The sequence below is a fragment of the Crinia signifera genome, chromosome 5 (genome assembly GCF_055691185.1).
Source record: "Crinia signifera chromosome 5, ASM5569118v1, whole genome shotgun sequence".
Taxonomy (NCBI): domain Eukaryota; kingdom Metazoa; phylum Chordata; class Amphibia; order Anura; family Myobatrachidae; genus Crinia; species Crinia signifera.
The window spans coordinates 181,531,482-181,675,660 of NC_139221.1; the positions used below are offsets into that span (position 1 = coordinate 181,531,482).

General features: G+C 41.1%; 2 long non-coding RNA genes across 2 annotated transcripts in view; both read right to left on the bottom strand.

Annotated features, from left to right (window-relative positions):
* The window catches only part of LOC146079604 (uncharacterized), a 7,697-nt gene extending 4,428 nt beyond the window's left edge, over positions 1-3,269 (bottom strand). The window contains exons 1-2 of the long non-coding RNA XR_014474638.1: positions 3,166-3,269; positions 1,859-1,977 (exon numbers count right to left, since the gene is read on the bottom strand). This is a non-coding gene — a long non-coding RNA (uncharacterized LOC146079604). The remainder of the gene's footprint in view (positions 1-1,858; positions 1,978-3,165) is intronic.
* Positions 3,270-32,318: 29,049 nt separating this feature from the next.
* LOC146079605 (uncharacterized) lies at positions 32,319-88,444 on the bottom strand. The gene is made up of 3 exons (XR_014474639.1): positions 88,202-88,444; positions 33,671-33,869; positions 32,319-32,402 (listed from the first exon to the last, which is right to left on the bottom strand). It is a non-coding gene; the product is annotated as an uncharacterized LOC146079605 (long non-coding RNA).
* Between the last annotated feature and the right edge of the window lie 55,735 nt (positions 88,445-144,179).

A 144,179-nucleotide genomic window follows, 5' to 3' on the forward strand; every position in this document is an offset into this window, starting at 1 on the left:
CTCCTAGTTAAACCAAGGCCGGGAAGCTCAGGGAGACCCCCCCTAACATAAAACCACAATTTAGGGGTGTATTAAAAAAAAAAACTAAACCAAAGCCCCCAAAAAGGCATTTAAAAATGCTAACAATTACAAAATAAATAAAATAAAAACCCAGGGCACTGAAACCACGGCCAAAGCACAACACAATAATAAGAATAAATGAGGACAAAATACACAGCACCAGTCTGCAGCCACAAACCCAATTAAAATTGTCACACAGCCATGTGTTGTAATAAAAACACTGCACAAAACACTAACCTTAAACCTGTTCAGAAGCCAAGATCCACAGATCCCCCGAACACCCTGCTCAAACACAAGTCAAGTCTGCACACCTCACGTGGAGAGCAGGAGAAACCTGATCTCTCCTGCTACAGCTCACCCTTTTCCCCTCGCATAATTATGCAGAGTTCGCAAAAAGGGATGGTGAGCAGCAGAAGCGTTGAATAAGGAGACAGACAGAAAGGAGGAGATGATTAAAAGTGGTGAGTGCTTCAGCGAGGTCACGGTGACATGCACGAGCGAACAGTGAGCCTGACTCGCAAAAAGCATTGAATACATGCCATTGTGGGAAAAAAACGTCAGTACTTTAATTGCCGTTATGCCATACCATTGCATACTGGCTCACTTGGAGCCCTGTAAATAATTCCAAAAAGTTGGCACTCTTGGCGGGCTTTTACAGTAAATAAAACTTAAAACTCTATGGCTCAATGCAAGCTTTTAGGCTTTATTATAGCATTCAAGGACATCCTTACATAGTATAAAGCAAAGTCTGGGAAATCATGTCTGTCTGTCTGTCTGAACGTTGTAATTTCACAAATCACTGGACAAAATGATCTCTACTTTTCCCCATTATGTGATGAAGTTTCCCTCGAAGGTTTAGAAATATTCACAACTTTGGATGGGAAGTAAGGAAAAAAACTTTTAACATATAAGCCGATAAAATAGACTAGCATTACAATGCACTCCATACAACTTTCTCACCCCCACCCTTTACAGAGGCTCTGTCCCTTGCCTTGCTATAAGCTCTAAGACTTGCTTACTTTAGGCATATAATGTGCAGTTATGAATAATAATATATTTTAATACAGTATATATGTGATTGTTATATTTTAATATGTGAAATATTTTAGATAATACATTTTTCATTGTGAACCATCTTGCACATCATTTCAGCCAGTACTGGCATACCTTTTTCAATATAATGTGCAGCTATGCAGGTTATGGGGCATGTTCCCTCCTCCCACTACCACCCAAAATACTCTGGGTTCACGCCCACACAGGATGTTACAGCATGGACTGGATGGAGGATGCCACTGTACAGAGTACAGTCCAGCTGAGGCTGTGGTGACCCGCATCCACCATTGCCCAACACCCTCACCACCACATGCTACCTCAGCACATGCACTGCCACATGCTGCAAGCACTGGCTTGATGGAGGCTTCTGCACTGGACACACATCAAAGCCTCATGTGCAGACTGCAGGGGGCACAGACATGCACAGCAGCACTGAAACAAATGGCAGCAGTAACTTTCATGTCCTCCTGCCAGAACATGACAGCTGACAGCATTTATGTCTTCCCACTCATGTTTTAGACAACTAGCCTTATGTAAGCCCTGCAAGCTCCCTTCAAGGTTCAGTGGGCAATTAGCTCCTCACAATATAACGTCTGGGGGACTAAGCAGGGGCACCAACAGCATCGCTGGTCCCTGTATAAAAGGGAGCATGGCATATGGGAGGGGGTGTGGACACACCCCTCTTATTTACCCCTGCTAAGTATGGGTGGGTTTCTAGTAAACATAGAAAATACAATGTGCTCACCTTAAATACCCCCAGTGAGAATAGGGCCAGCATGTGTCGGCCATTGCATTGGTTGGGCACACTGGATGAACTTCCAGGCCAGTGCCATACCGCAGCTACCATTGCAAACCAGCAGCACCCTAAAAAACAAAATGCATATAAACAAAATACATAAAAGCAGATCGAAATTGGAAAAACATGTGGAAATAATGTACCATCAATGTACTTATGTTTCATGAAAAGACCATCATTTTGAGGAATTCTGGAATAGAGGATGGTAATGTCCAAAGTACACAGCCAGGTGTTATCAGGGAACTCACCTTAACCATCAAGAGTCAATAATAAATCCATGGTACAGTATATTTTAATTAAGTGTAGATATACTGTACACACAACAGCAAATAGTGATCCAATAATACTGCAACATTGCTGTAAAGGGACCCCCTGTCCAAAATAATGGAGCATTCTGGCAGGTCAAATTATTCTTATGTCTCTTGGGCTGTGTGTACAAGATAGGCACTTTGGGTATCTTGATTTTTGGAAAACCACTTGTTTCAGATATAATAATTATATCACAAACATTGTTTAACATAATATCCACCATTTTTATAGCAATTAGTGAGATCACCAAGCAACCTAGAAAATACATCATCAACTGACAACTGGGAATCTATCTCTTTACATTACTGTTGCACATCGTCTACCACCCCTCCAATTTTGGAAGGTATGATTATATATTTAGAGTTAGAGTCCAATGTTAGATTATCAGAACATAATAGTCTTTGTCAATATTTCCTATCATTAAAGAACTCCCTGAGCTTAAGTTGTCTTTTTATATATTGTAAATCCATTTTCCATTTTAAACTATTAAAATAGTTTATTGGAACAAAACTTGAGCCTTTACTTGAAACAGAGTTTCAGTCGAAGTTCGATTGGACCAATGAAAGACTTGTCACCTCTCCAAGTCCATCTGTTGCATGACCCTTTCCTGTGTGGGGGTAACACCTAAAGAGGGTTTAATAACAGTATTAATCTCCATAAATTCATCGCCAGATGATGACGGCATGTCACTGGATGTTGTTCTGTCTTTATAGGGACATTGACCATGTTGTTTATAATAATGGCCTCTCATTCTATATTCGGCCATAAGCCTATGGAGAGTCAGCTATAAGCCTAATATTCAGAATAATTTATTCACCATCTCATATTGTGTCTTTTTAAATTTGTAAGTCACGACCAGGACATTCAATTTCTCCAACCTATTTTGTGTTGTATCCTGTGAAAGTAGGTTTATGCAGTTCCTCAAACTCAAGGATATTTTATCTAACCTGGTTAAGTTCTGTGGCAGCCTCCTCCACTATCAATATCATCAGGTCCAGTGAATATTTATTGAGAACTGCAATCCACCATCTTCAGAATCTTTGTTTTATCTGCCAATAGTTAAAAAGTTCTTTATTCTGAAACCCATCAGGATTTATTTCTCATGGACATAATCAGAAAGGGTAATACCATGTAGTTGAAAGTCTAATTCTTTTTTTCTTTAATCTTAGTAGCCCATAAGAAAAATTAATATTGGATAATTCACCAGGAAAATCCTGTTTCCCTTTGACTGTCGTGCAGTCGAACCACGGGCAACAGTATACTGCTGTGATGGAGATAGTGGGGGCATACACTCCTGCTTATTGCTGCAGAGTAGAGTGTGAGCAATGGATGAATAGTTGCTACAGTATGTGCATTCACACTGCATCTATTTACCGTGTAGGGAGAGCCTGAGGGTGTGGCCAGTATCTTCGGAAGTGCTGGGCACACCCCTACAGTGTCAAGATGCTCCACCCTATTCTCAAAGCATCTGCCCCTTTTTAGGCCAAGGGTCCAGATTCACTGCCCAACAATGTTGGAAGGTATGACTATATATTTAGAGTTTAGTTTCCAATGTAAAAAACGGAATATGCAGTATGAGCAGGCAGATGGAAAAAGCACTTAAAGTAATTAAAATATGTGTTACTTATAGCCCAATAATAATAAATTATGAAGAAAAGCAAAAAACATAAATAACATCAATAATGAGCAATTTTGTAGATTATCTGCTGCATCAGATGAACAACAATGCTGCATAAAATATAAATGTCACCCTCTCTTGAATTGATCACTAATTCTGTGCAATCCAGGTAGATAAGTTTTTGTTCCATTGGTAGGGTAGGGAGAGCCTGAGGGTGTGACCAGTATCTTGGGAAGTGCTGGGCACACCCCTACAGTGTCAAGATGCTCCACCCTATTCTCAAAGCATCTGCCCCTTTTTAGGCCAAGGGTCCAGATTCACTGCCCAACAATGTTGGAAGGTATGACTATATATTTAGAGTTTAGTTTCCAATGTAAAAAACGGAATATGCAGTATGAGCAGGCAGATGGAAAAAGCACTTAAAGTAATTAACATATGTGTTACTTATAGCCCAATAATAATAAATTATGAAGAAAAGCAAAAAACATAAATAACATCAATAATGAGCAATTTTGTAGATTATCTGCTACATCAGATGAACAACAATGCTGCATAAAATATAAATGTCACCCTCTCTTGAATTGATCACTAATTCTGTGCAATCCAGGTAGATAAGTTTTTGTTCCATTGGTAGGGTAACAGCTAAGATAAATTCATAAATAACTGATAATGTGGACTGCGGTGTCCTGCTTCTCCACCATAAGCATGTTTGTGCATCTTGATTATTGCACAGATTCCTTTTGTTGTTGCCAGGGCATTCCTATTATGGTTTAGGTGATCAGGAGTGGGGCACTGGAGTGCTAGCAGGGGCTCCGGAATGACTTCTCCCTGGGGATTCTGCATGCAGTGGTATGTCTCTGTGCAGACGTTCCTTGGAGCTTAAAACCCGCAATGAGTCAGCCGCAGCCTCGGAATGGACATTATTTTCCAAACATCTTTAAGAAATAATAAAGACTGACTGATCACTCGCTTAATTACTATACAACAAAAAATGCTATTTTTTACCAATAGAAGAGATTCACTGATTCAGTCACATAGTTACATTCATCAACCCACTAATAATAATTATAATAATAATAATAACATCCACTAATCAAAGCCCAAACAATACCATAAACAGAACATTAGGAACAACACAACTATGTACAGTATTAATGCTCATCATTTGTGAACCTCTGGATCCCACAATCCAAAAATATACGGGTACTGTAGGTAAATTGACTGCTAACAAAGGGACCCACCTTTGATAAAGCCACCTGGAGTGGCGAAACGTGTCAGGGAGCTGTTTGGACATTCCACCTATACATCATTACACCGGATAGAAGCCTGAACCAACCTCTGGGACCACCTTCATTTCTACAAGGAGCTTGAACCACCACAATAAACACCCACTGCAGTCACCATCTGCCAAAGTGTCCCTTATTCACGGACCTGTGGACTGGAAATATCTACTCCTTTACAGCCATCAGTGATTTGTGCCATTTGGGACCGATTAAGGACTGTTGGAGGACTCCAGTACCTTCAATAATGTGGTAACTATTTCTACACACAAGATCTCTCCTTCCGAGAGGTATACTAGGAACAGACTCTCCGGTGATCATTGTTACAAATTGGGGTGTCCTTATAGATATTATATAATTTTATTGTTTTTATGCTATAAACCACTCCTTCTAATTTATCAAGTGATAATAAAATATATGTGACCTAAGATCATCCAATTTTTAATTGTTTTTCATTCATTTTCAAAGTTTTGCGCTGCTATATCTGTTCTTTTTGCATCTTTTCACGGGACCAACTATCCCCATCAAAAAGCAGCTGCAGGAAATAGCACTCCTGGTAAGCGCCCCCCAGCTCTGCCCTCAGGGTCAGTTCTACCATTTTTCCTCTTGACTGCTAACAAAAATGAATCCTAGTGTTTCAGTGAGTGTATGTACATGAGCAGACTTATGGCTCGATTTAGGCTTGGGGGAGCCAGGGCACTTAAGTCTCAGGTAAATTGAGGTGTATATTAGATTGTACATACCTCCAAATATGACCTATTCCAGGAGGGACAAAATGTTCTATGTTTGGACTTAACTCTTAATATATGATTTGCATCACCTTTGTTTAACTATTTTATTTGTAATAAAGCAATTTCAATGCAGATGACAATCATAACTCAAAAGGCTAGTCTATGTAGAGGGGATTTTATTCCTTTTGGAATAGGTAATTTTGGGATGCATGGATTGTGTATATTAAATTTAAACCAATGGTATATTAGGTTTAAACTTAAAGTATATAATTTTCTGGGTACAGTTTATAGCTCCACCTAATTGAGAGACAAACTTTTTTTTATAAAGTTTTCTTGTAGTGGAACAAAGACAATTTCAACAACCTTAAAATACATATAGAAAAAGAAAATTTACTGTATCGTCTATCTTGCCACATGCAAGAATAGCAGCGACCTCTGCACTACTTACACACTGGGACAGGAATCAGGAGATCTAGTGATGTCAATGTGCTCTGACTGGGGGGCGGACAGAGGGGAGCCAGGGGTACAGTGTCCCCTGCATCTTAATCTGGCTAGGAGCAGATTAGATGGACCAAGTGTTTTTTTTCTGCCATCAAATTCTATGTTTCTATGTAAAACAAAGGATTCTATATGGATCCAAGGAATACATACTTAGAAATACTTTATCTCACATCCCATCAAACCTGAACCATGAACAAAATATTTAGGGTCTAAGGACCATTACACACATTGTATCTTCCTTTATAAAGGAAATCGCATTGCTGGTGGAGGGTTGTACCACAGGATCGAGGAGTTATGGTTAGGCACTAGGAATGAGTTAAGGTTTGGGACTATCAATAGGGTTCAAGTTAATCTCCGTACACACAGAGCGATTGGCCACCGAGTGATATATCGCTCAGATATATATCACTCAGCGACCAAATTCCTGCGTGTCCCCTTTTCATCAGCAACCAGTGATGGTCGCTGATAAAAATGGAAGTTATGATCACCTGACCACCAGACCCTCATCTGGTGGCTTCCTATCACTAAGATTCAAGTCCAGGGTGTGGAACCCTCCTAGGCCAGCACAAGCAAACCACAGCAAGGCATCACACTAGTGAGTTTTAAGTTAAATAGTGTTACATTATTAAAAAGTATTAAAGTGTCACATTAAAAAATATTTTAGGTGTCTAGAAAGTGCTAGCTTAAATGTTACAATTATTATTGTTAATTATTCTGATTAGCAGTGTTTCGTATTTTAGAGTGCGCACCTGCATTTGCTATTTTTTTTGTTTGTTTAAAACTCATACTGTGCAATACTTTTTTATGGAATAATCCAAAAATTACTTTTGTTTTCCAGTGACACAAGAAGCTGTTACAGTATTTTCCTTTTTTCTCATACTATACAGTTGCAGTAGACTGATTCCAGCTATGCAAAGACTTATTAAGTGAAGTAGAAAATAAAGTTTAAAACAATTACAATTTGTTTTCCAAAGTGCTTGCTAACTGGCAGAAGAATAATAATTGTTGTAATAATTACTGTTTAGCGGTCAGCTTTGTGGTTGCAATTTGGAATTTAATTGCATATTACACCTTTAAAATGAATTAACACTGAACTGAAAATCTAGTTTGTACATTGTGAATTGATAAAACAACATGTAGAATTTAGAAGATGTGACCTTAAAGACTCCATGGAACCTGAGGGCCTTTGTTAGTTAAAGTCACAACAGTAACTGTTATACAATGTACTTTTGTATGTGCATATGATCGAGTAACACACTGAACTATGGGGGTTATTCTAGTTCACTCGGAAAGGCACAATCACACTCCAATGGACAAAACCATGTGCACTGCAGGTGGGTCTGATGTAACATGTGCAGAGAGAGTTAAGGCGCCCATAGACGGTCCGTTCCCGGACCGTCCGTTTAGTACTATGCGATGCGCGCTCCCGCGCATCACATAGTACGGTACAAAAAGTATGTGCTGCACATACTTTTTGTACTAGCTAAACTTCGCATCGGATCGGATCGCAGTGCACACCGCATGCACTAGGCATGCGATCCGATGCGAAGCGTGCTAATTGAGACCCGAACGGATCCGTTTAACGGACCGTGTATGGGTCCCTTTAGATTTGGGTGTTTTATTGTTTCTGTGCAGGGTAAATACTAGCTGCTTTATTTTTATACTGCACTATAGATATCAGTTTGAAGTACACCCCCACCCAAATCTAACTATCTCTGCACATGTTACATCAACCCCACCTGCAGTGCACATGGTTTTGTCCATTAGAGAGTGATTGTGCCTTTCCGAGTGAACTAGAATAACCCCCTATGTCAAGAGCAGTAAAGTGAGAGTTGATCGGGTGTTTATTACATAGTAATTATCGATGTGGACATTTGTCATACAGGAAGCATGTCTGCAGCCATTGTTCAGTATGATCAGTGGTGAATTTGCCATCAGGCTTGTGATGCATGGGCCTAGAGGTGACACACTAGGATGCTTTTGTTGGTACTGTCAGTTGGAGATATACAAATAACTGAAAGATATTTCTATTGTACTGTACCATATACCAACTTGAATGAAGTGTAAACAGCTAGGACATGCACATACTGCCCCTGTAAACTGTCCTACTTACTAAATATGTATAAATATTTAAAAATGTCGTATTTGCTTTTATTATTCTATTAAAATGGCTATCATCAAATGAGGGCTTAGGACCAATCAATAAACATAGTAGACAAGAGGTGGCCATTACAGTTGTGCCTCCCCTCTAAATCTGCACCTGAGCATGATTGCAGCGAGTGAAGCTCTCCAAAGTCATGTGGACATATGCACACATTGCATACAGACCACTTAATATGGTGTCAGCTGTGTGGCTGTTATGGCACATGGGCCCAGCGTATAAATCTCCTGGTTTTCAACAATACCTTTCTAGATGAGGGCTTAAATTAAAAAAAGGAGTAGCATATATACAGCTATGAAGGACTTTCAGACAAGTCAAAAACAGAGCAGGCATAGATCATGCTCAACTTAGCTGAGGCTGTTGACAAGGCGGAAACATTTGTCTATGCCAGGCATGTCCAAACTATGGCCCTCCAGCTGTTATGAAACTAACTACAAGTCCCATCATGCCTTGTCACAGTTTTGCAATTAGACAATGCTATAACTATAGCAAGGTATGCTGGGATGTGTAGTTTCACAACAGCTGGAGGGCCACAGTTTGGACATGCCTGGTCTATGCACTCTTGTGCAGAGCCCCTATAAGTATCTAGTTATATGCTGTCAGAACAAAACTACAGTACTAGCAAAGAAATGTGATCATGGTGCATTAGCAATTAAGCTATTTAGGGACAGAAATGTGTGTGGAACCTATAATAATGTATCCCATGAGCTGTTATAATGTGAGAAGGAAATAACACCAGAACTTAGTCTACATGTATAGATGCTGCATGACCAATCCAATAAAGACTAATATATTTGTAAAGACAACCAGGGTAATCTATTTGTATGCAACCTCTGGCAACACTTTCAGCAACATAAATGTTGGATGAATTGTGACAGTTACTGTCACCATTCCCATGAACACCATAAACGTCCTACTTTCAATAAATACTGCAATTTTTTTACAGGCCCATCATGCAACAACAATTTCACTCTCCATGGGGTTGCTGTGTTGTAAATCTATTATAATAAAAGAGGGAAAGAGCAAATGGCATATGTGGAACTCGGGGAGACAATGGAGTCATGGAGGCTCAAAGCCTGAAGGGGGCACTTTCTTCATTGTTTTCCATTGCATGTCCTTGCTGCTGTAAAGGAACTCCAGAGCAGAGTGCTGATCAGCACCACCAGTACTCTTGCTCCGTGACCTGGACTCAATGGAGTAAATTTATATAAAGCTCTAATAATTAGAAAATGTACCTACCATAGTATACTGTTAGGCCTAACAAACATAATTTCCAACCATACAGATAGTTCAGTAAAACTTTTCAGGTGCATGTAAGGGAGGGGTTAATACTTAGTAAGTAACAAGACATTGGTTCCCCCGGCACACTGAATAGTTTTAGCAACCAATCTTGAACACTACATGATAATAGAATTCAGAGATATTGGTTACATATACCTGCGCAGGTGTATGACATGCCCCAAAGCCGCGTCAAGGCTTCTCTGTATATTGGGGGTCCCTAGCGCTATATCTAGGTGCAGGGTGTGGCACCCCAAAAACTATCATAAGCTAGGAGGCCCAGCGCGGCATGCCAGTGAGATACTAAGTGTTAATAATTAGTGATAGGAAGCCGAAGCTATACATAAAGAGAGAGATAAATGAAATGTAATTAAAATAAGAGAGAGATAGTGTTAGTGAGGGAAAAGTGTTAATAGAATGTAAGGGCATGCCGCACTAAAGCCACCCAGCCCAACCAGTCCAGGGGCACCGCACCCCACACCACTGTTACCCTACATTGGGTCTACAATTAGTCAGCAAGGAGCCACATGATAATGGCTCCTTACTTGGTATTAGGCGGAGATGCAGGTCCTGATATGCCACATGGAGTAGTCTGGGGTTGCTCCAAGGTAGATAGCTCTTAGTTCAGATTAACCAAGTAAGGAGCCATTATCATGTGGCTCCTTGCTGACTAATTGTAGACCCAATTTAGGGTAACAGTGGTGTGGGGTGCGGTGCCCTTGGACTGGTTGGGCTGGGTGGCTTTAGTGCAGCATGATCTTACATTCTATTAACACTTTTCCCTCACTAACACTATCTCTCTCTTATTTTAATTACATTTCATTTATCTCTCTCTTTATGTATAGCTTCGGCTTCCTACCACTAATTATTAACATATCTCACTGGCATGCCGCGCTGGGCCTCCTAGCTTATGATAGTTCTTGGGGTGCCACACCCTGCACCTAGATATAGCAGGGTGTAGCGCTATACATTTTTTGTACATTTTTTGTACATTGGTGGTGGAAAGTTAAGATATTGGCGCACTCTGTCCTTTGTATCTATCCATTCCCACTTTTCCCCTGCTAACAGAGGGGACTAAACAGAGTTGCTGCCCAGAAAACATATCTGAAATCAGCGCATTGAAGGGGTACCCTCTTTTCATATATATATATATATATATATATATAGCAGGTCTGGAATACCGCACTCAAAATACTCAAATTCAACTCGGCGGTGCTCCACTTTTAGAGGCAGTTAAGTCCCGAATATAACAATACTTGTGTAGAAGTAGGCACTCACCATAGGCAATTCAGGGTTGAAGAAGATAAACAAACTTTTATTCAGTCATAGCTGGAGTCGACGTTTCGATCCTCAACAGGGACCTTTGTCAAGACAATAAATATCCACAAGGACTGGAGGCACAAGGTAGTGTGACCAGACAGCTTCTCCAATGGCCATTTATAGCACACAGGTACTAAGTGGCAAACACTCCCACTTCCTGTTTGAACTAAATACAGGAAGTGGCCAAAAACACCATAAATATTTAAATAGCCTGGTGGGCTTATATATGTATCGCCAACTATAGTGGCGGTTAGTACATACAAGAAAGTGCAGCAGCGTGCGTTTGACATACATATCAAAAAAACAACAAATGCTGAAATAGCGCGATACCGGATGTAGCGTGCGTTCCAGAGCCCTGGAACGCACGCCCGTACCGGAAGTGACGCGCGCCAAAGACGCTAAAGGGATATACAAGTACTGTAATGGCGCGATACCGGATGTAGCGTGCGCTCCAGAGCCCTGGAACGCACGCCCGTACCGGAAGTGACGCGCGCCAAAGACGCTAAAGGGATATACAGTGTACCCAGGAAGTGTCATGCGTTCCAGAGCCCTGGAGCGCATGCACCCGCATATGGAATAACTGTAAAAAGACTGTAAATGGGGTGTGCTGCCTATCAGAGCCCTGACACGCAAACCACCATAAAAACAGTGACAATTAAAATATAGAAAAAACGGAACATAGGATAACAGGAAGTGGGGTGCGTTCCACAATAATGGAACGCATGACCTCCACTGAATATCACTATGGTCAAAGGCTAAAGATCAGTCAACCACACGCAATGCCACAATATCTAATGAATAGTAAAGGGTGCACTATGCCACAAATAGCCAGTGGAGAACCACCTCATCAAACGTCATATATATATGACTAATCAACTTATACACTATATACAAAAATAAACATACATTTAAAAACAGAAAAAATGAAAAAAATTAAACGATAAAGACTAATTAAGGGTGTACATAGCATACTTGTGTACACCGGTAGTCTTAATACAAAAATATGAAAAAGTGAAAAAATGTGAAAAAACTGATTTGCTGCATTGTCAAAAAGAGAATCCTATTCAAAAAAATTTTTTGTTTTAAAGAAACACATTATAGCTAATCTGCTCATTGAGGCCCCGAGGGGCAACTGTCCCCAAATCATAAATCCAACGGGCTTCTTTTTGATGAAGCTTTCTATTTCTGTCTCCACCGCGGGGTAGAGGGGGAACAAAGTCAATGAGCATACACCTTAGGCTAGCCACCGAGTGTCCCATTGCTAGGAAATGTTTTGCCACCGGTTTATCTGACTTTTTCTGTTCCAAAGCCTATCGAATTGACAGGCGGTGATTTGCCATCCTTTCTCTGAAGCCTCTAGTAGTGAGTCCAACATAATAAAGTCCGCACGGACAAATAAGGATATAGATAACAAACGATGCCATACATGAAAGTCTGTGACGAATCTTTATCTTCCTCCCTGTGTGCGGATGTGGGAAGGTCTGGCCCACTAGCATAGATCTGCAAGTGGTGCAGTCTGGACATCGGACGCAGCCCAGGCGTTGTGATGGCAACCATGTCTGATTGTTCACACTTGATTGTATGTGTGGCCGCATGAGTAATTGCCTTAAATTCGGTCCTCGCCGGAATGACTGCATCGGAGGTCTCTTATCCAGATGACTCATTCTGGAGTCGGTGGACACGATCGGCCAATATTTTCTAATAGCCTTCTCCATGTCATCCGAGGCCGTGTTGTATGTGGATGTAAAAATCATGCGATTTGGACCACTTCGTGCCTGTTTCGGTTGTTTGGTCTGATGCCTGGTGAGTGCCTTATGTAGACATCTATTGATGGTTCTGGTCTTATAACCTCTTTCTCGGAAACGTTCGCTCATCTCGTCAAGCTGGATTTTAGCTAAAATCCAGCTTGACGAGATGAGCGATCAAGTGTGAACAATCAGACATGGTTGCCATCACAACGCCTGGGCTGCGTCCGATGTCCAGACTGCACCACTTGCAGATCTATGCTAGTGGGCCAGACCTTCCCACATCCGCACACAGGGAGGAAGATAAAGATTCGTCACAGACTTTCATGTATGGCATCGTTTGTTATCTATATCCTTATTTGTCCGTGCGGACTTTATTATGTTGGACTCACTACTAGAGGCTTCAGAGAAAGGATGGCAAATCACCGCCTGTCAATTCGACAGGCTTTGGAACAGAAAAAGTCAGATAAACCGGTGGCAAAACATTTCCTAGCAATGGGACACTCGGTGGCTAGCCTAAGGTGTATGCTCATTGACTTTGTTCCCCCTCTACCCCGCGGTGGAGACAGAAATAGAAAGCTTCATCAAAAAGAAGCCCGTTGGATTTATGATTTGGGGACAGTTGCCCCTCGGGGCCTCAATGAGCAGATTAGCTATAATGTGTTTCTTTAAAACAAAAAATTTTTTTGAATAGGATTCTCTTTTTGACAATGCAGCAAATCAGTTTTTTCACATTTTTTCACTTTTTCATATTTTTGTATTAAGACTACCGGTGTACACAAGTATGCTATGTACACCCTTAATTAGTCTTTATCGTTTAATTTTTTTCATTTTTTCTGTTTTTAAATGTATGTTTATTTTTGTATATAGTGTATAAGTTGATTAGTCATATATATATGACGTTTGATGAGGTGGTTCTCCACTGGCTATTTGTGGCATAGTGCACCCTTTACTATTCATTAGATATTGTGGCATTGCGTGTGGTTGACTGATCTTTAGCCTTTGACCATAGTGATATTCAGTGGAGGTCATGCGTTCCATTATTGTGGAACGCACCCCACTTCCTGTTATCCTATGTTCCGTTTTTTCTATATTTTAATTGTCACTGTTTTTATGGTGGTTTGCGTGTCAGGGCTCTGATAGGCAGCACACCCCATTTACAGTCTTTTTACAGTTATTCCATATGCGGGTGCATGCGCTCCAGGGCTCTGGAACGCATGACACTTCCTGGGTACACTGTATATCCCTTTAGCGTCTTTGGCGCGCGTCACTTCCGGTACGGGCGTGCGTTCCAGGGCTCTGGAGCGCACGCTACATCCGGTATCGCGCCATTACAGTACTTGTATATCCCTTTAGCGTCTTTGGCGCGCGTCACTTCCGGTACGGGCGTGCGTTCCAGGGCTCTGGAACGCACGCTACATCCGGTATCGCGCTATTTCAGCATTTGTTGTTTTTTTGATATGTATGTCAAACACACGCTGCTACACTTTCTTGTATGTACTAACCGCCACTATAGTTGGCGATACATATATAAGCCCACCAGGCTATTTAAATATTTATGGTGTTTTTGGCCACTTCCTGTATTTAGTTCAAACAGGAAGTGGGAGTGTTTGCCACTTAGTACCTGTGTGCTATAAATGGCCATTGGAGAAGCTGTCTGGTCACACTACCTTGTGCCTCCAGTCCTTGTGGATATTTATTGTCTTGACAAAGGTCCCTGTTGAGGATCGAAACGTCGACTCCAGCTATGACTGAATAAAAGTTTGTTTATCTTCTTCAACCCTGAATTGCCTATGGTGAGTGCCTACTTCTACACAAGTATTGATATATATATATATATATATATATATATATATATATATATATATATATATATATATATATATATATATATATAAATAATATAGGAATGGCACTCACCAGGGCTTTATCATCCAGTTTGGATACTTTATTCCATCACAAAAGTGGAAACATACAGATCAGGACCTGATCTGTATGTTTCCACTTTTGTGATGGAATACAATATATATATATATATATATATAAAAACTGATGAAAACTGCCTGTGAGCAGTTGAAACAGCTGTCGGGTTAGCAGCTGTCTTTTATGTTTTATGGCCGGCTCTCCATTTTAGCTTGTAATTCAAATACCCAGGTGCCCCACTTGTGAACAGTCCAAGTGTATCTGAAGAATAAGGTGGCACTCCCCGGTTTTCAAAAAACACCAACAGCCAGTGTTTAAGTTCAACGTTTCAATTGCCTTTATGCGATTTTCATCAGGACGCACATCTTGACAATAGTTGTGATGTTCCAGAATGTGGGCTTTTTTCACACTTTTTCATTGTTTTTCATGCTTTTTATAGTTTTTCAAATTTTTTATATGTATCTTTAAGTGTATTGTTTAAATTAGCATTTTCCTATATGTATGTGAAAGCCACTGTTCATGTATTTACTGCTGGGTTGACTATGCAGCAGGTTGTCTAAAAGTTTTATGCTGTTTGTACATTACCCTATATGGGAGTTTCTGTTTTGTGCGACAAACCTATAAGTTGTCTAATTTTAAAAACGTAACAATATTATAAATATACGATTATGTAATCTACTACCAGTAGTTACTGCTAAATGAGTCTGTTTTTTTACATGTACTCATTTAATCATCCATCTGTTTTTATATAATTTAAATGGCAATGACATCATCCGCTGTTCAGAAGCTCTCATTGGGTAGTAATTTCTTTTAAACACTTTCGGGTAGTCACAAGGCCACGCCCTCTGACAAAGTCTCTGAGGAACGCATTAGTGCGTGGCTTGTGATACCCATAGCTTGCATCCCCGTGTCTCCCGAGCTGCTTCCCCCTGTCCGATGGCACCAGGTTCAGCGGCACAACCCAGCGTCAGCGGCATCTTGATTCTGGAAGTCCAGGTGTGTGCGGCAGAGCAGTGTGCCCCAGGTATGTATCATAACTTGTGGTAACCAGTCCACAGCGATTGTTTTTAAGGTACGATCAAATTGCTTACTTTTACCTGGAGCTTTATTGCTGGTTTCCAAATAAATTAGTTTTACATCACACTCCTCATCTTCTACAGCTGAGGAGTGTGGTTATTGGACACTATATTGGACTGAACTGAGCGCTGTTCACACACCTGCATTCCAAATAAATATATAATATATATATATATATATGAAGCAGGTCAGCGTCACTCCGGTCTGGAATAGAAGTAAAGAAGGACTCATGCATGGTGTGAGTCCTTCTTTACTTCTATTCCAGACTGGAGTAACGCTGACCTGCTGCCTATTTGTGAACACGCTGCTCATGTTCATTTCAGAAGGCACCCGGCAAGTACCGTAAATTGTGTGTTTAAGTGCCGGCCTGTACAGCGTTGTGTATACATATATATACACACACACACATCACTTAAGAACATTCTACCCTGGGTAGACCACCCACATCCAGTCCTCTGACAGATTTCACATGGTCTGGTTGTGCTGGGATCTTCCAACATTTCCAACAGCTATGTGGTGCAATAATAGTGGCGCATGCAGGGGGGTTTCTGAGTACCCAGAACCCCCCCCCCCAGGGTCTAAGGGCTCTAGTCTGAAAGCGGGGGGTCCCCTATTTCCATGGGTACAAGAATTTTAAAAATCGGTCCTTGGGAACCTGAGATATCTGACTTCAAAGCAGTGGTCCCCATCCAAGCCTATTAATTGCTCTTACCAGTCAGATATTTCAGGTTCTGTCTGACTATAGGTCCATACACACACATCGATTTGCTTTTGATTCGATGTTAGATTCGATTTTCTATTAGATCTGGCATGAGATCTTCCCATTCGATTTGGCATTAGATATGTACTTTTGCATTAGATATCGAATTCAATATACATTCATGGTACATTGTACACATTCGATTTACTAGATCTAGATTTTGTGAAAACGGGAGCGTGCATCAAATCGAATGCAGATCGAAAGTGACACGAAAACCATTCGATTTTGTTTAGGATTCAATTTGATTTTGCTTCTATAAGCAAAATCGAATCGAAAATCAGGAAAAATCGATGCATGTGTACAGGGCTTTAGGGTTTTTCTGAGGGTATATTCCAAAAGCTGGGACTCTCCCCCTTTGACAGACACTAGTAGCTTGTCTCTACTTTTCCAAGAACCAGACATATCAGCCTTCCAGCAGCTGGTTACTGCTCCAGCTCCACACACCTGGTATGTAGTTTTAAAATCTAAGAAATCTATTTCCAGGAACTGGAGATATCTGCAGTCAAGCAAGCTGTCCTCCCACCAGAAAATTATGAATAATATGCCCACTCCACTATACACCCCTCCTCTGCGTATTACACATCTTTTACCACCCTGGAAGTTATGTATCAGGGCTACTTCATTTAGCCCAAAGCCCCCTTCTCCCACCCCATCTCCCACCATCTGTGCAGTAAAGGGGTAATTAGTGGAAATTACTGATCCAGGCCCTACATGCTGAGCGGTTGATATAATACCCCTACCATCCGTGGGACATGAAAGCTTCCCCCACCCCTACCACTGGAGGATCGGTAGGGGCCCCAATACATTGCTATGCCCAGGGGTCTACACTGCTGTTGACGCCTCTGTATGTATATATATATATATATATATATATGTGTGTGTGTGTGTGTGTGTGTGTGTGTGTGTGTGTGTGTGTATGTATATATATATATATATATATATATATTTTTTTTTTTTATTGTTATTATTATTATTATTATTATTATTTATATACATTTGGTCTATCTTTAATACTTTAACTGCATATACTGGGTCACCTAAGTGTCCATCTCCATGCTTTGCTCCGCCCCTCTGGAAACCCCCTTCTGAAAATCCTGTGTTTGCCCCTGCAATCTGATAGTATTTTATATGAGAGGAACATGTGCTACCTTCTAGGGGTGTATGAGCCTGTACCTTTTCCTCTACTGACGCTGATTATAATAACACCCATCATCATACACAATGAATCCTCTGAAGCACTTATTGAGTGTAGGATAGTCCTACTCTGTAATCTCCCAATTTCTATTTATATATTTAGTCATTCTTTTTCGCAAACTGTCCATACATCCAACACCTTACAAACTTCTTTACACTCACACACCTGTTTAAAGTTCTTTATGTTGAAAACGGGGATGTAGAAGTATAAAGTACTGTATGTGGATGGGTGGAAGTTGCAACATCGCCATCCACTTTGTCATACAGGAATAGGAGTTTATCATACAGTAAGTGTGTCAATGAATGTGGAGTGATCTCATGGGTATGCAATGGGGAGATGGGGTGATTTTATTGCCTATTGAGATCATTTACTTAAAGGGCATGTGTGAGTTTTGAAGGTTTACAGACTGATAGATTAGGAGATGTCCAAGTATTTTCACATACATCTTTTAATCATACTTTTAAAAATATCTTTTAATCGACAAAAAGTATTTGTGAACAATCAAGTGCACTAGGGGCCTGATGTAAATCACAGCTTTGATGTGATAACTATGTTATAGATTAACAATGGGGCAGATCCAGCTGCATCTCCAGTTCTCCACATAAAAATTGGCCCATCATTATTATAGCATAATGATCACTAAGACGAACACAAGCTGGCCACATTGTTGTCCATAAATTGCAAGTATTAAATAAAATTTCCATACAAAATTATGCAATTTTTGCACATATATATTTAGGGAGATATTGGGGCTTATAGTGTATGGGTCCTACTTGGCACTGGCTTCACCTCCTTCTCCACTTCTCATAATAGGCCCATGAACATTTTCAGCTCCAGGCTCCATGAGGCCCTCTATCTGGCCCTGGGAGTAGAAGATTACCCAAAACACTGTGTTGTGTACCGCAGGACCTGGAAAAGTAAGCAAATATGCAAATAATACATTGAAGATATCCAATGATCACGTAAAATAATTTGTGATGTCAGCATTGAAGAGATTATAAACTTTAGCTAAAATGAGTATAAATAGTATACAGTAAGTAGTATATTTGGTATATAATATCACATACTAATGGGTACCTTCTTTATTAGGGGTCCAGTAGGGCCTCCTAATATTCAGCATGAATGAAAACTGAAAGTGTTGGGAGTATGCTTCTAAGAATCTGTGCCATCTTCAGATGGAACTGATTTCTGGTGACCAAATCCTTGGTATGTGATGTAAGTCCAGAGCTGGGAAGAGAAATACAAGCAAATCCCACCATTACAGCACAGCACAACTTTTTTTGTCTCTGCACTGGTGACCTCAAGGTCATATCAAGAGAGAGTGAGCGACCCGCACCATATATGGTACGTAGGATATTTATGTAAATTTTATGTGAATGGCAATCAGCCCACCTATAGGAAGTCTATTATATATAATTACTATCCTCCTAGGTTAAGGGTGCTGTCTACTGATTAGAAAATAGGAATTCATGTAGAAAAGAAAAAGCAAATCAGTTTAACTGTGACGCACTCCTACTTCACAAAAAATGTCAAAATTGACTAAAATTCAAATAGGTTTATTAGATAATTTATAGTATTAAGTATCACTAACAGGTCATCATTATTTTAATAGTAATTTTAAATTTTTAATATTTTTTAAACAATGTTTGACCCGATAATTTGTGTCCCTGTGTCAGGGATTACAATGGCGAAAATGTTAAAATAAGAAGAATAATAGGTATAGAGAAAAAGAAATTAGTTGAAAGATTAAAATTATTCTCTGTTGGCCGTTTAGTATAAAGTGTTTCTGAAATGGTTCCTGTTATCAATTCAGGTAAGTATAATGTAAATTGAAATGTAATAATAAATGGGTTTTTATTCCCAACCCTGCTGCTAACGTTGTCTTGTCTTTTTATTTTTTTATTGCTTAGTTAATTGATCAGTAAAAGTGACACGTTCACTGTATTGCTACCACCATAGAGTGTGTACTATATTAATATAAGCTTAATCCTGTGAGTGCGTTATTTGAACCGCACATCAGCTCAAAAATGGCCCTTAGATGGACTTAAATGTAACGTGTATCCTGAGGTTATTATTTATTTCTCAGGGGGTGATTTTCCACTATACACATGTATACATTATAATCAAAAGGTGTCCATGCGCCAGATGGGTACCAGATATGAGAATGGGTGGTGACCTGCCGTACGGCCTAGTACACCACTTCTATCTTCAAACCTGTTGATTCAAAATTTTTATAGTCACATTCATATAAGTGGGTGCATGCGTTCACTGACAGTGCTTATTGTGTCCATGCAATATGTGGCTGCGCTCCTTATTATGCTTATCCTCGCATATATTCTAGCGTGCATCTAGCATGTATTCAGTAGGATACACCATGCATATCTTTTGCTGTGATGCTCATACAATAACGCGTGGTCATGTATACGCATGAGTTGTATCTGTAATGGTTTAAGCATACACAGTTTCCTCAATGATTAGTTTGGAGCAAATTGCCCAGTCTGTCCTGCATGTGTTACAATCAATCGTGCATGCAATAAATTGCTCTCAATATATTGTCCAGTTTGTACTGTGTATACTTCAGCTCTTCATGTATATACTAGTTGATTGGATATATTCATACAAATTGGTAAGAGCAGATTGCACAGTCAGTCCTGTATATGTCACAGTCATGCTTGCAATTTAAAGTATACTATAGATAATTTCATGCCTGACTGGTCAATTTAATGCCCTTTGCACGGCGTAATAGTTGTTAGGCATGAATAAGTGACAATTTAATTAAGGGTTATTACTACCAAATGCCGGGTGAGCAGTTAATAACTCCTATACACGTTCACTGTTAATAGCGCTTCTAGTCTGTGTGTTTTACAAACACTTCTCAGATATAGAAGCGCCGGAGCGCTCTCCGGGAGGTGAGCAGTCCACAGCCCACGCTGTCCACAGCCCAATGCCGGGTGAGCGGTTAATAACTCCCATACACGTTCACTGTTAATAGCGCTTCCAGTCTGTGTGTTTTACAAACACTACTCAGATATAGAGGCGCCGGAGCGCTCTCCGGGAGGTGAGCAGTCCACAGCCCAAGCTGACTGAGATCGGGTCACCGAGCTCTGCTTGTACTGCAGCGTCTCGCGTGCACCCCGCTCTCCCTGCTAGGACAAGCGCTGTGATAAGCGCTGTCACAGACTACGTTACATTAACAGAGTTATTGACACATAATATTATATGGATACATTTCAATTATACATTTAAACGGTTACAACAGAGCGAGCTGCCGATGCGCATTTCGCCTGTGTCGGCTTTTTCAAGGCTGACCTAAGTAACTGGCCCGCCTCTATTTAGCTATATTTATAGGGGGAAGAGATCCAAAAAATGGGTGTTTGTTTTTGACCAATCTGCGTCTTAATTGGTGTATTTTCAAATCCTAGACCTACTGATAGGTCCAGATCGTTACCATACGCATATCCTTGTGATTGACAGTTTTTTGATGCTGTCATACAGACCTGGCAATTTTATACAAAACGATATTGGATGTGCTAATCCGCATTGTCTTCATATGCATTAGATTATTATGTTATTGCTTCTGATATCTTTATGCAAAAATGACATGATCCTTGGTTGTTAGTCAGTAACCATGATTCCTGCTAATAGTGGTCATATTTTGCTTTTGTAGTAAAAATGAGGTATTACATTTTTACTGGTTAAATAGTCCAGAGAATTTTCAATCATAACGTGGTGTATAAGAGAATAAAAATATATATAAAAAAACATTTTTGCTTCTTGTTATAAATAGGTGCCGGAGTACCTTTATTAAAAGAAAAAAGTGCAAAAAGTGTGTGCAACTGAAACATCAAATAAATAGTGAAACACAATCATAAGTGAAGAAGGAGTGCACTTGCTATATTGCTGTGTAGTGCATTGGATGTGTTTAAAGGGACATAAGAGAAAAAAATAGTAGTACAGATATGAAATATCATGTACTAGTGATAAAATAATATACATGATTACTTGAGTGAGTAATATTAATTTGTATGTAAGAAATGTGCTAGGCATGTATTGTCGGTGACAGTGAAGTGTCTTTGTTACATAAGATAAACCAGTAAAAGAGGGGCTTATGAACCCTTCGTACGGATTTCCTCATATATATATATATATATATATATATATATATATATATATATATATATATATATATATGTGCAGGGATCTCTGACATACTATTATATATGCCTCCTTGGTGGGGATTACTGATGATATATTACTTGTCCTTCCAATCTTGGGGGACAAGTTAAGGTATTCTTGCTCAGTCCTTCTATATTAATGGGTATTCATCCAATCAAATTACCATGTTGTATAGGTCATTTATTCCTATAGTATGCATCTTATGTAGGTTTTTCATAGATATCAGACATATGTATTATTGTACGGTTATCGTTTGTAATGCATATTGGTCAAGAATAATGAGACCTGTCATTATAGGTTGTTTATTTAGGTATCTGAAGATGTATTCTCTTATTCCATTCATATAATTATTATACGGCATGGAATGAACTTCATGTGTAGTCATGTGTTTCATACAAAGTTATTGTGATGGGTTATTCCTATCTGACCCTATTTCAAAATGGGTCGATTCCTTATCGGGTTTAAAACGAGATATGTATCCCATGTTGTTTGACCCTATTCTGACATGATCCAGTTCTTTTTAGGGATAATAATACGTTGTATCTCACAGGAAAGCAGAGTAGTGGATCTCTTCATTTAATCCATAAGGTTTTAGGCTATTCGTCAAAAATATGTGTTTTGATTCTTTTTTAAGGAGTTCTTGTGTCATGTTGCCTCCTCTGATCCCCAATGTTACTTTCTCCAAGCTCACTGCCTTGAGACCTTTAGGGTTGCTTGCATGATATTTCAGGAAATGTCTGGCCACACTTGTTATTTTTTTCATTTTGTCAAGATCTTTCTGTGCATTCTTGATGTTCCCGGTGTGTTCCAGAATTCTCTTTTTCCAGGGTCTCTTGGTCATTCCTACATATTTCAGATTGCAGGGGCAAATCAGGCAATAAATTATCCCTACTGAGTCACAGTTGATGAATTCCCGGATTTTAGTCGTTTGGCCATATCTGTTAGTGAATTCCTTGGTTTCCATCACGTATTCACAGGCTTTGCACCTGCCACATTTGTGGCATCCTGTTACAGTGGGGGCCTTTTTTGCTTTTCGGACAAAATGGCTTTGTGTTAGTTGGTTTCTTAAGTTGGGGGATTTCCTCCAACTACTGTGTATGCGGTCTCCCATGACCACTTTCAGATCTTCATCCGTCGCTAGGACGTGTCGATGCTTTGTTAAGATCTGGTTTATCTCCCTCCACTCTGTACAATAAGTGCTAATGAATCTGGGAACAGACTCACTGCTTTTCTTAGGTTTAGGTGTCAGTAGAGTTGCCCTAGGTATTTTTTTGGCTGCTGAATATGCTTGTTTAAGCAGTTTGTTACTGTATCCCCTCTGAAGAAGCCTTTCGCGAAGTTCTTGTGCTCTAATTTCGAAAATCTCTTCTTCTGAGCAATTCCGTCTTAGGCGGATATACTCCCCTTTGGGTATCCCTTTAAGGGTAGCTGGTAAGTGCGAGCTGGTCTTATGCAGTATGCTGTTGGTAGCAGTTTCTTTTCGGAAGATATCGGTAATCAGATTGTTATTGTCTGTCTTTTTGATTTTCAAATCAAGAAAGGAGATTTCTTGACTACTAATACATGTAGTCAGTTTCAGGTTGAGGGGGTTGTCATTGAGATTGGTGATCATTTCTTCTAGAAGATCATTGGTGCCCTCCCATATAATCAAGATATCATCAATAAATCGATACCATCCTACAATGCATTCTGTATATTTGTCTTGATTGGCATTGAAGACCCACTCTTTCTCCCACCAACCTAGATAAAGATTTGCATAGGTCGGGGCACAGGTACTACCCATAGCGGTCCCGCGAACCTGTAGGTAGTACCTGTCGTCGAAAGTGAAGAAATTGTGGGTTAGGATGTATTCGAGAAGTTCTAGGATGAATTCGTCTATGGCTTCAAACTTTCTCATTTTGAGGAAGTATTTAGTAGCTGCGATTCCCCTCTCATGGCTGATACTTGTGTACAGCGATTCAACGTCGCATGTACACAGTAGGGTATTCTCCAGTACATGTACTCCTTCTAGTTTTCTCAAAACATCCATGGAGTCACGAATATATGATGGGAGCTCAACCACAAATCTTCTTAGATAATGATCCACAAATGTGCTGGCCTTCTCGGTTAAGTTACAGATACCAGATATGATAGGTCTCCCACTCTGATTCATTCTGTTTTTGTGAATCTTGGGTAACATATAAAATGTTGATGTTTTAGGGTTATTTACCTCCAAGAATTCTGATTCAATTTTTGTGATAATACCGTTCTTTGAGGCATTGTTGATCATTCTCTCGTATTGTATTGAGAAGTTTGCAGTGGGGTTAAAGATTAGTTTTTTATATGTTGAGGTATCAGAGAGTTGCCTGTTGGCTTCTTTGATATACATCTCTTTATCCCAGAGGACAATGTTCCCCCCTTTATCAGAGGGTTTGAACACTGTGTCGTCCCACTTCTGCATATCTTTAAGTGCTCTCTGCTCTTCTCTGCTGATGTTCGAGCCGTGTTTGATGGGTTTGTGAATGAACAGATTATCCAAATCTCGGGAGACTAGTTCCGTAAATATCTGTACTTGTGGGCAGATTTGTGGCTGAGGAGTAAACGTCAATTTCTTCCTTAAGGGCTTGAGTTGAAGTGTGTTATTGTCCCATTCTGTGTCATCTCTCTCGGCTTCAAGATCTTCCAAAATTCTAAGAGCCTGTGTATCCCCCTCATCCAATTCTGTGATGGGTTGTAAATGTTCACCCTCTTCTTCTCTTTTGGTGAAGAATTTTTTCAATAATAGTTTCCGAGCATATAATTGTACATCTTTTTGTATGGTGAATCGGTCCATCTGATTGTCAGGGGAGAAACTAAATCCTTTGGAGAGAACACTGGTTTGTGATGGTGTCAATGTCCTTTGGGTTAAATTGATGATTTGTAATTCATCTTTTTTCAGAATCTCCGGGCTTGTCTCCTGTTTCTTTGCGGGTATCTCTCCCAATCTCTTCTCTCTCTCTTTCTTATGTTTCTGTCCTCCTCTCCTGCTTTTCTTGTGTTGTCCGGTCCCCTGTCTCCCTCCCGTGGTGTAGTGCCCTGTCCTAAAAAATGAGCCCTATGCCATTTATTGGAAGGGACGGGATTCGGTTCTTCTCCTTCTGAGGACTCCAATTCAGAGGTACTGATGTTAAATGAGTTCTCTGGTTCCCTGCGTTTGTATTTGTCGTTCCATTTGTATACTGTATTCTGAATATGAGCAGAAGGCTGGCGCAGTCAGTTCAAGCAACACCTTTACTGAAGTATTATTGTTGGGGGATTGCAGGGACTAGGTAAATTGGATAATTACCAGAGGCTGGATAGCCCTCTAATAATGAATAGTCCACTAAATTGTATACAGCAAATGTTTAATGTAAATATCTATAGATTGTAAGTATTGGAATAAATTGTAATTCTTTTTATCTCACTAAATGTTGCAATTTTTTTTCTTATACATATTTAGGGAGACATGGCAGCTGATAGTTTAGGACAGTGGCATAACAACATTGTCATGGACCAAGTGGTAGCCAGGGGAAGCCAGTGCTGCAGGGTTGCAGTGTTGTGGCAGATTCCGAGGGGGTGGCCCTGCAAAAATTGCCACCTACTGGACCTCTAGCGTCTGCCAGGGGAGCACAGCGCTACCCAGAAGTACAGGATTCTGGGAGAACTTCCACACTGTGATCATCTATCTGGGGAAATCATTCACTCATATTAAATCATTCATTGTTTATACCAGGGAGGGGGAACCTTCGGCCCTCCAGCTGTTGTTAAACTACACATAGCAGCATGCTTTGCAAAAGTTTTAACATAACCAAATAGCAAAACTGTAGCAGGGCATGCTGGGATGTGTAGTTCAACAACATCTGGAGGGCCAAAGGTTCCCCATCCCTGGTTTATACTATATATGAAACCTTTTCTTACATTTTTCCACTAGGAACCCAAAAGGAAAAAAAAAACATATTCACAGCACAACATAAAAACTTGTTCTGGAAAATCTGGAAATACTAACTTTTTAGTGGAAAATGTATATACAGTAAATATTTTTTGGTACTTCTTTACTTTCACGGCGCCAGCATGGCGGCGCGCGTCAGAGTCCCCTTGCGGGCTCGGCGGCTCGCTACGCTCGCCACGCTAATTAAAATCAACTCCATGCCAAAATGGATAGTGGAGGTATGAACTATCCATGTTGGCATGGCGTTAACTTCGTTTATTTTACTTAGTTTGTGGCGAGCGTAACCCGGAAGTAGCGCGGCGCCATGCTGGCGCCGTGAAAGTAAAGAAGTACCTATTTTTTTTATAATTTCTGTCATATAGTATAACCCACGGGTGTCAAACACAAGGCCCGCGGGCCAAATCTGTCCCGCCAGACCTCGTCCGTGGCCGCCTTACCTGTTCCTCCACTGTCGGCGGCCATGTTCCTGTAGGCACATATGTATGCGGCTACAGAAACATGGCCGCCGGCCTCCACGGCTATGTGGAGGAGGGCCCGGCCGCCTGTTCCCTCTGATGCCTGGCAGTGATAGACACTGGGTGGGGACGTCATGACGATGACGCCGCCCGCCCATGCGTCTGTAGAGAAGTAGGAGCAGGCAGGGAAGCTGGACCGGGAGTCGGGGACAGTGTGGCCGCAGCAAGCAGTGAAGAAAAGCTGGAAGCCGCAGCAGCTGCAGGACAGACTGAGAAACAGAAAGTGAGGATGAGGATCACACTCACAATAAAAAAAAATATATATATCTGCTGTTTCCAGAGGTGTCCCCGTGTATAATTATAATAATGCCATGACACCACAGGCTGCTCCTCCTGTATAATCATTTATGTGTCATGGCATTACTTTTATTATATTATACAGGGGGAGCAGTCTGTGGTGTCATGGCATTATTATTATTATACAGGGGGAGCAGCCTGTGGTGTCATGGCATTATAATTATACAGGGGGACCTACAGATACAACCGGCCCTTTGAGGGTGACCAAACCGCTGATGCGGCCCCCGATGAATTTGAGTTTGACACCCCTGGTATAACCAATCTATATTGTTTATTTTCTTAGTTATAATTGTCATAGGTAAATTTAGTGAACAGCACATGCTTCCAGATTACATTTTTAGTCGTTTATAATGGAAATTTTTCTGGAAGCCAATTGATATCAGTGTTTATTCACAAAAACTCTTGAAGCATGGCAGGCATGAAAATATGGCATTACATGCAGAAACTTTAATTTTCATCTCATTAAAATATCCTAGCTTGAATGCTAATTAAAGTTAAAAAGGAGGAAATAACTAGAAATCGACAAAGTAACAAATATACTATATATATATATGTTAATTTGCATAAACAAAACATACACTGCAATTAAGAAGTTTAACGTCCCATTTTAAATATACACTTTAAAAATGAATTCTAACACTTAATATTTTCCTCAGCATAAACAGACTACTACACAACTGAGCAGTGGAAACCTTTGGACCTTCTTATCCATTAGCTCATGCCTCCATCGATAATGATTTTAATGCCTAAAACACAATTTACCTGCTTACTTATTCATTATAAGAATAAACTCATTAAGAAAGTGGTACCGATTTTATTAAAATAGTTTAAAGAAAATTTAGTCATTTGTTTCTCCATATATATTTGAGTATAAGCCAACTTTTTCAGCACTTTTTTATGTTGAAAAAGCCCCCCTCGGCTTATTAGGATTAGGGCGAGTTAGGGTCCCAGGGACCAGCACTGCTGTGAAGGAGGGGACTGGTGCAGCTGCAGGAGACTCAGCGATGATGCGGGAGATGGGGACCCAGTGCGGCCGGAAGCTACCTCTCTTCTCCCCCATCCCCATCTGTCCATGAAGAAGTGGCTCCTCTCAGAGGTGTATCTAGATAATCGTGGGCCCCATAGCAAAATATTGTAAGGGCCCCCTATTTAGCAACTGATGGTGATAAATGTATGTAAAACATATACTTAGACAGCAAAGATGGCCCCCTTCAGCTCTGGGCCCCATAGCAGCTGCACCCCTTGCACCTATGGTAGTTACGCCTTTGGCTCCTCTCCCCCCTGTCCCTGCAAGCCTGCCAGCCATGAGGCAGCGTCTTCTCTCCCCCTGTCCCCGCTGAGCCATGAAGCAGCCCTCTAGCCGGCAACAGCTCTAAGCAGGAAAGCCGCTTCTCCTCTCCCCCTCTGCGCAGACCAGCAGCAGCAACAGTGGCGAAGGACCAATGCCTTATGCAAGGCTGCAAAAAAAGTGAGCATTTCTTTAAGGTATACTACTCGGGGCATTATTGGTATCTATTTTTATTTTTGAAATTTACCAGTAGCTGCTGCATTTCCCACCTTAGGGTTAAACTCGAGTCAATAAGTTTTCCCATTTTTTTGTGGTAAAATTAGGTGGCTCAGCTTATATTTGGGTCGGCTTATACTTGAGTATATATACAGTAAATGGCCAGGGACTATACTCGAGTCAATTTGTTTTCCCAGTTTTTTTGTGGTAAAATTAGGTGCCTCGGCTTATATTCCGGTCGGGTTATACTCGAATATATACGGTAAATGGCCAGGGACACTAAAATAAATGTATGGATCAAAGGGGGTGTTGGACGGAAATGTTTGAGAATCACTGGTGCAGTTGAGACAGCATTGCTTTGTGAAAAGGCACCATTTATATATATAAAGTACTTTTTGCCTCAGTGGTGAGGTAAAATGTACATTTTTATCAGTTTTAAACAAATTTCAGTCAATATTGTGTTTCAGAAGCTAAATCATACATTTTCTAACACTCAAAAACAGATTTAGAGAAAAAATCCCTTAGTAAGTGTGCGTTTTAGTATAAATTAATAAATTCAGTTAAAAGCAACCAATAGCTAGTTTATCCCTGAACCTTATCCCTTGCTAATATATTCATTTTGCACTGTAGGGGTAAAGTTGCCCTGTAGGCAACTGTAGGGGTAAAGTTACTAAATCTTCTTAAAATTAAAAGAAGTGATGTTGCCAAAAGCAATTAATCAATAAGATTCTTTCATTTTCTAAGAGGCAATAGCAAAATATTAGGCATAATTTGAATAGTTGCTATGGGTAAATTTACCCCGTAGTGTCTAGGGCAGTGAACAAAATACAGCCCTGTATATAGTATTGTCACTCCAATGTATAGTAAGTTACACACAGAAAACAGGTACTTTTTATTCTAAAATATAACATTAAACTTTTATAAAATTATTATGTATCTGTCCTTTAAATCCAGTTATTTAACATATTTTTGAACATAGTTTTTTTTGCTGCCAATAGTTTGTAATGGCTACAATAGAGGATAGATCAAAGAATCAAGTACAATTAAGAAACAAAGATTGTGGTGTTTAAGAACTGTTTATTTATATTTTCCGGAGAACAGTACAGGATAAAGTGAAGCAGACAGGCGTCGCCAGCCTTTGCAGATAATTTATGTGGTTTTATGCAACATGCTTGTTCTTGTAACTTGAAAAGTAGCATTTGTTTTAGCCTTGTCAAGGACTGAAAAAAGGATACATGTGTTATGCTTTTTTTCCATACAAATACCCCCAACAAGTTCCAGTATTTATCAAGTTACTGCTGAACTTCACCATTTGGAGATAGAATTGAGAATAAACATGGGAAAGCATGTCATTTCTATTCACACAAAATCACTTAATGAGATGTAATATCACACTGTAATCTCTCAACCTCCCCTATAATTGGAAGACTTAAATTATGTCTACATTCAATGAGTGCATTGTCATAGTGTCAGGGCAAGTAAGGTGGTCCTTAGAGCACAAAACTGGGAATGTTTCCCTTGTAATAGTAGTCCTAACCCTGATAACATAGTTCACGTATGAAGATTAAAGGATTAGTTATCATCCAAGACTTTTTCCACTTTAAACATAGGTAATACTTACAGTATGTTATATAAGTCAGTTAAACAAAATGGAGTAACCGTTTTGTCTAAAACCCCATATAAAAATGATTTTGTTACATTTTTTGAGTCTACTAAGCTTCATAATAAAAAAAAGAAAACACAGATGCAAACCCTAAATTACTGAGCATTGATTATCATAATAATTATAATTAACTGTGCAATCTAACATAAAGCAAATTGAGGTGCTTGGCATAATTTTTGGCTTATAGGGGCCCATCTACCTCAACCTTGTGACTTCAGCTGGTGGGTCCCTTAATCTAATGTTCAAGTTCAGAAAAAGGACCCTCCAAGTTAGCACAGTCCAACCACCTCAAGGCATCGCATTAGTAAAATGTTAAGATGTTTTAGTTACATAACGGATGGTGTAATGGTTAACATTACTGCCTCACAGCGCTGAGGTCATGGATTAGATACCAATGTGTGTGGAGTTTGTATATTCTCCATGTGTTTGTGTGGGTTTACTCCAAGTGCTCAAGTTTACTCCCACAATCCAAAAATATACTGGTATGTCAATTGGCTTCCAACAAAATTATCCCTAGAATGTGTGTGTATGCATGTACCTGTACATGAGGTAGGTAGGGAATATAGATTGTAAGCTCCACTGGGGCAGGGACTTATGTGAATGTTCAACTATACTATTTCAAGTGCTGTGGAATATGTATGCACTATATAAGAAACTGTTAATAAATAATAAATAAATATAGCAGAATCTATGTGTAACATTGATGAGAACAAGTGTATAGATCCATACACACAGGGCAACTTTGAGCTGAAAGTCGCTCAAAACAACATGTTTGAGCGGCTTTTAACTCAAAGCCGCCCAGTGCGTATGCCCTGACGAAGAGCAGTGAGCACTGCTGCACGCTTCCGCATCATCACTGGGAAAGTTGTTCATCTGCTGGAAATACCAGCAGATGAGTGGCTTTGAGGACGGCTTTGCATAGCGCTGCGCTATGGACCTTTACAGCATTGAGAAGTAAAAAATATTATGGTAGAAGTTAAAATGTAGAAGTTATTAATGTAGAAGTAATGTAGAAGTTATTAATGTAGAAGCTAAAAACGTGCTAAATTAAATATGATAATTTCATGTCCAAAAGCATTCAGGCTACACCAACTCAAGGGTTGAGTCTGTTAAGTTTCATGAGCAAGCATTTGCACCTAACCGTCATAGTGTTAAATATACAGCATAGGAAACATTTGAAAAAAACATGACTTGTGTGATTGACCAGATCCATGTTAGGCCCAAACTGTGAGATTTTACAGTTGTCCTGACAGCTGGGTCATTTTTTGACAAATTTACGTGTGAGATTTTCTTCTACGTTACACTGCATTTGCATATATCTGTCCTCAGGGAGGAGATAATAGTGATGGAAAACTATAAGAAATATAGTCAGATTATCGAGAATGTCTTTGCACGCCACAATATCAGGAGATTAAGGCAGAAGTTTTCTTTCTTGGCTGAAGATGCATGTCTGTGAGCATTGTTTCTCCAAATTTTGAAGTGAAAAGCCAAAATGATTGTTTATATCGATAGACATCATACAATAAATCAGGAAATATGTATTCAGATGCTAATTTTCCGCTCGAACAGACAGGAAAATAGAAAGTCCCCTCCACTGGCGCCTAGAAAGAAGAGGTACATCCCTCCTAGTAAGATGGTGATCCTCTTCTCTGAGTAGAGAGATATAACCGCATACACATATATAATAAATACTGTACGCCCCTCTTATTGGGGTTACGGTCCTCTTCTCTGCCTCAATGATAAGACACAATATCCATAACATAATACAAATGATCCCTCCTCTCTCTGTGATCCCACTTGGAGAGTGTTGTGGCTGTTACCTGTACTAAGGGCCGCCGCCTCCTCTAGCATCCTCAAAAACTGTCTGCATTATCGGGGCAGCCATTTTTTCGAGTGTCACTTTTTATTAGCATCCGGAGTCGGGAGAACCGGGACCCGACAGAAGCGCCAGTGGCAGGAGGTTCAGGCCGCAGGGGGGGGGGGGGGGGTGTTTTGGGCCCAAAGCGCCCATCTCAGATCATGGAGCTGAGGCCCAGGAAGATGCCATCTTGCTAGAAAGTTGCATATGCGGTAAATTTACTAAATGTAGAGTTTCATTGATTTTTGGTTATTGATCTTTAAACAATATTGTGTTTTTGAGACTAAAACAGACATGTGTATATATATATATATATATATATATATATATATATATATATATATATATATATATATATATATATATATAGACATACAGGTAGAAGAATGGTGGCACCCGCAGGCTGGTAAAACAGTATTCTTTATATAAACATTGTAAGGTGCATACAAAATCCGAGGTTTCGGGGTTGGGACCCCGTTTTCAAGGTGCAGAATGGTGACAATGAACATAGAAGACTCTTACCTTTAAAGGCAGGAGAAGAGTGAAGTGCGCCCATCACCTGTGCTGCCCGGCATCTGGACAGAAGTGGCATGTGCTTCACTTCCGGTCCGGCTGTCGGGGAGCTACGCGTGTTGCCTAGTCAACCCAAAACAAACAGATGCGTCATTTCACACGCCATAGAGAGCGCATGCAAGCTATAACATTGTAGAATCAAGGCATACAGTTATATTACCTAGTTCAAGCATTCAATGGCATAATTAAACATGAATATTGGAGATGTCTTTATAACTAACTGTGTCTGTAATGGGGAACGTCCATTTATACTAAGCTCCAGGTGCCCGCTGTATTAACTCTAATATAAGTCACTCACTGAAGGCAAAGAGGCTTTGTGTTGCCCATAAGTTACTATGCTTAGGATACTGGAGATTTTATAATACTATAATGGGGATACTAAAGATGTTGTATTGTATTATATTATGTGTTGGGGGATGGAACTCCCGTGGTGTGCTGTTGTGATGCAGCTTCAATGGCACTTGTCATCAGAGCCTGTCAGTGTGCTCTTAGAAGACATTCCAGGGCATTCTTTCATTTAGACCTTGTGGGAACACTGTTCTTAATTTAAAGATCCATCATGCCTCTACTTGAAGAAGTGCTGGCTGGGACATGGTCGATGATTTGATGCAGTAGATCGCTGAGGTTGTGATTGCATTCGGCAAAATGCCTTGCCACTGGTTGGTTAAATAGATGACAATTGGGACTGCGCTTAGAGCAGCTATCAAGTAAAAATATCAGGGGTAGTGGGTCGCCAAACCCTCTAGAACAAGTACAGAAGAAACAATATGATATCTTGCCACTGGTTGGTCTGAAGAGCGTCCTTTGATTCTGTTGGTAACTGCTGCCTTAATAGCCGACCGGTGCATCGCTGCCCTCTCCTTAAATGGTTGAATGGTCTTACCGACGTATCCCAGTCCACACGGACACGTCAGTAAGTAGACCACATGTGTCGATCTGCATGAGAAAACATGTTTGATTCTGAAAGTGTTAGCCGCTGATTTCAGTGTAAAGGATGCTCCTGTGACCATTGACTGGCAGGTGGTGCATTACACACATTTATAGCATCCTGGTGCTCTTTTAAGAAAGGTGGTCTCTGTTTAATCATTCCTTGCCGCTTGGGCAAACCCTGTAATGTCCATATACATATATAGGGATACAATGAAGAAGGCACACTGACAACTCCAGAACTGGTGATAAACAATCAAGCTGTATTGGGCATAGTTGACATGGTCATAGCTACATCGAGCGCTTTCAGGGATTTTCCCCGTCTTCAGGATAACAGCCCACAATCAAGAAACAGCAACAAAAGTGTGCCCCATCCCCACCTAAATAGCAAACAAATTGCTCACCTGTCCTGGCGTGCGTCCCCGGCTGCCACCGCATGCAATACTGGAAGTCCTGCATCTCGCATTTCCTGGTGTTCAGCCAGTAATACTGTCCTGCCCGCAAGCCTTGTGTTCCAGGGCTGTAACTTCCGCCTGTCACCAGGTCAGAGGGCACCTTTCTCTGATTTTCTGCGGACCAGACACCAGGGGACCACTTCCTGAACTACTATAGTGAGTAAAAGAGAAAAGCATACATAATAAAAACATACATAGAAAAAAATTGTGATGCATACTAAAAAAAGAACGCATATAGAAAACACAGACATATATACTATACATTGTACCAATATGGACTTCAGATAAATAACCCCCAGGTTTAGAGAAATCTCACTATCACAGTATCACCCACTGTTGGCAGTTTAAATAAGGCTGTTCCAATTTATCTTGTCATTTAGGCCAACCGGTTTGGTGGTCCCCAAACGCAAGATCCACTGGGTTTCTTTAATAAGTAATTTTTTAGCCTTATTGCCACCCCGCAGACTATGAGGAACGTGGTCAATTATGAAATAGCGGAGGGGCTCAAGAGAATGACCTGCTGGCTTGAAATGTCGAGGGACCGGCTGGTTTACCTCTTTCCCTTTCAGAATTAAATTGATGGCCGACCCGTGGGCCGCCATCCTTTCCTTAAATTTATGGATAGTTTGCTCCACATACAGCAAACCACATGGGCACAAGATGATATATACCACATGTGTTGAGGAGCAGGAAAAAAACAAACCTGATGTTATGCTTTTTTGCACAGTGTGGGTGTTGGAATTCTCTGCATGTAATCATGGGTACTTGTGTATTTTGTCGGCTCCCATCGCATCGCATACCATAACGCATGCGATGGTATGCGATGATTTCGTTGGTTAGTGTACGATGCGATGCGATACGTTCATCGTACGATGTACATCGGGGGCGCCGCTATAATACACAACTACCTAATCATGAATTTGCAAGTAATGCAAACTCCACAACCATAACACCCAGGTGGTTTAAAATAAACATTTGGGGGTATTGCTGGATTGTATTCGGTAATGTCGGCCTGCACCAAACGGTCCCTTAGATTTCTTCCCCTGGTATATGCCATGAGGGGGATGGGGCACACTTTTGTTGCTGTACTTGATTGTGGGCTGTTATCTTGAGGATTGGGGAAATCCCAGATAGTGCTCGATGTAGCTATGACCATGTCAGCTATGCCCAATACAACTTGATTGTTTATCACCAGTTCTGGAGTTGTTATTTGATGTGCACCTGACCCGCTGTACTTTTGTTGGAGTGCCGGTTAAAAAGGAATATATATATACATATATACAGAGAAGAAAACGCGTCACTCCAGGGACTTCAAACCAACGTGTAATTTAATGGCGCATATCAACGTCGTTTCGGGACACTTCCCGTCATCAGGATGACGGGAAGTGTCCCGAAACGACGTTGATATGCGCCATTAAATTACACGTTGGTTTGAAGTCCCTGGAGTGACGCGTTTTCTTCTCTGTATCTGTGGGAGTACGCTGTGGCTCTTTACGTGAGCACCCGGGCAAATATACCATCGCCATCCCCTGCTGGCAAGTGGAGTGCCAGACCTCTTTGTTTGCTATATACATATATATATATATATATATATATATATATATATATATATATATATATAGTTGAGTATCCCTTATCCAAAATGCTCGGGACCAGGAGAATTTTGGATAACGGATTATTCCGTATTTCGGAATATTTTAATATTTCAATGATGTTTTTTGAAGTATCTTGCATTTATGCTGTATAAACACATAAAATACACACATATATATTTTATTACCACATAAAATACACACAAATATATTTTATTTGTTCAAAAAAACAAGGTTTCAAAACATGAAACAAAATTTGTGTACTATCTCAGATTATGAATTTAAATGGCAAGCAATCATTTTCTTGTACATATATATAGTGCCAGTTACATGTCATGTCCTCAGTAGTGCTGTTACATATGTCCCCAGTGAGTTTTTATCAAAAAAAAAAAATTCTTCACTTTCTGGAATGTATGGTTTTCGGAATAATTCGGATAACGGATATTCGGATACGGGATACTCGACCTGTATATATGGTGTAGAAGGGAGATGCACTCTCATAGTAGTGTAATAGCCGGGGTGCAAGGCATAGATCCAATAGCTTGTATCAATCACTGAATAGGCAGATTACCATTCCAAAGACAGACTGGGCCAGCACACCCTTGCAAATAGTATGCAACAAACAATTCCTTTAATGAGACATATGACAAAATTCAAATACTCATCGTAGTGGCAGTAGCTGAAGACAGCAAACACTTCAATTCCACAGCATTGCCCTGACGGGCCGTTTCGGTATTCATCAACCTTTCTCAAAGGGCATCAACCTGATACTGAATCTAGGTAACCTATAAGTAGTGCCATCTCACCTGAGTCACATCATTAATCAGTGCTGACACCGGAGTCCTCCCCCCGCCATCCCGATCACACAGCAGCCTGCTATCGGCATCCCGGAAATTACCTCCTCAGGCGGAACCAACATACAGCCGCCGTGTTCACAGGGAGTACAGAGAGGTTCACCGGTGCCGGAAGTGCGTCATGCATTGCCATGACAGCGCGGCTTGTAATGTAAACAAGCGGCGCAATTTGTAAATGCCATTCTGATCGCACATAATACAAATATTACTGATATGGAGTTGTAGCTAGTGCTACTATTATACTCCTATGGCTAAATCAATGGCATTACTATATCACAATGTCACGGCTAACATGACACACATTTTTACAAAAATAAAACAATACAAGATAAATCAGAAAATGAAATAAAAGTAAAGCAACTGAATTATATGTCATCAAACATCACACACATATATACAAATGTACAAGGTCATAGGTGGACAATAATCGACAGCTGGGTCCAAACTACAAAAATATAACAAGATTGAGCTCCTCATTCAATCCTAATGGTGCCATAGACTGTAACATATAGGTCCAATAACTTTCTCTTTGTAACAGTAGAGTATGCCTGTCCCCACCTCGTCTCAATGGGGGAATGTAATCAAATGGCAAGAAATGAAAGTCTTTTATACAGTGCCCCATCTGGGCAAAGTGTCTTGCAACAGGAGGTGTACTGCCATCCAATTTAATCAGGGCTTTATTGATCGATGACCTATGCATATTAATGAGCTCTTTCAGCATCCTGATAGTTTTCCCCACATAGATTTTTTTACATGGGCACTGTATGATGTACACAGTGTATTTGGTAGTGCAATACATCCTGTGCTTCAAATGGTACCTTTGGCCTGTTAAGGGATGCTGTCAGCTACTGCCACTGAGTATGAATTTACAGTTGACACATCCTGTACATTTCTTTGCTCCTGTGCCAGTATTCAGCCATGTGCTCTTTACCACTGGTTTAAGCCCCACATCTGTGGTGACCACCTTTTGCTGGATATTTGAACTTCTCTTGCAGCAGAACATAGGAGCAGATTGGCAATGCAGATCAGTCCTCAGTATGTGCCAATGTCTCATAATGGCTTCCCTCAACAAACCTGAACTGATTGAGTATGTATTGGGGAATAACAGTTTCGTCTCTTGAGTAATTTTTACTTGCGGTAATAGCAACTCTTCCTTTTTAAGCTCCAGGCACCTTTCTTTTGCCAATTGCACCTCAGCTTGACTATAGCCACGGGCAATAAAGTTTTGTCCCATGATTTCCAAAGTTTTAATCAAATCCTCCCGGTTGGAAGTAATCCTCCCGTTTGGAAGTAATCATAGGTTATCTGCACTTCTATAAAGCAGAAAAATGCTTGGTAAATGCACCTGTTCCACCACCATTTATCATTTAGATAACGTTTACCTCCAATAAACCTGTTTCTAACATCTCTGCCTTTTTAATAAGATCAAGTGTTGGCTGTCTACCATCATGCTATCTTCATGATTGTCCTATTTTTATATAAAAATCCAAAGTTGTAGTCCCATCAACCCCATAGTTAACTTTGCTTGGCATGTAATTTTAGCATTAAGGTGGTATATTTAATATACAGTGAAGAGTTGGGGCAGCACTTTGGAAGCTATGTATATGCCCCTAATAGATGTAATAAAAGAGGTTACAGCCCTGCACATGCATTCCAACTCTCCCACAGTGTCAAAAGAGACCGATAGATATAGGGCTCTCCCAGCAACCGAACAGAGTAGGTCAGTAACCCACTGCTTCTCACTTCAGAAATGGAAGTGGGGAGATGTGTTTGCATTGAATCGCATCATTGTATCTTCACCCTACAGTTTTTGGCAGGGCCATTATGTCATTTAGCTCTAACCCCACTTTAAAATGTTGCAATTCATGGTTTTAAACCACAGGAGGCGAGGCCAGGATGACGCAAAATCTGCACCACACCTCCAAATTGATATGAATTGCCCCATCTGGTGTTCTCCTGGAGTGACTTTTACAGCTGTTGGCAAAGGTGCATTAAGGCTCCTTCTCATGTATGTTCATCATGAGTATAATGATTCCAAAGAAAAGAGGGTTGGGATGTATTTTCCAATTATTTACATCTATCACACATTACAACCATAAGGTGAAGAGTGCATGGCATTGCTGGTTTCCTGAGTGTTGCACACTTCTCGCATTGGCACTGAAAGAGTTAAAACAATAATAAGGATTTTTTTTGACCACCAATATACTACTATACTATATAATATGTCAGTGTTTCTTTTTAATTACCAGCCAATTACTGTATACTGGTTAGTAAAATCCCAGCATATGTGAGTGTCCAGCATGGCATCTATATGTTTGTTAGGGATCATTAGATGTTGCATACCTAGATTAGATATAGCAATTACTGTGGGACAATCCCGCTAATTGAGGACTGTCCTGCTGTCTCTCCCGCAGTTCACAGTTGGAGAGAATTATGCTCTGCTCTTTAGAGAAACTGGTAATTGGTATATAAATGCCATGTGCATGTTAAATTGACGAAAACAGGGCTCATGGCACTAGGCCAGGGGTGGCCAAACCTGTCCTCAAGATCTACCAACAGTGCATGTTTTCCAGGCAACCTGTGGATCTATAGTAGGAATGAATGCAGCAGGTTTTAAAATGTGACAGTTAGTAATGACTACAGCTGTGCACCAGCTAGGTAACCTGGAAAATGTGGACCGTTGGTAGATCTCGAGGACCGGTTTGGCCACCCCTGCACTAGGCCATGTATCTTCTACTGGAAGCCACACCTGCTAGGCATGACACCCCATCCCCTTCTGAGGCGGCAGGTCCAGATTACTAAAGGCAAAAGTTGGAAGGTATGGATATAGTTTATAGCAGCAAATACGTTTTGAACTACTGTAATTTGATACATGAATAATTAATGATGAGCAGTTCAGATTATGAATTATGACAGTACCTAATTTTGGGGTACTAAGTGGAACCAAAGGATTAATTCATACCTGATTGCACGGATGCGACTTTTCAGGCTGGGTGAAAAAAATTATAGTATGGTACTATGTTGTTTTTTTAATTGCTGGCTGTATACAAGTTAATAATTGAGAGTGGTATTCAGATGTTTTCTGGAAGTGTCAGGGAAAGTGCAGGCATTTGAAGTAGTGTGACATCAGCTCCAGCCCATATCTGCTTGTGTTTATCACACCTGCTGAGCAAGTCCTGGGCTATGGACAGACTGCATGCACTGGAAAAATAATTCAGTAGTGAAGGGCTTAGATTTCTTCCCCTGGTATATGCCATGAGGGGGATGGGGCACACTTTTGTTGCTGTACTTTTTTTTTTTTTTTTTTTTTTATTTGCATATAAAAAAGACATACAGAAGAAAAAGAATAATACAAACACAACACTTACAAACACATACAAATATATGACATTGTAAGGTATTATCATTCCTTTCTTAAATATCCATTATTTATATAATCACAGCCCTAAATTCATGCAGATTAACCATCGCTTTACAAGATTACTTTGACATTAGTTTAACATTAGTTTATCCCCATCACCATTACTCTTTTGATGTTTGATCTATCAACTTCGACTTTAACCAATCCATCCATACCCCTCCAACCTTTATACCATAGCTCCCCTTTTTTTTTTATTATCATTATTAACCCAGGTTACCAATTCTGTATAATCATATAGGTTCTTTATTAGGACCGAGCAAATTACTACCTTATCATATTTGTGACAAATCTATATTACATTTGCTTTGTGTGTTAACCATTTGTGCCATATTTTATTAAATTTTGATGAACAGCTTCTACTTTTATATACATATCTCTCATGTTTAATTGTAAACTTAATTAGTGCCCTCCATTCTTCTATCCCTGGGCCATTTTTTGCAAGCCAATTTCTAGCTATAATGACTTTGGCCAGTGAACACATATTATTAATAAATATTTTAGTGAATTTATCCGTGCCTTCCCCTCCCCCTATATTCAACAAACAAAACTTGGGAGTGAGTTTCTGTTCCTCTATTCCAACTTCAGTTAATTCTCTTTTCACCTCAGACCAGAATTCCTGTAGAGTGTGACACTCCCATATCAAGTGAAAAAAAGTGCCTGGTGCCTTTCTACATTTAGGGCATATATCCTCACTTAGGGCTCCAAATTTTACAAGCCTCCCCGTTGAGTAATATGCCCTGTGCATAATAAATAATTGTATTTGCTGCGTCTTAATTGAACTTGTCGATTTTGGAATTGTTGCCAGGGTGTTTCTCCATTCCTCATTAGCGATATTCCCCAAGTCTTTTTCCCACCCAGATTTTACTCTATTTAGGCCATTTTCATGTTTTTTCTTTAAAATAGTATTATATATCTTTGATATCTTATTGGCCCTACCCCCTCCTGCCAGGATTTCTTTCACAGGTGAGATTCCAAACACCGGGGCCTCACTTCCATATTGGGTTGACAGTATATTTTTTAACTGGAGATATCTAAATGTAAAGGCTGAAGGGAGACTATACTCTTCTTTCAGCTGGGGGAATGACTTTAATTTGTTGTTCTCGTATACCTGATTAAGGAATTTTATTCCATATTCCTCCCAAGCTTTAGACAACTGTATAATATCACTTTTGGTTAACCTATTGCCACTGATTAAGGGGTGGTCCATGTCCAACATTTTAAAATCGTACAACTTATTTATTTCTGACCATATTTTTTTTGCTTGTTTCACCATCGTTAACTCCTTGCTTACTTTCCCTCCCAACATTAAGTTTTGTACTGGAGTATGGATGCAGCCACTATTTCGGACTAGGTCCTTTATCCCCTCGCCTATGGATGTATCTCCTAGCCAATCCACCAATGATCTTACTTGGCAGGCCAAATAATACGTTCTATAGTCCGGCATCGCCATCCCACCATCATCTTTTTTCCTAAGTAGGGTCTGGAAATTAATTTTAGGACGTGAGTTTTTCCAGATAAAGGACCCTGACATGCTGTTAATTTTCCTGAAGAATTCTTTAGAAATATAGTGCGGGGACTGTTGGATAATATATAACAATTTAGGGAGTATTATCATTTTTAAGAGGTTCACTCTACCCATACTTGTTAGTGGCAATTTACTCCAGTGTTTTATCTTATTACCCAGATCATACATAAATGGTGCAAGATTCAATTTCTCAAATTCCCCCGGGTTAGGTGAGATCCAAATTCCCAGGTACCTAAATACATTAACTACCTTGAGTGGTGAATTTATTCCTATAGCCCCTGCTTGAAGTGGGAGGATACTTGATTTGCTCCAATTGACCTGAAAGCCTGAATATTTTCCATATTCTTCAATTACCTTGAGGGCAGTTGGAACCCCCTTTTGGCCATCTCTCAAAAACAATAACACATCATCGGCGTACAACGCCACTACATCTTTACTTTTACCCCGCTTAAACCCCTCATTATGCAATTTTTCCCTTAGCAGACAAGCAAGGGGCTCTATCGCCAGTGCAAACAGACTTGGAGATAGAGGACACCCCTGTCTAGTCCCTCTACTAACCGCAAATGGGTTAGAGATATGTCCATTTATTGCCACTCTGGCCTCTGGATTATGGTACAATAACTTCACCCACTGTAGGAAATTGGGACCTATCCCCACTCTCTCCAGCACCCCCCACAGAAAGGACCACTCCACAACATCAAATGCTTTTGTAGCATCCAAAGATACTATTACCGGGCAGTGGTCCTCTACATGGGGGGCCTGGAGATGCATGAAAACTTTCTTCAAGTTAAAGGAGGTATCCTTCCCAGGCATGAAGCCGGATTGGTCTTCATATATAATTTGATCTAGAAATTTATTTAACCTCTTTGCCAAAATTTTGGCCAGGATTTTAGCCTCTACTGCAATTAGTGATATAGGCCTATAAGAGTCCAACATCTCAGGGTCCTTGTCAGCTTTTAACAATACCACTATTTTAGTTTCAAGCATAGACCTTGGTAAACTATTTTCCAAAAAACAAGAGGTTAGGATCTCTAAGAAAATAGGAGCCACTACATCTACATATTTTTTATAGACTTCTCCTGGTATACCATCCAATCCTGGAGATTTACCATTAGGGAGTTCTCCAATAGCCTCCTTTATTTCTACTATGTCTATTGGGGCATCTAATACTTCCCTACCCTCTGATGATAGGGTTTGTAAATCTATTTTCTCCAGATATGCCTTTATCTCCTCCTCCCCACACCTCACCTTTGATGTATATATATTACCAAAATAATCCATAAATGCTTCGGCGATCTTTCGGGTGTCATAAACCATATCCCCTTTACTGTTTTTTACCCTCATAATGATGTTTGAGGGCCGATCTACTTTGGCCATATGGGATAATAGAGACCCAGATTTATCCACACTGGCATATCTAGTATAGGAATGGTATTGTACACATTTTTCATTTTCTATCTCCAATTTTCCCAACCACTTTTTCCTTGCTTCCAACCAAGCCTTTTTATTATCTTCTGTAGTATTTTGCAAATAAGTAGCCTCCCACATCATACATTCCTTTTCTAATTCCATTATTTCCTTCTTATTTTGTTTTTTTTTAACACTTGTGGCTTTAATCAATGACCCTCTTATGTTAGCCTTAATGGCCTCCCATACCGTCCTATTATCAGCTGTACCTCTATTAATTGTCCAAAACTCTAACCAGGAATTTCGAATATTGTCAATATCCTCCAAGGTATGGAGCAGTCTGGCATCAAATTTCCAGAATTTATTCCCTCTATCCTCCTCCCCCCTTAGATCTAATACCAGAGGGGAGTGGTCGGATACCCCTCTTGCCTTATACTCCACTACCCCTATTCTTGACATTAATCGCCTAGTAACCCATACCATATCAATTCGAGAAAAAGATTGGTACTGAGATGAATAGTACGAAAACTGTTTAGCATTAGGGTTCCTCTCTCTCCACGTGTCCACCCACCCCATATCAGCAAGGAATCCATCCAAACCCTTGTTGTTTCTTTTAACATTATTCCCCTTACTACTCCATCTATCCAAGTCAACATTGGAAACATTGTTAAAGTCTCCTATTAACATGACCGGTAGACCCGGGGAGAGAGCAACAAACCCCAAAGCATCCTTCAATACCTCATAAGAGAATGGCGGTGGGATATATACCACTAATAAATGTATATGTATAGATCCAACATCACACTCTAAAAATATATACCGTCCCATTTGATCCAACACCGATCTGATGCACCTGAAGGGCAGAGATTTTTTAATTAATATTGACACCCCTCTGGAGCCTGATGTAAACATTGAATGGAAATTTGCCCCAATCCATGCCTTTTTCAATGTATTGGCCTTATCTCCCATCAAATGGGTCTCGGCAAGGCATATTATGTCGGCCTTCGTCTGTTTAATTTGATTTATCACTAGGGCTCTTTTAATTTTTTCATTAAGCCCCCTCACATTCCAAAATAACACTCTAATCATCTCTGCCGTTCACTAACACCATTGGGGATTTAACTATCTCGGTGATGGGGACCCTTTTTACAATTTCGTTATACAGATGGTACAAGCAAGAATTTTGAGTTACATTTTTAGGACCTTTAAAACATACCTTACACATAACAAGACAAAGAACATTTACCACGCCCAACCCCACCCCCCACCCTGTATACCTATACCCCCCAGATATACCTGCCCCCATCCCCCAATGTCCCCTCAGGCTTTAACCTAGGGCCACCAACGTGCGGCTGGCTCCCTGGACTTTCACTTTAAGCATTTTTCAATCCATAGACTTCTGAGTCCTTCCCGGTGCCCATTTATCCACCCACTTGGCAGCTTCATTGGGCATCTGGAAAAAAAGGGTCTGCCCCTCGAAGATCACCCTTAACTTTGCCGGATACAGCATCGAGTACTTTATGCCGTTTTCTCGTAGGAGCTTCTTAACATCACTAAATTTAGCTCTGCTTTTTTGAACTTCTATGGCCAGATCAGGAAAGATGGCAATTCTAGCTCCATTAAATTCTAGTGATTCCATGTTTCTTGCTGAACGAAGAATGATGTCTCGATCTCTAAAGTTCAACATCTTAATTATCATGGTACGTGGTGCTGCCCCCGGGGGCGGTGCACTGAATGGCACCCTGTGTGCTCTCTCGATTACAAAGTTCTTGGAGAATTTCTCTGCTCCAAATTTATTCAAACACCAATCCTCCATAAACTTAACGGGATCTGTCCCTTCCGCTCTTTCAGGGAAACCGACAAATCTAAGATTTTTTCTCCTCAGTCTTCCCTCCATGTCGGTTATTTTTAACTTCATCTCATTCACCTGATCCGCCACCCGGTCAATTTTAGTTACCAAGAGAGCATTGCTGTCCTCAATATTTGAGATGCGAGCTTCTGCTTCGTTTATTCGCACTTTGACCTCTTTAATCTCCTGCCTTATCAAGGCCACATCTGTTTGTATTTCATTTATTTTCCCTATTAGTCGTTCTTCACACCCCTTTATTGCCTCCATTACTTGCTGTAGAGAGATTTCAGGGGGAGGGTGTGGATCCTTACTCTTTACCGGGGTAGTAACAGGGGTGACTGGGGCGGAGGTGGGGGTGTTAGAGTTCTGAGCTCTAGCAAAACGTTCAAGGCGGGCAGCTGCCGCTGCATTCCCGGTTTTGTTGCTGTACTTGATTGTGGGCTGTTATCTTGAGGATTGGGGAAATCCCAGATAGTGCTCGATGTAGCTATGACCATGTCAGCTATGCCCAATACAACTTGATTGTTTATCACCAGTTCTGGAGTTGTTATTTGATGTGCACCTGACCCGCTGTACTTTTGTTGGAGTGCCGGTTAAAAAGGAATATATATATATATATATATATATATATATATATATATATATATATATATATATATATATATATATATATATATATATATATATATATATATATATATAGTTGAGTATCCCTTATCCAAAATGCTCGGGACCAGGAGAATTTTGGATAACGGATTATTCCGTATTTCGGAATATTTTAATATTTCAATGATGTTTTTTGAAGTATCTTGCATTTATGCTGTATAAACACATAAAATACACATATATATATTTTATTACCACATAAAATACACACAAATATATTTTATTTGTTCAAAAAACAAGGTTTCAAAACATGAAACAAAATTTGTGTACTATCTCAGATACTGAATTTAAATGGCAAGCAATCATTTTCTTGTACATATATATAGTGCCAGTTACATGTCATGTCCTCAGTAGTGCTGTTACATATGTCCCCAGTGAGTTTTTATCAAACAAAAAAAATTCTTCACTTTCTGGAATGTATGGTTTTCGGAATAATTCGGATAACGGATATTCGGATACGGGATACTCGACCTGTATATATGGTGTAGAAGGGAGATGCACTCTCATAGTAGTGTAATAGCCGGGGTGCAAGGCATAGATCCAATAGCTTGTATCAATCACTGAATAGGCAGATTACCATTCCAAAGACAGACTGGGCCAGCACACCCTTGCAAATAGTATGCAACAAACAATTCCTTTAATGAGACATATGACAAAATTCAAATACTCATCGTAGTGGCAGTAGCTGAAGACAGCAAACACTTCAATTCCACAGCATTGCCCTGACGGGCCGTTTCGGTATTCATCAACCTTTCTCAAAGGGCATCAACCTGATACTGAATCTAGGTAACCTATAAGTAGTGCCATCTCACCTGAGTCACATCATTAATCAGTGCTGACACCGGAGTCCTCCCCCCGCCATCCCGATCACACAGCAGCCTGCTATCGGCATCCCGGAAATTACCTCCTCAGGCGGAACCAACATACAGCCGCCGTGTTCACAGGGAGTACAGAGAGGTTCACCGGTGCCGGAAGTGCGTCATGCATTGCCATGACAGCGCGGCTTGTAATGTAAACAAGCGGCGCAATTTGTAAATGCCATTCTGATCGCACATAATACAAATATTACTGATATGGAGTTGTAGCTAGTGCTACTATTATACTCCTATGGTTAAATCAATGGCATTACTATATCACAATGTCACGGCTAACATGACACACATTTTTACAAAAATAAAACAATACAAGATAAATCAGAAAATGAAATAAAAGTAAAGCAACTGAATTATATGTCATCAAACATCACACACATATATACAAATGTACAAGGTCATAGGTGGACAATAATCGACAGCTGGGTCCAAACTACAAAAATATAACAAGATTGAGCTCCTCATTCAATCCTAATGGTGCCATAGACTGTAACATATAGGTCCAATAACTTTCTCTTTGTAACAGTAGAGTATGCCTGTCCCCACCTCGTCTCAATGGGGGAATGTAATCAAATGGCAAGAAATGAAAGTCTTTTATACAGTGCCCCATCTGGGCAAAGTGTCTTGCAACAGGAGGTGTACTGCCATCCAATTTAATCAGGGCTTTATTGATCGATGACCTATGCATATTAATGCGCTCTTTCAGCATCCTGATAGTTTTCCCCACATAGATTTTTTTACATGGGCACTGTATGATGTACACAGTGTATTTGGTAGTGCAATACATCCTGTGCTTCAAATGGTACCTTTGGCCTGTTAAGGGATGCTGTCAGCTACTGCCACTGAGTATGAATTTACAGTTGACACATCCTGTACATTTCTTTGCTCCTGTGCCAGTATTCAGCCATGTGCTCTTTACCACTGGTTTAAGCCCCACATCTGTGGTGACCACCTTTTGCTGGATATTTGAACTTCTCTTGCAGCAGAACATAGGAGCAGATTGGCAATGCAGATCAGTCCTCAGTATGTGCCAATGTCTCATAATGGCTTCCCTCAACAAACCTGAACTGATTGAGTATGTATTGGGGAATAACAGTTTCGTCTCTTGAGTATTTTTTACTCGCGGTAATAGCAACTCTTCCTTTTTAAGCTCCAGGCACCTTTCTTTTGCCAATTGCACCTCAGCTTGACTATAGCCACGGGCAATAAAGTTTTGTCCCATGATTTCCAAAGTTTTAATCAAATCCTCCCGGTTGGAAGTAATCCTCCCGTTTGGAAGTAATCATAGGTTATCTGCACTTCTATAAAGCATAAAAATGCTTGGTAAATGCACCTGTTCCACCACCATTTATCATTTAGATAACGTTTACCTCCAATAAACCTGTTTCTAACATCTCTGCCTTTTTAATAAGACCAAGTGTTGGCTGTCTACCATCATGCTATCTTCATGATTGTCCTATTTTTATATAAAAATCCAAAGTTGTAGTCCCATCAACCCCATAGTTAACTTTGCTTGGCATGTAATCTTAGCATTAAGGTGGTATATTTAATATACAGTGAAGAGTTGGGGCAGCACTTTGGAAGCTATGTATATGCCCCTAATAGACCTAATAAAAGAGGTTACAGCCCTGCACATGCATTCCAACTCTCCCACAGTGTCAAAAGAGACCGATAGATATAGGGCTCTCCCAGCAACCGAACAGAGTAGGTCAGTAACCCACTGCTTCTCACTTCAGAAATGGAAGTGGGGAGATGTGTTTGCATTGAATCGCATCATTGTATCTTCACCCTACAGTTTTTGGCAGGGCCATTATGTCATTTAGCTCTAACCCCACTTTAAAATGTTGCAATTCATGGTTTTAAACCACAGGAGGCGAGGCCAGGATGACGCAAAATCTGCACCACACCTCCAAATTGATATGAATTGCCCCATCTGGTGTTCTCCTGGAGTGACTTTTACAGCTGTTGGCAAAGGTGCATTAAGGCTCCTTCTCATGTATGTTCATCATGAGTATAATGATTCCAAAGAAAAGAGGGTTGGGATGTATTTTCCAATTATTTACATCTATCACACATTACAACCATAAGGTGAAGAGTGCATGGCATTGCTGGTTTCCTGAGTGTTGCACACTTCTCGCATTGGCACTGAAAGAGTTAAAACAATAATAAGGATTTTTTTTGACCACCAATATACTACTATACTATATAATATGTCAGTGTTTCTTTTTAATTACCAGCCAATTACTGTATACTGGTTAGTAAAATCCCAGCATATGTGAGTGTCCAGCATGGCATCTATATGTTTGTTAGGGATCATTAGATGTTGCATACCTAGATTAGATATAGCAATTACTGTGGGACAATCCCGCTAATTGAGGACTGTCCTGCTGTCTCTCCCGCAGTTCACAGTTGGAGAGAATTATGCTCTGCTCTTTAGAGAAACTGGTAATTGGTATATAAATGCCATGTGCATGTTAAATTGACGAAAACAGGGCTCATGGCACTAGGCCATGTATCTTCTACTGGAAGCCACACCTGCTAGGCATGACACCCCATCCCCTTCTGAGGCGGCAGGCCCAGATTACCAAAGGCAAAGGTTGGAAGGTATGGATATAGTTTATAGCAGCAAATACGTTTTGAACTACTGTAATTTGATACATGAATAATTAATGATGAGCAGCTCAGATTATGAATTTTGACAGTACCTAATTTTGGGGTACTAAGTGGAACCAAAGGATTAATTCATACCTGATTGCACGGATGCGACTTTTCAGGCTGGGTGAAAAAAATTATAGTATGGTACTATGTTGTTTTTTTAATTGCTGGCTGTATACAAGTTAATAATTGAGAGTGGTATTCAGATGTTTTCTGGAAGTGTCAGGGAAAGTGCAGGCATTTAAAGTAGTGTGACATCAGCTCCAGCCCATATCTGCTTGTGTTTATCACACCTGCTGAGCAAGTCCTGGGCTATGGACAGACTGCATGCACTGGAAAAATAATTCAGTAGTGAAGGGCTTGTGTATGGATTTGATGATAATCTTGTAGAGTAATGTGCAAGCTTCCACATGGCAGATTTTCACTCTGACTAGGCAATGATTTCCTGTTTGTAGGGCTCTGCAAATTAGCAGCCCAGTGATCAGGTCTGAATAAGCCCCCAAGTCTCTGCTTGCTTGTTCACCAAAATTGGGTCTCAAAAGGAGTCAAAAATACATTATTTTAATCTCCAGTATTTTTTTTTAAACTCGTCTTTATTCAATTTTTAAACATTTACAAACATAAAAAAGAAAAGGAGATACAATCAGATATCATGCTATCCCATACACAATACAAAGCAAAAATATACAATTAGATTGAAAAGACAGTACATAGACGTTGCAGTGGCAAAAGAAGGGTCAAAGGAAATACAATTATCGTATTATACAGGTTGGCGGGCTAAGTAGCAGAGTAGTCTCGTCAACAGCAGTGAAACAAATAAAGGGGTGGTACCCCATTTTTAGAACAGTACATGAATTCCATCTTAAAGAAAATAATTGAACAAAACCTACATCGTAGTGAAAACTCCCATTGTGCAAGCAAAAAAAAAAAAAAAACATCTAGTGTAGTAGTGATAAATTCCAGCTAGTGCCGTGATAACCAAATAACAACTTAATGTAACATGCGATTCTAATGAAAAATAAACAACAATGTGGGCATATATATGAAATATCGACCATAAGCCCGTTTCAGCCGCTCAGCCGAGTCGGGCATAAAATTTCTCTCACGCCTTGTCCTGACATACTGTGCTTATATAATTACCCAAACAGTATGTGCCATACCGTTCCTAAAGACTTTACTATAAAGTTTATCCTAATAGCATTCAATGTGCTCTAGTGTCTATATAATAGGAGGAAGATGTCCAATTATTCCAGATCTGGTCAAACTTATTCATGTTATTACGACGTAGGTGAAGGTACTTTTCCTGCATAACGGTATAGTTTACTAAGGCTAGCCAACATTTGATATCTGGGGCATTTTTTGATAACCATTGTCTGGCCACTATTACTTTTGCTAAGGCACACATATTATTAATGTAAAGTTTATTGTATTTTGAGAGACTACTATTCTCAACGATGTTTAACAGGCACGTTCTACTAGTAAAGGTGGCCCTTTGAATACCCGTATTGACCAGAATATCAATAACTTTTTCCCCAAAACTAGCTACCAGGCAGCATTCCCATACAAGATGTAGGAATGTAGCGCGAGCCAATTTGCATTTTGGGCATATTGCCTATGATCTAGCCCTGAATCTGACCATCTTAGTCGATGTCATATAGGATCTATAAAAGATAAATAATTGAATCTGTTGGGTGCGGATTCCATTGGTGGACAAAGGAATTGACTTCATGGCCTCCCTCCAGACTTCTGCTTCTATATTCCCTAACTCGGCTTCCAATTTCCCCTTCAAATCGTCCAGTGCATTTACATATTTCAACTTCCCCAGACATTTATATATACTGGAATTTAACTTGGTATTGTCCCCTTTTTTAATTATTTTCTTTAACGGTGATTCATCGAATTTTGGAGGAGAATTGGGAAATTGAGTTGCCAATGCTTGCCTTAGCTGTAAGTAACAGTAAAAATAAGATCTTGGAATCCCGAATTCTACAACCAACAGTTGGAAAGGTTTCACTCCATACTCATCATATAATTGCTTTAGCGTAGTAATCGAGTATGGCGTCCAAATCTCTCGGACCTGTAGTTCCGATAATTCACTGAATGTAATCAAGTCAGACACCGGATGTTCACTATCGATGAACCCCATATTCACGCTCTGGTGGGCCTCTTTCCATACCCTAACGGCTTGTGTTACTAACGGGGGGTCTGCTAAACAGATAGACCTTTGCAGAATTCTCCCCCATGGGCTGATCTCCTTATTCCCCAGAGTAACCAAAGCCCTAGCAATATCACTGCCTTGTGTTTCCATCAGCCATGGTCTTAGTTGGGCCAGTTGCAAATCCACATAGTAGCGTCTAAGGTCCGGCAATCCTAGACCTCCCTCCCCCTTTTCCCTCATCAGGTCGTCCAATCGTATTTTGGGCCTAGTATTTTTCCAGATGAACGAGGATACCATGCCATTAAATTTCCTGAAGAGAGATTTAGGGAGGGAGATTGGGGATTGGTGTAGAATGTATAAGAACTTTGGGAGAATAACCATCTTCACCAATTCAACCCTGCCGGATACCGATAATGGCAGCTTACTCCAGGATTTAAACTTATTCTCCATCCGTGACACCAGTGGCATTAAGTTTAAGAGTGTAAAATCCGTAGGGTGTTTACTAATCCAGATGCCCAGGTACTTAAAAGTATCGACCCATTTTAGTGGCAATGAGGGCAGTGAGGACCGGTCAGCTGACTTAAAGGCATGCAGTATCGATGATTTAGACTTACTTGGTGTTACAAATTGGGTTAGGGTATTAATGTTAGATTAGGGTATTGAAGATATGTTATTAGTGTTGCTGTAGGCTCAGTAATTTTGGTTATGGGCTTTGGTTAGGGTAAATAATAATAATAATAATAATAATAATAATAATAATAATAATAATAATAATAATAATAATAATAATATTTATATAGCACTTTTCTCCCAATAGGACTCAAAGTGCTGTGCCATTGTCTTTACAGCTCGAAATACAAAACAAGCTTAACAGTGGATGTCAGTGAAATGCTTGAGTAAATAAGTACGTCTTTAGTCTATTTTCAAAGGATTCTACAGTGGGGGCTTTTCACACTGTGCGAGGAAGAGAGTTCCATAGAGTTGGAGCAACAAAGTTGAAAGCTCCACCCCCAGATGAATTCAGGGAAATTCTGGGTACTGTTAGTAGTCCTTCTTCAGTGGATCATAGTAATCGAGTAGGACAGTAAGGAATCAGAAGCTGCTGCAGGTACCTTGGGCTCTGGTTATGTAGGGCCTTGAAAGTGAGTAACCCAATTTTGAAAACGATTCGCCATTTTACAGGTAGCCAGTGAAGGGCGTAGAGAATAGGAGTTATGTGGCTGGAGCGGGACTGGTTAGTTAATAGTCTGGTGGCTGTATTTTGTACCAGCTGCAAACGGTGCAATTCTTTTGCTGGAAGACCCAGGTAGAGAGCATTGCAGTAGTCTAGTCGTGATGATATAACTGCATGTATGACTTTAGGCAGGTCTTCTGAGGGAATTAAGTGCTTGATTCTTGCTATGTTTCTCAGATGAAAGAATGAGGATTTGATTGTGGCTGACACCTGATGTTTAAGTGTCAGGCCATTATCCAGGACAACACCAAGATTCCGCACATGATCAGAGTTTTTTAGTGCTGTGCCCCCCATCTTAAGACCTGTCAGTTGTCTATGCCATCTTTTTTTGTCCATATAGCCATCTTGTCTTGTGATTTATCATCAGGACTTCTGTTTTATCTGGGTTCAGTCTCAGCCAAATTGCACTCATCCACTCCTTGAGCTCAGCTAGGCAGCCATTTAAGGTTGTTATTGTGTTATCGGTGCCTGGAGCAAAAGGACAGGTACAGTTGGGTATCATCTGCATAGCAGTGGTAGACCAGGCCATGGCGTCTGATTATGTCACCAAGTGGAAGCATGTATACTGCAAAAAGCATGGGAGATAGTATAGAACCCTGTGGGACACCACAAGACAATGGCACTGGCGGTGAAGAGTACTGTATACTCCCGATGAAACTCTCTGTGACCTGCCAGCGAGAAATGATTTAAACCAGCTAAAGACTGTGCCACCCAGGCCACAGAAATTCTTCAGGCGCTCAATTACAATTACACGGTCAATGGTGTCAAATGCTGCAGAGAGGTCCAGAAGGATTAGGATTGAATGTTTGGGTTAGGATTGAAAAGGAATCAGGATTAGGCTAGGCTTAATCTACCAATCTAATTATATTTGTGTAGATTCAGTGTCAAGCTATATTGTTTTCAACTGCTGTGTACAGTGGAATTGCAGTGTCCTTTACACACAGATCTATACATCTAGGGGGTTATTCTGGTTTGTTTGGTCCCCTGTGCATTTGTATGGGGGACTGATGTTTTGCATCTGCACATGCGTAGATGCATTTCTGTGCATGTTCAGACACAGGGTGCATGTGGGCAACCACATGTTTGCCATTCCGCTCGCACCTGGCAAAGCTGGTGCGGGTGTTGGGTGGTAGGCGGGGGGCATAGCCCATGGGATCGCCCAGTGATTCATGGGTGTTCCCATGAAAATGCTGGGTGTTCCCAGAGAAATCCAGCAATGATGCGGGTGCAGGGGGCAGACAGCTGACGTCAGCAGTTGTCAGCTGCCCACCTACTTCCTGCACAGGGGCACTCGCTTATTATAGACAGCATAGAGGTGTCTCTGATCTGCGTTCATTGGAGAAATCTTTCGATGGTTGCCAACTATCAAATGATTTCTCCCACAACCAAGCCTGCAAATGGATGATTGTGCAAATCATCCATATTAGATGTTTGATGGAAAATAAGCATCCAGAATACTAACAATATTGAGAAATTAACAAAGAAGAAAACTGTGAAAATGTATATATATATATATACAATCCAATGAGACCGGCACTCAGGTCTTAAGAGTGGATGCCAGTAATTGCTTGCTCCGGTGCCCTCTCACGAGAGGGGATGGATCCTCAGGATATATGCAGTAATAAGCGGCACTCGGAGGCTGACGTAAATGGTGAAACAACGGGAACTTTATTCCTTGTGCAGAAGTGAAAACGTTTCGGAGCTCGGGGGCCCCGTCGTCAGCTCCGAAACGTTTTCACTTCTGCACAAGGAATAAAGTTCCTGTTGTTTCACCATTTACGTCAGCCTCCGAGTGCCGCTTATTACCGCTGCATATATATATATATATATATAGGAGATTGTGAGGAGGCACTCCAGCAAATTTCTTGTAGTGAATATCAAAGCAATTACGTCCTCCGGTGCCCTCCTGGCTGGACCTTGGCTGGATGCCAAATATGCAGAGGGGGGTTGGCGGCACTCGGAAATAAATGGAGACCACACTGGTATACCGACGTTTATCAAGGTGCAGGAACGAGTGCCGCCAACCCCCCTCATATATATATATATATATATATATATATATATATATATATATATATAGAACTTTGCATAGGTGCGGCACTCCCAGGGTATGCGGCTGCAGGTGCAGTACTGGTCGGGTGCCCGCTCAGAAGAACCCGGCTAGCTTAGCCGGTGTAATGTAGAACGCTGTGGACGGCGGCACTCACAGACAACGAAATGATGACACAGGATAACCTGGCTTGTGACCAACGTTTCAAGCCTCCGTGGGCTTTTTATCAAGGTGCATTAAACAACTAACATACAATCAAACACATACCTTTATGCAGGTCAGGGCCGTTCATTCCTCCCCCGGCGTCCGCTCTGGCGCATGCAAGTGACGTCACTCATTACGGGTAGCCAGCGGGGTCATGAAGGGACCTCCCACCTGCCCAAAACCAAAACACTGCAAAATAGAAAATACATGTAATATATTAAAAACCTTAATTCATTGAAAAAGTTACAAAACTTAGGAGGTACCAGTGTGTACCATATCGCTATTGTGTACAGACAAAAAGTGCAACAATCTGAAGGTGTTACAGAAAAAAATGAACCAAATATTAAAAAAGAATTGAAAAAATTAAAAACATCACGCATGGGATCATGGCCAAGCATATATGCTTAGCCGAGTTGCGGGGCAAAGTTTTAATGCTATTAGCCCCGGATCATACTATGTTATTCTGTGCCCATCTAAGGATTGTGCCTATACCAGATGGCTGCCCATGTACCTGTGGATCCTTAAAGCTACATGCAAACGGGACCCAATAACAGTGTGGGTGCAAATGACACCTGTAGACCATTTTATAAAAAGTGTGACAGTCCAGCCTGCTCGTTGAGACCCCGCGGAGCCAATGTGTCCAGTCTGAAAATCCATCGACTCTCAGCCTGGCACAACATTAGTCCACGGTTGCCTCCCCGTTTAGGTGCCGGAATCTGCTCAATAATCCTGTGTCTTAAAGCAGAAAGGGAATGTCGGGCCACTGCAAAGTGACGGGCAACAGGTTGATCACTTGTTCCCGACAAAATTGCGTGTTTAATTGCGGACCTATGGGCAGCTGCCCTCTCTTTAAAGGTCCGAATGGTCTTACCCACATAGTGGTGCCCACAGGGGCAACTGATGAGGTAGACCACATAATTCGAAGAACAGGTGACCCTTTGCCTGATTTTATAAGGTTTTCCCGAGTAGGGATGGTGGAATGTGTCACCAGTGGTCATATACCCACATGTCGTGCACCCGCTGCATTTTACGCAGCCTGGTTTGGGGGTGCCAAAGAATCCAGTGTTGCTGGTCAACACTGTGTCGACTACATCATTTCTGACTAGGTAGTCTTTCAAGTTTTTCCCCCTAGTGTAGGCACACATGAGTTTGGAATTTTTTAGGGAGCTCAAAGCAGGTTCAGTGCGAACAATAGGCCAATATGACTTGGCCATTTTGTTGATGTCCACGCTCTTGGGGTGAAACGAATTTACCCAGATGAATTTGTCATCTTTCTTTTGTTTGGTGGGTTTCAGGGATTGTTCCCTGGAAATGGCCAACACTTTCAGTTTGGATTTTAAAAGGTCTTGCAATTTATATCCCCTAGCTCTGAATTTGTCGATCATGGTGGTGAGGGAGCTTTCTAGTTCAGCAGGATCGCTCACAATCCTGCGCACCCGCAGCATTTGAGAAAATGGTAATCCAGCCTTCAGAGGGGCTGGATGATGGCTGGATGCCAACAACAGATTGTTGCGATCTGTTGGTTTACAAAATAAAGAGGTGGATATATTGCCATTAGAATTAGTGATGTTGACATCCAGGAACTGTATACTGTCCCTGTTGATGGTAAATGTCAATTTCACTGGGGAACTAGACCTGTTGTGGTTTGCGATGAGCTCTTCCAATATGACCTGAGGACCGGACCACAGGATCAGTAGGTCATCTATATACCGAGTGTACAGCAACAGATGCCCACTGATCCTGGGGTCGTCGAAAAACAATTTTTGTTCCACTTGAAACATGTAGCTGTTAGCGAGCGATGGGGCCACTGAGGACCCCATCGCACACCCACACCTCTGAAGGTAATAGCCATTGTTGGACATGAAGAAATTCCGTCTTAAAGTCAGTCCCAACAACTCCAAGAAAAGTTCAATGTCCGGTCCCGTGTAGAGAGGATTCCCAGTGATCAAGGATCTGACTGCCGCCAGCTCGCCCTCATGCGGGATGCATGTGTACAGGCTGGCGACGTCGATCGTACACAGCAGGCAATCCTTCGGAAGGCTGCCTACCTGTTGTAACTTCAGCAACAGGGAATTCGTGTCCTTCAAATATGTCGGTTGTCCTTGGACACAAGGCTGTAAGAATTTGTCCAAGTAAATAGACACTGGCTGGAACAGGGAACCCCGGGCAGAGATGATGGGTCTGCCCGGGGGATTTACCGCATCCTTATGGACTTTGGGGATGGTGTAGAGTAATGGGGTGATAGGGTACTCTGTGATCAGGGCTTCCTTGGTTGCAACATCGATTAATAAGTCCCGTGTGGCCTGATTCAGAATAGCATCTAGCTCACGCTTATAATCTACTGAAGGATCTTTCTTGAGTGGTTGATAGACATTGGGATCTGACAATTGTCTCGCGATCTCTTGCAGATATTGGGAAGCATCCTGGATCACCAACCCACCCCCCTTGTCCGCTGGGCGAATAGTAATGGACGTATCAGTTTGTAAAGATTTAAGAGCTTTCCAATCAGTTGATGAAAAATTGGATCTGGTGTTGATGGGAGATGACAAAATGACCGATGTATCATGTTGAATTAATCGGTTAAAGGTTCTGATGGACGGATTTACTGAAATCGGATCAAACTTCGATTTTTTTCTTATAGCTGTTGGTAAAGGGTCGGAGCTGGTGATTACCGATTCTTTATTCTGAAAATGTTCTTTTAATTTCAATTGGCGGTTAAGTTTGAACTGCTCAATTTTTATCTGAAAAAGATCTGCTTTATTGGTCGGGATGAAATTTAGACCTCTTAAAAGCACTTGTTCTTCCTCCTTGGAAATACTCCGTGACGATAAATTGAAGATGGGTTCAATCATCTCTTGTACGCTGGTGGCTTGGACGCTTTTTTTCGCCCTCTTGTTTTGACCTCCACGTCGCGTATAGAGTCTTCTCCGCGGGCCAGCTGGTTGCGGGTGCGCACCCCCCCTGGGATGCGACCGCGGGAGTTTTTTGGCACCTCACGGTCGCTGGCTGAAGAGCCTTCTTCGCGGGATGATTCGGTGTCACGAATATTTTGTTGGAAACGTTGGAAGGTTCTGCGTTTGTAGGGGCGGGTTGCCAGATCGCCACCTGTGAGCCATGGATATACAAGGTGTTTATCGTAATCGATAGTTACTCGATCTCTTTTGTTCTTCTTGTAGGCAATTAAGTCCTTCTTATATTTATCCATTTGGCCAGTAAGCTTCTCCATCCATTTAGTATTTAAATCACTGGACAATGCTGGTAAATGGATCTGTTCAAACGCCGTGATCTTCTCTCTGGTGATTGCTAGCTCCCTGGTGACTTCCTCAATCACCAGGAGCATCAGATCAAACGAACATTTGTTCAGTATCGATGTCCATGTTTTGCAGAATGCGATGTTAAATCTGCCCAAGGTGGGAACATTTTTAATGCGGAATCCTCTAGGTATTTTCCTATCTCGGATATAATCCGACAGAGTGAGCCCGTGATAAAAGTAATCCGTCTCCTTTCTTCTTAGGTTCAATAGGTCGTGATACAGCTGCATGTTATCAGGTGCTGTGCGGCTTGCTTCCACGTTCTCTTTAAACAGGAGTTTCTCATAGTCTGTATCAGAGAAACTAAATGTGGCGCCTGGTGTCAGCTCAACTCTTGTTTGGGCAGACGCTGCAATTTCTGCAGAGAAGGACGGATTGTCCATGCCCATGGCTGTCATGTTAGCACCAGTGGGAGTGGGCTGTGTGCCTGTGTTCTCCATTCACCGTGCGCTGGTGCAGTTATAGACAGATGATCTTTGCACAAAGATGCTGGTTTGCAGTAATTTTCTCTTAGATGTGCGGTGGGTGCCAGCAATGGTGCGGACAAAATGATGTCCCCGTATGTAGAACTTTGCATAGGTGCGGCACTCCCAGGGTATGCGGCTGCAGGTGCAGTACTGGTCGGGTGCCCGCTCAGAAGAACCCGGCTAGCTTAGCCGGTGTAATGTAGAACGCTGTGGACGGCGGCACTCACAGACAACAAAATGATGACACAGGATAACCTGGCTTGTGACCAACGTTTCAAGCCTCCGTGGGCTTTTTATCAAGGTGCATTAAACAACTAACATACAATCAAACACATACCTTTATGCAGGTCAGGGCCGTTCATTCCTCCCCCGGCGTCCGCTCTGGCGCATGCAAGTGACGTCACTCATTACGGGTAGCCAGCGGGGTCATGAAGGGACCTCCCACCTGCCCAAAACCAAAACACTGCAAAATAGAAAATACATGTAATATATTAAAAACCTTAATTCATTGAAAAAGTTACAAAACTTAGGAGGTACCAGTGTGTACCATATCGCTATTGTGTACAGACAAAAAGTGCAACAATCTGAAGGTGTTACAGAAAAAAATGAACCAAATATTAAAAAAGAATTGAAAAAATTAAAAACATCACGCATGGGATCATGGCCAAGCATATATGCTTAGCCGAGTTGCGGGGCAAAGTTTTAATGCTATTAGCCCCGGATCATACTATGTTATTCTGTGCCCATCTAAGGATTGTGCCTATACCAGATGGCTGCCCATGTACCTGTGGATCCTTAAAGCTACATGCAAACGGGACCCAATAACAGTGTGGGTGCAAATGACACCTGTAGACCATTTTATAAAAAGTGTGACAGTCCAGCCTGCTCGTTGAGACCCCGCGGAGCCAATGTGTCCAGTCTGAAAATCCATCGACTCTCAGCCTGGCACGGGGAGGCAACCGTGGACTAATGTTGTGCCAGGCTGAGAGTCGATGGATTTTCAGACTGGACACATTGGCTCCGCGGGGTCTCAACGAGCAGGCTGGACTGTCACACTTTTTATAAAATGGTCTACAGGTGTCATTTGCACCCACACTGTTATTGGGTCCCGTTTGCATGTAGCTTTAAGGATCCACAGGTACATGGGCAGCCATCTGGTATAGGCACAATCCTTAGATGGGCACAGAATAACATAGTATGATCCGGGGCTAATAGCATTAAAACTTTGCCCCGCAACTCGGCTAAGCATATATGCTTGGCCATGATCCCATGCGTGATGTTTTTAATTTTTTCAATTCTTTTTTAATATTTGGTTCATTTTTTTCTGTAACACCTTCAGATTGTTGCACTTTTTGTCTGTACACAATAGCGATATGGTACACACTGGTACCTCCTAAGTTTTGTAACTTTTTCAATGAATTAAGGTTTTTAATATATTACATGTATTTTCTATTTTGCAGTGTTTTGGTTTTGGGCAGGTGGGAGGTCCCTTCATGACCCCGCTGGCTACCCGTAATGAGTGACGTCACTTGCATGCGCCAGAGCGGATGCCGGGGGAGGAATGAACGGCCCTGACCTGCATAAAGGTATGTGTTTGATTGTATGTTAGTTGTTTAATGCACCTTGATAAAAAGCCCACGGAGGCTTGAAACGTTGGTCACAAGCCAGGTTATCCTGTGTCATCATTTCGTTGTCTGTGAGTGCCGCCGTCCACAGCGTTCTACATTACACCGGCTAAGCTAGCCGGGTTCTTCTGAGCGGGCACCCGACCAGTACTGCACCTGCAGCCGCATACCCTGGGAGTGCCGCACCTATGCAAAGTTCTACATACGGGGACATCATTTTGTCCGCACCATTGCTGGCACCCACCGCACATCTAAGAGAAAATTACTGCAAACCAGCATCTTTGTGCAAAGATCATCTGTCTATAACTGCACCAGCGCACGGTGAATGGAGAACACAGGCACACAGCCCACTCCCACTGGTGCTAACATGACAGCCATGGGCATGGACAATCCGTCCTTCTCTGCAGAAATTGCAGCGTCTGCCCAAACAAGAGTTGAGCTGACACCAGGCGCCACATTTAGTTTCTCTGATACAGACTATGAGAAACTCCTGTTTAAAGAGAACGTGGAAGCAAGCCGCACAGCACCTGATAACATGCAGCTGTATCACGACCTATTGAACCTAAGAAGAAAGGAGACGGATTACTTTTATCACGGGCTCACTCTGTCGGATTATATCCGAGATAGGAAAATACCTAGAGGATTCCGCATTAAAAATGTTCCCACCTTGGGCAGATTTAACATCGCATTCTGCAAAACATGGACATCGATACTGAACAAATGTTCGTTTGATCTGATGCTCCTGGTGATTGAGGAAGTCACCAGGGAGCTAGCAATCACCAGAGAGAAGATCACGGCGTTTGAACAGATCCATTTACCAGCATTGTCCAGTGATTTAAATACTAAATGGATGGAGAAGCTTACTGGCCAAATGGATAAATATAAGAAGGACTTAATTGCCTACAAGAAGAACAAAAGAGATCGAGTAACTATCGATTACGATAAACACCTTGTATATCCATGGCTCACAGGTGGCGATCTGGCAACCCGCCCCTACAAACGCAGAACCTTCCAACGTTTCCAACAAAATATTCGTGACACCGAATCATCCCGCGAAGAAGGCTCTTCAGCCAGCGACCGTGAGGTGCCAAAAAACTCCCGCGGTCGCATCCCAGGGGGGGTGCGCACCCGCAACCAGCTGGCCCGCGGAGAAGACTCTATACGCGACGTGGAGGTCAAAACAAGAGGGCGAAAAAAAGCGTCCAAGCCACCAGCGTACAAGAGATGATTGAACCCATCTTCAATTTATCGTCACGGAGTATTTCCAAGGAGGAAGAACAAGTGCTTTTAAGAGGTCTAAATTTCATCCCGACCAATAAAGCGGATCTTTTTCAGATAAAAATTGAGCAGTTCAAACTTAACCGCCAATTGAAATTAAAAGAACATTTTCAGAATAAAGAATCGGTAATCACCAGCTCCGACCCTTTACCAACAGCTATAAGAAAAAAATCGAAGTTTGATCCGATTTCAGTAAATCCGTCCATCAGAACCTTTAACCGATTAATTCAACATGATACATCGGTCATTTTGTCATCTCCCATCAACACCAGATCCAATTTTTCATCAACTGATTGGAAAGCTCTTAAATCTTTACAAACTGATACGTCCATTACTATTCGCCCAGCGGACAAGGGGGGTGGGTTGGTGATCCAGGATGCTTCCCAATATCTGCAAGAGATCGCGAGACAATTGTCAGATCCCAATGTCTATCAACCACTCAAGAAAGATCCTTCAGTAGATTATAAGCGTGAGCTAGATGCTATTCTGAATCAGGCCACACGGGACTTATTAATCGATGTTGCAACCAAGGAAGCCCTGATCACAGAGTACCCTATCACCCCATTACTCTACACCATCCCCAAAGTCCATAAGGATGCGGTAAATCCCCCGGGCAGACCCATCATCTCTGCCCGGGGTTCCCTGTTCCAGCCAGTGTCTATTTACTTGGACAAATTCTTACAGCCTTGTGTCCAAGGACAACCGACATATTTGAAGGACACGAATTCCCTGTTGCTGAAGTTACAACAGGTAGGCAGCCTTCCGAAGGATTGCCTGCTGTGTACGATCGACGTCGCCAGCCTGTACACATGCATCCCGCATGAGGGCGGGCTGGCGGCAGTCAGATCCTTGATCACTGGGAATCCTCTCTACACGGGACCGGACATTGAACTTTTCTTGGAGTTGTTGGGACTGACTTTAAGACGGAATTTCTTCATGTCCAACAATGGCTATTACCTTCAGAGGTGTGGGTGTGCGATGGGGTCCTCAGTGGCCCCATCGCTCGCTAACAGCTACATGTTTCAAGTGGAACAAAAATTGTTTTTCGACGACCCCAGGATCAGTGGGCATCTGTTGCTGTACACTCGGTATATAGATGACCTACTGATCCTGTGGTCCGGTCCTCAGGTCATATTGGAAGAGCTCATCGCAAACCACAACAGGTCTAGTTCCCCAGTGAAATTGACATTTACCATCAACAGGGACAGTATACAGTTCCTGGATGTCAACATCACTAATTCTAATGGCAATATATCCACCTCTTTATTTTGTAAACCAACAGATCGCAACAATCTGTTGTTGGCATCCAGCCATCATCCAGCCCCTCTGAAGGCTGGATTACCATTTTCTCAAATGCTGCGGGTGCGCAGGATTGTGAGCGATCCTGCTGAACTAGAAAGCTCCCTCACCACCATGATCGACAAATTCAGAGCTAGGGGATATAAATTGCAAGACCTTTTAAAATCCAAACTGAAAGTGTTGGCCATTTCCAGGGAACAATCCCTGAAACCCACCAAACAAAAGAAAGATGACAAATTCATCTGGGTAAATTCGTTTCACCCCAAGAGCGTGGACATCAACAAAATGGCCAAGTCATATTGGCCTATTGTTCGCACTGAACCTGCTTTGAGCTCCCTAAAAAATTCCAAACTCATGTGTGCCTACACTAGGGGGAAAAACTTGAAAGACTACCTAGTCAGAAATGATGTAGTCGACACAGTGTTGACCAGCAACACTGGATTCTTTGGCACCCCCAAACCAGGCTGCGTAAAATGCAGCGGGTGCACGACATGTGGGTATATGACCACTGGTGACACATTCCACCATCCCTACTCGGGAAAACCTTATAAAATCAGGCAAAGGCTCACCTGTTCTTCGAATTATGTGGTCTACCTCATCAGTTGCCCCTGTGGGCACCACTATGTGGGTAAGACCATTCGGACCTTTAAAGAGAGGGCAGCTGCCCATAGGTCCGCAATTAAACACGCAATTTTGTCGGGAACAAGTGATCAACCTGTTGCCCGTCACTTTGCAGTGGCCCGACATTCCCTTTCTGCTTTAAGACACAGGATTATTGAGCAGATTCCGGCACCTAAACGGGGAGGCAACCGTGGACTAATGTTGTGCCAGGCTGAGAGTCGATGGATTTTCAGACTGGACACATTGGCTCCGCGGGGTCTCAACGAGCAGGCTGGACTGTCACACTTTTTATAAAATGGTCTACAGGTGTCATTTGCACCCACACTGTTATTGGGTCCCGTTTGCATGTAGCTTTAAGGATCCACAGGTACATGGGCAGCCATCTGGTATAGGCACAATCCTTAGATGGGCACAGAATAACATAGTATGATCCGGGGCTAATAGCATTAAAACTTTGCCCCGCAACTCGGCTAAGCATATATGCTTGGCCATGATCCCATGCGTGATGTTTTTAATTTTTTCAATTCTTTTTTAATATTTGGTTCATTTTTTTCTGTAACACCTTCAGATTGTTGCACTTTTTGTCTGTACACAATAGCGATATGGTACACACTGGTACCTCCTAAGTTTTGTAACTTTTTCAATGAATTAAGGTTTTTAATATATTACATGTATTTTCTATTTTGCAGTGTTTTGGTTTTGGGCAGGTGGGAGGTCCCTTCATGACCCCGCTGGCTACCCGTAATGAGTGACGTCACTTGCATGCGCCAGAGCGGACGCCGGGGGAGGAATGAACGGCCCTGACCTGCATAAAGGTATGTGTTTGATTGTATGTTAGTTGTTTAATGCACCTTGATAAAAAGCCCACGGAGGCTTGAAACGTTGGTCACAAGCCAGGTTATCCTGTGTCATCATTTCGTTGTCTGTGAGTGCCGCCGTCCACAGCGTTTCATATATATATATATATATATATACTCTGTAGAGAGTAAAATAAATAAATATTGCAAAATCCTGCATGCAAAAAGGGAGGTCTATAGAATTATTGTTGATCTGCATTTTAAACTACTGTATATGTTAATAGACTTACAGTACAGATTTAGAATTCAATATATATATATTATAAACATCTACAGTAATTATAAGTAATCTCTTAATCTGATTATGAGAATGGATACATAATTATCTTTCTTTGAATGGCCATTAAAACCATGACTGAAAGATTATGCATGCACAATTTGTTTTGTAAAACCAATTTCATTTCATTTGTGGTTTCTTTTTGGGACCTTTCCAAATGTTCATTCATTACCTCAAGTAGAGGTTTCTCGACCAATATACAGTACAATACTAACCTCAAATAGCAGATTATAATGAAATGGCAATTCACATTTTGCAATTGAAAAATTTCTACATATAAAAAAAAATCACAATTTAAGATAAAATTATTAGAATTAGAAATACAGTATATAACTTGGTCCAAATGCTGACGTGGAACATGAGGCTGTGCGAATTCTTTAAACTGCTATGTTTTATTCTATACACACAAAATGCAACTCTGTCCTAACTTCGGTCTGAATTCATCCAGAATCCGGCATGGCTGCCAAACTCAGAGGCTTTTACAATCTAGCCCTACAGATGGAGCGCCTCTCGCACTTGCCCCGCCAGCACCAGAATCTGTCCGCTGGCGATCGCCGGTAGAGAGGCGCTCCATCTGACATCTCAGTTTCCCATTGGCGGGGGGACGGGAACCCTGTCCGTCTCCGCTTCAGGGAGATGAACAGGGTTAGCGGGGGGGGGGGCGGCAAGGCGGCGGGGACCCAGGGCGACCCTTGGCGAGGCGGCAGGGACACGAGGGGAGCCCCGTTGTAAGGCGACACGCGTGCATCTCGTGCGCGCGTCCCCTTGCGTCCCATTATGGCGGCTGGCGGAAGGCGAATCTTCCGCCATCCTCTGCAAAGATTAGACACGCTCCATCTGTATATGTCCTGCAAGCCCTAAAGCTTGGAATATGGTCCTTTTTCTGATAATAACAATCAGTCACAGAGTCCTGCATTCTCTTCAATGTACTTCTCATACATCGATCTGTGCTGCCAACAGTGTCCATCAAAGGGGCCTATTTATCAACCAGTGCTAAAACTCACTATGATTGATAAAACTTGTTTCAACTTTCATATGATAAATGGTGCTTCGGCCAATCACCTCCTGTCATTTTTCAAACACATGACAGTTTAGAGTTAAACACATGACAGTTATAAGCTGCTTGACTAAAGCACCTTTTATCAAATGCAATTAGTTTTATTATTCACAAGCAGTTTCATCACTTGTTGATAAATGGGTGTATTTCACCACAGAGTACCAGTATATTCCATCTCCTGATCAGGTCACTAACCAATTATCGGTAGCAGTGGAAAGACTTGGAGCAGCTAGCCAGCAGCATGATTGCCCCATTTTGTATCTAAAGGGGTTATCAAATCCATTACCTGCTCTCTACTGTTCCAACACTAATCTTCAACATGGTTTCTAATCTCCCCACAATGCACGGCTAACATACTGTAATGATGTAATCTGTACACTGCACTAGGACAAGTGATCTGAACATCTGAGACATCAGGAAAGCCTTGACAGGTTTGTTTTTATTACATTGGATGTCCCACAAGGTACCTGTAGATTGTCAACTACCTTAAGCCAAGGTTTGTTTTAGAATGATTTCCACCAAGGATAAAAAAAAAAAAAAAAAATAACATTTTGAATAGGATCATTGCCTTTTGCATATAAGCATTACATGCCAAAACAGTTATGGTATGTGATATATGTATTTATTTATTAATAATTTCTTATACAGTATAGCGCAGCATATGCTGTTGTGCTTTACAAAAGAAGACAGTGATACAACAAACTGGGTATTACCAGGCAGTCAAAAGGTATGAAGGCCCTGCTCTCAAGCTTACAATCTATACTGAAATAGGCATTGATGCCCAAGGATAGATATTCTTTATTAAATAAAGCCTACCAAAATGCAAAGGTTCCTGGTGTGCTGTGTTATACTTGTGGCCTTGGATCAGGAGTATGGAAAGTATGAAAAAGAAAGAGAGAGCATATGTGTGGCCTGTACATATGGGGTGTGATTGGATTGGAAAGGTATATGAAGTTTATGTGGCTGATTCTGGAATTTGATAAGTTTGCCTGAAAAGGGGAGTTTTCAGGGAACTTGGAGACTGGAGGAGAGTCTTATTTGGCATGGTAGAGCATTCCACAGAGTGGGTGCAGCCCCAAGAAAGTCCTGCAATTGTGAATCGGAGCAAGCAATTTGCGTGGATGAGAGACATAGATCTTGTGAGGAGTGAAGAGGTTGGGTTGGGTGATATTTTGACATAAGAGAGGATGGTTGTTGTAGTTAGGTTTATGGCCTTGTGTGTAAGTAAAAGTATTGTGTAACCAATGAAGTGACTGACAGAGTAGCTTTTCAGATTATGAACATCTGGCTAGGAAGATTAACCATGCATCTGCAATCATGATGGATTGTAGTGGTTAGAGTCTGTATAGAAGAAGGCCAATAAGCACACTATTGCAATAATCAATGCGGGAGATGATAAGAGCAGGGATTACAGTTTTAGCAGTGTCTTGTGTAAAGTAAGGGCAAATTTTGAATATGTTTTTTAGGTGCATTTGGCATGATTTTGAGACAGATTGAATATGGGGAACAAAGTAGAGTTTAGATTCAAAGATGACACCTAGGCAGCGAGCATGAGTGGTAGGAATGATTGTAGTATTCTCAACAGTGATAGAGATATTTGGTTGGTAACTACTGTTTATTGGTGTGAATATAATTAATTTCATTTTTAAAATATTCAGTTTAAAGAGGAGAGATGACATCAAAGATGAAACAGCAGAAACAGCAGAAAGGAATTCAGTAACATGGCCCCATACAGATTGAGACAGGCCCAGGGAGGGTAGGTAGAGTTGAGTATCATCCACATAAAGATGATACTGAAATCCAAAAGAGCTGAATAGTTTGCCAAGAGGTGAGGTATAGATTGAGATAATCAGAGTTCTTAAGACTGAACCCTGCGATACCCCAACTGAAAAAGGTAGCAAAGAGAAGGTGAAATTAGAGAAACACTGAATGAGCGGTTAGATAGGTAGGCTGAGAACCAAGAAAGGTCTGTGTCTTTAAGACCTAGGGAGTGTAGTCTTTGTATGAGAAGAGAGCACAACATTGTCAAAAGCAGAAGAGAGATCTAGAAAAATAAGTATTGGATAAGTAGATGTAGTAGATAAGTAGAAATAGTAAGTATTGGAGTTGTCTAAACTTAGCAGTGACCACATCATTTACAACTAGTAAGTGCTGTCTCTGTGGAGTGACTGGAGTGACTGAAGTAGGTCCAATAAGTTGTGTGAGTTAAGAAAGTATGTGAGAGGAGTGGAGACAATCCTCTCAATTAGTTTGGAAGCTGAAAAATAGGACAGTAGTTTGAGAGAGAGCTTGGGTCATAATTGTGTTTTTTCCAGAATCGGAGTAAAAACTGCGTGTTTGAACAATAAAGGAAAGATATCAGTAGATAAATAAAGGTTACAGATTTTATATAAGGATGGGATTAGCACAGGAGACAGAGCTTTACTTATTTGTGAGGGTATAAGGTCAAAAAGAGATATAGAAGAGAAAAGAAGAGAAAAGTGTAGATACTTCATCTTCATTTGTGGTCTCATGAAGTACAGTAAATGTGCCAGAGGCTTCAGATAGGGAATTTGGCAGATCACTAAGTCGGAGCATACCAATTCATCTTAAATCTTATTAATCTTGTCCCTAAAGGAAGGAAGCAAGATCTTTTGCACTGATGGTGGCTGGTGGGAGGGATGAAAATTTATTTAAATGTTTTCAAAATATGTTTAGGGATAGATGATGCGAGCTTTGAAATATGGGCCTTATTCTGGTTCACTCTCATAGGCAAATTCCTTCTCAAATGGGGAAAACCATGTGCACTGCAAGTGGAGTGTCACATTTTGTGAGCTTGGTGAAGCACCAGCCGGAGTGTAATGGAGGCTGGGTGCTTTGATGTAGGGCTGTTGCATGGACGACAGAGTGGAATGAGGCAATTAGATAAATTTAAACCTTTTTTAAAGAAAGATACTCCGATACAATGTTATTGGTAATGGCACAATGATATAACTGTAGATATTGGATGAGTAGTAATAAAGACAATAATAATAATAACTTGTTGAAGGTAATAATGAAAAACTTGCTGAAGGAGTTTGAAGATAATGACGAATGAAGATATTATTGGAAGAATTGAGGATAATGATGATTTGAAGATAATAATGATAGGAGTGGAGTAAGATGAAGTCAAAGGGGTCTTGCTGAATTAGGTCGTGGCTGCTAGGACACCAGGGAAACTGGCCACGTACAATGACCGTCAGGATCAGAGGGAGGAAGATGACACCTTTGGGGTGTTTAACCTTGTATCCTTAAAGGTGGCAGTGAAGGTTCCGTGGAAGAATATGGAAGAGCAGTGGACGACCAGCAGGAGTGGATACCGAGAAGACTTCACCCAGATGATTGGAGTCAGGCTGCAGCGGAGACTGCTGGAATTGCCAGAGATGCACGGAGATGCTATCAGATAGACAACATTGTACTGACTGCCGGTCTGGCCCGGCTAGTCAGTATTTAAGTGCTGAGCTGTACTGTGATTGGCTGCAGGGATGACATCATGGCTGGAGCGGCTCTGGAAACCAACAAGATGGCTGCCGCCCGTTGTGGCGACACAAACCAGCCGGCGAGGAATACTATGCGGAGGTGCTGCAGCCGGCGCTTCCCAGCCTGAGGCCTAGACAGATACGGACACCATCATGGTCTCACGCCACCCGGAGCCAGAACGCCAAGACACTGCGCATCAGAACTGACACCCGGCAAAGGGACATGGACCCTGGTGGGTGAAGAGCGACAGCGAGTGGCAGGTCGGCGCCACTACCAGAAGTGGAGGTGAGCGCCAGGGCAGAGAGCATAGCGTCAGGGCACCGCAGGTCAGAGACAGCACAGGGAGCAAGGGTAGCTGCTATGGTGGTCGTGACAGCGGGCAGATATAACATGTGCAGATAGAATTAGATTTGGGTTGGGTTTTTCTTCAAAGTGAGATCTATATTGCAGTGTATAAGTAAAGCAGTCAGTATTTTCCCTGCACAGATACAAAATAACTCACCCAAATCTAATTCTTTATGCACATGTTACATCTGCCCACCCTTCCGTGCACATGGTTTGTCCATTTGAGAATCTGCCTCAGAGTGAACCAGAATAAGGCCCTATTTTTGTTTGGTAGTTTCCAGGGCATTACTATAGGGCTGGTAGATAGTCTTTAGTGTGAAGATGGCTATTGGACTGCTAGATTTATGTCATGTATGTTTAACTTTCCATGAGAGATTTTGTAGGTGTCTTGTTATTTTAGAGTGCCACGTTTGGCACTACATGGAGTGTGATGGGTAACTGGAGCCACTTCATTAAGGGTTGTTTTAAGAGTCTTGTTCAGGTATGATATTGCCATCTTAGGGGTAGTAAATTCAGAAATTGGTGCAAGCTTGTTATTGCAGAGAGGAAGAGAGTTCTTGAAACTTAATATCATTAATATTTCTGCAGGTTTGAGGTGGATTGAGTGATTTCAGTGTCTCTGAGTTTCAGGTAATAGAGGAGATCATGTATGTCCCTATATTGTTAAGCATTTATTATTAATGGAACACAATTTCTGTATTATCTTGTGTTTTATTACAGTAAATATGTTATTTGTTAAAGAGAGGTCTGTTTTGTAAAGCAGATCTTCAGATCCCAACTTACAGTATTGCTTGAGAATATGCTGTCTTAAGACCCCCATACATTAGGTCGACTTGTCCTGATGAGAAGTCAAACCTAATTTCCCCTGAGCTCCCCCGGCACCTACCCTGGAGAGCTCACTACAATTTGGCACTTGATGTGCCATTTTTACATGGGATAACTCACGTAAAATTCCCGGTGAGCTGCGGAGGAAGGAAAAAAATAATACCTGGGCAGCGTGTGGTCTGGGGTCCAGGCTGTGTGAAGCGCCTAGGTTATGTGGGTGCAGTGGCAGAGCAGCAATTCCACATTGTCCATGAAGCGTGAGCAGACTCTGTGGGCAGTTGCGGCAGAATTTTAAAATTCAAAAGATACCCCTGTTGCGATGTTGCAACCACATCCCCCGGGTGTTTCATGCAACTTCACCACTGGCACACATCTACATAGAAACATAGAAACATAGAATTTGACGGCAGATAAGAACCACTTGGCCCATCTAGTCTGCCCCTTTTTTTAAACATGTTACCTCAAACCATATTTGATCCTTATTTTTTTGTAAGGATATCAATATGCTTATCCCAAGCATGTTTAAATTGTACTACTGTATTTGCGTCTACCACCTCTGATGGTAGGCTATTCCACTTATCTACTACTCTTTCTGTGAAAAAATTCTTCCTCACATTTCCCCTGAATCTTCCTCCCTCTAGTTTCAGTGCATGTCCTGTTGCTCCTCTTCCTGTGAAGAATGTCTCCCACCTGTACCTTGATATATTTGAAAGTTTCTATCATGTCCCCCCTTTCCCTTCTCTGCTCTAAAGTATACATATTAAGATCTTTTAGTCTTTCCTGGTACGTTTTGTGATGTAGGCCATGCACCATTTTAGTTGCCCTTCTTTGTACAGTCTCTAATGTATTTATATCCTTCTGGAGATATGGTCTCCAGAACTGAACACAATACTCTAGGTGAGGTCATACTAATGACCTATACAGTGGCATTATTACTTCTTTCTTTCTACTGCTGATACCTCTCCCTATGCAACCAAGCATCTGACTTGCCTTCTTCATTGCTTTGTTACATTGCCTACCTGCTTTTAAGTCCCCTGAAATAGTGACACCTAGATCCCTCTCTTCCTCAGTAGTTTCCATTATAGTACCATTTATACTATATTGAGTCTTTGGATTTCTGAGACCCAAGTGCATGATTTTGCATTTTTTGGCATTAAACTGTAGTTGCCATTCTCTTGACCATTTCTCTAATCTACCTAGATCCTCAATCATTTGTTTTACCCCTCGTGGTGTGTCTACCCTGTTGCATACCTTTGTGTCATCTGCAAAAAGACACATTTTACCCTCAATTCCATTTGCAATATCACATAAAGATATTAAAAAGCACCTGTCCAAGTACAGATCCCTGGGGTACTCCACTTGTAACCTTTCCCTCCTTTGACTGTACTCCGTTTACTACAACTCTCTGTTTTCTGTCCTGCAACCACGCTCTTATCCATTCAACTATCTTAGAATCCAATCCCAAGCTTTCAAGTTTATTTAACAGTCTGCGATGTGGGACAGTGTCAAAAGCTTTACTAAAGTCTAGATAAGCTACGGATCGCACCAACATATCGTGGGTGCTAAAAATCACCCACGATGTGCAGCTGATGTGTCCGATCTGACAGATTGAACCTGCAGCAGGTTCAAATCTGTAGGGAACAAACCCGATGTGCAGGCGACCGCACATTGGCCCGGTCTGTCGGAATCAGACGAAAGCAGCCTAAAGAGTTGTCATTCACAAAAAGCATTTGAAAGGTATAAACTCCCAAAACACTTTCATTATTATGATCTCGTTTTATTTACACTGCATAGCCAGGTCAATATTATATAATTAATTTACAGTAAAATCAAACCTCAGTAGGATTTATTTGCATTTGCTTTATTATATTAAATATTTTACAAACTGCTCTGATGTTCATGAAATAGACCTGTTCAAGTTATGCTCAATCACTTACTGTTACATGTACATTGTGAAGCTTTGACTCAATGGAGATGGGGTTTCATACAACTCGCCAGCCATTGCATGTATACTGCAAATGACTAGCTTTGCAAGAATGCTGGAACAGCTTCATATGCAGGTTTTAATCACATCTCATGGAAGCACGAAACTTATGTTTTCCATTATATCTGAATATGACTCTTGCGTATTTTCAATAGACATCTTGGTCACAATGGCCCTTATTCTGATTGAGTTGGACTGCTGCGTGTGCGTTTGGACAGCCGATGTTTGCTGTTTGTGCATGTGCAGAGGCGTTTCTGCGCATGTGTGAACGCCTCGCACTTCCGAACACGGTGTGAATTCCGTGCAGAAAATGATCGGTTGGACCCATCTGAGCAGGGGGTGGAGAGGGGCGTGAAGGGCTGTTTTGGCTCATTACCATATGCGTACGCCCCGCGTTTCATGGGCATTAATACTTGCTTTACACTTTAAGGATGTGATATACTATGTATTGCTAAATTCAATCATTTTTTTTTTCATCCACATAAACAAATAAAAAACATAATCATATATTGCCTTTTTCATTTGGCAACAAACAGAACAAAATAAACAAAATATATAAAGGTGGCACATTGTTCTAAGACATCTCACCCAAATTCTTCTGCAAACTTTATAACACATCGTTTAATACTTCTATTGACCTAGTTGGTCTATCTCACTTCTTGCGTCTTATGCTACTGTACTTTACCATATCGCATCTGTACAGACATGCATGGCAGGAACTCTATACCTCATTCTGGTTTATCTACCCTTTGCCCCCCTAGCCCTCTCTCTATTTACCATTCCTCTACTCCCTCCCTCCCTTAAATCTTTTTTTTTTTATTCAGTTTTTCTTTATTGAAGCTTTTTTTGCATTTACAAACAGATTTATAGCATGCAAAATTTATTTCATACCTAAAACACGTTCATTATCTAAAAAAAGACACCAGCCAAATAAGCCACCATCATAATCAACCCCCATTAATCTAACCCCTTCCATGCTCAGTCCAATGATTCGGGTCAGCAGTGCCTGTTCATCTATACCTTCATCAGCATCCCCACCCACCTTCCTCGTCTCAACTGGACCGTATTGATTCCGTATTTCACTGGGGTGCATATGGGGTCTAGGTGTTCTTGGATCAACATGTACAAATAGCTCTTCTAACATGTAATGCTAACACTATAAATCAAAAACCTATCCTCCCACCCCCTCCCCAATCATGGTTTGTAAGGCTCTTAGCGAATGTTTAATCCCTAATAGTGCCTAATACTCCTGCTTCTTACCTTCTATACATTAAATTTCTATCTTGTTCTACCTAACACTGATGTGAATTACTCTGCTTTATATATTGTGAGTCCCCCTAATTGAGGTTTTTTATTTAATTGTGAGACTATTTATAGTCACTGACTTCTTCCATTTATATATCCTTTATTACCCTTATGTGACCTAAACAATCCTTTCACTTCACTTCAATTATTTATAATATTTTGATTTGACCCACTTATCCCATATTTTTGTGTATGTGTCTATGTCACTCCCATTTCTGATGCAAACATATTTTTCATGAGCTACCGTATTATTAATCAAATTTATCCATTCTGATTGTTTCGGGCTTTTATGCGACATCCACCCTCTGGCGCTTTCCACTTTAGCCATCATAGTCAATCTTTCTGCCAGTTGGAGGTCAGGTCCATTCCTACCTCTGACAGCGTGAATACCTAGCACACAACTCTTTACATTTATCCCGTCTCTGTTTATCCCCAGCTCTACCATAGTATTCTCGATCAACCTCCAAAAAGCTTAAATTTTATCACACTGCCAAATTAAATGAAAGAAAGTGCCTTGCTGGTTTCCACATTTCGGACAGCTATCATGATTCCTTCCATTCAGCTGCTTTAACCTGACCGGGGTCATATAAACCCTGTGCGTGATATAGTACTGTATTTGCTGAAATCTAACCGACTTCAACCCCCGGGTATGCGAAGATATAGCCTGGTTCCATTCCTGGTCGGATAGATTTCCAATATCAGTCTTCCACTTCTGCCTGACTTTCCGGATTGACGGGGTGTTTAACTCCGTTAGTAAGGTCCTATATATTCCAGATATTCTACCCTTCTGCCCTTGTTTTAGCAACTTTTTAACAGGTGAATCCTTAATATCTGCTCCATTTACCCCCATCAACTTTCCCAACCTACTTCTAAGCTGTACATAACGAAATCCATACCCCTTGGGGAGCGAATAATCCCTCTCCAACTGATTATAGGTTTTAAGCACTCCCCCCAGATATACCTGTCCTATATTGTGGAGCCCCACCTTCTCCCATACTTCCTTAACCCCCTCTTCTACCGCACCTATCCATAATGGAGTTTCAGGATCCCAGCTTACATTGCCCATTATGTTATTTGCATATCCCCATACCTTATTTGCTTGTTTAAGCAGGGGGCTTCCTCCCCTGAAAGCCCGACTGGCCAAAAGCATTTGTTTGGGGTCATACTTATCATATTATTGTCTTACTAACCTTGTAACATATTCCTCCATCTCTACTGTGATCCATGTTCTTAAATGGCTTAGCTGTGCCGCCACATAATACAGACGGAAGTGGGGGAGTGCCAGCCCTCCATTCTTTTTATCTCTCGTTAATGTTTTGATATTAACTCTAGCTCTTTTCTTCCCCCAAATAAAAGAGGTGGTTATGCCATCTATTTGCCTGAATATTCGTATCGGTATATAACCAGGTGCTTGCAAAAAAATATACAAAAACTTTGGTAAAATCATCATCTTGACTAAGTTTATTCTGCCGGTAACAGTCAGAGGGAGTTTGTTCCATGTTTTAACCTTATCCTGATAGAACCTTATAGTGGGGACGATGTTTAAAGCCACAACATCCTTCGCACAATTTGACACTATTATTCCCAAATATCTAGTGCTATTTGTCCATACCAACGGCCCGTTCCTCTCATTCTCCAGGCATTTCCCTCTTACTGGTAGGATATTTGATTTCCCCCAGTTAATTTTCAATCCGGAGTATTCTCCGTGTACTTCGATGAGGTTCAGCACCAGGGGTAGCATCTGCTAGTAATCATCTAAATATAGCATCATGTCGTCTGCGTACATGGATATTATTCCTTTCCTTGACCCTACCGGCCCATCTCCATTTAATCCCCTTGCCTCTCTCATGATGCAGGCGAGGGGCTCCATAGCCATATTAAACAAGGCCGGCGAGAGCGGGCACCCCTGCCTAGTTCCTCTGGTTAACCCAAAAGGTTCAATAGTGTACCCGTTGACATGGACTTTCGCTCTGGGTGCCTGATATAATAATTTTACCCAACCAATTATTCTTGGGCCAAACCCAATTTTCTCTAGGACCGCCCCTAAATAGTCCCATTCGACGCTGTCATAGGCTTTCGCAGCGTCTAATGCGACCATCGTCCTGTCCCTCCCCTGTGCGCTGTTTAATTGCATGTAATTATAAAATCTCCAAATATTTGTGGCAGTACTATTACCCTTTTTAAACCCTGTTTGGTCCGGATGTATTATTTTATTCATCACCCTCTCCATTCTCTTTGCTATGATCTTAGCTAATATCTTAGCATCCACATTAATTAAAGAAATAGGTCTGTACGACTCTGCTTTAACTGGATTCTTCCCCTCCTTCAATAGCATTATTATAATAACCTCATTCATAACATCCGGCAATTTCCCCTCACCCAAACATGTATTATATAGATCTGTTAACCATGGGGCATATGCATCCATATGTTTTTTAAATAATTCAGGAGGTAATCCATCGCACCCTGGTGCCTTTCCCCCTGGTATGGATCTAATGGCCTCTTTGACCTACTCGACAGTAATCACCTGTTCTAAAGCTTCCTGGTCATCCTGGCCAATAGAAGGCATAACCACCTTCTCCAAGTTTCTCTCGATTTCATACTTGCTTTTCTGTATAGTGGAATTGTAAAGCCGTTCATAAGATTGATGAAATGTCATTGCCACCTCACCAACATTCTCCACCACTATCCCTTGGTCATTCTCCATCCTCAATATATTGCTAGATGGGGAGTTGTTACGAACCAAGTAGGCCATATAACTACCTGGACGGTCATTATTCAAATATCTACCGTGTGCTTTAAACATTTCCTGTCTCACAGCACATTCCCTGAGCTCATTGATCCACGCCTTATTCGCCCGATCCCATGCACTCCTGGCCGTCTCTGTTTTGGTTTGCCAGTATCTCACCTCACATTCTTAACTTTGTTTTTCCAAAACCAGATTTTTTTTCCTACAACTGTGCTTAATATACGCGATTCTCTTGATCAATGATCCTCTCATTATAGCTTTACCTGCATCCCATACAATCCCCCTGGGAGCCGACCCCGAGTTCTGCACAAAGTACTCCTGCCATTCCTGTACCAGTTCCACCCCTCCCCCCATCTGTCCTAACCAAACTGGATGACATTTCCACAAGTTGCACCCTCTCTCTATTTCCTGTTTTAACTGTAGTGCTAAGGGCGCGTGATCAGATATTCCTCTGGGGAGGTATTCTATTTTTTCCACTCTCATTAATGTTGAGACATCTAAAAATGCCACGTCTATTCGAGATAGGGCTTCATGTGATTGCGAAAAGCATGAATAGGCTTGTGTATCAGGATATTTTTCCCTCCATATATCCTTCCATCCAATATTTGCTATGAATTTTTCTAAGCCCTTATTTCCCCCTATGCCCATGCCTCTCTTCTTAGACCACCTATCCACTCGGGGGTTCATGACATTATTTAGATCTCCTATGCAAATTAACTCCGCCCCTTGGGATTTTGCCATAAAATCTACTGCTCATAGCAATACTTCATATTGGAATGGTGGAGGGATATATATTGTGCATATACATAACATTCTATTATACACTTTACACTGTAAAAATACATATCTCCCATTTGTGTCGATTTCTTGTCTAATACATTGAAAGGGAACATTCTTGCATACCAGGATGGAAACACCTCGTGAATCATGTGTATATCACGAGTGATACGTTAGCCCTATCCACGCCCTACGTAGAGCCACCACTTTATCTGGCATAAGATGAGTTTCACTTAAACAAATGATATGGGCCCCACTTCTCTTAACCTGATTTAATACAGTAGCTCTCTTTATCTTATCGTTCACCCCACGGGTGTTCCAATACATAATTTTAACCATCACTCTTGAGTACAAATAAACATGCTTTATTGAGATCACTCCCAGACACCCTACCACCATTAAGTGCAAATATAAGCATCAGGCCTATTTCAAAACCATGTTTATGTCCTATCCCTGAAACTAAACATGGCTAAAACTGAACTTCTAATCTTCCATCCCCCGAACATCCCCTCTTCTCCCACTATCTCCATCAGCATTGGTGAAACCGAGATCACGTCCACCGACCAAACGCGCTGCCTCGGTGTCATCATTGACTCCTCCCTCTCTTTCACCCCCCACATTCGTGCTCTCTCACAGTCTTGCCGCTTTCACCTACGCAACATCTCACGCATCAGACCATTCCTCTCCACTGACGCGACCAAAATTCTCATTCACTCTCTTGTCATCTCCCGCCTTGACTACTGCAACATCCTTCTCTCTGGGCTACCTCTCACCCGCCTCACACCTCTCCAATCCATTCTTAACGCTGCTGCTAGGCTCATCTTCCTCTCCCGCCGCTCTACCTCCGCCTCCCCCCTCTGTCTATCTCTTCACTGGCTCCCCATTCCTTTCCGAGTTCTCTTTAAACTCCTCACCACCACCTACAAGGCTCTCTCCTCCTCCACAGCTCCCTACCTCTCTTCACTGATCTCTATCCACACTCCCTCCCGTCCTCTTCGCTCCATCGCTGACCGCCGACTGACCTCTCACCTAATCACCTCCTCCCACTCCCGTGTCCAAGATTTCTCTCGCGCTGCCCCCTGCACTGGAACAACCTCCCGCCACCCATCAGGCTATCTGATTCCCTTACCTCCTTCAAGCGCTCCCTCAAAACCCACTTTTTTCGACTAGCCTATCCCTCCTCCTAACCTCTTTTGATCCTCCTATCCTGCCTCCGTTCCCCTCCGTTCCTACTTATCCTATTGTATTTCGTTCGTCCACCCACCTATTTTTAGTATGTTAACTCTTATGAGCAGGGCCCTCCTTCCTCACGTACTCACCCTACCTCATTACCTCACCTGTGCTCCTGTCCTGTTCTTCCCTTCCTCTACTTCATCTTCGGTCTCCTTGACTATTTTGACACCTACTTCTGAACTGATGCTGATTTTAGTTCTACCAGCTATACCCCTATTTATACTGTATCTTTCTACACACCCTGTACGTTACCTTGTAATTTTTTTTTTTTTTTTTTTTTTTGCTATGTACGGCGCTGCGGACACTTTGTGGCGCCTTATAAATAAACGTACTACTACTACTACTATCCCACCCCCTCCCTATATGCCACCCCCCTGATAGCATATCTTTTATCCCCCTTGCCAACCCCAACATTCTCATCTACCCCTTACTTCCTAATACTAGCTTTTTGGATCCCGCGACCATGTACGGGATCTACAACTGCACACTACCCTTGGTACCATTTACTTGGGAGCTATTTGCCTATCACAATTGATCACAACTTCGAAAGGCTCTCTGGTGTGCTGCCCACGTTATTTTTTTCTAAAAAAAAGATGAGAGAAAGAAGGAAAAAAATATATATATATATATATAAATAAATAAATAAACAACCGAGAAGGGGACTCCTCCAAGATCCGTCATTCCTTGCTACACCTATCATAGCTTGTGACTTTATGACCTCCTGCTATTTCCCTTTCTATGTGCCCTAGTTTGCAACTCATTCAAATCCACCAATCGTATACCCCCACTTCTTCGCATTAAGTGTGCACTCTTTCTATATTTACACAGCATAAAGCATATTGAGGCATTATTCTTGGTCATATCAGTCAAATATCACTTAGCTTGATCCTGGTCTCAATAATACAGGTAGAATGATTAAAACCTAAGGAAGGGTCATACAATTGACTACTTGTAGGAGTAAAAAAAAAATATGGAAATAAGGAGAATAAAAAAAAAGGGGGAGGAGGGGGGGGGGGGGAAATACCCCCAACATCCAGCTCCCAACCACCACTGGTCTCTATCAGACCTGTACACCATTTATACATATAAAATGCAGAGCCAATCACGACCCCTTCCCTGTTCACGCCAGCATCCGGCCTCTCCCGGTTCACTGCTGCCCTGGGCAAGAAAAATATCCTACCCAGAGATCAGTGAAATAAAGACTCATAAAAAATAGGGAAAGAGAAGAAAAAAAAAAAACGACGGTCAGGTTCCCCCTATTTGGCCATCTTCTGATTATGGCTGCTAGCCGCACTAAGCCTTCATATTCTACCAACTTTCAGAGACACATTTACTTTGCAGTCCAACTGTGGCCCTACAATACTATTTATTATGACCGTCCAGCCAGTTTGATATTTCTTCCGGGGATACAAAGAACTTTGTTTCCCCATCTGCAATAATCCTCATCTTGGCCGGATACATCATAGAGTAGGATATGTTGTGCTCTCTTAGTCTTTTCTTCACACTCCCGTATTTCATCCTTTCTTTCTGTAGTTCTCTTGCATAGCCCGGAAACATCATTATATTGGACCCATTCACCTCAAATTGACTTTTGTCTCTGGCTGCGCGCAGAATATAATCTCTATCTCTGAAGTTCAGTAATTTTGCAATTATGGTCCTAGTTGGACCGCCCGGCGGAGGAGGTCGGGAGGGTTCCCGATGTGCTCTTTCTACACAGAACATAGTAGACAAAGCGTCTCTCCCAAATACTGAAATAAGCCAGTTTTCCAGCCATTTTTCCGGTGAGGTGCCCTCCGTTTTCTCTGGTACCCCAATTATTCTGATGTTGTTGCGTCTCGTCCGCCCTTCCAGCTCGGATAACTGACTCTGCAGGTCAGACACTTTATTCTTTAGCTGTTTTACTTGGGACTCAAGCGGTCGCTGTTGGTCCTCCAAATCTGATATCCTTTGTTCAACTCCTTCTACCCGTGCTGTGACCCTTTGAACCTCCTGCCGCATTAGGCCAATCTCCTCATGTGCTTTCTCAATCTTTTCACCTAAGCGGTTTTCACTACCCTTAATCGCCTCCAAAAGTTTTTGCATTATGGCCTTTGCACTGCAGTCTGAAGCTTCATGCTTAGAGAGTAATGAAACATTGGGGGATGTCGAGTCCCGTGAACTTTTGTCTGCAGGTTTAGACTGGGGGTTGTTATTTTTTGCAAACTGCTGCAGCCTGTCCTGTTTTCCCCATCTTACTCTCCACCTCTGATATGTTGAGCTTCTCCGCACCAAATAGACACAGTTCCTCCTACTCCTTATCGTGCGATCACTGGAGATTGCTCTGCTCTCACTGGTTAGTCACCAAATTTTTTTTTATTTTATTTTTTGCTGGGTCACGTTATCACAGACCAACTGCCTCCCCCTATATGAAGTTTATATTTCACAGTTATGTAGTGTAATTCGGCCAGTATTCAGCTACACCTGGCGGCATACTTTATTCACGCGGGCACTTTATTCAGACGAGCGTTTATAACCGTATATGCTTGCCCCCCACTTGTAGGGCATACTACACTTCCCGGTAAATGAGGGACCCTGTTTCGAAATTCAAAAAGTCCAGCCCGAACAAATACGTGTCTCCCAACACCACAAAGCTGGGTTATGTGAACTCACGGTGGTTGGTATCATCTGAGCGGCAATACGCACTGTGTGCCAATCATAAGGGTGCAGAGACCTAAGTTTAATTGACGGCAATTGGGCAATAGAGGACACCACTACCGTGCTGCTTTGTCTTCCAGTTAGTGGGCCCCTATGTTATACCAGGGTATAAGTACCCTCCACCAGCCTATCACCACCTCAGCCGGGGTATTGTACTTCCCCGTCAAAGTTAGCCCATGCACTTGTAAGGCCCTTGCTGTAATCTGCTTTGCTCCCGTCCTGAACTAGCACAGGTGTGTATCATTCACCCCGCAGATTGGCTGGTTGCCCGCAGTCACGTTATTGCTTGTACTTTGAATACGTTCAAATGCAGACCTTCCAGCTCTAATTACCCATGAGGCATGCAATAAACAACTTTTCTTCTTTTTAGAAGGGGCACACTTCCGAGCCCACAGTCACAATCACAGTCACTAGCAACGGCAGTGTATTATAACAGGCCCATAATCACAGTCACCACTTATCTGTACTTGGATAATCTGATCGGGCTGTGAAGCAGCAGCTCCTGGATATGACCAGCCTTCTCCACTGCACACACACGGCCACCGTCTCTGCTCATTTCCCCGACAGCGGGTATACTGCGCTATCACCATCGGGAGGACGGTCCACTCCTCATGCCGCCGGACCCGACACCTTGTCCCGTGCTTGACCACCTTGTCCCGTGCTTGACCAGCTTGACCAGCCACCGTCTCTAAACTTGTAGCTCCGCCAGGACGCCAGGAGAGTGTATCACGCGTCCAGGGGTCTGGGGGAAGTTACCGCCGTCTCGCTCTCATCACTTGCTGATCGCTGCAGCACACCGCATCGCTTCCGGACTTGCGTCCTATGTCATCACGACGTGATCACGCCCCACCCTCCCTTAAATCTTAGTGTATACTACCCCGTATAGTATCAGTGTAACCCTTCCTTGTTATTTCTATGTGAAGTTTTGTGTTTGTTAATGTGTTTCTTGTGTATTTATTTTACCTACCCCTGTTTAATTAAATTTTGTGATTTGTATAGTGTAATTACTTAGCCTCCCTTCCCCCCCCCCCCCCTCGAGTTCCTATCCTGCATCTCCCCATCCATGCCCATGATCAAGGCGTCCCAGAGCTATTCCACAAAAAAAAAAAAAAGAACAGAAAAAATAAACCAATACAAACCCTAATTTATCCTGTTTTATACCATACACATTATAACAGCTATGTATTCCTTTAATTAATTTTATCCTATCACATTCTTTTCATATATATCCTTATTTTTTTCTCTTGAACTTGAAGTATACCATTTATTCTATCTTAGAGAAAGGAAGCTAAAAGATAAAAAAAAGGGGGGGGGGGATGGGATCCTATCTACCCCTATATACTCTTCCAAATTGTTTTATCCATGTGTCAGATAATATAGTCCTCTTTTTTTGGTATTAGACTCTAAATTTTATATTATGTTATCTTCCCTACCCAATCTAGATGTATACTATCTCTCCCACTTGTCAGAAAATGTATGGGTAGCCCCTTGTATTTTAAACATATGTCGTTCATGACATACCACCTCATTAACTAGCGTTCTCCACTTATTGATATTTGGAGTTTCTGATATAAACCAATTTCTGGCTATTATTACTTTAGCCATTGTAATCAGATATAACACATATATATATATCATTCCAAGTGCCCGGCACTCCTATGGATGTCTTTTAGTATGACCCGGTGCCTTCCTTATAGCTTTAGTAAGCTCTTGTAGATGCTGGGATGGATGTAGGCGGCACTCTCAGATTTAGTGAAGCAAAGAAACATTTATTGTGGCTCCAACATGTTTCGGGCGCAGCCCGTCCTCAGGGAACAATCCACACAGTGCAAGTGAACATATAAATACACAAACCAAGCAGAGAAAACCCCGCCCCCCGCCTCATCAGCCCACAACAACTCTCACCTGCGAGCTCCCCTGCTGACTGTCTCACCTGTAGCCATCACTGCGCTCTGCCGGCCCGGACACCATAGTTGAAGCTGCAGCTTCTTCTTCTGATGTCATCAGCCTTTGCCTCACGCTGTGGAGTGCACAGGGAGTCCAAGCCTCGTTCTGGGTGCCGCTTCCGGTGTACGTTGCCTAGGCAATGAGACGCTCCTGTGATACAAAAAATCAAACTATTAAAAAACTGTGATAATGTGTTTTAAGAGACCTCATTAGGTCAGTTTAAGAGACACCAATCTGGCATCATTTAATAGCTGCTGTATTGCAGCAGTGCATAAAAAATATATTAAAAACGGACAAAATACATACAAAATGGCACAGCAGCAATTTGACAGATCTAATCTATATAATTCTAAAGGTTCTTATTTCTTTAGACCTGTCAGTGACAACATCTGGGTAAATTTGTAAACAGTACAAAAATTAGATAAAATGTTGTAACCCATGTTGCTCATTTAGGCCCCTGGGGGCCAGCGTGTCAAGTAAGTGGATCCACCTGGCCTCTGCTTGTAAAAGTTGTTTTTTTCTATTACCTCCTCTGGCTGTGGTGGGAACCTGATCTATGATTTTTGATCTGATGCTTGCCAAACTGTGTTTGTGTTCTACACAGTGGCGAGCTACTGGTTGGTCACTCCGACCTGTGTTGATGGCCTGTCGGATGGCCAAGCGGTGATTGGCCATACGTTCTTTGAACTGACATTCTGTCTTGCCCACGTAGTACAGACCACATGGACAAGACAGAATATACACCACGAATTTAGATGAGCATGTGACAGAGTGTCTAATTTTAAACTTTTTTCCAGTATGCGGGTGACTGACTATGTCCCCCGTAAGCATTGAGCTGCAAGTAATGCAGCCAATGCACTTGTAACATCCTTTAGGTCTTGACAGGAAATGTGATGGTGTGCTTATTTTTACAAGTGTGGATACATCGGTTTTGACCAAAAGGTCTGCCAGATTACGCCCCCTCTTATAGGCTGGCATGATCCGGGTGTTGTGTAGACTTTTTAGATCACGATCTGTGGCAACAATAGGCCAAAGTGCTTTAACCTTTTTAGTGGTCTCTCCGCTTTCCACACTAAATTTAGTAACCCAGGGGATCCTGTTACCCAAAGTTTTATCTTTGGTTGCCCCTTTTAGTGCCTGTTCTCTGGGTGTGGCCAAAACCTTTTGTTTAATTTTAACCAGATCCCTGGTTTTATAGCCTCTCTGTTCAAACTTGGCTTGCATATTATCAAGTTCTTCCTGTACCTTATCTTCCCTGCTGGTGATTCGCCTCACCCTCAACATTTGAGAGTAAGGTAACCCCTGCTTCAGGGGGATGGGATGGCAACTTTCCTGTCTTAGAATGGTGTTGAGGTCTGTTTCTTTAACAAAAAGTGATGTTTCAAGTTTGTTATTGATCAACTGTATTTTAACATCCAGAAAGTTAACTGTATCCCTACTAAGATTGTATGTGAGTTTTACTGGGCTGTTGCTAGCATTTTGTGCTTCAAACACTTCTTTTAATTCTTCTGGGGTGCCCCGCCAAAGAACAAGTAAGTCATCAATAAAACGTAAATACAGTAACACCTTCTCTGCATGTTGCGCTGAAAAAAATAATTTATGATCAATTGCGTTCATATACGCGTACTCACATACAAACTCACATACAATCTTAGTAGGGATACAGTTAACTTTCTGGATGTTAAAATACAGTTGATCAATAACAAACTTGAAACATCACTTTTTGTTAAAGAAACAGACCTCAACACCATTCTAAGACAGGAAAGTTGCCATCCCATCCCCCTGAAGCAGGGGTTACCTTACTCTCAAATGTTGAGGGTGAGGCGAATCACCAGCAGGGAAGATAAGGTACAGGAAGAACTTGATAATATGCAAGCCAAGTTTGAACAGAGAGGCTATAAAACCAGGGATCTGGTTAAAATTAAACAAAAGGTTTTGGCCACACCCAGAGAACAGGCACTAAAAGGGGCAACCAAAGATAAAACTTTGGGTAACAGGATCCCCTGGGTTACTAAATTTAGTGTGGAAAGCGGAGAGACCACTAAAAAGGTTAAAGCACTTTGGCCTATTGTTGCCACAGATCGTGATCTAAAAAGTCTACACAACACCCGGATCATGCCAGCCTATAAGAGGGGGCGTAATCTGGCAGACCTTTTGGTCAAAACCGATGTATCCACACTTGTAAAAATAAGCACACCATCACATTTCCTGTCAAGACCTAAAGGATGTTACAAGTGCATTGGCTGCATTACTTGCAGCTCAATGCTTACGGGGGACATAGTCAGTCACCCGCATACTGGAAAAAAGTTTAAAATTAGACACTCTGTCACATGCTCATCTAAATTCGTGGTGTATATTCTGTCTTGTCCATGTGGTCTGTACTACGTGGGCAAGACAGAATGTCAGTTCAAAGAACGTATGGCCAATCACCGCTTGGCCATCCGACAGGCCATCAACACAGGTCGGAGTGACCAACCAGTAGCTCGCCACTGTGTAGAACACAAACACAGTTTGGCAAGCATCAGATCAAAAATCATAGATCAGGTTCCCACCACAGCCAGAGGAGGTAATAGAAAAAAACAACTTTTACAAGCAGAGGCCAGGTGGATCCACTTACTTGACACGCTGGCCCCCAGGGGCCTAAATGAGCAACATGGGTTACAACATTTTATCTAATTTTTGTACTGTTTACAAATTTACCCAGATGTTGTCACTGACAGGTCTAAAGAAATAAGAACCTTTAGAATTATATAGATTAGATCTGTCAAATTGCTGCTGTGCCATTTTGTATGTATTTTGTCCGTTTTTAATATATTTTTTATGCACTGCTGCAATACAGCAGCTATTAAATGATGCCAGATTGGTGTCTCTTAAACTGACCTAATGAGGTCTCTTAAAACACATTATCACAGTTTTTTAATAGTTTGATTTTTTGTATCACAGGAGCGTCTCATTGCCTAGGCAACGTACACCGGAAGCGGCACCCAGAACGAGGCTTGGACTCCCTGTGCACTCCACAGCGTGAGGCGAAGGCTGATGACATCAGAAGAAGAAGCTGCAGCTTCAACTATGGTGTCCGGGCCGGCAGAGCGCAGTGATGGCTACAGGTGAGACAGTCAGCAGGGGAGCTCGCAGGTGAGAGTTGTTGTGGGCTGATGAGGCGGGGGGCGGGGTTTTCTCTGCTTGGTTTGTGTATTTATATGTTCACTTGCACTGTGTGGATTGTTCCCTGAGGACGGGCTGCGCCCGAAACATGTTGGAGCCACAATAAATGTTTCTTTGCTTCACTAAATCCGAGAGTGCCGCCTACATCCATCCCAGCATATATATATATATATATATATATATATATACATTTTTTTTTTAAATGTTTCCTCAACTCCAACACCAATTAGACATATTATTGAATCTAACTCAGGCAGCATTGGAGCGGTTTCCAGCACATCCCTCCAAACAGCACTCCAAAAAACATGGATACAGTATCTGGAAATTCCCATATCATATGCCAAAATCCTGCATTTTCCCTTTGACACCTAGGGCATTTAGAATTTTTGGACAGCCGATGTTTGCTGTTTGCGCATGTGCAGAGGCGTTTCTGTGCATGTGTGAACGCCTCGCACTTCCGAACATGGTGTGAATTCCGTGCAGAAAATGATCGGTTGGACCCATCCGAGCAGGGGGTGGAGAGGGGCGTGAAGAGCTCATTACCATATGCGTACGCCCCGCGTTTCATGGGCATTAATACTTGCTTTACACTTTAAAGATGTGATATACTATGTATTGCTATTTATAAATTGACATACAGTACTCACAGCTATATTTGAACAAATAAATGTAAATACACACAGATATTTCCAGTCATACACAGTATACTGTACACACTAAAATAGAAAAATACATAGGTAAATACACAAAGACATACAAAAAAACATGAACACTGTATGTTCTGTTTGGGCACTAACATACAGAATATAGGGGCAAATTGAGGTAATTCTGTGGGAAGCTTGTGCGATCCATGGCTAATACAGTAGCAAAACCTTCCTTGTTTTAGGGATGTTATAAAAAAACATTTACAACTCATTTAAAATCCTGTAAAATATTCACTCACAAGTTTCCAGCTGAACATCACAGCTAATTGAATCTTTCCCATTAAGTAATAAATCCAAACATCTGCAATTTAGGAGAGATTTCTGCCAGACTTATCCTCTCTCTTATTTACAAGAGATAAAACAACAATAGTAATAAAACTATTTTTTTTTAAAATATTGCAGTTCCAGTATAGCGCAGTCATAAAACATTTTTAGTCCTCAATGTTGCCTTCATGTTGTACAGTAACACAGGCAAGCCCGTTTTTATGTAAATAAATAAATAAAATAACCATCAGAATTGTATAAATAATTACAAACAAAAAAAAAAATACATATACATCGTGAGTGCTGGTTTTTTTTCCTTGACAGGAATAAGTGTTGCTGTAAAACTAATTCTGGACCTTGCACCGCTCCTCCATTGACTATTGTGATTGAGTGCCACCTTGCCCAAGTAAATTATATATATATATATATATATATATATATATATATATATATAATTACGATACAAATATCTAGACAAAATACTTATTATATTATTAGTTACAGTGTACATAGCTCTGTTTTTCAGTATTCTGAAGTTCTTGTCCCTGATAAGCTGTGTACACATGGGGGCGATAGGGGTTGAAATTGCTGGAAATATGGTCGCTGGCGACCATATTGCCAGTGATGGGAGTGTGCCCCTTGCTCCTGCGACCAGCTGATTACCTCTGTGGCTCCCCCGGCAGAGGTTCCTTTTCATCAAAAGGAGACACTGAGCAATATATTGCTCAGCAATGTATTGCTAGCAATATATTGCTGAGCAATATATCTCCCCCCGTGTGTACGCACCTTAAGTGTCCATTCAAAAATGTTCACTAGTGTCAGATTATGTACTTTCTTCTAAATCATAGTAGTGAACTCTATTTATGTGAAGTAATATACAAGTAACATACATGTCAGTTTATACATTTTTTATGACCTTGCTGTTATATAGTTAACTCTTTAGTTGCACATTATTATATTAAATGATATTAAATACAAATCAACAAGTTTCACTTAAAAAGATGATATCCACTTTTTTAATCCCTATTCATATGACATTTATTTGTAATTGAAAGTCTTCTATAAATGGGTTCTAATGCAAACTTGACCAATTTTAGTATATGCACATAACAGAGCATATCAATCTAAGCTGCAGAATATTATTTTATCTTGAATTACAAAAAGAAAATGATCAAATATTGTATGTTCTATAAATTACTTCATATATTGGTAAACTATTGACTACATCTATAAAAAGTAACAAGAAATGATGTGCAAAATATCCAAACCTATTACAGAAAAAAATACATAAAATTAAAGATAATAGATAAAAAATGAAAATACAATACTATAGAGTGAGAACCAAAACAAGCCTGAGGTAAAAAAACAAAAAAAAAAAACTTTATTTACAGTAATATCTTAGATAACTGCAAAATGATTTATCACTACTGTGAGAGGACATTATTTTAACTTATGTTATGGTACAATTAATTACATTCTTCTTACCTGAGCAAAGATTGTCTTGATATTCCAGTCAGCAAAAAACAAGCATGATACATTATATGATTTTAAATAACCATAACATTTTATGCACATTTAATTAACATATAAACAAAGCATATACTCTGTATTAAACTATGCTCACACATATGTATACTAATTATTTGCACCTAACTAGACACCAGATGTAAATACAATTATGAATTGATAAAAAAAAAACAATAAAGTTTACCTGTTCACTCTTTTAAAATTCTTACGAAACTTACAGTAGCATTTCAATGTTTTTGTTATCCAGCTAAACAAAAGCAATTTTCAATCCATGGTCTGGGTGCTCACAACTCAATGACAGGCCATTCTCAGCTGCTCTTAGTCCAAAATAATTAGCCTGCTGTATTAGCTACCTCTTGTGGCTTTGCCTGTGAGAGACATTTGACATAACAGACATCAGAGGAATTTTTCAGGAGGCTCTTGTGGAGTCCGAATGCCTCCTAATTAACCACTTAGGTATCTTCATTCACTATCCTGCTTGGCCCTTTCCAAATGGTAGGGACTACACTCTACATTTAAACAGCAGAGAAGCATGCTATCAAAAGAGCTTGTAAATGAAGGCTGGTGTAAATTATTTTTAATGATTCCCTCCTGGCCCATCATTATGTTTGTAGTTACACACAGGCACATCAGAGATGCCTCATCTTCCGTAAGGTCAGCTGCAGGACCACCATAACTAGCTGCAGTCAGTAAATGGCTTATTAATTAGTGCACTGATTTTACATTGCTAAGAGCTCTGATGTATGGAGCTGGAATTGTAATTGTGTAGGATTGAAATAATAAGCCATCTCAGGGCTCCTTATGCAAATTGCCAAATTATAAAATCATTACCTATCTAAACACTGAGTTTTAATAAGAATTACAATGATGAATTTTATGATAATTGACACTCAAGTTCTAATCACTCGCTTTCCTATTATTGTGATGGTTATATTGTATTTTTAATTAAATGTTCTTTAAAATGCAAAGAATTATTTAACAATTCTGCTCCATTCTTTAAGTTCACATTAGGTTATTCTCTTTGGTCATAATGAATTTCGCCTCCTTAGTAATAGGTATTTGACATAATGTATTACTTGTAGACTAAGATGTTTAATCATTTTTTTCAATTATGATTTTGATGGCAATGTATTGTCAACTGTGAGACACAGCATAGCAAGTGTCACTGGGTCTGACTGCCATGATAAAAAAAAGACAAAGTAAAATGAAAAATGTAGGGCAGATTTTGCATACTTATGGGTTTGTGGCATTTTTTTTCTGAATTTGAAATAATTTTACTCGGCAATGGATTTCTATGCATAAACAAACTTATTTCCACTGTTTCAAATACATAAATTGTCATTTTCCAATTTTTTTGTTATTGTAGGTGAAGAGTTACATGAATGTTTAAGTGTTGATGCTTGCTATAATTAAAATGTGTCTGCTGCATTGCTGGGATGAGCTGTAAAAGCTTCTGATTAATAGACAAATAAAAAATTTGTGACAAGTAAAGGCCACAGCTACATCACATTAATTCTGGAAAGCTAAAAATCTAATTGCTTTAATGTTAACATTAAACAACAATAAAGACATCCAGCAGCACATGAGCAATTGACAAAACCATATCAACCTGTTGTGTAAATACAAAGGGACTTATTTAATAGAACAGTTTAAGTAGGACAAATGCTTTAGCCAATGATATTGGTGACTATCTGATTAGTGGCAATAGGTTAAAGTACCTAATTGTTTTTTACAATATTATATTACCCTTTTCCTGATGAGTAGGATTTACTAAATTATATATATATATATATATATATATATATATATATATATATATATATATATATATATATATGTGTGTGTGTGTATGTATAAAGTATTATTTAAAAGCCTAACCTGTCATTTATGATATTTATGGTATGGTAAAACCTTAAGAAATTGTATTAATTAAGCTATGTACATGGGTGTTTGATTATAGTGTTAACATAAAAGCTAGATGATGTGTGCCCAATGCTGTGATACATGTGTGCCAAATGATAATGATCCCTTTCCTATAATGTACCTTATTCACAGGACAAACTCATATCCATCAATATATTCACAGGAGATACTTAGAATATACAGCAGAGTATCCACAGAAGATGAACCCACCATAATACAGACTGCCCTGCACAAGTGCAGACAGTGATTACATACTATGCTGTGGGAAAGATGGGTTAAAAACAGAGCCTAGGATCAGGAAGGAGAATGCCCCAAAGAGATGACATATATGGGCTTTGGCAAGATGTGTCCAGTAGATGCTAAACAAAAGGTGGAGGCATCGTCAAGATGGTTGTGTCCAGTAAGATATCGGAGGAGTGTTCACTCCATGGAACATGTGGTGTGGTCAGAAAGGAGAGCAGTGGAAAGTGCTGTCTATGCCCCATTGACCACCAAAGAGTTTACCTTCCCTGGTGGTCAGTGACATTAGACATAAGTGCAGCTGCAGAACTGCTGCAGACAGTTGAGTTGGCTGCCACCAGTGAGATTTCCCTGAGAATTGGGGGAGTCCTTCACAGATATATGGACCCTATTAAGGGGACAATATATCATTCTGGCATGTATTGGGGGAATTCCCTATTCTGTTGGGGTTGATGGGACCTGTCTGCAAAAAGCCTGTCACTGACCATTCCACAGTCACCTCCATGCGACCTGTCTCACTGCCACAATTGCTGCACTCTGATGTAGGACCTGGCTCCTGTTGGGGTTGGGGGGATCTGCCTCATACCATTTCTCTCTCACACTTTCTTTTCCTGACACCCCCTTCTTGCTCTCTCTCTCTCTCATCCTCAATATTCCTGCCACTCTTTTGTTTTCCCTCTCCTTTTACTGTCTATCTCTTACCGAAACTCTCTCCCTTTTTCTCTCATTCCATCACTTTTGCTAATACCCTCTATCTCTCTCACTACTCTCTCATCCTGAATACCCCCTTTCGCTCAACATCTCTCATTATCTATGACACTCTCTCTGTGTGTGACACCATATCTCTCTTTATTCATGACACCTTTTCTCTCACCCCTTCCTCTTATATCCCTGACACTCTTTCTATTTCTTCCCCCTCTGTCTCATTCACTCACTTTCCCTGTGACCTCCTCCATCCCTCTCTCTAACTGCCTTTTTTCATTATCTATTTACAATTTTTTTCTCATACCCTATCTCTTTTTCTCATTCTTCATTTTCTCCTCTCTGTCACTGTCCCTTGTGTACCTCTCTGCTTTCTTTTCTATCTATCCAGCTATCTTTATGGGGCACCAAATTTTTCTTCTTGGGACAAAGTTATGCCACTGCATCAGCGAATTACAGTCTGAATTTATTATATCACTCAAACTGAGTATATTTTCTTAGGAGCCAACTAACCTACCAGTAATTGTATTTACTGTGGTAGGAAATTAGAAGCCCATAGATATCACGCAATATCCACACAGATAAGGTTCTGGTTGAAATTTAACTCATGACTTTAGGACTGTCAGGTAGCAATGCTAACTGCTATGTCACCTTGTTGATGTATTTTTACTTGATATTTTATTGAAGGTACAGTATCTACAGTATCTTGGTTAATGTTTGACTATGTCTTCACCAATACAACATTTGTTGCGTTCACCTCTAAGAAGGGTTACACCCTATTAATGCCACAAATCAAACATATCAGTCCTAGCGAATAAACCATATGTTATAAAAAAGATTTAGAGAGAAGATGATTAGCTCTCAATTTATCACTGTAGTTTTGTCTTCACTCCTATATACTGTATCAACCGATGCTGTTTGTATCCGTCAGAGAGAGGTCACTTTTATACCACTTTAAATACTAAAACTACTCCTAATTATATTCAGAATGTAGATACTTGTTATCAGGACTTTCACTGTGGTGATATCCAGAAATATTTTACATTTCAAGCTTTGTACGCATCCTGTCACCTCTACATATTACCACCTAACCAAGATTCCCAAATCCCTCACTGAAAATCCTAGATGCCCTACGATTTTTTTTATTCTGTCATCTGTTATCTTTCTTTTTTTATATTCTAAAGAGAAAGTCTATAGAGCCACAAGCATGGAGGACACATTTGCTTCTGAAGAAAGTATGTCAAGGTAAAACCATAGATTTGTTATACAATATCAAGGAATCATTTTCTCAATGCGCCAGCTGTTATATACTTATGAAAGAGTCTTCTTTTGGTGATGTATTGTTTCTTTCATTGTCTTCTTCTCAAAAGCTAACACCATCGATGGGATGTGAAGTCAAAGCCATGCCAAATAAATGATTGTTGCTTTAAAAACATCCTTGCTTGTCTATATTACAGCTACATAACAGTACAGCACTGTAGTTACTAAAATTTAAGTACACTTATTACCAAAAGGTGTTGCAAAACTAACAGTCAGATTCAATTCAAGATACTTTATGTAACAAAAATAAAATTACATTACAAAGAAATGTAATGCATTTCAAACACATAAATACAATCAATAGTAAAACATACATAACTATATATAATGATAGAAAATGGTATAACTTTACACTGTCCTCCGAAAAGATCAAATGTTAAAAAGCTGGTGTCCCAGCTGAATAGGTATACTCACAGGTCTCAGCCTTTATTAAATAAATTTGAATATTACTTTGGTATAGGAAGGAGTTCAACCATTAGTAAGCAGATAGGATATCAGGGTTACCGAGGGTGGTAGCATGGCCATGGCCTGGCGCTGATTGTGCATGTGCACTGATGGGTCTGTAGACATGGGGTCCAAGTCCTGAGTACTCAAAGGTGTCAGATCTCATGGTGGAGACTGGACGAAACTGACTAGACAACATGCCCGCATTTGGTATAGAGGGGAAAAGGCAGGATCTTCTACAGACAGCTGGAATGGAGTGACTGAAGAGAAGTCTTACAAAAGAGCTGTCATTTGCTCCCTTCTGCAAAGGTGAAGAACAACAATATTCAAGGAAATGATAAGATGAGGTTCTCAGATGAAGCTTAAGATACATGAAGCCATCACATTTATGGAATGTTATCTTAAAAGCCTGTCCCTCATCATTGAAAGTCCTTATGTGTCCCTGGCTGTACATTATAGGTATTTGGCCTAATGCCAGCCTCCAGTCCCCTCTTATTTAACTTGTTAGGCTCAGAAGTCAATTTGCCTCAATATTCTACATTGTTTCATGTGTGTGTGTATACATTGTGTTTGTATTGTCCCTATTAGACTGTTGCTGGGCTGCAATTGGTATCATTGCTCTTGTTCTTGTGGCATTATAAGGTGGGAATTATTATATAATAGTTAGCATTGTGTGCTTTCTGCAAGTTGAGTGAATGGTAGTAGTTCTTCTGGTGATTATCTGAATTTGGAATATTTATGTAGATTTGAATAAACAATTATTCATAGAACCAGTGTGTCAATTTTAACTGAATGAAGGAATCTGAAAAAAAAAAAAAACATCTCTAATATGCTTCTATTATGAAGTTGCTTTACAATCCTGGTTATGTATGTATATTTATTTATTTATTAATTAACAGTTTATTATACAGTGCATACATATTCCGCAGTGCTTTACAGAGAATATTTGAACATTTGCATCAGTCCCTGCCCGGTGGAGCTTACAATCTATATTCCCTCCATATGTACATGCACACACAGACATACTAGGGTTAATTTTGTTGGAAGCCAATTAACCTACCTGTATATATTTGGATTGTGGGAGGAAACCAGAGTACCCGGAGTAAACCCATGCAAGCACGGGAAGAGTATACAAACTTCGCACAGTTAGAGCCATGGTGGGATTCAAACCCATGACCTCAGCGCTGTGAGGCAGTGATGCTAACCGTTACAGCATCCGTGCTGCCCCCATCCGTGTATACATGGATACATACTGATTATTGACACAATTTTAATATGTTCCATGTTCCAATGTGTTGGCAAGTCAAGGGTTTCCTCTGATGACACTGACAGTATTTGTAGCTGTCTCCTGAGTTCCAAACAAGGTCATATGTTTATATCAATACTTTCTTATTATTAAAAGGGCAAATATGCCATCTATAAAATGCCTCATTGTATATTCAAAGGTACACTTTTTTTAAATTCAGTATTTCTTTATTGTTATTATATTTTCATCACGACAAACATTATCATTTCATTCAAAAGACATACAAAAAGGAAAATACATATCACAGGAGCTGTACTGTTAGTTATTACCCATCATGAAGGTTCTCATTTTTTTTTTCAACGCTCCTAACACCATAAAGACATTCCCACCCATACATCCACTCACCCCCCCCCCCATCCCCCCACCCCAAATCACTGTTGCCTATACCTCCCAACTATTGGTTATAATTACTTCCTTTCTATATCATATATGTTACCTACTCCCTGTGCCAATCCTCTTTCTATTCATTATAGTATTTACTTTGTATCCATTGTGACCATATATTCTCAAAATTATTAGTATTTCCTCGTCTCCTAAGGTGCATGTGTCTCTCGTGCTCCACCGTGTCATTCACTAATTTTAGCCATTGTCTCACCTCCGGCTTTTCCTGTGCACACCATTTCCTAGCGATTATCACTTTTGCCATTGCCAACAATTTTTCAAGCAGTTGATTGTTAATGTCCCCCCTTTCAGTATCTCCATTGATACCTAGTAAGCATACTTTAGCCCCATACATTCTTCCTGGGCCTCCCAAGTTATTCAATATCTGGCCAATCTGTCCCCAAAAACCATTGACTACCTCACACTCCCATACCAAATGTAAGAAGGTGCCCGGATATTTTTTACACTTAGGGCATATGTCACTCCTGCGAGGATCATACTTCCGCATTTTAACTGGTGTGACATATGCTCTATGCAAAATATATAACTGTATCTGCTGATGTCTAATAGCTTCAGTTGCCCTCGTGGGAGAGGCCAATGCCCTCTTCCACTCTTGATTGTTCAAGCCCCCCACCTCCCGTTCCCAATCCTGTCTGAGCTTCTCAATTTGGGGGTTTACCACTTCATTTACCAGGATTTTATATATTTCAGACACCTTCATCCTCTTTTCTCTGTCCATCAATTTCTTAATGGGGGAGTCTACCACCATCAGTCTTTCACTTCCATATTTTTTATTTAGATTGCTCCTCAATTGCAAGTAACGAAAAAAGAATCCCCTAGGGAGCTTGTATTCTATTTCCAATTGGTTATAGCTTTTTAGCAGTCCCGCTTGATATACCTGTCCAATATTATTTATTCCCACCTTCCCCCACGGAACCCTAGTCTCTGTTTCACTTATTTCCTCCTTTCCCTTCTTATTTGTTCCATTATTCTTTATTTCCCATATAGGGGTTTCAGGGTCAATCCCTTCATATCCCATTATCTTGTTTGCTTTATCCCAAGTACTTTTTGCTTGGTTAATCAGTGGGTTTCTAGTTTTTTTTTGGTTTCCCATTATTATTGCCTGCCTAGGTGACATGTTTCCACAGTTTTCTACTACTATTTTTTTAACCAACTGGCTCTCCTTCCCTCTGATCCAATCCTGGGTATGGACCAGCTGTGCAGCTATATAATAAATCTGGAAATTTGGTAATCCCAATCCCCCCATTATTTTTGGCCTGTTTAACGTTTCTTTTTTTATTCTAGCCCTTTTCCCTGCCCATATTAGTGAGGATGAGATACTATCAATTTTTCTAAATGTTTTTGTTGGTATCGGACCAGGTGAATTTTGGAACACATATAGAAACTTTGGCAGTATCATCATTTTTATTAAGTTAATTCTCCCGGTTACCGTTAAGGGTAACCTACTCCAGGTTTTTACCTTGTCCTGATAAAATTTAATTAGTGGATCCATATTTAATTCCATAAACTGCTCTGTTCTATTAGATATTATTATTCCCAAGTATTTGGTGTCATCCACCCAGCTCAAGACTCCTTCCCTTCTCTCCTTCGCTTGCCCAATTAGTGGAATGATGTTAGACTTTCCCCAGTTTATTCTCAAGCCTGAGAACTTTCCAAATGTATCCACTATTTTTAAAACAACTGGTATATCTTTTTGATAATTATTCAAGTAAATCAGCATATCGTCCGCGTACATTGAGACAATCTCCTCCCTGTCCCCATTCCCTTCAAGTTCCTGGGTGGCTCTCAGTAGACAGGCCAGCGGTTCGATTGCCAGATTGAACAAGGCAGGGGATAGTGGGCACCCCTGCCTCGTTCCCCTAGCCAGCTCGAAGGTCTCTGTCGTATACCCATTTACTTGGACTCTAGCCCTAGGGTTCCTATATAGTAATTTTATCCAACTAATAAATTTTGGACCGAAGCCGTACTTCCCCAACGTTGCCCATAAATATGGCCACTCTATGCAATCGTATGCCTTTGCAGCATCCAATAGCATAACTGCCATTTTCTCCCCCTCCCCCTGTTGTTTTTGGGCCTGTAGGTTTGTATATAATCTCCTTATATTTTCTTTCGTACTCATACCCTTTCGGAACCCCGTTTGATCCGGGTGAATGACACTATTCAGTACAGTTTCCAATCTTTGTGAAAGTATTTTTGCCAGCAATTTTGCATCTACGTTAATTAACGAAATTGGTCTGTATGCATCAGGTTTACTCGGGTCCTTACCTTCTTTTTTAATTACCACTATTGACGCTTCGTCCATTGATTCGGGCAACCTACCTTCCTTTATACTATTATTGAACAGATTCGTTAGTCGTGGGGCTAACTTCTCACTATATTTTTTGAAAACTTCTACAGGTAACCCGTCGCATCCAGATGCCTTGTTACCTGGGAGTTTCCTAATAGCCTGTATAGTCTCCTCTACCGTTATGGGCAGTTCTAATCTTGCGACCTGTTCTTCATTTATTTGCGGGGTTGGTATCCCCATTAAATATTGTTTAATTTCTGTCTCCCCCTGTCTTAATGAGGATGAATACAGTTCTTTGTAATATCTAACAAACACTTGAGCAATTTCTGGATTGGACTCCACCGTTACCCCTGGTTCAGCCTCTAACTTAATTATGTGGTTTTGAGGTGATGAATTTTTTATTAATTGGGCCATATAACTCCCGGGTCGATCATCATTTATATACTTCCCATGGGCTAGGAACCTTTGCTGTCTTACTGCATCTATTTCCAACTCCTTTTTCCATTCCCTATTTACTATCAGCCATTCTTCCTTGGTTTTTTCCGTTTTATCCATACAATACAACCTCTCTAGGGCATTACTTCTCTTCTCTAGTTCCTGTTTCTTTTCCCTAGTTACCCTTTTTATTTGTGCTATTTGTTTAATGAATGACCCTCTCATTACCGCTTTCCCTGTATCCCATACCACGGAGTCAGGTGCAGACTTAGCATTGTTATAGAAAAACTCCTCCCATTCCTGTTCCAACTCTCCACCCGTTCCTATTTGTTCTAGCCAGATTGGGTGGCATTTCCACATATGCTGTCCTCTATCTATTTGTAGACTAACCTGTATCAGAATGGGGGAATGGTCTGATATACCATGCGGGAGGTATTCTACTTTTTCTATTTTTGGGAGCAATCCATCATTGACAAAAATCATATCAATTCTTGACAATGCCTCTAATGATCTGGAAAAACACGAGAACATCTGGCTATCAGGGTATTTTTCCCTCCAGGCGTCTCTCCACCCGATATCCATCATAAATCTGTTAAACCCCTTATTCCCAACTTTGCTTCCTCCCCCTCCCCTGTTCCATCGGTCCATGCCCGGATCCATTACGTTGTTGAAGTCACCGAGACACATAATTTCTGACCCTGTTGCACTGGCCGCGAATTCAACAGCCTTTTCCAAGATATCATACTGAAAGGGTGGAGGGACATATACAGCCAAAATACATATATCCATACTATATATCTGGCATTCCAAAAAAATATATCTACCATATTTATCTATAGCCTTCCTTTTACAGTTGAATGGCACATTTTTGTGAATCAAAACTGACACCCCCCTTGATGTGTTCGTAAAACAAGAATGAAATATAGATCCAACCCACGGTTTTTTTAACACGCCCCCTCTTTCTTCTGTTAAATGTGTCTCACTTAAACATATAATTTGTGCTCCGTGCTTCTTAATTTGATTCAATACTGTGGTCCGCTTTATCTTTTCATTAAGCCCGCGGGTGTTCCAATATAAAAACTTCACCATTTACGTGTACTCTTTTTCCTTTCTTAAATAGGCCAGTGATTCCCCCCCACCCCCCCCCCCACCCCCCTCCCTGTATACCTTCCCATAAGGATACCTTATACCCCTACCACCCCTCATCATACCATTCGCTCAATCCCCAATCCCCCCCCTTACCTCACACTTACTCCCAATATCCACTAATGATAATTCCTTCTATTCAAGGGGCGAAAGAATGGAATCTTCTTCCTTATAATCACCAATACAGTGAGCTCTCTGACATAGCATTTTATGCAACATATTTACTGTGTATGCACGACTTTTTTTTTTTTTTTTAAATAAGACAACGTATATTACTCCCCCAATTGCCCGCCCTCCCCCGCCCCCCCCCCCCCCAACATCACCCTTGATACTCCTCCTTCTTATTACCAAGCCTCCAGCCATTGAAACAGGCCAGTACTAAATCAAACAATTATACCAGATTAACGTTTTACATCATGGAAATTTTGGTTCTGGCCCCCGCCTTTACCATCTGCCGGGACCCGGCCTCCCTTTATACCATGGGACCCCATATCAATCTAGCCCATCCCTCAGTAAGTCAGCCTTCTACTATATTTTTTTTTTTTTTTTGCTTTATAGTTCTCCAGCCATGTAGAGGCTTCCTCTGCTGAGGAAAAGAATTTTGTTTCTTCATCGACTATGATTCTGAGTTTCGCCGGGAACATCACAGAGTACTGAATCCCTGCGTCTCGTAACCTCTTCTTAATGTTCACGTATTTCAAACGTTCCTTTTGTACATCCCTTGAATAGTCCGGAAAAATCATAATTTTTGCGCCATTGATTTCCAACTGGCTTTTTGACCTGGCCTGGCGGATAATCACATCCCGGTCTCTGAAGTTCATTACTTTTGCAATCAGCATCCTTGGTGGGGCCCCCGGTGGCAACGGTCTTCCTGGTACCCGGTGGGCTCTTTCGATGCAAAATTGTGGGGACAATGCCTCTCTCCCGAAGCTTGTTGACAGCCATTTTTCCAGCCACTCTTCCGGGGCACCCCCCTCTGTTCTCTCGGGAACCCCCACCAGCCTGATATTGTTCCGCCTCAGCCGGCCCTCCATTTCAGAGACCTGGGACTGTATTCCTGCCATCACACCTTTTATTTGATTAATTTGGGTTTTTACTGTGTTTTGCGAGTCCTCTAATTGTGAGACCCTTGATTCCGCCTCATCCATTCAAAGGTACACTTAGTATTTTCTCTCTTGAGTTTATAAAATGTAGCTTACATGCTGCATCATATCATATATGAAATACCCCAGTATCAGGCAATTTCTTATGCTCTTGCTCAGCAGCTACTGTATTGTTCTCAGATACAGTATTATATTACTCTTCTAATTATATTATGTGATTGTAAAGATTGTAAAAATATATATACATCATTCAGAAAAATCCAACTAATCCAAATGTGGATTTGTTAAAAGAGAAAAAATAGTTAGAGATCAAAGCAATAAGAACTAGCGACTGCTATGTATGTATATGGTATTCAATATGTTCTATCTTATAGCATTAGTGCTGTTGTAAAAAACAAGGGTACATTTACTAAAGCTTTTAAAAATGAAAATGAGGTAGTATGGATGGTATAATGGTTAGCATTACTACCACAGCACTGAGGTCATGGTTTCGATCCCCAACATGTCCCTAACTGTGTGGAGTTTGTATATTCTCCCCGTTTACTCAGGGTACTCTGGTTTCCTCCCACAATCCAAAAATATACTTGTAGACTAATTGGCTCCTAACAAATTAACCCTAGAATGTCTGCGTTTGGTAATTTATGGTAATATAGATTGTAAGCTCCACTGGGGCAGGGACTTATGTGAATGTTTAAATATTCTATGTAAAGTGCTGCGTGTAATATGTGTGTGCTATGTAGGAACCTGTTAATAAAAAAATGATTCTTCTGATTCTAGAATGCAATAGCAAAGTGATAGACAGAATCTGATGAAACATTGAATATGGCAAGGGGGGTTGGCAAGGGGGTTTGGACGGCGAGGATGGCTTTTCTTTGCCAAATATAAGCCACCCTCGACATACAAACCCCCCTCGCTGCTGCATTGAATATACACCTAAGTGTAACATTGGATTTATTTTTACTTTATATAATTAAAATGAAAGCTCCTCGTGATTGCAAAGTACTAATGAAATAAATCTCTGTTAGCAGCTAATAAAATATATTGTATACACCATCTATGTAAATTACATAAGATAAAGGGTCTTAGAAAAAAAGTTTTGGTAATGACATTTATCTCTGCTGTATCTGCACAAATTTTGTTATTGCATGGTAAATGTGCTCATATATACATTCATTTACTGGCTTCATTTATTTTAATTATAGTTAGATGTCATTGGTTATAGTGGTAACATTTTAAATACTATATAATCAGTTATATTGAGGGTGATTCAGGTTATTTTGCAATGCACATTTGGTTTGCTAATAGACAAAACCATGTGCAGTGGCGTAACTATCATGCAGCAGACCCCGCAGTGGCTTGGGGGAGTCAGTGCCCGCCGGGTCTAGGGGAGCACCTGGATTTCCAGGAAGTGTGGCGCTGACAGTGATAATGTGGGCAGCTCAGCATTGCTGCTGCTGAGTTTTCTGACTAGGAGAAGGCGAGGCACAGGCAGTGCAATGTGTGTACACACCTCCTGGACCAGAACCGATGAATGAATCAGCCTGTGCTATAAGCAGGCATGGCCCGGCACATGCGTAGAAGGTCCTTACAGATGCTGGAGCTGCACCTGGTGCTATTTTACAGAGCTTCCCACGCTGACAGACACCTCTCCATCTGGTTTGCTGCCAACCTGCCTCTCTCCAGCAAGCCAGTCCCACAGTGCAGTGCAATGCTGTGATGTGTGTGGGCCTGCTGTGTGGCAGACTGTCTGAGGAGCTCTTGCCCCCCCCTGGACCCTGCTGCGACCCAGGCCACAGGCTGCAGTGCCATTGCAGGGCCAGATCAGCCTTCAGCCCTGTGTGTGTGGGTCCCCTCTCCTGTGGCTGCCTGGCTGTCTTTGTGGAGCCCTAAGTAGCCCCCTGGCCCCTGCTGCACTGCCCTAGTGCAACAGACCCTCCTACACGGCCTGTTGTCCACAAGGCAGGCTGAGTGACACTGACCACACCAGGTGCAACTGGCTGGCTGTCCCAGAGACTCCAGTAAGTGTCTGTTTGACAGACTACTGAGATGGCCTCCCCAACCCGCCACAGCCTCACCTCCATGCACTGCAGTTTATTGCTGCCTCCAGCCCTCTGTGGGCTGCCTGTGGCTGTGCCTGCCCTATGCTCCAGTCCTGCCCACAACAGGACCCCTCTCTGCTCCTGCTGCCCTGACTGAGAAAGGGGAGGCATACTGAGTCGAGGAGCCATCCTGTGTCCTTCAACTGCTGCTCTGAGAGTCCTGATTGACTGGCCCTGCCTGGTACCCTGAGCCTTCTGCTGCAACTGACTCCCGCTGGCTGCTGAACTCTTCCTGGAATCCTGCCTCAGTAATTACCTGTCTGCTGGGCTTGCTGCTTTTTAATAGATGGTGAGTATCAGTTTTGGTGTGGCATGGTGGAACACACACACAAACACTGTATAAACACTATATACAGTATAGGACAGGCATCCTGGTGTGGGGAATAATGTGTAATGGGCATAATCGTGTGGGCCTTAATGTGTAATGAGCATTATGTGGGGGGCAAGAACTTTTTTGGTATGAAAAGATGGCATGCCAATGTACCCTTAATGTGTACCCTCAGAGGCTAAGCTTGCATTCAAATTGACAGTTCTGTGCAACACTGAAACAATTATATTGGGATGGGGTTACTCAGCAATGTATCGATCTTTGTGGACGATACAAAACTGAGCAGAGTTATTAAATCATCAGAAGATGTCACCACACTTCAAAATGATTTTGAAAATCTAGATGAGTGGGCAAAAAAGTGGAAGATGAGGTTCAATTTGGAGAAATGCAAGGTCATGCACCTTGGGAGACATAACCAGTGTGCTAGTTATAACCTAAGCAGGGATGAGTTGGGTAATTAAGTACTCGAAAAGGATCTAGGAGTCCAAATAGACAACAAACTGGGGTGTAGTGCTCAATGAAATATAGCAACAAAAAAGGCCAAAAAAATTCTAACATGTATTAAAAGGGGCATGGAAAATAGGGACCCAAAAGTAATTATACCTCTGTACAAATCATTGGTTAGACCGAACCTCGAATACGGAGTACAATTCTGGGCCCCACATTATAAAGAGGACATCATAGAATTAGAAAAAATCCACAGAAGAGCAACAAACTTTTTAGGGGAATGGAGAATTTAAGATACGAGGACACATTAAGCAATTTGGGACTATTTACACTAGAAGTTTAAGGGGTGATATGCTCAACATGTATAAATATATTAGGGGCCAATATAAGGAACTGTCAAACACCCTTTTTTCTGCTAGAAAGGATTCTAGGACGCGAGGGCACGAGGGCACGAGGGCACGAGTTTAGTTTAGAAGAAAAAAGATGTTGTTCATCTAGAAGAAAAAATTTCTTTACAGGCAGAGAAGTCAAACTTTGGAACTCTCTTCCTGGAGAAGTGGTGTCGGAAGACACTAAAAATATGTTTAAAATAAGGTTGGCTATACATTTATTGGTTAAAAACATCCATGGTTACGAATAAGTAACATAATCTGTCTTTAAAATATCAAAACATACTATACAACAAGGGATAAGCTATTATAAACATAGGTTGAACTAAATGGACGCAAGTCTTTATTCAGCCTTACCTACTATGTAACTATGGCCCTTATTCTGATCGGTGCGGAAATTCCCGCATGCGGACGGACCGCCGATGTTGATCGTCTGCGCATGTGCAGAGGTCACTCTGCGCATGTGCAGGCGATTTCGCCGCACGGATTCTTTATACGCCGCACAGGGGGCGTAGAGGGGCGTGAGGGGCTACTTAGCCTCATTACCCTATGCATACGCCCCGCGTTTCATGGGCGTTCCCATGCAAACGCGGGGCGTATGCATGGTAATGAGGCCGTGACGCGTGGGTACGGGGCGGGCATCTGACATCGCCGGATGTCAGCTGCCCGCCCCTATACATGATTTCACACGGACAAGTGTCCGTGTGGTCTTGTGTTGCGGGACCTGGTGGAGCGTGCGGCCCTGCATTCGATGTTCGGCGACCATCGAATGCAGGGGCTGCTCCCACCATGGAGGAGGCGTATCCCCGTCCAATTTCATGCGGATCGCCACATATCCGCATACGGACGGCAGGTGGCGATCCGTATGGAAGGCGGGGATTCGCCTGCACGGTTGCGGCCGCATATTCTGATCGGGCCGCACCGATCAGAATAAGGGCCAATGTAACTATGGGCCTTATTCTGGTTAGGTCGGTGAAACGTACGTGTGGTCCGTCTCACCGTATGTTTTCCGTACGCTCGCATGAGCAAAAGTCCGCCCACAGAACAGCCGCACATGGACGGTCACAAGCACCGACAATGGGGAGTGGCATACGGGATGCAGTTAATATCCCGGCGGTCGGGATCCCGGCGTTCAGAATCCCGACGCCGGAATCCCGACCACCGAAATGCCGACACATTCTCCCTCCTGGGGTGTCCACGACACCCCTGGAGGGAGAATAAATTAGTGTGCCGAGCGTAGCGAGGCACCGGGCCCGCTGCGTGGCGAGCGCAGCGAGCCCGCAAGGGGGGGCGATCCACGTCCCCCCCTTGTCGGCATTTCGGCTGTCGGGATTCCGGCGTCGGGATTCTGAACGCCGGGATCCCGACCGCCGGGATTCAATACTGAATCCGTGGCATACACTTGAGCGTACGCCACCATGTATCTGAGCGGACGCCAAAGTGCAGGAACGGATCTCGTCCATTTTCACACCGACACCTTCCGTATATCTGAGTGTACGCCACAGTGCAAGTAGAAATTGATTCCAAAAACATCATTGTTGCTCTTAGAAGTGGTTTATGTGTATTTTTCCTAAAAAAAAAACCTGGTATTTTGTGTTACAGTGAAAAAGTTGACACATGTCGACTTCTGTGAATTGAGTGTCCTGCTTTTTAAAGTATACAAAAACACTTTCTGATTGGGTGTAGGTGGTTATAAAATAACTACCTTGACATATATAAGCAGGTCTTAGAATGAATATTACCTAAAATTAAACCAACCTTTACATGTTGAGAAGTGTAGAAAGATAAGTTTCCAATGTGTTTGAGGGCTGTGCGTGGCTTGCAGGTAGTGAAATAATGGTTTTCACTTAATAGCCTGCAGCATTGCTTATTACATTCAGGTGTAGTAATCAGCGTTAATTAACAGACCCAGGCGTCCGCTCTCATACGGTATCTCTAGGGGTGGTCTGGAGCTATCTTTGGTGTCCGCCTGTTTTTGGGCCAACATGCACGGCGCGTATGCCAATCGAGGCGGTTGTGGCACCGTGCATTTTGTGTGCACACCCTCGTGTACGCCCATGTTTACACCCAGTTTTCCTCATTATTCCGGCCGCTCCCCTAAAAACGCCCACTTGACACCCACAATGACCGTGCTCTTGCGGACAGGTTTTTTCGCACGGAGAGACCCGTCCATGAGTGGTGTGAGGTCGCCGCACATGCGCATTGCGAAAGCTACGCATGCGCAGATGAAAAAAAACCTTACTGCCATAAGCCCAATAAGGCTCCTTTTCACCCGGGTCACTAACAATCAATTCCAGAATTCCACGGCACATCACAAATGAGACCGTAGATCACCCAATAAGGGCCTACGGAGGTCTAAAGGTGTCCCATAAAGATTACCTGAATCCCTTCGGGAATCTCATAGTGTGACACTGCAGTGGAAATCCCCCGCACAGGGGTCCCCATATAGGTGCAGTAATCCATCAAAGCACCAAGTAATCTATCAACAATTCCCAACATTCAGCAAAACCAAACCCCAATATTTTTTAAAATAATTATTTTGAAATAAATCCACATTTACACACAAACAAAACTGTCCATTCGTATCTTCTCAAACCCACATAGAGAGAAAAAAAAATTCACATAGAGATCACAATAAACAAAAAAATAATAGAAAAAAAAAACAATCCGCCCGTATACAGTCCAACCGTACCAAGCAGAATATCCCCCTATGTAACTATGTTATACAAACCACTTGTGATTGATGTCCACTATTATTAGCCTGTTAAATTGGGTCAATAAGCAAATAAAAAGGAAATAAAGTATTGCTGATGAATCCTGCCTAAAATTAACACAGTGATTGGCATATACTGTATGAACTGCTGGACACCACTGATAGAATGAATAACTCAATAGCATATCCAGGAGAATATGGAGTCAATCCTATTATTGGTGAATTGTGGGAGTTACCATTCGGGTTCCATTTAAATGCTGAAAACTGCACCCAAATTAAGTCTATCTCGCACCCTTTGCAGGGCCAAACTCACATAAAAGTGCTCGCATCCCTATGGAGGTGCTAGCACTTTTAAGCAAATTCAGCCCACCGTAAAGTGAAACCCGGTGCCGTGATGATTCGCACTCGCGAATCATCTGCACGTAATAGGATCAACCCCTTTGTTATTATTTTCAATACACACAATGGGGTGAAATTTACTAAGATGTGTTTTCTACATCACATATGATCATGCTATGGGCAACCAATCAGAACCTACTTTATTTAGCATCCTCTAGAAGATAGTCAACAGGATCTTATTGGTTGCCCATAGCAACATCACATGTGAAGTAGAATACACATCTTAGTAAATTTCCCCCGATATATCTGATTTTAGAATTATGGCTTGAAAGTTGCAGTGTCAAATTCTTGCATAGCATATGGGTGTGGTATGACTTGCCGACAATGACCATGTTGACGTGCAATATGTCTTCATATGTCAACATGATGAACTGTCAACAAACCATCCCTGGTTGAATAGTGGTCTCTTACCATTTCTGATTGGCAGTTCCAGCTTCTCAGTAGACCTGTAATACTCTTGCTGTCACGCCTGGGGTCTGAGTCTATGTGACGAAGGCCTCAGGCGTAGGCTCGGACCGATGAATGAATCGGGGAGGCTTGATTAGACCCTTGTACATAAATTGTACCATAGTGCACCCAGAGGCAGGATGAGCAGGAAGCAGGCAGGAGTAAAAGTACAATCAGTTTTATTGAAACAGAGGATAACAAGGAAGATTGTACTTGTCAACTGGCAGAGAGTAATGTATGCATGGCAACAGGAATTGTACACAATGACTATGACAAAGATGACTATGACAAAGAAGATGATAAAGATCCAGTGCAGCACACTGATGAAGTTCATAAGCACTAGGAGACGATAACCACACTGAGGGCAAAGTACGTTACTTGGGGTTGCCTGGGAATACTGATGACTTGGAATGATGATTAGAACATCGATGACAGGAACAATGGGTATAACATTGATGACTGGAACAATGGTTGGAACATCAATGAGAGGAATGATGATTGGAACATCGATGAGAGGACCGATGGTTGGAACATTACTGACTGTATCGATGGTTGGAACATTGATGACTGGATTGATGGTTGGACCATCATTGACTGGATTGATGTTTAAAACATCGATGACAGGATTGATGGTTAGAACATCATCAGGAATGATGGCTGGAACATCAAACGTGGAACAATGGTCAGAACATCAACAGGAACGATGGCTGGAACATCAAATGCAGAACGATGGTTAGGACATTGAGAAGAACGATGGCTGGAACATCAAATGCGGAATGATGGTTGAACCACCAAGAGCTAGGCACAGAATTGCTGAGGTACGTATCCTTTTTCCTACTTACTGTAGCATTCAGTAAAGAGTTGGACATTAGAAGACACAGAGGTGCACTGTTCTATTAAGGGCAAACACAAGGGATTTACCCTGATTATTTGCCCCAATTTTTTTCTTGGTCACTTCAATTACAGAGCATCCTCTCCACCAAAAAAACACTTTTGGGTGAAAACACACAATATTCACAGTTGTGACCATGAAAATGGGTCAGTTATCAGGAATTTTTTTCTCCCGCCGAAGTCAGTAACTTTGCACTAGGATAGGGGTAGCCAACTCCAGTCCTCGAGAGCTACCAACAGTGCACATTTTCCAGTTCTCCTCACTGAATCACAAGTGAAGTAATTAGCTCCACCTGTCGATCATTTATAAAGTGTCAGTGAGTTATGAGTGCACCTGTGTCCCAGCTAGGTGATCTAGAAAACGTGAACTGTTGGTAGCTCTCGAGGAAGCTCATACTCTTTTTACTATGCTAAAGTATATTAATGAACAACTCTAAGACGTCATGACATAATTTTAACTAGATCGGAGCTTCTTCATAGGTTTCATTATTTTCACCTAAAAAGTGAAACATTTGGTCTCTTGCCAGAACCGATGTTGACTCAGATCAAAATGCTTTTGCATGTTTCTTATTCAGGTCAAGTCACAACTTTTTTTTTCACTCTGCCCTAATACACATGCCACTGGTCTCCCCCCGAGGTTCCCCACAGGAAGCTGCTGCAGGAGAACCTGCCTTCAACCCAGGTGCTGGCTGTAAGAGGGCAGGGGGGCAAGCAAAATATGTGTGTGAAGGGGGAATTATGTTTATAATTGCACTACAGTTAGATCATTGTGTGCATAAGGGGCACATTTCTATGTTTTGTAACATGTTGAAGAGTCACTACTAACGTGAGGGTTAACTATCTCCTCTAACACCCAAGACTGCTGCCTTGTCATTATTCTTGATTCCTCCCGTTCCTTTAAAACACACATTCAGCACCTCTCACAGTCCTGCAGTTTCCAACTAAAAAATATTTGCAGCATCAGACCCTTTGTCAACAAGGATGATACAAATAGCACTGTTCACTCACTGGCCAAACACTTCTCTCTATTCCAATCCATATTCAAGGCTGCTGTCTGGCTCATCTTCTTCTCCAAATGTGAATGTGCAGATGGAGCTTCTCCCATTGAAGCTGCATCTCGCGATAGAATTGCAACCCACTGCCGTTCGCCAGCGTATTGGAAGGGGGAGCGTGTGCACGAGACGCTCATGCTCACCTTCATCGGAGCCCTACACCACCCTCCATTGGCTCCCCGCTGCTACCCCTTCACCACCCACTGCCCCCACTAACCCTGCCCATCGGAGAAAAGCAGGAAATCTGCTCCCTGCTGCCATGCTGACAGGGACACATGAGCATGTGAGATGCTCACACATCTACATCAGCCTGTGCTAGCTCAAGGGATCTGTTGATTTCTCAGGCTGGCAGGCGCTCCATCTGTACTATGGCCCTCATTCTGGTTCACTCGATAAACTGTGAACCCCGCCACTCTGCTGAATTGCCCCCCCCCCCCCCCCCCCCCTTGCCACCATATCCCCTCGCAACCAAGCGTGGGGATGTGTAAAAAAAACCTGACTCATTGAAACCTGTTTTTTTTTTCCATCTGCATCCCTGTTTTAGTACAAACATTGGGCTGGTTATGGGCATTTAGTTTCACCTTCAAATTGTGAGATAAATTAATATAGAATTGATGCAATATAATAATCATTAGTACCTCATATCAAATAATTAAATTTAAAGGATTATAGAAGCTTTGTGCAGTGGTGTAGTTTGGTGCCACAGTGCCCGGTGCAATGGCATGTTTTGCACCCCCCCCATTTGTAGTAGGCGGGGCCGTATGCGGCGAAAAGGGGGTACAGACTAACTTTATAGCACACACCGTAATGCCCATTACACATAAAGCCACATACCGTAATGCCAATTACACATACGGCCACACATGATGCCCATTACATACTATATAACACACCGTAATGCCCATTACATACTTTATAACACACCGTGATGCCCATTACATACTATAAAACACACAGTGATGCCCATTACGTACTATATAACACACCGTGATGCACATTACATGCTATATAGCAAACTGTGATGCCCATTACATGCTATATAACAAACCATAATGCCCATTACATACTATATAACAAACCGTAATGCCCATTACACATAAGGCCACACATGCCCATTACATACTCTATAACACTGTAATGGCCATTACACATCTGTGTAATGCCACTTACCTACATACTCATTGCTAGGAACTTCATGCTCAATGCCAGGGGCTTCAAGCTCGATGCCAAGGGCTTCACACTCGATGCCAAGGGGGACTGAAATAGCTTGTTGCTAAGGAGGACTGAAAATGCTCATTGCCGAAGGGGGACCAAAATTGCTCATTGCCAAGGGGGACTAATATTGTTCGTTGCCAAGGGGGACTAAAATTGCTCGTTGCCAAGGGGAACTAATATTGCTCGTTGCCAAGTGGGACTAATATTGCTCATTGCCAAGGGGGACTAAAATAGCTTAATGTTGCAGGCACTGTATGCACCGAAAGATAAAGAGAAATTAGGGGATGAGAGATGGAGGGGAGTGAGAGAGAGGGGGCAGAGGTTTGAAATGGATGTGAAAGCATGACAGGCATCACTGACAGGAGGGAAAGGGACAGAGGAAGGAGGGGGAGAGAGGAAGGAGAGAGAAGAGGGAGGGGAGAAAGGGAGCAAGGGGTTAGTTAGAGTTGTGACAGGTCGCAGAGCCAGGTCTGGGGGGGGGGGGGGGGGGGTTGGGGGGGCAGCACCAGGTCTCCTTGGTTATAGAGATCAGTTTGTTTTTCGTGCTGGGGCTGGTCACTAGAACGGGACATCAAGCCCCAGCTACTGTCTACCAATAAGCCCTGAAGTGGCGGCAGCCTTTAAATCTCCCTGTCAGCTTCCGCCACAGTCACTCTGTAGTCTGTGCTGCTGACACTCGGCTGCCTGACCTGTGTGCAGGGGGAGGCTGTAGTAGAGTGGCAACCTTGCAAAAGCAGCCGGAGAGCAACCGCAGCCTGCCTCCGGCTTTCACAGATCAGAGGGAGCATCACAACCCTGTGCCCCTCATGTCACCAGCTTCCACCGAGCAGAGCAGAGAGCAGCTGGGGGAGGGAGCGGGGGAGCAGGCTGCACGGCTCTGGCGCCCTTTGCTGTCCTGGCACCCGGAACTCATGCTCCGCCCTCCCTATGCCCCTAGCTTTGTGAATAGTTTTGATAGTTTGCCTTCTTTATTTTCCTAACCATTTTTCTAACTATTCCTATTTAACAGAAAGCTAAAAAATATTTCCTATTTACTAATTTATTTACATCAGGAAGATGTATTTTTGAAAATCCAGTTTACATACTGTACTTTCTAACATTTGTGATGTATGTGTGCATGTACATAAATTATATGTAAAAATTCCTCTAGGATTATTCAATTAGTAAAATGAAATCAACATCTGCTTTCTCCTGTTTGTGTAGTAATTTATGAAACGGAGTTTTGATATTCTTTTTGTATGGATGAAATGAGGCTGATGACCCATAATCCATCATGTTGATGTCATACTATATGTTGTGTATTTAATCCCCATAGTAATCTAAATAGGGTTAGGTACAGCACAATTTAAGCTATTGTCCAGCTGGTGGAAATGTTTTAATGAAGGTCAATGTGATCTCTTACTGTGTCTATGAAAGGTTTTCTTGCTTTAGGCCAAAGAAAACATGAACTAAAAATCTCGGGAATATTAATTTTGAACTAATGCACCTAACCACCATTACAGTCATTTTACTGACAAAAAAGTTTTATAAAGCAGACTCAATTAAGATATTTTATTTTCTAAAATAAAAAAAATGCATTTTACATGTTTAACTCTATTTTATTTGTGTGAGTGTCCTTGTTAATTAAAAATTTCATATAAATGTTCTATCGGAATTTTTCAGATGGGAACCAGCCTACAGGTAACTTAATATTGCTTATATTAAATTATCTAAAATAAACACACTGACAACCATATGGTATTAAATTTAATTTTAATATCCCCAAAAATATTGTGGAAAACAGGGTTAAAAAAGGGGGGTATTAGAAATGGATACAAAAAGGGCGGGATCGCCATGCTCAACCAGTCTCCCTATTTTTAGATGCAGTTGTTTCCGGCGCCTCTTTGGCTTAAGATACATTATATTATATTAGTAATGATGTACGGTATCTGCATTTCTTCATTTGTATACAGTTGTCATGACAACCATCCTGGATCGCCGGGACTCACGTGACCTAGCGTCTTCTGACGCGGGTCGTGCTCTCTGACGGCCTGGTCCTAAGGTCCACAGCGCATGATTAAGGTGCTTAGTTGCACCGAAACGGCCGTCGTGCTATGACCTTAATGGAGGAGGACCGGATTCCCTTATGCTGCTAAGTATTTTTGTTTGCACTTGTTTGCACAATACCGGACTCCTCTTTTTGTGTACTGAAATGTACCATTGTCACTGTTGCACTTTATAATATACCATAAAAACTTTTTTTGCATTTATCTGATGTTGCTGGCTATCAGTTTGTATATCTATATAATAAGTTGAAGAATCTGTGTGCGTGTGTGTGTGTGTGTGTGTGTGTGTGTGTGCGTGTCCGGCGCATTGCGGACACACCGTGGCACTCAGAGACACCAAATTCAGCAACAAGATAAAGGGTCCCAAAAGACCACCTGGACCCCAATTGGGAATCCCCCTATGGTGACACTGTGACCGTGACACTGTAGTGAAAATCCCATCAATTGAGGGCCCCCTGTAGGTGTAACAAACACCAATAGATTTGTTTCACAACCCAACCCATCCAAACAATTATCAGTTTGAATCAGAACTTATTTTGTAATCCTACTTTCATTTCTTGATTGTACTTCTATGTACACTTACATTTTTTTCACGATTTATTGAGTAAATTGTACACTTTGTAACATGGCAATTCTTTTTCTCAGTCTTATTCTTTAACTTCTTAAACTCCAAACCTTATCAATGCATCCATTGATGATTGTGATGGCTGGATCAGTGGATTGGCCCGGTGGGTGTAGGGAAGAATTTTGCCCATTGCACCCATTCCCAGTGGTGCATTACAGTGGTGCGGATAGTGTGCATCGCGTCATGACATCATTTGGCCAGGCCCGCGGACCTGCTCCCACACTCAGGGGCTGCCCCACTGTTTGGTAGAGATGCTCGGTGCATGTGCTTTACAGATCCCCAGACCTCAGAGACTGCTGCAGGCAGGTTCGGTGAGTGGCAGGGAGCAGTGAATTTTTAATTAATTATGGCGCGGTAAGTAACGCCCACCCCGGACCCCACGCACTCAGCGCCTGTAATTACACACCCTAGAAACTGTACCATTGAAAGTATAGAAATTGAGGTGTGGACATGTCCCTTTCTGATTTTGTACCGATTTCTGACCCTCAGAAGGTAGGTGCTAAATCTCAGGAGTGGATGTGGATGTGGGTGCTAAATCTCAGGAGTGGATGTGGAATTCATCAACACATACAAGTTTTCAACTCAGGAGCGTTGTGTTTCAAACAACAACACCACACCTGATTTCATTGCCATCATTGAGTATCAATGCAAACACATTCTAACATTATGGTGGAATCTATAACAAATTACAATCTTAGGTCTTTGTCACAGCATACTGTAAGATGACATTTTTCAGCAATTTTGGAAATAAAGAAACCCCAAGGTTTTCCCGGGCAACGCCGGGCGGGTCAGCTAGTATATATATATATATATATATATATATATATATATATATATATATATATATATATATATATATATATATATATATATATATGTGTGTATATATATATATATATATATATATATATATATATATATATTAGTTTACTGATGCTTCTGCTCTTTTTGTGTGTGTTGGCATCCAGCATTTACATAAATAGTTACACATAGTTACATGGTAGGTGAGGCTGAATAAAGACTTGCGTCTATCTAGTTCAACCTATGTTTATAATAGTTTATCCCTTTGTATAGTATGTTCTGATATTTTGAAAAAAATCTGTACTATAATTTGGTTTTCCTCAATGGAAGCTTCATAACACGATTGCAATACAGATATTTTATCATGTAAACGTTTGTATCGTAACACTTGTTTTAATAGAACAATATTTCATTTCCATTTGTGAAAGAATATTGCTAAAATATATCACTAAAAGTAAATGAAGTTTTCATTTAGCATTTTCATTTTGTAAATGTAATGTAATTACGTTTTTGGCACATCATTCATACCTTTTAAAGTCATTCAAAGAGCAGATTTAAATATTTGGATTACATCATAACAGGGTATCCATTATAAAGGATAATTGTAATTATATTCTAAAATAAAAAAAATCCTAGTCTTTAATAAACTTAAATTGTAATGAAATACTACTGGATAAGTCCAGACGATGTAAAGGTAGAGTGTATGGTAACTTATTTTGTGAGGTGTGAGTATTGTGTAAATTATACTTATTATAAATGATCAAGGTAAAATTAATAAACTATGGTCATATTATCAAAATTGTTGTTTACACTGTTATTCTCTTTTTCAGCTCCTTATACAGTACCATAGAAAAACATTCATATATTCTAAAAACTACAACTTTTTTATCATTCCAACAGCTAAGAATTGCCAGTGAATTCAGTTGAATGCCTATAAATCATATTATCAAAACAATATTGAAAAACTATATGCACATCTTCTAATCTTCTTTTCACCCATCCCTGAAACTTAAGAACTGAGGGTTAACATTTCAATAGACTTAACCTCTGGATCATGACAACATTTTAAAAATGTATGATAATTTATCTTCACAGAAATTAACCATTATGCATATTATAAGTACCATATATAAATAAATCATTGTTTTTTTAGTCTGACCTTTATACATATGTCATACAGTCATGTTTCATAGGTCTGTACTTGTTTGTGAAATTTTGAAAATACAGTTAAATCAAACAATTCGTCACCTTTGTACTTTTATAAAGTTGTTGAAAAGTTATTACATTTTACAAATACTGAATCATGTATCAGTCAGTCAGTTTTATTTTACTAAAAGTATTGAAAAACAAAGATAAATTGTTAATACAAATGAATATGATTTAAATATGATTTAAATATGAGTGATTTTAGCATTGTTCTGTGCATACACTACACAGAGTTAATTTCAAAATACTTAAGTTATATTACGTTAAGTTTCTGTTACAGGTACAAGAAGTGTATGCTACAGTCCAGGACCAGACAATATTATTTATTTAACATGTCAAAGATAAGTACTGATTGTAGTAAAGAACAATTGTTACACTACTTCACATAGCACATACAAGTAATGCAATAATTGATGTGTTGTATTTTGTGCAGGATCAACTGGACTATATAAGTGCAAGCTTTGCAATGAAAGAAACTAGTACCAGTCACTGCAAGCAAGTTGATTTTTTTTTTTAAATTGTGTAATTTTTATTTAGTAGTTTTCCATATAAAAAAGAAAAAAACATTACATTACATTTAACATTTAACATTTAACAAGACATACAATGTACATGCGACGTAGTTGCTTAATAATAGTACATCATTTCTTACATTATTTGCTTTAACCTGTGTTGCCCATACCTTTCCGATTCAATAACCCTATTCATTTATTGGAGGTAATAGTGAAAATAGGAAAAGGTAGATGAATAAATCCCATATACAGTAAGACAAGTTCTTACTTTGTGACCCCCTTTTTTTTCTTTTTTTTTTTCCCTTTTCCCTCCCCTTCCTTTCTTTCCCTTTTTTCACCCTACAGTTGCATATTCACTATCTTGTAATTTAGTGTTGTTTTCTTTTATACTAAGATGAAAGAGATCTATATCGTAGTTCTCTTATATGTGGTCAAGTTCATTATTTGTGCTAATTTAGTGGGACTCCACTCATTGTGTGTCTTTATACCTATATATATAATTTTCTTATACGTGAGAGAAAAAAAAAAAAAAAAGAGAGAAAAAAAAACAAAAAAAAACAAAATTAAGTGCATAGTTACATTAGGCCTTCCCTCCATCGATTCCTACTTCTCACCACTCCCTCCCATTTTTCCAGCTTATTTAATCATTTGTTTTGGTCGTTTTTACTCCCCTCGCTGATAGGTTCCCATAGCTGATACATTCCATCTATCCCATATCTCCCTATATTTCTGGAGTGTTTCTCTTGATTTGTGCGTAAATTTTTCATGTCCTGACGTCTCATTTACTAGTGCTCTCCATTGATAAATAGAGGGTGACTCAGGGGCTAGCCATTTTCTGGCTATTAGCACCTTTGCTAGGGTTGTAAGACACAGTATGTATCGGTAAATTGATAGAGAATGTGTTTCTCCTAAATCTAGTCCAAACAAGCATAGGTGAAGCGTCATTTCTGGAAGGGTAGGTTCTGTATGCACTATATCTTTCCATATCTCCTCCCAGAATCTATATATTTGGGGGCATAGCCATAGCATTTGAAAAAAGTCTGCATTTTCTGCTCTACATTTTGGGAATGAGAATGAGTCCTTAAGTTTGCTTTGTGTAGAAAAGCTGGGGTTCGATACGTTCTATGTATGATATAGAAATGTATTTGCTGAAATTTAATAGATGAGGTGGCATATTTAGTGGAGCTTAGTATTTGATTCCACTGTTCATCGGCCATATTGCCCAAATTTGATTCCCATTTTCCTTTTAATTGATCAAATATCTGCAAATCTATTTTTGTATTTAGATTATTATATATTTTAGAAATTTGTCCTTCTGGTTTTATTGTTAAGAGAAGTTTTTTAATTGGTGATGACATAATGTGTATCCATTCCTTCCCAAACTGTGCCTGCGATGCGCATCTCAACTGCAGATATCTGAACAGTGCAGTATTAGGGAGATCAAACTCTATTTTTAACTGGTCAAACGATTTTAATATGCCATCCGCATATATCTGCTGTAAGCTACTTACTCCCTCTCTCGCCCAGAATCCCTCCTGTGACATTGGCAAAAATTCTTTGAGTGATGGATTATGCCATAAGGGGGTGTCTTCCTCGAGATTCTGCCACTCAATTAGTTTATGTGTGGTACGCCATATCATTATAGTTTGTTTAAGGAAAGGCGGGAGTCCGCGAACTGCCCTTCCAGACATTAAAAATTGTAATGGTGTATGTGCTCTGTTCTGCCATTTCTCAAAGAGGCCCTGGAAAGTAGATGTGTCTCTACCTTTTAACCAATTGGAAATATGTACCAATTGCGCAGCAAAGTAGTATTGGCGGATATCCGAGAGGGCCAGTCCTCCATCCATCTTAGTTTTTACCAAAGCCCTTATAGCCACTCTCGGGGTTCCACCCCCCCAGACAAAAGAAGATATAATACTGTTGATGGATGAGAACACCTTTTTAGGTATGTATATAGGCGAGTGCTGTAATAAATATAGATACTTGGGTTGAATAACCACCTTGATTAAATTAATACGGCCAGTCATTGATAGTGGTAATTTCTTCCACACATGGATCCTAGATTTTAATTTTTGCGTTATTGGTTCGATATTTTGGACAACAAAGTCACCTGAGTTGGGAGTAATCCATACTCCTAGGTATTTAAACCTAAGAGTCCACTTTAATGGGCAAAGCGGGTCTATCTCCTTCGGGATTATTCCAGATATTGGAAGGATATTGGATTTAGACCAATTTATGCTTAACCCAGAATACCTCCCAAATGACTCAATTATCCCCAACACCGAAGGCAACATTGACCCTGCATCTCGGAGGAATAAAAGTATGTCATCAGCATATAAAGATATAGTATCTATGGTGCCGCCCATTAATAGACCCCCAATACTCGGAGACGTACGCATATAACTCGCGAGAGGCTCAATTGCCAAGGCGAACAGGGCAGGGGAGAGAGGACACACCTGCCGTGTTCCTCTTTTTAAGGGAAAGGGCTCGGATGTGCATCCATTGATTGATACACGTGCAACTGGATCAGAATATAGTATCTTGATCCATTGTCTAAATCTTGGGCCAAAAGCAAATTTATCCAACACCTTCGCCAGATATTTCCATTCTACTGAATCGAAGGCTTTGGTGGCATCCAAGGATACCACCGCCGCCCCCGATCCAGCACTTTTCCCACTCTGTAAATGGCAGAACAGCCTTCTTAGGTTTTGTAATGTACATCTGCCTGGTATAAAGCCCGACTGATCTGTATGTATAATTGATGTAATGACAGAGTTTAGCCTAGTCGAAAGAATTTTAGCTAAAATTTTAACATCTGTTGATAATAGTGAGATGGGTCTATACGATTCAGTGGAGGTGGGATCCTTATCTGGTTTTAAGATGACAATAATAATAGCCTCTAACATGGAGGGGGGCATAGTTTCGCAATTAAATTGTGTGTTAAACAAATTCAGTAAATATGGACAAAAGTAATCTTTAAATTTTTTATATAATTCTATGGGTATTCCATCGCTACCTGGAGCCTTGTTATTTGGAATTGCTATTATAGCATTTTCCACCTCTTGTAGTGTAAATGGAGACTCCAGTGTTGCTACTGAATCCATAGATAGGGTAGGTAGCGTAATCTGTTGAAGATAACTGTCCAGTTGTTCTCCCCTATATGTCGCCCTTGAGGCGTATAGATTTTTATAATATGTAACAAACACCTCCAGAATTTCCGGTGATGTATTACATAGATCTCCTTCTAAATCATAGATTTGTTTAACCGTTGTATTATTTCTATCCTCCCTCGAGAGATAGGCCAGATAACTTCCCCCCACATCATTTTGTGAATATAAATTATGTCTAGAGAATAGCAGCCTTCTCCTAGATTTCTCCAGGAGATAGTCTGTCCATCTCTTCCTAGCCTCACTCCATAACTCTTGATCTATCGGGGATCTAGACATCAAAAAAGCTGTTTCTAATTGGCAACACTCCTTCTCCATTTTAAGCTCCTCCCTTCTGCTTTCTCCCTTAATCCGGGCTACCCTCTTAATTAAAGTGCCTCGGACTGTTGCTTTAAAGGCATCGTGTTTCACTGCGGAATCGGGATAAGACATATTATGTTCTTGAAATTTGTCCCATTCAGATATTAATTCATCCCCTTCCCCCATTAATGACAGCCAGAAGGGGTTCAATTTCCAAAATCTCACTCCTTGGGGAACTAAACTTTCCAAAATCAATGTTAGTGGTGAGTGATCGGAAATTCCCTTTCCTAGATATTTCACCTCTATAATTTTGGGAATCAAATCAGGTGATACAAGAGCCATATCTATACGGGAGAATGCCTTAAAAGATGTTGAATAGCAGGAATATTGGATGTCCTGTGGGAATCGAAATCTCCATATGTCTATTAACCTTAATTCTGATATCGTTTTTGCGAAGGGTGTTGGAGAAGTTCCCTTCGCATTAACTTGTGTATTGGGTCTCCATCTGTCCATTGCAGCATCTAAAATATTATTGTAATTTTCAAGACAAATAGTAGGTGTTGTAGGAGACAAGGCTATAAAGGCCAATGCTTTTCTCAAGATATCATTATTATAAAGGGGAGGGATGTATATGGCAAGTATATGTACCAGAGTCGAATCAATAAATGCCCTCAGAAACACATATCTGCCATACTGGTCTACTTGGCTGTAGTCAAGGCTAAAAGGAACAGTCTTCTTAATCAGGACTGAGACCCCTCTTGAGTTCTGAGAGAATGTAGAATGAAACTGCCATCCTACCCACGGTTTCTTTAGGGCTAGTACTTTACTTCCAGTTAGATGGGTCTCAGATAGGCATGCAATATCTACTTTATGCGTTTTGATTTGTGTGAGAACCAAGGCTCTCTTAATCTTGTTGTTTAGCCCTCTTACATTCCACCCCATCAATTTAAGGCCCTTATATCTAGTCGCCATGCAAGCAAGTTGATTTACTATACATGTTGGTCCCAAAGAAGTCACTATTGTTGGTTACTCCATTAGTCAATATCCAGTAGCTCAGAAGTAGTAGTATATTTGTTGCCAAATGTTAATGCTTGTTAAGCAATCCAGTTACAATGAGCCAATGAAAGTATATGCAATTAACATGTATAGAAAATCCATGATTATTTCTATATAAAATTGTTTATAATGTAATATGGTGACAGTTTATGATTGTAATAATTTTAGGAATGTTGGCTTCTAAAAAAATGTGAGCTGTGGCAGCATTTTCTTTCCCTGAGGAAGTGCTATAATTTTAAAATGCATAGGCTTATACTGCTGGGCACAACTGATGACTTGCAAGGGAAATTTCACATTTTCCAAGCTGTACACTTGTGTTATTATTTCTTTATTCAATTATAAAAGGAGCTTACAGTACATTTGTGGATTCTTAAAAATAACCTCCAGATAAACAATGAAAAAAATATATTTATTTCAAGTATGTTTATTTTATTATTGCATTGTTAAAAAAATTTCAACATGATACAATATGCAGGTCATCTTTCTCTTATTTTCCTTTGAGGCTCATGTTAAAAACGTGTTTTGTAACAAGCCGGCCAAAGAACTTTGGAATGCTCTGGCCATATTGATACTCTGCAATATGGAATCTAGAAATATTTAATACTGATTTTTTTCAATGCCACAACTCTGATTTTCAGTTTTTTTTTCACCTTAATGTATTTTTAGAATATTCTTTATTTATTGCTGAAAGGGAATACATCTCTTTTGAATTTATTGAGTTATGAACTTAATAGACAAACAGTATAATATGGTGATTTCTTATAATAGTGCCATTCATTATGAAGAGGCTGCAATGAAAAAATATGTTTTGCAATTTGCAATATACAATATTGTATCACTTTCATGTGATTGAGATTTGTATGAACTGACAGAAGTGCTGGTGCTTCCATAATGCAGTATAATGCAGCTGACTAATGGCAGCAAGACCTGAGGGGGCAGCATGCTAAAAGAAAAATGAAGGAAGTCTGTGAAAGAAATATCGGTACTCTTTACTTAGAACGGCGCCCACGATTTTGATCGTGGGCATCGTTAGTAAAAAATCGCGTGCATCACGGGCATTGAATGCACTAAAAAATCGGGTGCGATGCGACCGACGCGATGCCCGCGATTTTCCATAGGGAACAATGTTAAATGTCTCAATTGACCCGATTTTCCTGTTCAATGCCTCAATTGACCCGATTTTTCCATAGGAAACAATGTTAAATGGCCCACAGAGGCCAAATAGGCACCCTGAAGTGTGAAATGGCCCCCACAATTGTTAACGCCACCCCACGATCAACGTGAACCCGAAGCGCGGCGAGCGCAGCGAGCCCGCGAGGGGCGGCGGTACGCGTCCTACTACCATTTCATACCCCCACTATCCACGTCGGCGTGGAGTTGAGAATAGAAAGTGTGGCGAGCACAGCGAGCCACCGAGCCCGAAGCGTGGCGAGCGCAGTGAGCCCCGCGAGGGGACGCGGACAGCTGTGAAGCCCGCGAGGGGACGCGTATACCTGTGAAGGTATACGCGTCCGCTCGCCAGGCTTCAGGCTCGCCACACTTTCTATTCTCAACTCCACGCCGACGTGGATAGTGGGGGTATGAAAAGGTCATAGGACGCGTACCACCGCCCCTCACGGGCTCGCTGCGCTCGCCACGTGGGGTGGCGTTGACAATTGGGGTGGCCATTTCACACTTCAGGGTGCCTATTTGGCCTCTGTGGCCCATTTAACATTGTTTCCTATGGAAAAATCGGGTCAATTGAGGCATTGAACAGGAAAATCGGGTCAATTGAGACATTTAACATTGTTCCCTATGGGAAATCGCGGGCATTGCGTCGGTCGCATCGCACCCGATTTTTAGTGCATTCAATGCCCGAGATGGCCACGATGGGCGCCCTTCTAGGTAAAGAGTACCGAAATATCCTTCATCACCTGATCGGCCTGTATAGGGGTCCCCACATCACCTAATTTATCCTGTGGAAGGAAAGTGAGTATTGGGTGGGGCAGTAGGCATAAGTTGTGCATAGTGTGTCAAGAAACCTTGCTCAAGTCTTGACTTGCAGTTCTTATCTTAACTATGAACTTTTGAAATATGGAATATGTTAACATACACTTAAACTAGACATAACACCATTTTTTTAACCTCACATACTGTATTATATTGGAACTGAACACCTGCATAAGAATGTTCAATGAACTTTTGATTAATTTAAACTTTGAGTCTCCAGCTCATCCAATTTGAATGGGAACCAGCCAAAGAGCAAAATAAGAATGTGGCTTGTTAGAGACCATGCTACTCACATGATCACTTCATAGTATATACAGTACCATATGAATTTTAAATGTGAGAGAGGTACAAGGGCCGTTTCTTACACTGGAGTGTTGTTAGCATGGAACCCACAATTAGGGGAATGCTGGTATAGCAATGTGTTACTCTTCAAAATAAGTATTCCAGTGTTATAGATACTATATACTACAGTGATATAATACTTGAGTAGAATAGTACAGGCAATATGTAACACACCTTTAAAAGAGGACGTGAGAAAGGTATCCATAAATACCAATCAGTCTTAGTTATCATTCCATCAGATGGTAATTGATTTCTTTTGACGAAACATTACACAATTCAAGAATCTAGTGCAAAATTGGATCAAAATTAATTTAAGAAATTCCATACATTGCCCATACAGGCATGAAAATGAAAACAGCATATAGCAAAAAAAATATATATTTAATTTCCTACCAGCAGTCATGCATAATAAGGGGGAAATAACATGTGCTGATATTACAAAAAAGGGGGGGGGGTTAGTGTAGCGCTCCGCTCCTTGGGTGTGGGGTGTGTGGCTGATCCCGATTTGAAAGAATGTGCAGTGGGTTGGTTTAAAACAATTTTACTTCAAATGGTGCAGTCACATATAAAAATTAATTACAAATGAAACATTTGCTGTCACAATTATTCCAGTCAATTGATACATACGCTGTTACAATAAATATTACAGTTAAACAGTAACACAGTGAGTGTTGCGGGAGTTGGGGGGAGAAATATATGGGGTTTGAGGGTTTTCCCTCTGATGCGGACGGGTTCAAGGGGGGGAGGGTTTTTCACAGTACAGTCCTGGTGTTCCCACGGCTGCGGCGTCCCGCTGTGCCATTCCTTAAGCTAACTGTGCTGGTGCCCGGCTGCTGAAGGCTGCCCGTCAGTTGTTTTAGGCTCGGTGGGTGGTGGGGAGTTCTGTCTCCTCGGCGTGAGCGGTGTTCTGGCTTGCTTGGGTAAGGGGGCTGTGGTGGTGGGTCTGGGCGCTCCGTGTGTTCCCTCTCCCTATCCAGCCGGCAGCCAAATAAATAAATATTTTATACAAGAAATTTTAAAGATTCTTTTATACGAGTGAGATAAACCTTTGCACCGTGAGTACGGGTATGCCACCCACCATCAAAATTCATAAAAGATACCTTTATATGTATATTATCACCATATGTTGTGTAAGTTAGGTACGCACCCTTCAGCTGTGTACCATACTGCTAAGAGAAGATCTTGTGGCAGATGTACACATTGTTGTTTTTCAATTTTATCTTTATTCACATATCTTGGACGTCAAAGTTCCTGAGGAACCACCATCAAAAATCATAGACATTGCAGGTCTTGATCTTCATAAAAAGAAGTATTATTTTATTATTCTACACCTATCTGTTGTCCACACAGGGGAGGCGCTAAGCTTAGGCGCACTATTCTCCTTTTCTCACTATGGCCCTTATTCTGGTTGGTGCGGCCAGAGCCGCACACGGTGCTCTGGCCGCACAAACCAATCCCCGCCCACGAGACGGATCGCCACGGCCGTCCGTACACGGACGGCTGGCGATCCGCACGAAAATGGTGGGGCGTACGCCTCCACCATGGTGGGAGCTGCCCCCTGCATTCGATGGTCGGCGACCATCGAAGGCAGGGCCGCACGCCCCACCAGGTCCCGCAAGCTGAGACCACACGGACAATCGTCCGTGTGATAGCTTGTATGGGGGCTGAGAGCTGACATCCGGCGACGTCAGCTTTCCGCCCCCATCACTGGCGTCATACCCTCATTAGCATGCGTACGCCCCGCGTTTGCATGGGAACGCCCATGAAACGCGGGGCGTATACATAGGGAAATGAGGGCATGAAGCCCCTCACTCCCCTATACGCCCCCTTTGCGGCGTAGTAACGTTATGTGCGGCGAATTCGCCTGCACATGCGCAGATTGACCTCTGCGCATGTGCAGACGGAAAACATCGGTGGTACGGCCGCACGCGGGCCGTACCGCTCGAATCAGAATAAGGGCCTATATGAAGTCTTAAAGGTTTGACTTCAATTAGGTTTGCTAAACAAGCAGCCCCCCCAGGAGTGCATGAGAAACATCGCACCCTTCCAAAGTCCTTGTTTTCCTCATATAACAATTTAGCTGTGGAATTGGTAATAATGTTCTCTTTGACCACCCGTTCCAGAATTTGTAACAGTTCTGCATTGAAGCGTGTAGTGGAATCGGTGTGTAGAATAGTATAAACCTCCGTGTGACGGAGTTGCCTCAGCAATTCCAGGCTGTATTCATCTATCCCTTGTATAACTACTCCGCGCCCCTTATCGGCAGGGTGGATGATGATGCTTTTATCTGAACTCAAATTCTTTAAAGCAGTAAATACATCCTTGGATAAATTACAGTGTTTGTTGTTGTTGATTTTGCAAATCTTATTGGCTTGAAAGTCCAGAACTTCATTGAAGCTTTTAAGAGTTTTATTATTAGTGATAGGATCAAAACAGGAAGCCTTTTTCAAAGGGATGTTGCTAGGCAATAAAGTCCCAGACTTGGAGTATACACAGGGTTTTTTGTCAAAGTATTCATTTAGTCACAATTGTCTATTAAATCTAAAGGAGTCCACCTGCCATTGGTACTCATCATACCCTTTGGTGGGCACAAAGTTCAAACCCTTACTCAAATCGTCATCTCTGTGTCTGAGAGTACATGGTTTGAGAGATTGAAAACTATTTTGTTTTGTTTTTCCCTCTTTTCCTGTTTTTTGTAGTCCATGAGCCAATGGCAGCCTCTTCTGATTGGTCTGTGGCTTCCAATTAGAGAAACCTGGTCTTTTTCAGACACTGATGCTGAATCAATCCGATTTAAGGAGAATCAATCCCAAACCAAAGGTCAAGAGACCAATGAACAACTATTTTTAAAGTTACTTTGGTTGAAAAAGAAAGAAACAGATTTTTATCTGCACAGCATCACCCTATCAGATTACCACAAAGTTGGGCAAATCCCAAGAGGGTTTCACATTAAAAACACCCCCACAATCGGTAAGAATAATCTTGAATTCTGCCGGAAGTGGGTGGCAATTTTAAATAAATGCAGCCTAGATCTTATTTTGCTGGTTATACCAGAAGCCACAAGGGAACTGTCTAACATTAAGGAGAAGTTCACTCAATTTGAGACTGCATACATTGACACACTGAAGGACGACACACAAACTGATTGGCTGGACAAGCTTTCAAATCAGGTAGATACAGTATGTACCGTAGAGAGTTAGTAGAGAGTTAGTAAAGTTTAAGAGAAACAAATTGGAAATAGAAATAGGGACTACACTGAAAACAGTGTTTATGCATGGGTTCATAACACATTAGCAGGGCCCACAAGACGTGACAGGAGGAACTGGCGAACTCGCAAAGGGTAGGATACAGAGACGTCCAGTGGTGTTTTTTCCACCCAAAGTGAGTCGGAAGACACCTCCAAATTGAATAAACCCCCTATAGGGTTGAAAACCCATGTGTGAGGTGCCGGGGTAAACACAGACCAATCAGAAGAGGTGGCCAGTGGCTCAGAGACTACAAAATCCAAGAAAAAAGGGAAACACAAAACAAAGAAGTTTTCAATCTCTCAAACCATGTGCTTTCAGACACAGAGATGACAGTTTTGAGTAAGGGTTTTAACTTTGTGCCCACCAAAAGGTATGATGAGTTTCCAATGGCAGGTGGACTCCTTTAGATTTAATAGAAAACTGCGACTAAAGGAATACTTTGACAAAAACCCCTGTGAATACTCCAAGTCTGGGACTACATTGCCTAGCAACATCCCTTTGAAAAAGGCTTCCTGTTTTGATCCTATTACTAATAATCAAACCCTTAGAAGCTTCAATAAAGTTCTGGACTTTCAAGCCAAAAAGATTGGCAAAATTAACAACAACAAACACATTTATCCAAGGATTAATTTACTGCTTTAAAGTATTTGAGATCATTTAAAAGCATCATCATCCGCCCTGCCGATAAAGGAGGCGAAGTAGTGATACAAGAGATAGATCAATACAGCCTGGAATTGCAGAGGCAACTTAGTGACATGGAGGTTTATACTATTCTACACTCCAATCCCACAACACGCTTCAATACAGAAATGTCAAAGAGAACATTATTACTAATTCCACAGCTAAAGCGTAATATGAGGAACACCCTATGGCACCGGTTCTATATTCCTTTCCAAACTCCACAAGGACGCCTCCAACCCACCGGGAAGGCCCATTATAGCGGCCCGGGACTCAGTGTACTACAACGTATCAAAATTTTTGGAAACTTTTTCCAGCCATCTATTCAAATGCAGTAAACCTATTTAAAGGACACCACCTCCTTGTTCAAAAAATTGCAAAGCTTTCTAGACATTTTTATGTATTCTGGACGTGGTGAGCCTCTACACCAGAAACCCACAAGATGCTGGTGTGGAGGCCGCATGTAGGTTACTATCATCCTGTCCGGCATACAATGGCCCAGACCTTACTTTTTTTTCTAGAGCTATTATCTTTGACGCTGTCAAACAACTATTTTCTGTTTGATAGCAAATGGTACTTGCAGTGCCGGGGCTGCGCAATGGGCCCCAGCGTTTGTGAACTGTTTTATGTTTGAAATCAGGCGTTATTTTTTTTTTTTAGACAACATTGTGTCATCGAACATTTTCTTCCTAACCAGATACATAGATGATTTACTCTATATCTGGATGGGATCAAAACAAGAGTTTGAGCAGTTAGTCATGCGGATTAATACATTGGATAGCACGATCAAATTCACATTCAAGACGAGTTCTGATTCTGTGCACTACCTAGATTTTACTCTAACATTGGATGGTGGCAGGATAAGGACTAATCTATATAAAAAACCAACTGATCGCAACACTATGTTGCATTGTACAAGCCAGCATCCTATTTCCACCATCAGAGGACTTCCCTTTTCACAGTTCCTCCGGGCCCGTCACATTTGCGAGGACCCTGGGGAGGTGGAAAGGGAGATTGACCTTATGACTAAAAAATTCCTTGTGAGGGGATATAAGTACAGTGAATTGCTTGCGGCAAAGGCCAGAGCAATGGCCACCCCTAGAAACACCACACTTTCAAGAAAAAAGATCACGCTCTCCCTGAGAGCGAGAACTTCCAGCCTGTCCGACCTACAGAGCCTTGTGGAATACGCTTATGCCATCACTTATACAGCAAAGAAAACAAGGCAATTACACCTGTGATTTCCACCTGCATATTCTCCTGCCTGTTACATCAGGCATCTTCTGAGTACTCCACAAGATGTGTAAGGGAACCTGGCGTCTGTGAGAGAGACGCTACCGCATAACATCAATAGCGGCACGGGTCTGGAGGGTAAGAGCGGTGACCAGTCACAACATCCATCTGTTCCGCTCCCCACCAGCTACAGTTCCGGGGGGACACTCAGATCCAAAAGCCAGCAGCGCACGGAGGCACAGGTGAGAGACGCGACACCACGCGTCCATATATACAAGTCTGTATCTATTTGCATTTTAAAAACAGTGACTGTATCTATACCGACCAACTAAAAGTGGAAACTGCGAATGGAGACAGGACCAATTTCATTTAATTATTGAGTTTTATTTGCAAATTTAATGTGCACATCAAACACCTTTTAAAGCTAAAAATAATACGCATATTTTTATCTGATTGCATTCTATATAATGTGTATTAATGTGTTTTTTTATATATGTCAATAGGTGGCCACCTAAAAAGTATATAAATAACATTTTTATTCTATCTCTAAATTAATATGATTATATACATTTAATCAATATAAAAAGAACTATCTGTGTAAGTGTATTTTTCCATGGTGCTTGATATATATTAATTAGCGCAGCTATCCAATCCTTTTTTCTAACTATATTTTCTTCTGATCCTCATCTGGCCATATTATATGTCCAGAAAGAGGTCAGTTGTGGTGTACCTACACTTGTACACTTTGAAAGCTGCAGCTGAAATTTATATATACATAAATAATAATAACAATATCTTCCTTATATAAATAAAAATATATATTTTTGTATCCCTTTTTTTTTGCTTTAATTGCACACAGCGCCCTAGAGCTTTTTTTGCCCTATCCAGACACAATACAATTGGTTCAGGGAATTCTCTTTTATTTATCCCTATTTTTCTTATTGACAGGCATGCTTTTGACATTATCTGCACCTAAGATTGAAGATTAAAAAACCATTGATGCGAAATAAACCCTTACACGGTATGTATTATAAACTATAAATAATTTGGTACTTGTGTAATATCTGGGTGCCCAATTTTTTTTATTGTATTGCATCGCATCGCATGCAATATAGTGGCATACAATTCAGCAAACCCCGTGAAGGGACGCAGATTAATTTACATGTATTCTACATCCCCTCGCGGGGCTCGCTGCGCTCACCACGCTTCGGGCTCGGTGGCTCGCTGCACTTGCCACACTATATAAAATCAACTCCATGCGTAGTTGGATAGTGGGGGTATGAAATCACCCATGGGTGACTATACAATTAAAAATCGGGTCTTTACAATGAAAAATCGCATTGCATCGCATCGCATGTGGCATGCGATTAAAAAATCGTGCGCCCAGATAATACACAAGTACCAATAATTTTGAAAGGAAATACATTCTACTTGCAAGTGAATTAAATTAAGAACATTTTGGAAATATTGAATGGCCATTGCCTTACATAAAGGCAAGTTTGACATTTCTCATTCACTTCATAGTTGTTGTCAAAAGCTTTTATTATACAGATTGAATTTCTTTGAGTGGCTACAGGTAGTTTTTAGCCCCACCAATTTAATTTGCCTAAACACTGACTCTGCAACTGAAGAGATGCAAAATGCAAAAATACATGGCAAAAAATAGTAATACAGTAATACCATTAGAAGTAGTTAAACAAAAGAAGAGTTGTTAACAAAGTTTTAATTATGCTAAGGATGTCTTCTTTTAAATATTACTCATTGATTTATATTTTTCATAATAAACAAAAGCATACATTTTTATTTATAATGTGACTGTAAATAAAAAAAAAATATTATACAGTCCATGACACTTCAAAGGTTAGCAAGTTTAGGTAAGAACTTTGTTTAAACATGATTTCCCCCTTGGTTTAGCTGCAAAAGAACAAAATATTTATCATTTTAACTAGATATCAAAACTGCCTACCTATTGCGATTAATTGGCACAGTGCTGTGCCTACTGCCCAGTTCCCAACAGCTGGCCACACTGGCTCATGGCAGCATCTCAACAGTCTTTGAGATAATGACTTTGGCATCTGCCTATGAGTGCTTGCTACTGCCCACAGAATTTACAACTCACAAGTGGGAGACGGAGGCTCCAACAGAACTTTTTTTTATGCAAGGTCTTTGAAATTTATTAATGTAATGCAAACACAAGCCTTCCAACCCATTAAATTGTTGATGTTATGCGAATCCACTCTGGAATTGCAGATCCTCATTAACATTATTTGCATGTTAATCTGCATCTTTTTAATTAGTGATATTATTTATGCACATAATTTTTGACTACCGGTGCCAAGGCTGAAGCGCATTAATTAATCTACTGAGATGCCAAACTGTTTATTTTCTCCCATACTTTTATTTGTTTACATGGTGTTTTGGATTCAGGGAAAATAAAAAAGAGCCTGAAGAATAAAAGCAGAAAGACAAGATTAACTAAAAGCTCTTTTTGTTTTCATAATTTAAATTGTAATATTAGCCAAATGTTGTGATTCTTCCCTCAGAGATCGGTTATTCAGTTACATTACCTTGATGTATTATTAAAATTTATAATGGACTCTAGAGGCTTCTTTTAGTTCTCTCCTTCATTTACAGAATATACTCAATGTTATTTTAATCTTCCTACAACGCTCCCATGCATAGGCAATGAGCAGTCCTCCCTTGTGAATCTCCAGGGCTGCTCCACATCTCACAACTGATAAACATTTAAATAAGCCTTTATATAAAAGAATAGAATGCTAAAAGTATTAACCCATTCTTGGCGAATAAGTGTTTCAATGACATTTTTACTTTTAAAATGTAGCATCCTAAAGGAAGGCATATTTTTTACCATCGTTTGAGTAAGATCATTTTACAGACTTCATGTATAAAGCACATTTCCATGAATAAGTCTATTTTTCTAACCCAAAAAAAATCATCAGGCAGAAATTTTATTTTGCTTAATTGCTTTTAAGAAAGGCTTCCATGGTATTCATTATTGGGTTTAGTATCCTCATTCTTTCTTTCATTTTATAATTGTTCAAAAATAAATATGTTCCTAACACAAAAAAAATATAGATTGAAATGTTATATATGTAAAATGGGTCCATTTAACACCATGTTATATTCTTTTAGATTCAAAGGGGTCCATTAACTAACATTCAAGATCTTAAATTATATGGAAATTCATACACCTGGTATACATATAATATAGGCTATAACAGAGGTCCCTAAGCTAGCATTAGATACTTTACATTCATGGTATGCTGCTTATACATACAATGCTAATATTGTAGAGCTTATATGGTACAGATGCATCCTTGTACATTTGTCCTCAATATGCTATACAGCGTGATATGCCTTATGGGACTGGATCGCTGGGTTCCGTGCAACTCTGCTAACATTGGACATCTTTTTTTGGGAGGGGGGGCAAAAATGCATTAGACGCATGAGAAGACTGCGGTAATTAATTTGATATATGACATCTGTATATGAATGAGGACATATCTTTAGCTAAATATATAACTTTCATATATATATATATATATATATATATATATATATATATATATATATAATGTCAGGTTGAAGACCGCACTCTCACTGGGGAAGAAGTATGTCAGCGGTGGGGTGTCCTGTGATGGGGTGCAGAGATTACTCCGAACTCCAGTTAATAGAAAGTAGTTTCTCCGGGGAAGAGACACAGGCACTCGCCACTTTATCCAAAAATGACTCAGATTTTTGGTAAAAATAAATAAAGTTTATTACTCAAAAGAGTCAGCAAGGCAAAGTGGTAAGACACATCACCAAACTCCGACGTTTCGGTCCGTCAGTAATGGACCTTTATCAAGGAGCCTAATAGAGCACAGAAAACAATGTAAACTAGTTTACATTGTTTTCTGTGCTCTATTAGGCTCCTTGATAAAGGTCCATTACTGACGGACCGAAACGTCGGAGTTTGGTGATGTGTCTTACCACTTTGCCTTGCTGACTCTTTTGAGTAATAAACTTTATTTATTTTTACCAAAAATCTGAGTCATTTTTGGATAAAGTGGCGAGTGCCTGTGTCTCTTCCCCGGAGAAACTACTTTCTATATATATATATATAGATATAAAATATAAAGTTTAATATGAGTTATAATATAATTATATTAGAAAGATTGATTTTCAGTTTAATCAACGGTAAGAGAAATGTAAATCCTATCAGAGGTCACTATGATAATAGGCAATATATATACCCAAGGGTATATCAGGCACAATAAGAATATTTTTAAATAGAGGTAATTATTTAATTAAGCCACAGCCTCAATTAACCAATCTGCTGCTCCTAATATATTAGAACCAAAGTAGACAAAATACAATGCAAAAGACAGCGCACTATATTTATATTTATCTTCTGAGGAAACCGGAAAGGGAAAGCGAGTTCCAATTTGTGTCTGCCTGTTTCGGAATCACCTTTTAAACCTTTGGCAACCCAAATCCAAAGACTCCACCTGGAGCGGCAGTGATTGTGGGGCGAACAGAGCGTCTGGCATCTGCCTCCCATTGCCAGGGAGTACAGGAGACCTGACCATCTCAGTAGCAGGAGACCTGCAGTGATCCCAGCTACCTGTCCGCCTATCACAGAGCCTGTGCTGCCATGTGGTTAGAAGGTAAACCATCGCTGCAGAAGTTGCTCCCGGCGCTGGCCCCCCTCACCACTGAGCCACGCCGGTTGTTCGCGACTTACTAGATTACATGACGGCAGAGGTTGCTCCCGGCGCAGGCTCTCAGTACAACAGAGCAACGCCGGTAGCGACCTACACCTGAGATCTGCCACATACCTTCTCCCTGCCTGGCTCTAGACCAACTGCTCCCCTACACGTGCCATTTACCATCAAACTCCTGTCTGTGGCATCAATCAATCAGCCACTCCGGGACTTATTGGAATCCGTCCGCAAGTGACAAATTGGAAAATCTATCAGTTCACCTTCAAAAGGGTTTAATCAATACAATTTGCTTCAGGATATAATTACCAATTGGTTCCAATAACCAAACCTAACACCATCTCTATAGAGACTCCCCACTCCTTCAATCTACCCTATACTGGACTCAAGTAGGTAAGAACATTGGGGAAGATATATTAATATCAGTTGATAATTGATATGAATTATAGATAGGTATGATATCAAATTGGTCTGAATATTATATTGTATTTTAACCTTGTTTTTTAAGATTCTAAACAAATGAAAACATTTATAGATTAATATAGTTCGCTCTCTTTTGTATTGTATTTTGTCCACTATGATAATAATTTAGATCTAAAGAGGCATACACAAGAGGTGTGATTCCATTTACTTTAATATACATTTATATGAGAAGCAATTAAATTTAGGCACCCCCCACTATCCACGCCACCCCAAAGCATGCAGCGAGTCCCGCATGGGGTGGCGGAACGTGTCCTCCCAACATTTTTATACCCCCACTATCCACGTCAGCGTGGAGTTGATTCTATATAGTGTGGCGAGTGCAGCGAGCCCCCAAGCCCGAAGTGTGGCGAGTGCAGCTAGCCCCGCAAGGTGCCGCGTAATACTTGTAATATAATCTGCATCCCCTCGCCATGCTTCGGGTTCGTTGGCTCGCAGCACTTGCCACACTATATAAACTCAACTCCACGATAGTGGGGGTATGAAAAGGTCGGGAGGGCGTGGATAGTGGGGGGGTGCCTAAATCTCATTGCATGTCATAGAAGTATATAGCAAAGTAAATGGCATTGCACCCTATAAAATTGCATGCGGTTGCATGCGGTTTTGCATTTGGTGCGATCGCATGCAATGCGATGCAATGGCACCGCCCGAGGGTAGAAAGCAGTGAATAAATTACATAGGAAATGTGATTTTCCTATGTACATTTATTCACTGCTTTCTACCCTCGGGCGGTGCGATGAGATCGCATCATATCCAGTGGTGGGATTCAAATAAATAAACAACAGGTTCTATGTCCTAATGCCCATTGCGCATAAAGCCGCACGCCGTAATGCCAATTACCCATAAGGCCACACACCGTATATCCATTACACATTGTGCTACACACCGTGATGCCAGTTACACATTATGCCGCACACCTTGATGCCCATTACATATTTAAAACATAAGTGCCACTTACCTACAGGCTCATTGCTAGGGGGAGTTTGGTTGATGCAAAGGGGGCTTCATGCTGGATGCCAAGGAGGCTTCATGCTGGATGCTAAGGGGGCTTCATGCTGGATGCCAAGGGGGCTTCATGCTCATTGCCAAGGGAAAATACATACTAGTTGTCGAGGGGGAGTAAATTGATCGTTGTCAAGGGGGAATACATGCTGGTTGTCAAGGGGGAGTAAATTGCTCATTGTCAAGGGGGATTTAAATGATGCAGACGCTCACAAGGTGCTGTGACAGCTGGGCAGAAAGCTGTGTGCTGCCCGGCTGTATACTGAAAGCAGGTCCGCGGCTATTTTGAATTCTCCCACTGGACCGCGAGCCGATAGGAGCTCGCGGTCTGGCAGCCAATAATGAGCCACCACTGCCGTTCCTTATTGGCTGCTGGACCAGCAGTAGCATTCAAAAAAAGCCGCAGACCTGCTTTGTGTATACAGCCGGGCAGCACGCAGCTCTCTGCCCGGCTGTCATAGCTGTTTAAAGTACCTTGCGAGCATCCACGGCAGTCCTTAGCAAATGGTTCTGCAGAACCGATCGTATATTAGGTATCGGTTCTGCAGAAGCGGTGAGAACCGGCTGAATCCCACCACTGATCATATCACATGCAATCACACCGCACGCAAAATCGCAAGTGATTGCATGCAATTTTATAGGGTGATATGCCATTTACTTTAATATACATTTCTATGAGATACAATGAGATTTAGCTACCCCCCACTATCCTCACCACCCCGAAGTGTGGCGACCAGCGGCGGAACACGTCCTCCCGACATTTTCATACCCCCACTGTCCATGTCGGCGTGGAGTTTATTTTATATAGTGCAGCGAGACACCAAGCCCGAAGTGTGGCGAGCACAGTGAGTCCCGCAAGGGGACGTAGATTACTTGTAACGTAATGCGTGTCCCCTCACTGAACTCGCTGCGTTCACCACGCTTCGGGCTCAGTGGCTCGCTGCACTCGCCACACTATATAAAGTCAACTCCATGCCGAGGTGGATAGTGGTTTTATGAAAAGGTTGGGAGGACGCGTTCTGCCGCCACGCTTCGGGGTGGCGTGGATAGTGGGGGTACCTAAATCTCATTGCATGTCATCGAAACATATAGTAAAGTAAATTGCATGCGATCGCACCGAGGGTAGAAAGCAGTGAATAAAGTACATAGGAAAATCGCATTGCATCACATGCAATCACATCGCACGCAAAAAACTGCATGCGATGCGATGCAATTTTCCTACGATGCCGTACGTATGCAAATAGGGTGCAGTGCGAATACATAAGTACCGGCAGGGCTATTTTTCAGTAGGCTCCAGCAGGAACTGAGGCCCTTATTCTAGTTCACTCTTTCTGACAAAATATTTCTTAGATGGACAAAACCATGTGCACTGCAGGTGAGGCAGGTGTTACTTGTGCAGAGATAATTAGATTTGGGTGGGGTTTTACACCTGCCTCACCTGCAGGTCCATCTAAGAAATATTTTGTCAGAAAGAGTGAACTAGAATAAGGGCCTCAGTTCCTGCTGGAGCCTGCTGAAAAATAGCCCTGAGTACCGGTAAATTTACTATAGGTGGATCTTAATCTATTTAAACTTATTTAAAATCAAGCTGAATCCATCTAAATTGTTATTATGTTTTAAGTACTAAAACACATATTTACAGATGGAGCCCCCACTCCTGCCGCCAATGTGCCAGATTTCACTAGCTCGCAGAAACTGGTGGAGGGCGGACCTTAGTGTTGATAGTGAGCGCATGAGATGCGCACTCATCCAGTCTGCCAGCTGGTGGCATTGCAGTGTTGTGGATGGCATGATGGGAGACGCTATGATGTTAGTAAACTTATTAAATGTATCCCCTGAAACACAACTTTTATTTAGATTTATATAAATTTGATAAAAATAGACATTGAGTACATTTATTACTACATGCAAATTTGAAATTGGTCTAAGCTGTCCTTAACAATTTCAACAATATTTATATTTTCATAATGAAAATTAGTAATTATAATTTAAGCATTTTCTAATACATTTTTTGCCTCCTCACTTGCTCTAGATTTTATTTTATTTCCACATAAAGAGCTGAAATATCTCTAGTGCAAAATTACATACTTGAGAACTTTAGAGGTTGTTTTGTATAATTTACTTAGATTCAATTATTTCATATTTTGTTTAGTCCAAATTTCCAAAAATAATCAGCACTCATTTCCTACCACTTGCATTTTAATTTAGTTGTATAATCATTTTTGTTTATCAAAATGTAAATGACTAAAGTAGAATGATGCATTAAGCCCACTCAAAGCATAGTTTTAAATTGAGAAGGGTTTACATAATAAAGTGTTTTGGGCCAATTTGACATGTTTGGATAATACAATAATAATTATTCTTTGTGTTATTACCCAGATTGTTCTAATGTGGATTTTTTTTAGACTGTATGCCAATTAGACTAAAACTCTGTTTATTTTAAAGATGCAAATTTATCTTGGTTTAATGAAAAGTTGACATTAACCAGTTTTTTAAATATAATTTCCAGAAAAGGAATATAGGGGAAAATGTATCAAGCGTGCAATTGTTCTTTTTTTAGCGAATTAAAAACTGACAGATTTATCAAAAAAAAAAAAATCACTGAAAAATCACTGCAAAACCAACATTTTCAAACACAACAGGACAAATGTTTACACTCCAATTTCTTGCATGTTCTCATTACAAATCTTATGACTTTAAATACAAAATTATAGAATTTTTAGAGTTAAAGCTTCACAAACTGCTAAAAAGTCCATCTAGCAAAAATTGTGTTCTGAAGAGATGACTTAATCACAATTGGATTACGAACAAAGAGAAAGCCAATATAAACCTACATATAACAATTACATATATAGTGCAGCATATTCTGTTGCGCTTTACAATTGGAATCAACAGTAAGAAGACAAACTTGGTGATTACAGACAAACATAAAAGGCCCTGATCACACGATTACAATCTATATGGAAGGGATTTGGTCATTGGGTCACCAGCATGAAGGTAGACAAGCATTAGGTCGACACCATTAGGTGAACATGCATTTAGGTCAACATGACTTAAGGAAGACATGCAGGAAGTTCGACATGACTTAAGGTTGACAAGGTAATTAGGTCAACAGGTCATTAGGTCGACATATGTAAGGTCATCAGGGTCTGTAGGTTTTTTACTGTTTTTTTTTAGCAAAAATGTGCCGACAAGCGGTATTTCATGCCCTACCATCCACTAGGGTGTGGTAGGAGAATAAAATAATGCCCAAAGCATGGTGAGTGCATGGATCCATGTGAGGGAACACGGCGGTGCTACATTTTAGTGTTTATGCTTACTGTGTTGACATTCTGGTTGAAAAACAACATGTCAACTTTTTCAATGTCGACCGTACCAACGTCAACCTAATGACCCTGTTGATCTTACCATGTCAACCTAATGACCCTGTCGACCTAAATTCATGTCTACCTTCCTGCATGTTGACCTTAACTCATGTTGACCTAAATGCATGTCGACCTAATGGTGTTGACCTAATGACTGTCTAACAACTTGCTGGTTACCAACTGATCCACACCCATATGGAAATAGGAAGGATACACAAGGATAGGCACTGTCTATAGCACATGTCTTCAACCTGTGGCCCTCCAGATGTTGTAGAACTACATGTCCCAGCATGCCCTGACAGTTTTGGTATGCTCTCATAGGAAAAAATGTGGCAATGCATGTTGGAACATGTAGTTTCACAACATCTGGAGGGCCACTGGTTGAAGACCCATGGTCTATAGTATAGCAGTTCCAGTAGATTCCAAAGAAAAGTCCGGATGGGATGTAATTAGAAATAAAGCTTTTGAAGGTTATGTAGGCAGTTCAGGAATTTGATAGGCTTGTCTGAAAATGATCATTTTCATGGAACGCTTTAAAGTTTGGAGGCTGGAGGAGAGTCTAATTGTGCATGGGAGGGTAATCCATAGGGTGGGTGCTGCCCGTTGAAAGTCCTGCAATTGTGAATGAGATCTAGTAATGCGTTTGGATGAGAGATGCAGATCTTGTGAAGACTGGAAAGGTTGAGTTGAGAGATATTTTGAGATAAGTGAGATATGTTGGTGTAGCTTGGTTAATAGCTTTACATGTGAGTAGAAGTATGTTTAATTGAATGCAGTAGAATGCGGGAAACCAATGAAGGGACTCATAGTGTTGTGACAGAATTTTTGCAGAGTGGATCAGGAGAGTATAAATGCCTTGCTAGGAAATTAGCCTTGCAGCTGCATCCAAAATGGATTGTAGCAGTGATAGTTTTTTCTTGGGAAGACCGGGAAGGAGGCTATTACAATAATCAATGCATGAGATAATAAGTGCATGGATATGAGTTTTTGCAGTGTATTGTGTAAGATATGGTGGTATTTTGCATATGTTTTTTAGATGCATGTAACATGATTTGGAGACAGATTGAATATGAGGAAAAAGGGACAGGCAGCAAGCTTGTGGGGTAGGGTGGAGAGTCAAGTTTTAAACAATAATAGAGATATCAGTTCAGTAGCTAGTCTTGGCTGGCAGAAGAATAAGTCATTCTGTTTTGGAAATGTTGAGCTTGAGGTGGCGAGATGACATACAAGTTGAAATGGCTTAAACACATTCAGTGACATGCTCCAATACAGAAGGTGACAAATCTGGGGAGGATAGGTAGATATAAGTATCATCCACATACAAATGATACTGAAAAGCAAAGGAGATTATTAGTTTACCAAGAGATGAGGTATAGATTGTGAAAATCAAAGGACCTGAGACTGAGCCTTGCGGTATTCCAACTGATAGAGGTAGGGGAGATGAGGTGGAAGCAGAGAAGCGAACAGTAAAATAGCAGTCAGATAAGTAGGAAAATAACCTAGAAAGGGCAGAAACACTGAAGCCCTAGGGATTGCCATGCTTGTATGAGAAGAGAATGGTCAACAGTATCAAATGCATCAGAGAGATCTAGAAGAATATTAGTGAGTTATGACATTTTGATCTGGCAGTGACCAGACCCTCATTACTTTATTCATTGCTGTCTCTGTGGAATATTGCATCCAAAATTCTGACTAAAGTGGGTGAAATAAGGTGTGAGAGTTAAGAAAGTGTGTGAGGTGAGTATACACAAGTCTCTCAAGAAGCTTGGAGAGTTGTGGGAGCAGAGAGATGGGATGATAATTAGAGATAGGGTTTGAGTGAGAATTAATTTTTTTTTTAGAATATGCGCAATCACTGGATGCTTGAGCAGAGAAGGAAATACACCAATAGAGAGAGAGAGAGATCACATATCTTAGTTAAGGTTGGGATAAGCACAGGAGACAAATGTTTGTGAGTCTTGAGGGTATAGGACAGTGGTTCCCAACCTGTGGTATGGGTACCCCTGGGGGTACGTGTCCACCCGCTCGGGGGTACGCGGTGGCCCGGCCTGTAATGGCAGCCGCGGCAGCCAGACAGGTTGCTGGAGGGGAGGAGAGTGCATTGCGCATCTCTCCTACCCCTCAGTGTGCTTCCCTGTGACTGGCCGCCCGTCCGACAATCAGAGCTTGCGGGCCGGCAGCCAATCAGGAGCCGGCCCACGAACTTTGATTGGCGGGCAGCCCAGTCACAGTGAAGGGAAGGAGAGATACGCAGTGTGCTGTATTCTCCTTCCCTGAGAGAAGCAGCGGCAGCTACACGGCAGGGGGACACTGGACTGTCCTCTCCCCAGCAGCAGCATCAATGGTGAGTGTGCTGCTGCTGGGAAATACTATGGGGGCATTGCTGGCACTGTTTGGGCATACCATATTGCTGGCACTGTGGGGGCATATTTATTGCTGGCACTGTGGGGGATACTTGTTACTGGCACTGTGGGGCATTGCTGGCACTGTGGGGCATACTTGTTACTGGCCCTGTGGGGCATGGCTGGCACTGTGGGGCATACTTGTTGCTGGCACTGTGGGGCATTGCTGGCACTGTGGGGTATACTTGTTGCTGGCACTGTGGGGCATACTTGTTGCTGGCACTGTGGGGCATTGCTGGCACTGTGGGGCATACTTGTTGCTGGCACTGTGGGGCATTGCTGGCACTGTGGGGCATACTTGTTGCTGGCACTATGGGGGCATACTTGTTGCTGGCACTGTAGGGGCATTGTTGACACTGTGGGCGCATACCCAGTACCATGGGGTCATACCTGGCACCATGGTGGCATTCCCGTTTTTGGCACTGTGGGGGCATACCTGGCACCATTGGAGCATATGTGTATCTGGCACTTTTGGGCGCAAATGTGTATGTGGCACTATTGGGGCATATGTGTATCTGGCCCTTTTGGAAGGCTAACGTGATCCATTGGAATGTCTGTTGATTCAGTAATAGAGATTTGACAGTGTTCTGTTATTTTATATGCTGTCCGCAGAATGGGCTGAGCTTATATTGTGGTCAAGTAGTTGCACTTTTTTTTTTCTCGTCATTGCCAGTATGACTTGCCCCTGTTAAGCCACACCCTTCAAATGAGACCACACCCCTTTTTAGGCCACGCCCCCTAAAAATTTCACGAGGGGGTACTCATAAATGAAAAGCCTATTCAAGGGGTACGGGAGACTAAAAAGGTTGGGAACCACTGGTATAGGATCAAGAGGAGAGGTAGTGGATTAGGAAAAGGAGAAGCATGTTGATACTTCATCTTCACTTGTGGGATCAAAGGAAGAGAAGGTGCCAGAGGGTAAATCAGACAGGGAGTTAAGCAGGTCACTAGATCAATTAGAGCATACCATTTCAAGTTCTTGTGCACTGATAGTAGCTAGTGGGGGGATAAGGGAGGAAAATAAATTATTTAAATGTAAGAGTTGCTTGGGGTTGGTAGCATGAGGAAATGAGAGATTGGTTTAGCAGTGTCCAGGGCATGTCGATAGCAGTGGTAGGTGGTTTTATGTGTGAAGTCATTTGAATTATTAGATTTGCGCCACTGACTTTCTGATTATGTTTTGTTGATTTAGAGTGCCACGGTTGGCATCAAAGCCTATGTGGAGTGTAAGCGGTGGCTGGTGTCACTTTGTCGAGGGCTTTTTCTAAAGTCTGGTTCAGGTGGGATACAGCAATCTCAGGAGAGGTACGTTTATAAATTGGTGAGAGAAATAGTTGCTGAGAGGTGGAAAGTTTTCGAAAATTTACATTGTTATTATTTCTGCAGGTTAGAGGAGGCTTGCATACTTGAAGATAGCAATACTGATACAAGATACTGTTTGCTATCTTCAAATGTTTGAAATATTAGAAAAAATACATCAATACTGTCTGGAATATTACCATCGATGTTTGAAAAAGAGACTGTTTTAATACATTTTTTAACTATACAGACTTCCATTGTACGCTTCTAAGGAAAGTGAATGTATAAGGCTATATTGATCTTATTATGAGAACAACAAGAGGGGTGCCATCTTACAATTGTACTTCATATATAACCATGTGCACTGCAGGGGGGCATATGTAAAATATGCAGAGATAATTAGATTTGGGTGAGTTATTTTGTTTCTGTGCAGGGTAAATATAGACTGCTTTATTTTTACACTGCAATATAGATCTCACTTTGAAGTAAAACCCCACCTACCGGTAAATCTAATTCTTTCTGCACAAGTAACATCTGCCCCACCTGCAGTGCACATGGTTTTGTCCATCTAAGAAGGATTTTGTCAGAAAGAGTGATCCAAAATAAGGCCCTATGTTCTCTGAAAACAGTATATACCCCCGTGCTTGGTGTTTTTATGTACAGTATATAGTGTATATGTTTGGGTCCAGACCAGCTGTGTCACAGTACATGTTAGAATTAGTCAAACACCATTTGAAAATTGCTGCCCTCTTAAAAGCAGTTCCCTGCACCCTCTTGGTTCTTGCAATTAGTGACGTCCACCCACTTGGTTCTCATCTGCCCTATCATTATCTCCAGTATGCTCCCAATCAGAGTTAGCAGCTCAGATCCTTTCTAGGTAACCATCTCAATTCACTGAGTAATGCTAGTAACTGTCACACTCTTTCTGTATGTATCATAATTGCATGGTTTGTTTCTTCTGCTTCAACCTTTCTATATAGTATTATTTGTACACTTTGATTGTTCATATTATTGTAATACACTTGAGTTATACAGTAAATGGAGAACAATTAAAATAATATTAATAATATATTTTTATTAAAAAGCGGCATTACTTTGGTAACATTTTCTCTTACTCTAACTGAACTTTAGTAAATTTCTCCCTATGAAGCTTGTTCAGTAATCCCTAACAAATGTGCGGAAATCACTATACTGTATTTTGCAATCGCATCACAGGGAGGGACCCAGCATACAAGGTGGCCTTGCCTTTTGCTGGGCAGCCCTTGGCATGCAAGTGGAAGGAGTTGCAGTTTTGTGAAGTCTCGCAAGTACAACTCTTGCTGATTAAGGCCCTATGTCTGTACTGCAGTTATTATTACAAGTTAGGTAAGTGACTCCAATGACATTAGTCAAATGATTCTAAAAGATTAATTGGTCTTTCCACTAAAATAACCTAAAATCAAGATATAGTTTGGTTTAACCCCAAATAAATGTTGTACATACCAATCAAATGTAGACTTGAGCAGCAAATATCAGCTGACTGTAAGTTTCATATTTTTAATAGCTGCTCATGAAAGCAGTAGTGAATGATGACACTTGCACTTTGTATTTTAGTTTATAACCCTTTTTAATTATAAGCAGACTATAAAGTATTCACCCAGTGCTCTTAAATATAGCTAAACCTTTTTATTTAATTCTATCTGCCTGTTAGTGTTTGGATGGTATCCAGAAAAGCACTTCAGTAAATTCAATAATGTGTGTGCTATAATTAATATAAAACACAATAAACCTGCATAGAAAACAATATTCTTCTGTTAGATCTGTGTCATGACATCTTCATTTGTTCATCAATATTGTATAAAAAGGAAGATAAAAATAGATATGAAATGTATAAATGCAGCAGAAATCTTTATTAGTATGCAATACATACTATATTGTCAGACATCACAATAGAACTTGAGAGCTTATACAGTTAAAGAAAAGAAATTCATTAGATAATAATACAGATATACATTGTGGCCCCATGTTTTGGAGGTCTTGTGTATAAAGATACATTAAATCATTGACAACTGTCCCTAGTTTTAAGGGAAATTCTTTTGAAATGTCCTTGGAAATGTCTGATTTCCAGAATGACCTTTTGTTGTTTAGTGGATGGTCAATGTTCAAATACTGCTTCTTTATTTTTGGTGGCCTTTATAAGATAGTATGATATATATATATATATGTGGGTTAACCTCCGTAGTGCGCTAATACTATAAAGACAGCAGCTCCTCCGATAAGGTTCTCCTGTTAGTGAGAGCATGGGGTGTACAGAGATACAAAGTGGGGTTATCGGAGTGCGCTAAAGTGAGTATCACCTAGCCAATTCACAATAATGCTGCATTCTCATTGCCGCCCCTGCAAAATCCTGGGTTTTTCTTACCGGATTTTTGATGGGGCACAGAGCTTCTCAGCTCAACAGACCCCCTTCATACTGCACCTCAGACCTGGGAATTTCCAGTTTCTGCCCTTTTCACACTGCTTTCCATGGTCTGCCTTCCAACAAGTGTGTGGAATTTGATTGGGTGTTGGGAAATTTGTACAAATTGCTGTGATTGGCTGTTTAAAAACCAGCTTTTATTGGCTGGCTGTCACATATCACATGATTGCATCCCACAAAGAACTTGCTTTTTGCATTTTGTGAGAAAAACCCGGGTCTGTGCTGTTCACAATGCCGTACACCCGTGTATTACCCAGGAAAAACCCTGCAAAAAACCTGTGTCTAATTCCCAGGGCACAACACCCGGGAATTTCACAAAGACCCTTTCACACTGAGACAGGACACGGGAAAGTACTGCTTGCCCTGGCAAATACCCAGGTTTTTGCGGCAGTGAGAACGGGGTATAAGTCCAAACAGCTTGTATTCATATCAGAATTTGTAAAGAGCAGTTCTTTCATCCACTTTTGAAATAAGAAGGAGACTCCTTTTAGGATATGTGATCCTTTATTCATAAAATATATATATATATATAAAAAAAAAAAAAATACAAATTATAATTATAACCAAGTCTAGTAAAAAAAGTAATGTCAGCATTTAAAGAACACCAAAACCCTGCTTAGCTGCATGCACTAGCTCAGCAGCAAAGTGTACAGTATTATGAAATGTTGTTAGATGTATATTGCAGTCCCTGTCAGTTATATTGGGACAGGCTTAATAAAGCCTTAACAAGAGATAAATACAAGGGTGATAAAGAGAGATAAATGTCCAGGCAATCACCTGCTAACTGCCATGTTACATACTGTGTTTGAAAAAAGTCAGTAAGGAGCTGATTGGCTGGACATTTATCTCTCTTTATCACTCTTGCATTTATCTCTTGTTAAGGCTTAATACATCTGCCCAATTGTCCTTTATGTCCCATCGGGTATATAATCAATGATCATGTGTCTGAAGTTTGCTAGACTATGTCTAGCCTCTGCATAATGTTTGGCTAAAGGTTGATCAGCAATTATACCATTGATCGCTGCTCATATGACTGACCTGTGCATAGCCATATGCTCTTTAAAAGAGCATATGGTTTTGCCGACATAGTTCAGCCCACACGGGCATTTGACCAAATAAACAACATACGTAGTGGAACAAGACTGATTAAAATTGATAATATATTTGTAACCCATGTGGGGATGGTAAAACTGTTTGCCCACTATCATATGGTCACATGTAGTACAACCTGTATATTTGTGACTTCCCCTGATTTTTTGGGTTATCTGTCTGTGATCCCTCATTTGTCGAGCGACATCAGTGTGTACAACTCCATCTTTAATATTTCTACACCTCTGATAGCAATGTCTAACTTCTGTGGGTCTATGGCTCTTAAATTCCTTCTGTTTGACCAGCCAATTTTGTTTAGTGATCTTTTTAATTGCACCTGATGTGGTGTTATATTTGTGTATCCAATTAACATTGGAATCTGTGGGATTGGTTTTCTTGGGCTGCAAAGTTTCTTGTCCGGATATTGCTGTTACTTTATCTCTCGCTTCAGCTAAAATTTTGCTTTTGTATCCTCTATCTTTAAATTTGCTGGTCATTTTGTCTAGAGTGGAATCGAGCATTTCACAGTCGCTGGTTATTCTTTTTGCTCTCAAGAACTGTGAGAAGGATAGACTTTGGATAGTAGAGATAGGGTGAAAGCTATCTGCTCTTAGAAGAGGTTTTTTTTTTTTCCAGTGGGTTTAGTGTACACACTGGTCACTAACTTTAAATGTTCTACTTTGATCAGGACATCCAGATATGCCACTTCGGTACTTTTGTAATATCTGGGCTCCCGTTTTTCTTTTGAAACCGTGTCCGCTCGCCACGCTTCGGGCACGGTGACTCGCTGCACTCGCCACACTATATAAAATCAACTCCATCCATAGTTGGATAGTAGGGGTATGAAAAAATG